General features: G+C 39.2%; 4 protein-coding genes and 2 long non-coding RNA genes across 9 annotated transcripts; 4 read left to right on the forward strand and 2 right to left on the reverse strand.

Moving 5' to 3' along the window:
* The first annotated feature begins 2,329 nt into the window (after positions 1–2,329).
* Positions 2,330–3,474, forward strand: LOC124292861. 2 transcript variants are annotated; one of them, XR_006902804.1, is made up of 3 exons: positions 2,330–2,680; positions 2,925–3,161; positions 3,241–3,474. It is a non-coding gene; the product is annotated as an uncharacterized LOC124292861 (long non-coding RNA). The 2 variants fall into 2 exon arrangements; XR_006902805.1 differs by having other exon boundaries at positions 2,670–2,684.
* Positions 3,475–6,501: 3,027 nt separating this feature from the next.
* On the reverse strand, positions 6,502–7,416 carry LOC124293001. The gene has a single exon (XM_046731894.1). The coding sequence runs from the start codon at positions 7,414–7,416 to the stop codon at positions 6,502–6,504; it is 915 nt and encodes a 304-aa protein (XP_046587850.1).
* Positions 7,417–8,599: 1,183 nt separating this feature from the next.
* LOC124293002 lies at positions 8,600–22,457 on the forward strand. The gene is made up of 4 exons (XM_046731895.1): positions 8,600–8,800; positions 9,055–9,344; positions 14,022–14,036; positions 21,761–22,457. Exons 1-4 carry the CDS (start codon positions 8,600–8,602, stop codon positions 22,443–22,445), a joined length of 1,191 nt encoding a protein of 396 aa, XP_046587851.1. The 3' UTR covers positions 22,446–22,457.
* A 3,808-nt stretch (positions 22,458–26,265) lies between these two features.
* On the forward strand, positions 26,266–43,176 carry LOC107226257 (WASH complex subunit 5). Of its 3 annotated transcripts, none has more exons than XM_015667015.2 (17): positions 26,266–26,481; positions 26,722–26,812; positions 26,904–27,095; positions 28,101–28,315; positions 28,399–28,765; positions 28,854–29,129; positions 29,816–30,041; positions 30,105–30,340; positions 32,012–32,263; positions 32,324–32,506; positions 32,601–32,720; positions 32,812–32,987; positions 33,100–33,362; positions 33,470–33,644; positions 33,793–34,013; positions 35,294–35,447; positions 42,784–43,176. In XM_015667015.2, exons 1-17 carry the CDS (start codon positions 26,360–26,362, stop codon positions 42,935–42,937), a joined length of 3,423 nt encoding a protein of 1,140 aa, XP_015522501.1. In that variant the 5' UTR covers positions 26,266–26,359; the 3' UTR covers positions 42,938–43,176. The 3 variants fall into 3 exon arrangements, with proteins under 3 accessions (XP_015522501.1, XP_046587016.1, XP_046587017.1); XM_046731060.1 differs by having other exon boundaries at positions 28,860–29,129; XM_046731061.1 differs by lacking the exon at positions 32,601–32,720.
* On the reverse strand, positions 30,344–31,114 carry LOC124292830. The gene is made up of 2 exons (XR_006902765.1): positions 30,676–31,114; positions 30,344–30,417 (listed from the first exon to the last, which is right to left on the reverse strand). It is a non-coding gene; the product is annotated as an uncharacterized LOC124292830 (long non-coding RNA).
* A 50-nt stretch (positions 43,177–43,226) lies between the features above and the next one.
* On the forward strand, positions 43,227–110,520 carry LOC107226256. Its single transcript, XM_046731062.1, has 12 exons — positions 43,227–43,505; positions 44,584–44,661; positions 44,775–44,869; positions 46,823–46,888; positions 51,114–51,254; positions 66,688–66,763; positions 67,260–67,447; positions 75,069–75,213; positions 105,611–105,826; positions 106,212–106,339; positions 106,704–106,839; positions 110,148–110,520. The coding sequence occupies exons 1-12, from the start codon at positions 43,245–43,247 to the stop codon at positions 110,430–110,432; spliced, it is 1,815 nt and encodes a 604-aa protein (XP_046587018.1). The 5' UTR covers positions 43,227–43,244; the 3' UTR covers positions 110,433–110,520.
* Positions 110,521–144,179: the final 33,659 nt, after the last annotated feature.

Below are 144,179 nucleotides of genomic sequence, written 5' to 3' on the forward strand. Positions count from 1 at the left end.
ATGGAAAGGATGTTGCTAGCCACAAAAATCAAAACGAATCGATGAATCTCAAGCACATTATTGTTCCATCAACGCATTCGCGAATGAGATATATTTTTCCTTATTTATTGGCAGCAGCGTAATTTTATGGGGGAAAAGTTGATGCTATGGATTTTAATGAAAATTGCGTATCCAATAGGGCTGATGAATTGTGTAAAACTGATGGAATTGTGAATCGTGTTAATGTTTATAACGGCCAGGAATATGAATATTTTTACATACGTTAATTCTAAATTAATCTGTCTTGAAAGACATGTCAGAAATCAAATTATTGCTTTACATAATGTCATCGTACTAAAACAATGCGGATTGGAAAATGTTGTGATGCGTACCGCACTCGAAAGACATGTCAGAAATCAAATTACTGCTTTGACATAATGTCATCGTACTATAACAATGCGGATTGGAAAATGTTGTGATGCATACCGCACTGTCGACAGCTCCGCTAGAAAGTAGATAAGCAAGGGGGGTTCTGGATAGAAACACCTTCTTTACCGACCAAGCCGACCAGTCCGCCTATAGTTTGCCCCAGGCGAAAAATAATATTTTCCGCGTACTTCGAATACATAACCAGGTGACGTAACCATGTGACGTTACCGGTTGATGTGCCCACGGCGGTCATTTTGAAAATAGCGGTCATTTCGACGGCAGCCATTTTGATTTTTTTGATGGCGGCCATTTTGATTTTTTCGATGGCGGCAATTTTGATTTTTGATGGCGACCATTTCGACGGCGGCCATTTTTGATGGAGGCCATTTTGATTTTTTCGATGGCGGCAATTTTGATTTTGTGATGACGGCCATTTTGACGGCGGCCATTTTTGATGGCGGCAATTTTGATTTAGTGATGACGGCCATTTTGACGGCGGCCATGATTTTTTTTGATGGCGGCAATTTTGATTTTGTGATGGCGGCCATTTTGACGGCGGCCATTTTTGATGGCGGCAATTTTGATTTAGTGATGGCGGCCATTTTGACGGCGGCCATGATTTTTTCTGATGGCGGCAATTTTGATTTTGTGATGGCGGCCATTTTGACGGCGGCCATGATTTTTTCTGATGGCGGCAATTTTGATTTAGTGATGGCGGCCATTTTGACGGCGGCTATGATTTTTTCTGATGGCGGCAATTTTGATTTTGTGATGGCGGCCATTTTGACGGCGGCCATTTTTGATGGCGGCAATTTCGATTTAGTGATGACGGCCATTTTGACGGCGGCCATGATTTTTTCTGATGGCGGCAATTTTGATTTTGTGATGGCGGCCATTTTGACGGCGGCCATGATTTTTTTTTGATATATAGCCAATAGTTTACCCCAGGCGAAAAATAATATTTTCCACGTACTTCGAATACATTCTTTTACGTTAATCGACCGGATGGTGACATCGCAATTAGATAGACAGGGAATGCCGATGACGATCCGTAAACTTTCACGCTAATAGTTTACCCCAGAGCGAAATCGGAATCGTCCGACGAAAACAATACTCGGAATCGTTCGACGAGTTTCGACTTGACGGCGAGCGGCCTGCGGACAACGGATTGCGGTGCGACGTTGAATTCTGGAAGGTTCTGAAATAAACTCTTAACTAGCGGGACAGAGGTGGAAAATATTATTTTTCACCTAGAGCAAACTATTAGCGTGAAAGTTTTACGAATCGCCATCAACATCAGGTTCTGACGTACAATCGATGACACAACATTTCGGTAGCTTCTAGAAGTTTCTCAAGGAATACGGATATAAAAGGCTGAAATTCAGGCCCGAAAGACAGTCTTGCACCTTCAGCTCTCATGAAGAGAACTCCAAGTAAAGCAGAACTAAAACAGCGAATCGATCTGTTCCTAAAAAATATTCACGACTTAAAAACCATTGTGAATCAGAAGTCAGAACTAAGCACAGTGACAAAAAAGTTTGCAAATCTAAATTTATCAAAAAACACGTAACTGTTGAACATTAAAAAAAATGGATTTCACAAAACTGAACAAAGTGGCAAGCATGGCCGAATTTCTACCGACAAAGAAATTGACCGAGCTAGAAATTTTCAAAATATACAAAGTCACCAATATTCAACGAGTTCAAACGAGGTTTGGACAGCGTATCGTCACAGATCTGAACGACGAATTCAGCATATTCTTACCGGCACGGATTGTGCGAATGCTCAACGAGGACGAGACTCAGTACCAGAAATTGATGCAGACGACGGAGGAGGAGCGGCTGCTCTTGCAATATCTGGGCGGCCAGTATGGGCAAATCGAGTTCAAAGATGTGTCGGCTCTCGCCTAACTTGTACACCGTACCAGTAGCGCGATTCTGTAACTCGTTATGCTGTCGTTATGGACTCATAACGACAAGTTTCGTTATGCTACCGACCGCGTCGCTATTATAACGACAAATGCGATTCTGTACACTATTCTTAGCGAGTTTTGTCGTTATTAGTAACGAAAAGTGTCGTTATGATGTCGTTACGGTGTGAGCGGATAGCGAGGCTCAGAGACCCCCTCGGTACGCTATAACGACGATTATAACGACACTTTGCACACGAGCTAGAGGAGTGGTGTGCGTTTCCCATATTTTTCTCGACTCCGAGAAAGTGCTTCAAAAAGTGCTCCGAAAGTGAAAAATAATTACGACGTTTGAAATAACAAGTAAGTAAGTTGACTTTTGCAGTAATTAGGAATTATCAATGCAGATTGACTTCAGAAAAAATTGTAGAATAGATTTCATTATTTTCTAAAAAAGAATAACATAACCTATAAATTGTAGTGTTGCTCCGAAGAACCCACAAAGTTGCTTCCACAAATATAATTATTCATTAATTTCATTAATAATTCATTTCTACTATTAAATCTATTATTTACGCTGTTTCTTTGATTATCTTCAATCTCAAAGGATCATGGCTATCGAATACCTTGCTTGGAATGTATTCGTTCTTGAGGAAAGATTACGTCGACTCGAACGTCGTGTGGAAAGAAGGCGACTGAGAGATGCTCAGAATCCTTTTCAGCTACCACGAGAAGAGTTTCTCAGCCTTTTTCGCCTGCCTCAAGAAGCTGTGATGAATCTTGGTTAACACCTTAAGCGCAGTCAAAGCGAAAATATTTTTCACTGTTCAGCAAAGCAGCATAGGTTCAGTTTGAGTTTTATATACACAATATGCATATTATATTTAGTCTACTTTTTTCTAAATCAACATATTTTCCATCAGGTGATGCTGGATATCCGTTGGAGCCTTGGCTGTTAACACCTCTGGCCAATTTTCCTGAAGATACGCGACAACATCAATATACACAACAACTATGTTGTAAGGCTAGAAGCGTCGTCGAGCGGTTTTTTGGAGTTTTTAAATCTGTATGGAGATGCTTGTCATACCAGCGAGTCTTGATGTACGAACCAGCGTTCGCAGCGAAAATTGTTAATGCGTGTGCAGTACTGCACAACATGAGAGTGCAACTACGATTAAACAATGAAGATGACGAACAACTAGCACCGATAGCTCATCCCGTAGAGAATGATGTTGATCCGATGGATCAAGATGAAGAATACAACAGACGAGGACCACGCGCTTTGGCTCAACGAATTCAACAACAAATTATGAGAGAAAGATTTACCAACTTCCGTGATGCGGAAGAATAGAATACAGAATATGGAATGATGTTTATGGTTAAATTGCCAACAAGTATAATGTTTAAAGGTGATGAGAGAAATTAACGACAACAGAGTCAGGGCGGTGTTACGCTCCGACGTACCGCCTTGGCGTACCTTTTTCAAAATTCCATGTCATTTCATTTCTTTAATATCTTCAATGCACAGATATTATTTCATCAAAATCTCATAGGCTCATAGGAGTAAGGCTCCGGTCAAGCATCTCTAGACGCCAGGTTCGATTCCTGGCTCCGTCGTTAATTTTTCAAAATCACCAATTTTTCGAATTTACATTCCTTCAACTATAATGTTTACAATTGATTGTACATAAAGAAATATTCAATTGTGTTTTTAAAGTATAACTTTATTTTATAAAAAATATTCACCTTTTTTAACCTGAACAAAAAATAAAAACGCGAAAAATCTTTATTCTAAACTAGACCTCAATTTTTTTTCAAGTGGTATTGTTTTTAAATAGCTTTGCCTCCATGAAATTAACAAACTCAAAGACTTCTTGAAGTATTGAAAATATTACAGCTACAGTTATGATCTTTAGTAAAAAATGGGAGTAGTTATATAATTTTACTCTTCAGAATATTGGTTCTACGCGAAGAACCCAATGGTGGTCCATGCAAAAAGAATAGTGAGGAAAATGTAGAAGCAGTAAACGCTGCATGGGGATTCACGACACGTGGTCAAAGGGCTCCTTTTAAGAGTATGAGTGCAAAAAAATTTTTTTACTTGTATTAAAATTTATTAAAAGTATTAAACGGTGTTAAGATATAATAACAATGATGATATTTATATTTACAATGTTCACTATACGATGGATTTGCACTGCCTGTGACTGAGTGATTGTGCGCGCCTCGATTTAAACCTTCGTGCGCGCCACCGCGGCACGAATTTCAACTATTTTAAGGCGAGTTTCGATAAAATTCTAGTTACTTACTAAGGATTTGTCACAATACGTCACTTCCTGTCGGTATCCATAACGACGATTCGTTATCCCATTCTGTAACGTCGAAGTGTCGCTATTCGTAGTTACGGAATCGCACCGTCGTTATGAGATTGTCGTTACACGCGGCGAAATTCGTTATCGTTACGATAGCGTTCCGAATCGTTATTCTCATAACGACTTACAGAATCGCGCTACAGGACAACGTGTAACAAGCGGATCGTGTTTCAAAACACGACCGATACGCTTCCGTGGGGTGACAAGCCTGCACCGTAGCTTTATAAATTATCGTAATCTGTGTAGGACTTAATTTATAACTGTACCATGATGTATTATTATGTAGAGCTTAATTTTTACAACTGTACCATGATGTATAAAATATTATTATGTAGGATGGTTAATAAGAACGCTCCGAAGTATAAAAAAAATTTGTACAACGATGCATATGTCTGTTGATTGTCTAAAAACAAAGATGCATACTTGTCATGTGTCGGGTATAAAATAAAGAGACACACACGTTTTTACAAAAAAATTCATTTATTCAAAAGTTACATGTCCGATTCGTTTATCCAACTGTTGTGTGTATTGTCAAAACCTAACCATTTAACGTATATTTTTCTTCCACGCTTCTTGAGCACCTTCTCCACCAGATAGATATCCGGATGCTTAACCTTGAGGAGCTCTTGTTCGTAGAAACCACCAGCGATGGGTTGATCTCGGTAGTCTTTGAGCTTGTACGTCACAGGATGAGTATTTTCCACTCGACTTATCGTGAATATTTCAGTCGTCCAATTGGGAGTGTAACCTTTCTCGAAGACATTTTTGAATTTGCTGATTCGAACTTTGTCGCCAGATTTGAATTTTGCCGATATGGTAGGTATCGCTCGAAGCCCTCCGTACGCCTGACGTAATAACAGCCTCTCGTTTGCAACGGTGACATCCGACGGTTTCATTCTTATGGTTCGGTGTTTGGTGTTGTTGTAAGCCGAAACCAAATCAGATGAGATATCGAGCCACTTGAAGCTTCCTTGCATGCTGAACCGTGTCCACATTTTACCTTTCAGCGTGCGATTGAAACGTTCACAGATCGAGGCCTTCAAATTACTGTACGTGGAGTAAAGTTTGATTCCGTAGCGTGTCATAAGCGATTCGAATTTCGAGTTGTAAAATTCCGTTCCTCTGTCGACGTGTAAATTTTTCGGCACCCGTCCTTCGACAAGCACAGATTCCATTGCCTTCGTAACATCATCTCCAGACTTGCTCTTTATCGGTACAGCCCACGCATACTTTGAAAAGATATCAATGACTGTAAGCATGTACTTGTAGCCTTTGTTTTGTCCAGCGTACGACGTCATATCAACAAGATCCGCCTGCCAGGTCTCGTCGATGCCGCGCACGTCTACACGTCGACGTGGATAATTCCGGCGTGCAGGTTTATGCAGTTCCGTCACCAGTGCTTGCTTTTTCTCGTTCATATTCCAACGCTATTAGTCTGGTGTCCAATTTGGAAATGATTTCCGCGTTTCGAGTCGACAAGTCTCTGTCTGTTTTAAAGTCTGTGTAGAAGGTATCCAAGGCTTTCTCCGTGGTGATCTCCAAAGCTTTGATCATTTGATCGAGGTTGTCGATTTGTTTTTGCAGCACGCTGAATTTTCGTCTCAAGATTTTTAAAGTTACAGCATTGTTCGATGCTGTGGGTTCTGCGATGTTGCACAGTCTCTTGTTCCGTATATCGTCATGCCCATCCGCTGTTATTTGAAACCCGAAACCCGGAGGACCGCGAGTGCTCGCAGCTGTGTTTTTATTCAGCTGACGTCCAAACACGTCGATGCTCATCTCGTAAATGATTGCAGAGTCGGCGAGAATTGGCTAATAAATGATTCCGGCTTCCCGTAATTCTTCCAGAATCGACATAATTTCATTGTTGTGACTTGTATTCCCAGCTGCTTGAGATGCCAGGAGTAAACGAAGACGTTCCACCAGCTCGTTAGCGTCGTCCCAGAAAATATAATCTGTTTTAACACCTTGTCGAGTAACCCAAGCCTGAGGTAGCAGAACACCTTTGCCCGTACGCTTCGACATCTGTGACAACGGTGATACGTCTTTGCCTGACGTAGAAATATTCAGCAGCTCAGCAATTAAATGTTTGAATTTGACGCTCTGAGCGTTTCGGATAGGCTCGGTGGCGCTATAGTACTTTCTGTGAGCATTTGTTGCGAGAAGGATATTTCTGTAATTCTCCGTGTCGTTACGGGTAACGTGAGCGCTGTTGGGCATCTTTTTAAACAGCAGCTCTAGCAGTCCTTGAGTTTTCGGATAGAGCGTGTCGCCTATGCGAACGGAATCGCGCTCGAAGCTTATCGGTGAATCACCAACCATCAGCCCGACAGTAGAAAGACTCCGTATCCCGTACACGGTATCCAACTCCTGCTGTCTTTGTTTATCGTTGAGCATCTCAAGATATTCATCCTCTGATCTCACCGACGATTCCGTGACGGTTTGATCCTCTTCCTCTGCAGTTGCAAAAGAATCTTCCATTTCGTTCTTCAACTCATCCTTCGTTTCAGTTTTGAGTTCTTCCTTCACCTCTTCCTTGACAAATTTCGTGCCTAGAGAAACATTGATTAATTCCTGCAGCGGGGTTACCACAGGTTTGAAGACATCCTTCATTGTTTCCTGCAGCGACTCTTTTCCCGTCTTGAGGATTCTGTGCTTACGACGAATCGCATTACTCGCTTGAACGATACGATGCAAGACTTCTTTTTCCTTACGAATTTCCTGCATGTTGACACAACTAGTTCTGGAAAGCTACTGTTCCGTCGTCTTCGAAGATCGTGTATTTTATTCTTTTGTCATGTTTATGAAATTGTCAAAACCTCTCCTATACCGACCATTACCGAGCTCTCTATCCGTGTCGATCACTACGAAGCCATATTTGTCACCGTTCCAGCACGCCGCACACAAGTCTTTAAACTCTACGTACGACATATCGGTGTTTACATGATCGTTGTACACATGCTTCAGATTCATCTCGTCTTGTTTGAATAAGACCAGCAAGTTGGTGTTGTCGCGCACGAGATGCTTAGGGATTCGAGCGTACGTCTGACAAAGATAGAAACAGTCTACGTCGTGATGTCTACCCATACAAAAGTACGCGCGTATGTTATCCTGCTTCTCGCACGCTACGTCATCGAATATCATGATCGAGTTAGGTTGCGCCTCGTTCGGTGCAATGACGTGCTCATGCTCGTTAAAGGGGTAATACTCAACACCGTCGACATTTTCGAGCACTTGACTCAGAAACTTGTATTTCGGCTGATTGAGAGATTTTGAGTAAACGTACAGGTTTTCGAACCTCAAGCCGTTCGGATGCGTTATAAGCGCAAATAATGCGTTGGTTTTGCCACAGTTGGATGGTCCGCAGAATACCGCACGTACACTACTCGGCAACAATTCGCCATTACGTTTTTTCCGTTTTGTACTCTGCTGCGTAAATTTGTCAAAATTCATCACGGGCAGCTTGGCCGATTGTGTCTCGAACCTCATCTCAAACGTGACTGGCTGGATTTTTCCATAAATGCATCGTTTATAACAACTTTCTTTCAGTCGCGGAGCGGACATGATTGTGCACACACGTGATCGTAAGCGATCGTCAAAAAAGCGATCAAGTGGGAAAGGTTTGGTAAATAGCATTATCAACAAACTTCCGATCGAGTTGCATGTTCCCGGTTACCAGTACTGCGGTCCTGGCACCAAGTTGTCGAAAAGACTCGCGAGAGGCGATTCCGGTATCAATCCTCTCGATGCAGCGTGTAAGGAACACGATATAGCGTATTCGAAAAATCGTGAGAACCTTGAAGCTAGAAGCGTTGCGGATAAAATATTAGCTGAAAAAGCTTGGAAACGGGTTCTCGCAACGGACGCAAATTTGGGTGAGAAGGCAGCCGCTTGGGCTGTAGCTTACATGATGAAGGTGAAAACAAAGTTAGGCATGGGGTGTCGAAAACCTCAGAACGTTTTCTTGAACAAAATCATACGAGCGGCAAAACAGTCTATGATTCCAAGCTATGACGCGAAAACGAGCATCAAGTCTGCACTCAAAGGTGCTCGAGAAGCTGTGAAAAAAGAAGGTGGTAAACATAAAGTTCGATCACCGCGCGTTCTACAGGTACCCTCAAAAGTTGGCGGATTTCTACCTTTTCTCATACCTATTTTTGCCAGTCTCAGCGCTACGGGTGCGTTAGCGGGAGGTGCTGCGGGTATAGCAAAGGCTGTAAACGATGCGAGCGCGGCTAAACGAGAATTGGAGGAAAGCAAACGGCATAAAAAAACGATGGAAGCGATCGCCTTAGGTAAAGGTCTCCATCTCAAACCTTACAAAAAGGGTTTTAGTCTTCATCTTTCAAAAAACTAAATGTCAAGCTACCACGCCGAGCGTTGACCAACTGGGATTTGCTGAAGTATGCAAAAATCATGAAAATTCCATACTTCCGAGGTGTCTTTATGCGCAACGAAATGCCCAAAACCGGGCCGCGTAAAAACGAAACAGCTGTAGTCAATCTCGACAATAAAGATGGTCCTGGGACACACTGGATTTCGTATAAGAAACGCGGCAGCGATGTAGTTTACTTCGACAGTTTCGGTCATCTTCAACCGCCGTTAGACCTCGTGAAATATCTCGGTGTTGGTAGCGTTAAGTACAACGACGAAAGGTATCAAGATTACGGTACATTCGATTGCGGACACTTGTGTCTGAAATTTCTAAACGATAAGCTATATAAACATGACACGTAATTTAATAACGTCAGTCGAGCACTCGCAGTCATGGATGATTCGTTTACATTAACGATATCGGGAACGTCGTCGATTCTCGAAGCGCAATATTTTCCTCCGATCGAACTTGCTCTGAACAAAAATAATGTTCTCGGTCTCGTTGAACTGTTAACCTTCAATTCCATTCCCAACGTCGATGTCGGTCGCAATAAAATTTACGTAGCCGACAAGGTAGTCACTATATCCACTGGCAGCTACGAAATTGAGGATATTGAAAAGTATGTTCAAGACGCGTTAAAAAATACCGACATTGAAATCAGTATAAAGCCTAACAATAATACGTTACGCAGCGAAATCAAATGTAACCATATCGTAGATTTGGAACCTGAGGATTCTATTGGTCAGCTTCTCGGATTTACACCGCGCGTATGGGCAGCTAACCAAACTCACCATTCGGATATGCCTGTAACTATTCTCAAGGTCAACGCGTTGCAAGTCGAATGCAGCATTACAACGGGTGCCTACGTCAATGGACATAAAGTGCATACTATTCACGAATTTTTCTCTATCGTTCCACCGGGATATAAGATCGTGGAAGTACCGTCGCACGTCATTTACCTTCCGATCACCGTCAAGACCATAGATCACGTACAGCTTCGGTTAGTCGATCAAGACGGAGATCTGGTTAATTTTCGCGGAGAAGTTATAACTGTGAGACTGCACATCAAATCGCAATGAAAGATGGGTATTGTATATAACAGATTGACCAAAAAGAGTTATATCAGTAAGTCAGCATGTCCCGATCAAGTCAGTCATCGATCGATTCCCAAACCGCTAACACGTCAAAACGTGGAGTTCCTGATAGCTCTGGGTCTAAAGCTGACACCTTTTGGAAAAGGAATTTCCGACAAATAAAACTGCGATTCTGCTGTTTCGTTGTATGCTCCGTACCATGGAGGAGGAAATCTTGAGCATTCAAACACCTGTCGTCTTTGACGAATCAATCGCACACCAAGAAATACACGCACACAAACCGTACGCATCGTCAACTTTCAACAACAGCGATGAGATTCGAATCACCGTTCAGCATCAGGATTTATGCGTATTACCGAGCAAGAGTTCGCTGCATATCTCTGGAAAATTGCTCAAATCGGACGGCACCGCAGCAGCGATCACAACTTTGGTCAATAACGCCATCTGCCATTTGTTCGAAGATGTACGGTACGAACTCAACGCCGTAGAGATTGATAAATGTAAAAACGTTGGTCTGACCAGCCTGCTGAAAGGTTTCGCTTCGCTCAACCCTGGTCAAAGTTGGCTTATGGAAAATGCTGGATGGCTCGATGTTCAGGAAACGAAAAAATTAACTGATGCCGATGGTAACTTTGACGTAGTTATTCCCTTGAGCATGATATTGGGCTTCGCTGAAGACTATCGCAAGATCGTCGTTAACGCGAAACACGAGCTGATTCTTACAAGATCAAAAAGTGATTTGAATGCCATCGTTCAAAATCAAGACGAAGACTTTAGAATCGTGATCGATCAGGTGGAATGGTTAGTACCCTACGTGAAGCTCTCGGATCAACGAAAAATCGCACTGTTGAATTTCATTGAGAAAGATACATCAGTCTCCATGAGCTTCCGCAGTTGGGAGTTGTACGAATATCCTTTGCTACCGGCAACCACGAAACACGTTTGGACTGTGAAAACGTCCACCCTTTTGGAAAAACCGCGATTTGTCATGCTCGGTTTTCAAACGAATCGAAAAAACAAAGCCGGCAAAAATGCCAGTCATCTTGATCACTGTAACATTACTGACGTCAAGCTCTTCTTGAATTCCGAGTATTATCCGTACGGTAACCTGAACTTGGACATGAGTCGCAATCGCTTTGCATTACTGTACGAGATGTACGCAAACTTTCAAGCCACCTATTACGGCAAAGAACCCGAGCCTCTGTTGAGGAAGAGCGAATTTCTACAGTACGAACCTTTGATTTTCATCGACTGTTCGAAACAAAACGAGGCTCTGAAATCTGGACCGGTAGATATTCGTATCGAATTTGAGGCGAAGAATAACTTTCCTACCGGTACATCTGCCTACTGCTTGATTTCACATGATCGTATAATTGAATATAACCCGCTGAGTGGCGGGGTGAGAAAATTGGTATAAAAACCTTGAACGTTGTGACAATCGATTCAGTATTTTTTCACGATGGAGTTCATAGTCTACGTATAAGGATTCAGAAGACCGGGTCCCGGTTTTACACCAAAAGAGTTGGCAGTTGTGTCACTCGACGAAGAGGCCAACCCGTCAACTTTTCTCTTCGAACCTCCGTACGATTGGAATTGTTTATTCGCTCCGTTCAAAAGCGACAATTTGTGGCTGTCACGGAATTATCATGGACTATCCTGGGAAGGTGGTGATTTACCTTTCGAGAAGCTCGACTTCACCATCGAATGTATGCTGCTGCGTGAGGCTTCAACAGTTTACGTAAAAGGTTTGGAGAAGAAAAGTTGGCTGCAGAAACTTCTGGGTGAAAAAGTTGAAGTCGTTGAAATGATGGATTTGAGTTGTCTGTCGTTGCAGAAGTTGAATGAAATGTCGGACACGAATTCAAACTGTACGCATCACGCTATATTACGTCCAAACTGTGCAGCCCAAAACGTATTGTTACTGCGAAATTTTTTACTCAAACACAAAAGACAATCGGTATCTCCTCGAACAGTTATTCATTCTCATTGTCTAAAGCATGGATGCGATACCGTTGAGTAAGAACACTCATACATTAGCATTACGAATTTCATGTAAAACTCTAATCTTGAGTTGTTTTTTTCAATAAAATATTTTGCATCGTCAATCACAACCGTTTATTCAGAACCTCTGTCCCGCTAGTCAAGAGTTTATTTCAGAACCTTCCAGAATTCAACGTCGCACCGCAATCCGTTGTCCGCAGGCCGCTCGCCGTCAAGTCGAAACTCGTCGAACGATTCCGAGTATTGTTTTCGTCGGACGATTCCGATTTCGCTCTGGGGTAAACTATTAGCGTGAAAGTTTACGGATCGTCATCGGCATTCCCTGTCTATCTAATTGCGATGTCACCATCCGGTCGATTAACGTAAAAGAATGTATTCGAAGTACGTGGAAAATATTATTTTTCGCCTGGGGTAAACTATTGGCTATATATCAAAAAAAAATCATGGCCGCCGTCAAAATGGCCGCCATCACAAAATCAAAATTGCCGCCATCAGAAAAAATCATGGCCGCCGTCAAAATGGCCGTCATCACTAAATCGAAATTGCCGCCATCAAAAATGGCCGCCGTCAAAATGGCCGCCATCACAAAATCAAAATTGCCGCCATCAGAAAAAATCATGGCCGCCATCAAAATGGCCGCCATCACAGAATCAAAATTGCCGCCATCAGCAAAAATCATGGCCGCCGTCAAAATGGCCGCCATCACTAAATCAAAATTGCCGCCATAAAAAATGGCCGCCGTCAAAATGGCCGTCATCACAAAATCAAAATTGCCGCCATCGAAAAAATCAAAATGGCCTCCATCAAAAATGGCCGCCGTCGAAATGGTCGCCATCAAAAATCAAAATTGCCGCCATCGAAAAAATCAAAATGGCCGCCATCAAAAAAATCAAAATGGCTGCCGTCGAAATGACCGCTATTTTCAAAATGACCGCCGTGGGCACATCAACCGGTAACGTCACATGGTTACGTCACCTGGTTATGTATTCGAAGTACGCGGAAAATATTATTTTTCGCCTGGGGCAAACTATAGGCGGACTGGTCGGCTTGGTCGGTAAAGAAGGTGTTTCTATCCAGAACCCCCCTTGCTTATCTACTCTAGAATCTACTGAATTTGTATTTTCAAACATGAATAAGCCCGGTTACATCACCTATATTGCATGAGAAGTAGTACGTGTAAGAAAATGAGAACCAGTAGACGACAGAATAAGTAAAATGAGCGAATATTATCAAGAGCTTCCCTGTCTCTAGAGGAAACGGAAGTCTTTTCATGTTACCGGGAAACCTGCAAAAGATCAAGTTATATTAGGTTGGCTAGGTTGTACGATCTCGAGTTGGGATAGGTTATATTAGGTTGGGTTGTAGTGTCTTGGGTCAAGTTAGGTTATGTCAAGTTGAAGTAGCCTTGACGTAGGTCAGGTTGTAGAAACCTCGAGGCCGTCGCGCCAACCGCGAATTGCTCAAGAATCATTGAACTATCGAAGTTAGCGATCAAGCTTGATCGAATAAATCATTTCAGAAAGTATTTTATCAATTCAGGTTAGGTTGGGCAGTCTTGGATGAGGATAGGTTATATTAGGTTTGGCTGTAGTGTCTTGGATCAAGTTAGGTTACGTTAGGTCAAGTCCTACCGTCTTAGGTCAGGTTAGCTTTTACTCCGCTGGGTTAGGTCGGGTTAGAGCTATGGATGATATAGGCAGGGAGGACTATCTCCTGGTACAAAAAGTGTCCGTAAAGCCGAGGCAAAGAAATTGAGATCGCGTCGCTGCGTGAAAAATTGTATCCATTTTTCAAACTTCACTGAGTTGACGAGTTATAAAAGTACATAGTTAGAAAAGAAAAAAAAATGGTTCTTGAATTAGAGAAGATTTCTGTAAGTACCCAGTTTCATCATTTTGCTCATTATAAATGTTTTTATCGTAACATGTTTCAGAGTCTTTAAATCGTTCAATTATTTGTGTTTATATGTGCAAAGAAAAAGTAGTCAAGTTTTGGGAATTGTTCATTTTGATTTATTGTTTATTGTTCATGATAGTGTTCTGCGGCACATGGTTTTAGCTCTTTTTATTCGAAGTGTTTGTGTAGCATTTTAATTTAAATTTGGTTATTTATCCTTGTTTACAGTATCTGCTGAGGACTCTAGAGTCCCTAGGGTGGGTCAGTATAAAGGATTTTAAGAAACGCCGTCAAGGTGGGGCGGAAATTCGAAGCAAAATTGCATATTTTCGAGGGCTAGCTGACGACTGCCGATGGCAGGGTGACGATTTCATAGACTTCTTCGGCATCAGATGGTTGATCGATGGGTGGTGGGGGCAACGCTGCCCCTTTCGATTATTGGGATCACCCGGTGTGTCACGCGCCGAAGGCATTGTGGGCGGTTTACCACCCGAATTACTAAACATCTCCCCCAAAGCCTCTTGTTTTAAATGTTCTAAAATAAAAACAAGGGTTATATATCGACCCGTTATATATCATATTTGATTGTGTCTATGAATTAAAACTCATTTCCTCTCCAAATAAATTGTAAGTTAGTTATAGATTATTTTCAGTTTTAGCTGTAAATTTTTTTAAATATAGCGTCGTTTATCTTAGTTACATAACGTTGGTAAAATTTGGTTCGATGTTGTGTCGTGATCTTTTTGTTTGGGGATTCTTCTGAGAAATTTTTAATGGTATTTTGACTTACTGAAACGTTTGTGCTATTCGTAATACCGTTTATTGTTTGCATTTCCACGTCTTGACTTTGATCTTGTGCTCGTCTAGTATCGTTTGATTGACTCGGTATTTTTACAGGATCGTTATCTATGCATGTACGGAGATTCAATTATTACTGTTGTTGTTGTTGTTGTTGTTGTTGTTAATATTGTTATCATTATTGTTATTATTATTATTGATGATAATACGTTACACCTGTATGCATAAGGGAAGAGAATGTGGAGATATTTTGTATAATTGAATATTTTATTGTAATTCTTAGACGATTCACAGTTTCCGTGTAAAAAATGTGCATGCATCGGGTTGCAAGCCGGTGTGTTTACCGATCCAGGATTGTGAGTGGGGAGAGGTTGTGAAATTGATCAATATGGCTGTTCATGTTGCTAATCAAAAATCAAAAACCTGAACACCCCCAACCATCGTTGGGTCATGTGATGGGGAAAAAATCGGTCATCGGAAAAGCAGGTAGTGGGCAGCGCGCAGTGGTGACTGGGTGGAAGGCTACAGTGATGGACCACTGCAGCCATCAAAGAATAAAAAATTTTATGACAAAACAAGTCTCAGCCTGCACACCCCACCCCTTATCAGTGTGGGGGCATGTGATGGGGAAAAAATCGGTCAACGAGAAAAGCAGGTAGTGAGCAGCGTTTGACGGGGCAAAAATCAAAATGGCTGCTCATCTGACTAAGCAAAAATCAAAAACCTGCACACACCAATTAACGTGGGGCATGTGATGGGGAAAAAATCGGTTATCAAAAAGCGTGTAGCGAACTCTTGGGCAAATTTTTCCAGCTTCTGCTGTTCGCGCGTTACATTTTTGCCTGCACATCACGTGGTGTACACCCCATGGACGATTGGCTGGTTGGTTTTTGCTCGGTGAAGGGTGAGAGTGTCTCCTTTCATACAAATTCGAGCTGTTTGAAACTTCTCCAGCATTTTGGAAAATCCCCCGTGTAGACAAAGTGGCTGTGGCTCTCTCTCTCTCTCTCTCTCTCTCTCTCTCTCTCTCTCTCTCTCTCTCTCTCTCTCTCTCTCTCTCTCTCTCTCTCTCTCTCTCTCTCTCTCTCTCTCTCTGCACAGTCGCGGTGACGGATAGACGTGTTTGGAGTTGCTCCGTCAGGAAAGTGAATAAGTGTGCATTTTGCTGCGTAAAATACAAGCTATAATAATAGTATAGATCTTCACTTAATTACTGGTTGTTATTGAGGTGCTTCTCCATTTTTTCTGGGAAGCGGTATTCTTCGGAAACATTAAACAATAAACCCTTCGACCGGTGGAACGGCGTGCATCACCTGGGCTCATTGACAGTTTCATAGTTCGGCTCCTTAGTTTGATTATTGTGGGTGTTCGGTCCTCTATGGATGTTGAGTGCCTGTGACTAATACATGTGGCTCAATTTTTATCAACTGCAAGTGGCGAGGAAGTGGTACTCTCTTCAACACTTTCTATTGGACGTTAGACAATTTAGCAGGATCGCTCGTTGCCGTTAAGGTGTAACGGCTGACAGTTTGACTTCGGTCAGCTGACTCAATATCATTGGCGCCTAATATACTGTGCTTGGACTGTTGTCTTGTGTTGACCTTCCTTCTCTTACTGTGGGCGTAATACAGACTAGTCATCTCTCTGTGTGCTGGTGAACATTACACCTCACACCACTCATTGCTGCTCGACCATTATGAGTCTAGATCAAAATCGGTGTCCTACTTGTAAAAAGTTTACTTCACCGTCTGGCTCCTGCACTTCTTGCCAGAATAGAAACCGAATGCCTGGATCATTTTCTATGCGTAAATCTACGATGGCTGGCACTAGCTGTGGAGGATCGGACAGTGGGGCCAACTCGAATTTGCAGCCTTCGTTAGCGGACATCATGAAGGCTATCCAGGCGAATACGGCGGCACTGCACGAGTACAAGGACAGTCAAAATCGACAAACAGCGGAGATTATAAAATCATTTGAAGCCTGCCACGAATCTGCTCAGGCTAACTCTAATAAAATCGCTGGATTGGAAGCCAGGCTGGTGGAATATGATGCACAAGGTAAATCCACTCGGGGTTCTCTGGCCGAACTCAAATTGCAGATGGACGCGCTGGAAGTCGAGAACAATAGGCTCCACCAAAAACTGGCCCTCAATTCGGTTGAGATTAGAGGGATTCTGGTGAAGTCCAATGAGAACCTCTACAGTATCCTCTATTCAATTGGCAATGCACTTGGATCAACCCTCGATGCTGCAGATGTCAGCTCAATTTATCGGCTATCATCCAAAGATTCAGCTCGTCCACCTCCAATCACAGCCGTTCTCACGTGTCATGATACAGCTGTGAACCTAGTAACTTCCATCCGGAAGCGAAGGGGTAAACTAACAACGCGAGACCTGCAATGGAAGGACAACGAGGTTCACGATATATTTTTCAGCGAAAGCCTAACTCCTTTATCGCGTAAGCTCTTTGCTGCGGCAAGGACAGCCAGGCGGGCGAAAACTGTCATGTATGCCTGGACGAAGAATGGCAACGTCTACGTGAGAGAAAGGGATGGGGCACCACTTATACACGTCGTGAAAATTACAGATATACCTACTATATCTTCATAGAAAATAGTCCTACTCACTCCTGTTTCTGCCAACTTATTCGCTTACCTGATTGTATTAGGAAATGGGCTCTACCTGTTAAACTTTTTTTTTGTCTTGTATTTACATTACTTACGTTGCGCTTTAATCCTTTTAGTCCTTTTGGCTTCCGTCTTTGACCTCTATATGTATATGTATGATCACTGTGTATACTTATGCCAGTCGGTCTAGCTGTGCTAGGTTGGGCTATGTCTCATCGATTTGTTTTGTTTTTCTTGCTAAGTATTATATTGTGAATGGCTATGTGTAAGTATATTGATATCTGTCACGTGAACGCCCAATCGTTGGTATCTCATACTGATGAGTTTCGGGGTTATTTCTCCTCAAAACAATATCATATCATTGCCGTACCGGAATCCTGGCTGAAACCTCAAATAGCTGATCAGGCTGTTCACTTGCCGGATTACAATATTCTTCGTTGCGATCGCACTGGCATTGGTGGAGGAGGTGTAGCGTTATATGTACATAGATCATTGAAGGCGAAAGTTCTTGTATGCTCCTCTTCTGCCTATTCTGCAGGGCCGGAGTTTTTAATTGCTGAAATTTCCAGCGCATGTAGGTCTAAGTTGGCCTTCAGCGTAGTGTATCGTCCGCCTAAGATTGGCTACATGTCAGACTTTGAGGAAGCTTTCCTGCAGTACAGCCAAGCCTATAAAAGTAATATTGTCATGGGTGACCTTAATGCAGACTTTTGTTCGAATAGCTTTGATGCTAATAATCTTAAGTCATTTTTTTCAAGCGTGAGTATGGATATTGTTCCTTACCGCCCGACGCATCACACCGCTACAAGCAGTACATGGCTTGATGTCTGCGCGGTTAATGACCTCTCCAAAGTCTCGAGTTATTCACAATAACCTGTCGCCTTTTTATCAAGTCATGACCTGATTAGTGTCAGTTTTCTGTTTATTTCTGATAAGATTGAACCACGTGAAATCATATATAGAGACTTCAAGCTCCTTAACTCCCAAGCCTTTAAACTCGACATTGAAGCCTGTGACTGGTCGCAGGTATTTACTGCTACCTCGATTGGCGCCAAAGTTGACCTACTAAATACTTTCGTACTAGAGACAATAAATAAACATGCTCCAGTTCGTAGCGCCCAGCTAAGGCGTCCTCCAGCTCCTTGGCTGGATGACAATATTAAGACGCTCACGAGAGAGCGGGACGCTCTCTACAAAGCATTCCGGAGAACTAGGTCACTTGTTGTCAGAGATAAATACCGAGCCCTGCGTGGTCGTGTCAAAGCCATGATTTTAGCTGCAAAAAGCAAACACTACATGTCGAAGTTTAGAGTACTCAAAGATCAGAAGTCAATATGGCGCGAACTTCGGAGTATTGGAATGGCCAAATCGAATGAAGACAATATGTCTGAGAATATATCTCTAGAAGATCTGAACAACTTTTTCGCTGAACCTTTTGAACATGACAGGCATGCCAGTACTGTGGATAAACTAGCTACAATGACGTAGCGCCTTGTACCCTTCAGAGACGGTAACTTTTATTTTTATTCAGTAACTACGGAATGTCTTATGTGTAACTTGTTCAAGTCAAAATCTAATGCTAAGGGTATTGATGCTATTCCACTTGCCTTTCTGAAACTATGCATGCCTGCTATACTCCTTCCTATACTTAATATATTTAACTTCTCGTTGACAAACAGTGTCTATCCCACACTCTGGAAAAGCTCGCTTGTTCGGCCTGTTCCAAAGATTAAACACCCTGGTAGTAAGCAGGACTTTCGGCCTATATCCATTGGCTGCTCACTTTCCAAATCGCTCGAGCGAATAGTCTTCGACCAAGTTTCTGATTATCTTGACCTTTATGGTTATCGTGATCCGTATCAATCGGGATTCAGGAAGGCGTATAGTGCGCTATCTGCACTTATTAGGGTCACTGACGATATAAGGCGTGCCATCGATGATAGGAAATGCACAGTGCTTGTCCTTTTCGATTTAAGAAAAGCTTTCGATATGGTAAACCATCCACTCCTTGTCACTATGCTTGCAGACCTTGGATTATCTAGCTCGGTCTTGAATTGGTTTCTCTCTTATCTATGCGACAGAAAACAGGCTACTGTAGGACATGACGGCAACCTCTCTTCATGGCAAGATGTCTCATGCGGTGTACCTCAGGGTACTGTTCTAGGGCCTCTCCTCTTCTCTATTTTTATTAAGGATATGCCCCTCGCGCTGAAGCACTGTAAGCATATGATGTATGCGGATGACTTACAGATATATTTACATTGTTATCCAGATGAGCTTCCTCAGGCTGTGGAGAGAGTTAACGAGGACGTTGCGATGATTCATGACTGGGTGCTGAAGAATATGCTATCACTCAATACCTCTAAAACGAAAGCACTCATAATTAGCAAGGCTCGGTACCGCAGCTCAATTGAATCATCGTATGTTCCTCCTATCGGGGTTAAAGATGAGGTTATCCCGTACGTCGTCCAGGCCAAGAATCTGGGTGTTATCATTAACAATACTCTGACTTGGTCGGAACACGTGCTGTTTATCTCGCGGAGAGTGCATAATACTCTTTAGCAATTAAAATCCAATAAAGAACTTCTGCCAACTCGCTTGCGGTCCTCGTTGGTAAACTCGCTGATTTTACCTCTTTTCGATTACTGTGCATTAGTTTATTGCGATTTAACAGCTGGTCTGGAGTTTAAGCTAAAGCGCGCCCTCAATTCTTGCGTGCGATTCGTATTTGATGTGGACAAATCTGAGCATATCAGCCCATACTACCGTATGCTTTGATGGCTTGATTTGGCTGATAGGCGCAAGTACCTGTTGGGAACTTTTCTGTTCAATACTATGAGTCTCGCGTCACCTAGTTATATCTCTGATGAGTTGGTTTTCTTGTCAGCAATACGTCACCGATTCACTAGAGGTGACCCAAAGGATCTGTTTGTTCCTTTACACCGAACAACTGTATACCAAAGATCGTTTCTTGTATTGGCTTGTGTCCTCTGGAACTCTTTGCCTACCTCAATTCGTGAATAATCTTCCGTAAATGTCTTAAGGCTAAAGCCTAGGGAATATTTGGCCAGTAATACTGTTTAATTGCTAACTGATACCACCTTCGCCTAATATAATTTAATATGTTGATACTTAATGCATAACTCATACACATATATATATATATATATATGTATATGCTTTGTAGGATTAGCTTTTAGCTGACCAGTTTTGGTAAGGCTCCTCTGATTAGTGTATTCTATTTAATAAGCGCAGATTTAATTTAGATATTTTTTTTTACATATTGTTACATGTTCATTTTTTATTTTTATTTCATTTTATTTCACTTTATTTTATTTATATTTCATTTTATTCTATTTTTATTTTATTTTATTTTATTTTTTGTTTTTCTTTCACCGAGAGCTGTACATGTTCAGTGCATTTGTGTTGTCCTTAGGGGGCACATTGCTTCCGGACATTTTGAATAAACGCTTCTCTCTCTCTCTCTCTCTCTCTCTCTCTCTATCTCTCTCTCTCTCTCTCTCTCTCTCTCTCTTTCTCTCTCTCCCTCCCTCTCTCTGTTCCTATCTCTGGTAGTTAGACGTGTCACAGTGAGCTCCGCGTTTTATCTCACATATTAACCAAACTACGTATCAGAAAAATTCGCGGCGTGTACCATTCGGTGGTTGGAGTCTGTGTGTTTCAACTGCGTAGATTTCTTGACCCTACGCAGTGCAGTTTTACATAATTTCTGCAACTAAACATCTTCGTATAATTTGTGGCATTTCAACGGGCCATTGATGTTGTTACGACGCTGACTGTTTGTGTGTAGAAGACTATCCGATATAGGTGTGTTGTGTATTATTGTTTAGCCGTCTATTAACGGTCTGTGCTATAATAATCTACTGTTATACACATCTACACTATCTGACCGTCTCACTCCTATTTGAACTTTGGACTCGCTATATCTTATTTTCGTGCTTCTCTCTCTACGTGTGCGTTTGCCTCTCCGTTCGTGAGCTTCTGCCACTGTGAGTGTGTGCACCATACGTCTCGCTCGAACCTCTCGTACTCCTCCGCTGTGTATACGCTTACCGCTGTGTGTATACAGCAATACGCCAGCTGTCAACTGTGGAATCTGCTCGAAGTTTTTTGGGACGGATAACATCGTACGTTTGTGCTTGGTGGAGACGCATGGCGTCCATGGGGAATGCCTTGGGTGCAAACTCGGGATCTCGTCCGTGTCTGTACTACCTCCGGCCTCCGGTGTTACCTGCTTTTCGTGCCGAAAACGGTCAACCAGTGTGTCTAGTGTCTCAGACGGTCCCCCTAATACATCCGAAGAGCGTGACATACCGGCTCTTAGTAATCAAATAGCTGTGTTCTCAAATCTAATCACCTCTCTCACTAATAAGCTTGTGGGCATTGAATCCACTATCAAAGTCATTCCAAAATTATCGGAGAAGCTCGACAAAATCGAAAATGTTTTCGGGGATATAGCATCCATTAAAGAACAAGTTTCCGATTTCGACGAATTCCACTCCGATGTTCGCGATTGTCTGGTAAGGCTGCATTCTGTCTCGAACCGACTAGATAACATCGAAGGAACTACAGCCTCACTGTCCGAATCAGTTGACACCTTGTCTCGGCGTGCAGGTGAAATTGAGCAGCGTCCTTCTCCCACAGGTGTACCGCCCCTGGATACCCGAGCTCTTGACCGTGTTACACAGCTGGAATGCGCTCTACACGCCTCTGATCTCATTATCACGGGCCTCCCTGAAGGTCATGTAAACGATCATGACCAGACTGTTCTGGACGTCGCGATTGACCGCACTCAAATTTTGGAAGTAAGGCGCATGCGTTCCACAAAAACCACAGAAGCTGAGCCTTTGCTATCGAAGCGTGAATTTATAAACCAAGCTCCCCTTATCGTCATCGATTGCTCCAAGCAGGACAAAACATTAAAAATTGGACCTGTGGACATTTGATTGGAATTTGACTCTAGCATCACGTTCCCACCACACACTTCTGCCTACTGCATGATCTTGCATGACCGCATTGTTGAATATAATCCGATTAGTGGTACTGTAAAAAAATTGGTATAAGTCAGTTTTGGAATAATAATATGTTCAATTAATATGGATATTGAAAATATTATGTATGTATAATTTCACTCGTTAAAATTTAGAATAAGATAATTTAGAATAGAATAAGAAAACTAAGTGTAATTGATGTTGAATAAAAAAATTGTTAAAAGCATTCAAAACGCCATTTTAAACCTTCCTTCAGGGGTCATTTCCTGGAATTTTTTCAATAGATCTAGCGGGTTTTTACCCTATCCGATTTATGCACGGCTTTCCGGCGCCAAACAAATCTCGACAGGAATTATTTTGTGTGTGTGTGTGTGTCAAATCCTGGGGGGGTAGCGCCGCGGTTTTAGGGGAGGGGGCAGCACCGCGGATTTAGGGGAACGGGGGGCTAGGGGGGGAGCTAGGAGGATGCGCGCCATTGTGTGGTCCTGAACTGTCATATATACACCACTCATACAAATGTTCAAGAATTTTCAGACGCTCGAGTTTGCTACCGAAAAATCTGAAAAAATCCTTGATATGTGCGCAGATATGTTCTGTTAGATTTATGATTTGTTTCATAATTTTCGGAGTTAAAACGGCCGATTTAACGTGAAAAGACTGAATTTCGATGAAAAAACAGTTTCGTTGAAAATTATCAGCAAATTTATATTGTTATAAACAATTAAAATGTTTAACTCGATTTTTAACAATTCATCCCACCGCGTAGCGCGCTCTTAGTATAAACATCGTATTCCACGTAAAATTTTCGATCAAAAAGGCATTTTTAGTTGATGGATAAATTGTTATTACTATTGGAAAAAAATTAATTTATCTAGCGCGGCACGTCACATCGCCGCGCGGATTCCATTGCACGCCTCATTTTCTTGCTTCGTATCGTTTGTATATGCAATATAAATGCTAATTCTATATTTTTAATTAAACAATATTATTTATTAGCAAAGAAGAACAATATATAATATATATGTGGCTTTCCACGTCAGATTGACCTGCGGAAAAGTCTCTTCGAATCTGTTTAAAATTCGTGAAAACTTTCTGTTACTTGTCGAGAGTGTTTGTGATTTTTTTTAGATTTTTACTCCATAACACTTATTATTAGACGTTAGCATTCGGTATAATATCTGCGGAAATCGGAAACGTCCGAAGTGTAATTAAGTATTACTCGTAAGCTATTGATTGTATAAAAAAAAGTTGCATATGAAAAAGTTTCAGTTTTGAGTGAACTTCAGCGCTAAATTATGCAAAAGGTATCGTGGCCGCTGAAACCCCGTAAAAGCTCAAAGAATATTAGTTTCTGAGATTTCTCAAAAGCGGCATAATTTCTTTCGACAAAAATTTCAGAGCATATTCCTTTCTTACTGTTCAAAAACTTGTGTAAAATTCATCATGGGCCGGGATCTGGTTTTCAAGGTATGATTTTTTTTCAGAATTAAAAAGATAAAAAAAAAATTGTCTTTATTTTTTTGTTCAATCTTTTATAAAGTCTTATTTACTAATAAATAATATTATTTTATCAACAATATAGAATAATCATTTATATTTATATTACAGAGAAAAACGATACGAGGCAAGAAAATGAGGCGTGCAATGGAATCCGCGCGCCGATATAATGTGCCGCGGTAGATAAATTAATTTTTTTTCAACAGTAACAATAATTTCTCCATCATTCAAAAATGCTTTTTTGATCAAGAATTTGACGTAGAATACGAAGGTTATACTAAGAACTCGCTACGAGGTGAGTTAAAGATCGATTTAAACATTTTAATTATTTATAACAATATGCATTTATTAATAATTTTCAATGAACCTATGTTTTTATTACATTTCATTCTTTTAGCTTTAAAATGAAAAAGAGAACTATCTAGCTCAAATAGAACTGGAGCTATGAATTTTTTAAAATGAGTCTCCCCGCCGAAAATCACCAGATTCTCAAATTTTCGACCCCATCTATTTTCTAAAATATGTGAAAAAAAAATCCTCGAATACGTATCTCTTTTTTTCGATGTAAAACCAGTAAAAAAAATTCAGCTGAATCAAAAATGTGTCGGTCAGAAAGGTGTTCGGTTTGCAAATAAATGTCTCAATGCTTAGGCAGATGTTGACCACGATGCAGTAGATAAGGGACGAAATTACTGCATTACGGGATCAAATGGCAGAGTTGGCAGAGTTCACCGAGAGGTCAGAAAGTTAAACAGAAACTGGACACATCACTGAAGACGAGACTCGAGTTCACAATTGGAAGAAGTATTCGAGGAATAGCACAGAATGCCTTGTGCGTGTTAGCGCGGGTCGGATGGACAGGTGGGAGGGCAAGCGCCATTTTTATAACAAGCAACTTGATAATTCTCGATATACGTACCTAAAGGAAGCGTTTAACTGGATGCTTGAGAGATAAGGGAAGACTATAGTACCGATTTTTAGCGCACCCCAATGAGAAATGGGATACGAAATGCGCTCAGAAGAAAAAATAATTATAGATCAACGAAAGAAATTGAAGAACAAAATGAAAAACTGGAGAAGTTTTTGTGATCTAAGGCAGCTGGTTACATAGATAATTGCATCTACAGGGTGGTTGGGAGCAGAAATGAAATACGGCAAGGATTTATGCATTCAGATTTTTATTGAACATTGTCATATGATGAAAAAGTAGGATTATGTATGGTGGCTAAAACAAATATGTACCTATAAAACTCCGAAAGGAGAGTTTGACTGAATAACTCGTTATTATTATTTTCGTACATGCATAACGATCGTTTTAGCGTTTTCTTAACTAGTACTTAAATAGTACTGACTTCCAGACACAGAGAATTCAATTAGTTCTAAATAAAATCTGGTGAAATTAAGAGAACTCGTTACACTTATTGTTAGCTGTAACAGAACTGGGTTGAAGTCAAAAATTGTTAACGAAAGTCAGGTTATACTATACTATACTTGACGATGGAAATTACAAAGAAATGGCCTCAAGTTCTCAAACTTCGACCTGATATTTTGATCAGCACCCATTGTTAGTTTTATTTACTGCGTTGGATTTGAGATTAGTTCTTAAGATAGTAAAATTATCGCCAGAATCGAATTTTATTGTACAAACTACAACCTGCGTCTAATTTGAAATATTTTCCTCTTCATTTCATTTTGCTCTGTCATATTATATTTTGACTATTATAAAGCAAATTTTAATGGAGGTGTTAAACTTTTTTCGAAATAGAAACATGCAGTTCAGTTTTATCCTCATAATTCTATAAAAGTATTGGGGGTTCAACGTTTTAAAAAAATTTCGATTATTGCACTTTATTACCTTATTTGAATGAATATTAGAACGTTTGGTTGCTAATTCTGGTTGATAGCTTCAGCCGCGTCAATAATAGTTGTAAGAGATAATTTAAAAGGTCAGCAAATCTAAAGGGATTCCAAATTCTTAGGTAAAGATCTTAGTACTAATAAAACAGCAATCAAAATTTGAAGTAAGTGCACGTGATTTTGAAAATAAATCAGCAAAATGCAAAATTTGTTAGCTGAAAAATCTCGCAACGTCGGCTAAGTTCATTTTGACGTTGAATTTGAGACATGAGTCGGTAAGTTATAATTAAGGTTATAATTAATGTATTTGAATATCCCGAGGTATATTAATAGGTCGCTAATAAGGCGGACAGTTTGCATCTATAACGCCTGCAACAATGCAATCATGCTCACGCACTCTATCCGACTTTGCTGCAATGAGTCCGCAAAGCAGAAAACTAATGTTTTGACGTGGTCTATTTAATTGTAAGTGGAGTGTCTCGTCAAAAGGTTCAACAGATTAACCTGTCTCTAAAATGGGGGACTTTCTGGCATTGAATAACGGATGCGGCCAGAATATTTTACAGCTTGTTTCGCGTGGAAATGCTATTATAGCTGAATTGATGCGGCTAAAGGATTACGTGCCGCCAATTTTTAGGTTAGTATTCTCTGTTCGTTTATACCTCTTCATTCTCATATCGTCATTCTGCATATGCATGTAAAACGATATCACGATGGTCATGCTCATATGGAACACCTTCAGCAATTTCCAATTCACATAAATAATACATCCACATTAAGTTCTCACTGAGGTGTCAAACTGCAAATGAGGTATTCATTATTCTATAAACGTCCGTCAATCTCACTATCATAACTTGTCCCTTACACCAATTTATAGGCAGGCGGATCAACGTTACAGCCAAATCATCTTGGACTTCTCCTATTTCAAGGCTGCCGATGCGTATGAGCATAAAATAGAAAACGATTCTGTGAGTCAAAATTGTAATCGAAGCTATAGATGGATGTATTATATCAGAATATAATAGTTTACTCACTAACCAAATGGTCTGACAAACCCAGGTATCGCAGGAACTGGACGAAGAGATGCGTGATACATTTTCAGATATTCTGACTAGATTTTATTTGGCTTTTGAAAGCATTCACAAGTATGTTACCGATTTGAATGCTTTTACCGAAGAATTGGAGGATGGAATATACATACAGCAATCTATCGAAACAATAATGCTCAGTGAAGAAGGAAAGCAGTTGATGGTATGGACATATTGTATGTGTCTGGTCAGCTTTGTTTACTCGATATTAAGGAAGTTAATCAACCAAATATGCGGATAGTGGTCGCAAAAAAGGAGAGAATTTTATTTAAAAATATTTGCAAAAAAGATGCTTACTCATTAGAGATATAATGTAATTTAAGTTCCAATAGTCGTTAGCTTTCTGCTGTATTCCAAAGCAAGGTTATATTGCTGCATGAACTCAATTCTGAATATTATTTTTAAAACATATGTGATTTAATTTTGTCTGAAGCATATTTTCATGTGACATTTTGGAATGATGGAGGAATTATTCCTGGTGATTAAGAATGTTAATTCCAATGGATACTATGCTGAACAGCTTTCAGCTGTGTCAACTTTTTCAAACTGCGCTACAATTTTTTGAATGTGTTATGACTCGATTTGCAAACAACTTCACTTCATCAGATTATTATAGCATGTTCTTTTTTTGAAATTCTCTTCAGAACAAAGAAATCAAAAACGACTTTTTAAGCTATCCCACTTCAAAGAAATTTCCTGTTTACTAGAGAAGTCGGAGAATCTTTTGAGTGTCTAAAATTGATCATAGTTTGTAATAATATAACAATCTTTATACAAAATATTTATTCTGATCTCTTTTCTACAACTAAAATTCCATGATTTACTTGAGAAAAAAGTAGTAATTCATATATCGAATATGAAAGACGAAAGCAGGATTGCAGAAATTACTTTGAACTCACATCTGTTTCACATAGAAATATCTGATACAGTAAATTGTTGAAAGCAAAAGTTTCTGTTAATTCCGAATTTCACGAAACGAGCGATGTTTTTCATTCCTGGACGCAGTTGGTTGCCCGCAATAAACAGCCAGACAAAGATCAAGAATATAAAAATTCAAACCTTTCGTAATCCCTGATAAAAAATTTCAAAAACTATTTGCTTTCCCACTCATGATCGTACATGATGTAGCAAACTGAGCAATAATATTGAAATCGTCCTTGTATCGCAGTGTGAGGCAGTGTATTTGTACGGAGTCATGCTTTTGTTGGTTGATCTGCACTTCGAAGGACCAATTCGAGAACGGCTGCTTGTTTCCTACTACCGATACAATGTACAGCATATATCAACGACAAGGGTAGATGATGTTTGTGTCCTACTCAGATCAACAGGATTTAGCAATGCACCTTTCAAACGCCCTGCAAACTATCCGGAAGCATATTTTAAGTAATATTTTCCCTCTTTGATTTGAATTGAACATTCACAAAATTCTAGGTTAAAAACTCACAAAATAATTTTTTCGTATACAGACGAATTCCGCTCAACACTCTTCTTGTTGATCTCGTAATAAGTCGCCTTCGCTCGGACGAAATATACAATCAAAGTCTGGCTTTTCCTTATCCAGAACATCGGAGCATGGCGCTAGCCAGTCAGGCTGCTATGCTAGTCGTGGCTCTAGCCTTCAGCCCGTCTACGCTTCACTCTCAAACTTCGATAATGAGAGAAACAGTCGATAGATTTTTTCCGGATAATTGGGTGATCAGTATATACATGGGGCTAGTCCTGAACTTGTGGGACTGGTGGGAGCCATATAAAGCTGCAAAAAATGCTCTCAATAACACGTTTGAGGTTTCAAACGTGAAACAAATTGCTCAAAAGTATGGGCAGAAGTTAAAGGTATGCATACGATGTCTGTACGTTATTCTTCTAACAAAATTCAATGCTAACAAAAAATGTTGAGTAAGTTTCTACCTGTGATTTTCAGAAACAGGTAGCCGATACCAAAGAATTCCAATTAACCAAAAGAGTGGAGGAAAATGCAATCGGAAATACTGTCAAGCTTGTTCGTGACTGTAATGTTACTCTTCATTGGATCCTTCTCCACACCTCAATGCCTGGTATGTTCAGCGAAGGATCCAAACGATCGCGGAGTATCCGCCAACTCGTTATACAGGAATCCAAATACATCGCCATTGAATGTCTCTGGCTTTTGCTTAATACTGCTCAACTAGAGCAAGATGTTAAACAGATGTACAAACAGGTGAGACATGTTAATGGCGCGTATTATTTCAAATAATGGTTATTGAAGAAATGAAATATCTCAGTTATAATTTTCATCCTGCACTTTATTTTACACCAGTCTACTTCTACTTAGTGGAACATTCAGCATCTTTGAAATGTTGTACATTGTACAATAGAGTGAAGTGAAGTCAGATTGAAAATAAATTTCCCAAATAAACTAAGTAGGTGTGAAATGATATTTTAAAGGCATTCGAGGATAATGAAATTGTACGGAAGGATTTGCTAGGTCATATTTATTCTACTTGTGAATCTTTTCACTTTGAAGATGTCCAACTTTACAGTTTGTCTATTCGGTTTAAGCACAGCAGATGCTGGGGTTCTTAAGTAGATTTGTGGTTATAAACTCTGGCCTCGGCTTTTAAAAAATTGAAATATCCAGTAAATTCAATGTTCTTTTAGTGAGTATTAATTTTCTACACAGCATTATTTTATGCAATGCAAGGTGAGATTGAAGCGAATAGATATACTGCAGCTGGTGCCATTTCCTCCATCCATTTCCTTATACTTAGACACTGTAATACTAATGTAGAGTTTTAAAGAAAGCGCATCATGAAAAAATTAGTTGCCTTAACTGCTTTGTCAGATAGTCACTTTGTTATCTTTACATTTTGTTTTAATACTAACTATACTTGAACACCTACGCAGCTGCTGACTGACAAAGAAACAATTTGGACTCGTCACAAAGAGATTTGCGTTGAACGTATTTCTGGTTTGGCAGAAGTGTTCAGTGGAAACAGGCCGCTAGATGGGGTAGAAAAGAACGAATGCTTGCAGATATGGTTCAAAGAGATAGGAAAACACGTTGATTCCCTACAGCAAGACGAGGGAAGAAAGATAGTGCAGCTGTTTCAGGCCCTGGAAGAAGTTCAAGGCAAGTTGATTGTCTATGGTTTTTTGTTAATTGTTCAGAGATTGTTGTAACATAAACTTACAGAGTTTCATCAATTGGAGCATAATCTACATATATCTCAGTACCTCGCTGACACTCGTGATATACTGCAGCGTATGCTTCGCACCAGTAGCATAACTGAGGATGTAATGATCGCCTTAAACATCGTAACAGACTGTAGCTACGCATGGAACATTATGGAGTCTTTCATAAGCATCATGCAGGAGTGTATTAAAAAGGATCCACCGATGGTTACCAAATTGAAACCCCTTTTTTCGAAGGTATTATTCTCACTTCCTGATATTGCTCAATACTCATTTTATTAGTAAAAAATGGTAATATTTCGCATTGATAATTTCTAAAAAAAAATCGTAAAAACGTTGTGAATTATGTCCACTGAAAATTGACACACACACGGTCAAAAAGTAAGAACCATGTTATTGGTGAAATGAGGTTTTTTTTCTTAACCTTGAATCCATATCTCAACTGCAGTTCCCATTGAGTTCAATTATTTTTTAACTTCTTGTCAAAAATTCCACATTTTCTATTTACTGTTTACTGATACAGTAAAACCTCATTTAAACGTTAAGCACTTGTACGTTTTTCTTGTTTATACCTTAAATTTTTCTTCGTCGAGGCCATTTGTGCCTATGAACCATGTGAAAATATCTCACTTGCAGGTTTCTCGTTTAACGTTTGGCACATATACTCTACGTTAACCGTCTCATAGCACTGTTCTCTAACTGTTAAACATTATTGCAGCTGATTTTTAAGTCCAGTCTTTCGATTTGATGTTTGCCTACCGCTAATTAACGCACGCGTTTTGATATTTCGTGTTCTTATCTACTGCTGGATGACGCAGGTTGACCTATGTGGCTATTGCTATCCCAAAGACGTTTTGGCAAGTTCAGGTCAGCACCATATCTACGGAGAGATAATTTTTACTTACCGTCACTATATTAACTTTAACCATTCGACAACTAACTTATTTTTTGGATTATGAAGAACACTCTGGTTCAAAATGACCCTGTTCCATTTTTGACGTGTTACCTGTCGAATGTATGAGTCCAATCTACCTCAAAAAATTCAGAGATGTAATTTCACTATCTTAGAATGTGATCGTGTAGTTTGTATGTATAAATATAAGTCATAAATACGAGAAAAAATCTGGAAGAGGAAAATTTTTGAGAAGAATTACAGTTTTAGAAGAAAAAGGTACAAGTTAGACCAGCGCAGTATGTTTTTGAATGTTTAAGCTAGCTGTGAAATGCTCGAACTAACTCTAATTAGTCACTTGGGGTGAATATCACCAAACACATTATTCAAACTTCTCGTAGAGTCCTTTAGTATCATAACTTTGCCGATGTTTTACAATATTTAAACAATCAATTGTGATTGGGAAAAACTAAGAGATCTTTTTCTGCGACCCTTAATCAATACCTGGATATTTTTATTAGATTTTTAGAACTCATTGTTGAAGCAGGATATCACTTTTGGAGCTAGGGTGAATTTCAGCCTGTGTGACTGTTATGCGATTTTACTGAAGTGTTACCAATTAGTGTTAATAATATTAGTTGGCAACATTACATGACCGAATAATATTTATAAAACCACTGGAAATCATGAATTTTTCATCTGCTAATCATGAAGGTTTGAAACATTTAGATATTTCGCTTCAACGTTATTCGCACTTATACGTAAATATTGCCATATCCCTTGAAAAACGTATAACTGAAGTTTCACTGTATTTGAAAACAATGAACTATTTAAGATCAATACTTACATGAAGGAAAAGAAGTGAAAAGTTCAGGTACACACAATATATATAAGGGGTACGATTAGGTACATACTTGATATATTTTTAAGACAAGGACTAGTGTGAAATATCATAAAATAATCAAATTAATTAAACGAAAGCAAAAAAATTGTTATGAGAATATTACTCCTTGCAGATGGCATCTGCATTGGAAACTCCACTACTACGTATAAATCAAGCTCACAGTTCAGATTTGTCTTCAGTATCACAGCATTACAGTAGAGAATTGGAAGTATTTGCCCGACATGTTCTTCAAGTTATTCCAGAAACAGTGTTTGGCCTACTTGCACAGATTGTCGATTTGGAAACCAATCATCTCAAAGAGATACCTTTGCGATTAAGCAAGGATAAACTGAGAGAATACGCACAGTTGGATGACAGGCTCAAGGTACAAAAATTAAATTGTCCTCATCATGATCTCCTTATTAAGTCCCCTTTATTGCTACAGGTAGCTAAGTTAACGTACACTGTATCAGTTTTTACGGAAGGGGTGCTTGCCCTAAAGAGTGTTTCATTGGGTATTCTTCTGGTCGATTCTCACCAGCTACTTGAAGACGGAATAAGGCAAGAGCTTGTTGAAAAAATAACCCTTGCCTTGCACAGTGGCCTTACATTCGATGCAAAGTCAAAGGTAATTAAACAGTTTCATTTTTATTTTCCCAGATCTAAGTAGGATCAAAATTAATTTTTTACGACTTATTTTCTGATAATCTTGATTCTAAAAGACTAGTGAATTGCTCAAAAAATTGGAAGAGCTCGCGGTGGTAATAGACGGCTATCGCAGATCCTTCCAATACATTCAGGACTACATAAATATCAACAGTCTCAAGATATGGCAGGAAGAAGTGAGTCCAATATCTTGAATTGCGATGACACACTTTGCCCTATGTATTCAATCGTAATCGTAAATCGTAATATTAAAGATTTTTCTTGCAGATAACTTTTATAATAAATGATGCAGTTGAACAGGAATGTAAAGGGTTAATATGGGTACCGGGCAGGAGAAACTTGCGAAAGAATAAAATAAACAGTCTGCTAGTATCAAACGATTCCAACTCTATCAATTTCATGGGAAGAATTGTACGCGAATTACTACGCGTTACCGATCCAAAGTAAGTTTGAAACAATTTCAGAGATACAGGTATTCGACATTGTAACTAATACGTATCAGTATTAATTATATAATTATAGGTTAATAAAAATATGTACGTATTATTCTATCAGGACCACTGTGTATATTGAACATACGATTGCATGGTACGATTTGAAGACCCAGACGGAGGTTTTGAATCATAAAATCTTCTCCGGCATATTAAAAGCAATGGGAATACCTGGTTTAACTGGATTAGATAAGCTGATATCCTTTTTGGCATTTACCGAGATTGAAAAGTGTATAAACTACTTAGAAAAAGGATTTCAAGATAAAGTTTGGATCGATGTGTTCAACGAATTTAACAACATCACAGAGAATACAGATACACCAAAAGGTGAGATATTCATATTTTTTACACCTGTGCTCCTGTTAAACTGAGTATATATTCCAAAATTTTTCAACCATTTACACAATAGCTGATATTTCTTTTTTTATTTTAAGGGAAACACTATCAGACGATTTCATCACGCTGCGCGAAGACTTGGCCGCCAATGCTAGATTGGGTTTTGAAAATCGGACACATGCAAATGCTGCGTAAAAAAATAGCTTATGAATTAAACATTGCTTGCAAATTCAATGCCAAACAAGTAGAAATGTCATTGAGGACATTCAACAAGTATGTCCGTTATGTTAAATTACTTGAATGGTTCACAACATCTACGTGTTTCTCGTACACATTCTCCTAAAAAAATATGTGACTATTATTATTAATCTTCGGCATGAGGAGGAAAAACATATATAATAACATATTTGGCTTATTGCAGCGCAATTATATCGGAAATATGCAGTAATCGTGACTGGGATCAGCAGGACCCAGTGCGTAAAGATCTTTTGTGTAATTTGAGCACCAGATTGAATTGGGCAGGCATGAATGATCCGTATGAGAAACAATACGTTAATGCTAAGAAAACCAACAACATTGAGATGATAATATTTTTACTCACTGTATCGCAGCTGCCGAAAATTTACTATTCCAGAAAACTTGGTAAGTACACGGTACTAATTGCACGTAAACAATTTATTTCGTTGTCATTATATATGGAAAACTACACCTATTTTTTATTGCAAGCTTGGATCTATTCGAATAAAATCAGGAATATTTACCGCTTGAATGTAACCTTTATTTCGTATCCGTAAGGGATTACATATTTTCTATAATTAAAAAAAAAATATAATCAAAAATTATTTTAATCAATCTTGAGGTATGTGAGAGAACAATATTTGAACTATGTTTCATAAACTTTTTATCCAAAAATGTTGAAAATTCAGTCGTTCTGAACTGGTTTTCGGAAACCCAGTATTTCCGCGGTGGACACGACAGTTTCTGCTTGCTTCATCCGAAATCAAAAAAATATAATATTTTCTGTTAGTAAGTGAGTATTGCTAGTGAATGAACGAAGGATTTTAAAAATGAAATTTGAATTTCTGGCAGAGCTTTTTGCAAAAAAGTGCGATCTTCGGTACACTTTACACCATGTATTGCTTTATAAAATAAGTTGTCATCGAAAAAAAAAATCCTTCGTTCATTCACTAGCTATACTCATTAACCAACAGAAAACATTTAGTTTTTTGATTTCGGATAAAGCTAGAAGGAGTTATCGTGTCGACCGCAGAAATACTGGCTCTCCGGAAATCAGTTCAGAAAGACTGAATTTTAATATTTTTGGATAAAAGTTTTACAAAATTTAGTGCAAATATTGTTCTTTCATAGACCTGAAGTTAGATGAAAATAATTCTTTTACTACATCAAAAAAAAATTATATAAAAAACGAATTTTTTTAAAGTTCAAGCCCCATGCAACTACTTGGGGGGAGGGACTCTGCAAAAATTTTGATCGTAGTGAGTTTTTCATTTTTGACATGATTAAAAAAGATGTTATCTGGTTGGAATGAATTTTTGATCACATTTTTAGTAATTTCAGATTCGGAAATCTCAGTGTTATCGAAATTTCACCTGACTCTCCCCTCAAGTTAGCAATTAGATGAATAGGTTATTCTAAGAAATTGAGAATATGATCATTGGGATGAACAGTTTCTGAATTTGTTTTCGAATTTTTTGTCCAATAAAATTCCTGGTTTGTTACAAATTTTGAATACAGTTTTCAATTATGATTCATTGTCTTACTGAGTCAATGCATTGTCAGAATATTTTATACAAAAAAAGAAATATAAGTAAAATGGAGATGAATACATAAATAAATAGAATACCTGAAATACACACCTATCGTTAATTGTAAAAGTGATTCACTTTTGTTACTTTACTCAGCTAGTCTTTTGAGCAAAAAGGCTCAAGATCCCGTTGATGCAGTCGTTTTCGTCATAGGAGTTCAGACCATACTACATCAATGTAATGCTGCCGCAAAAGAGGATTATGTATCACATCTTTGCCAATATATCCTGTCCTTTGAGATCAGCGATGGGTAAGTACTTTTCTTCGTCATTACACTCATAACTCAATTGGTGATTTACGTATCTAAATATTGAAATGATGTTTTAAAACTTATTCTCACCAAAATATTCAAAATACACTTGGTTTGACACGATAAGTGACTCTCAAAAAATGCTATCGTTATTTTTTCCAACTTGATCGTGAACTGTGTAATGATTTTTTTAATAACTTCTCGGAGATTCGTGCTTTCCATAAGGCTACTCGGTGGAAATGTATATATGTATATTAGGGTACTTTTTTTCGGACTATTTTTTTTTTGGAGTGTACTCCTTAAGAAACGATTTGAGTTATAGAACCCGGTACGGAAATTATGTGAGGAGTAAAATCAGGTGTAACACGAAAACTTGAGGCGTCATAGAAAGAGACAAACATATATATTGAACGTGCAAAAGAATGAGATGGAATACATTACACAGCGTATCCTATACTCGGAGTCTCCTGTTTGTGCGGTGCTTCGTAGTCTCACTGTGTAGTTCACTACCTCTGGTCTGAGAGTTGAATGTGTGCGTATGTTTGACGTGTGTGTTGTGTGCCTGCGTATGAATTTATAAGACGTGACGTTATCACGTCAAAATATTTGAAAATATGGGAGAAATTGATTTAGATGATAATGAAGAAGAATCCGAAAAACACATCGATGCGGTTAATTGGTAAGCTTATCGTTTACATTTATGAATAATATACATTTAAAATACGAACAACTAGATCTTTTATTTAGTGGTTTTATTATTTTTGATTAATTGGTTTAATATATTTTATTCAACGCATGCCCGATTCTAGCGCTTTCTCATGTCTGCAAAGTAAACCTCTAAGTGGCTGTTTATCGACCGGCGCTTAATAATATTAAAAAATCAAAGTAGATTTCGTCGTCTTCCACCGAGGTCGTATAATAGTGCTATTATAGGGGCAGTAGGAATAGCTTTAAATTTACGTGCGTCCAATAATGGAGACTGGTCGGTTATCTGCGCTCTACAATTACCATACAAGCAAGTTCAATTTCCTGTAATTTTTACCAAGAGTGTTTGTAGAACGGTTAGTATAATAAAAACTAATCAGTGTTATTATCAAGGTGCACTATTTGATTTAAATAATATTATATTTAATAGTAATTGAAGTAACCTGTTAATTATTAAACTTACTCTATTAAGTCCTAAAGAAATCTAGACGTTTGCGCCGTGACGCTAAACAGCCACGGACTTTACTTTGCAGATTATAAGAAATCGCTAAAATCGGGCATTTATTGAATAAAATACAGTTCACAGTAGCGCACTTAGGTAGTCATTATCCGGCCAGGACAATTGTTTTAGCACTCATCTCCGGGTTACATGCACGGGCCTTAGGCTAAAAACATTGCCCTGGCCACATAATGACTACCTTAGTACGCTAACTGTGAAACATACTATTATATTTATATATTATTTTCATTACGTATATTAACCCTTAGCGGCACACATGTTTCCTTACTTACTGTCGACTTGAATTTTGTACTCGAGAGTTTTTGGGGTCGCTGATTATGAATCTGCACTCAAAATTTGAAAATTCAAGATGGCGGATTTAATATGGCAGACCAAAAGTGCAAAAACTCGTTTGACGAGAGCGAAAGTTCGTACTTGGGGGTTTTCAGAGTCGCTGATTACGAATCCGCACTCAAAAGTTGGAAATTCGAAATGGTGGATCCAATATGGCGGACCAAAACGCAAAAAGTCGTTTGACGAGAGCGAAAGTTCGTACTGAGGGGTTTTTGCGGTCACTTATTACGAATATGCACTCAAAATTTGGAAATTTTTGAAGTAATATAAATAATCCGAATAATTACAGATACATGTTTGTTTCTCTTATCACTTTGCAAGATGCGTTCATTTACCCTCCTTTCTATTCAATATATATCACAATCATCGGTCGTAAGGAGTAAACTCCAGTCGTGCATCGGAACTGACACACACACTTTTTTTTATTAAATTTTATAATTAAATTTCCTACAAATGTTCTATAAAAATTTTTTTTTTAAATTAACCTGTGGGTTGAGCTATCAATAAAATAACAAGAAGAAAACAAGAAATTTTGACAAAATTTGACTTTATTGATCTGTACTGCCTCACCGGTGTAAGTTACAGTTAAGTCGTAATGGGCACGTTTGTGGAGCGCTTAAGCCTGAGTAATTTCCAAGTTCGGGCGATATGATAGCACAAAATGCGGCCAAGTTATAGAAATTTGAAAAAAAAAAAATTTAATTTTACATGTAATTTAAATGAGAAATCTTCTCACGTTCTGGGAGAGTACTTAATACTAAAATTAAGGGCTCAAATTTTGAGGAAATTTTTTTTAAGCATTTCCAACAAAATTTCAGGTCGAGAGCGAAAAAAAAAATAGTCCCAAAAAAAAGCACCCTAATATATATATTAGTGTTTCAAAAAAAAATTAAGGGATTTTTCTTAACGCTACCTGATAAAATGCCTGTTTGGGACCTAAAAAATAGGCCGAGGAGCCAGGGGCCCCGTCAGCTGCCGGCAGGTGTGGATAAACTATCTCTCTGAGTGAGACTTTTTTGTCACACTTATTTAAAATCTTCATTCACGTCAGGGGGTTGTTAAAAACCGTTCAAACCGTCTGACAATTGACATATATTTTTTAAATTGTTTATTGAATATACCATAAAAATTTTAGGATGTCTAAAGTATATTTTTTGGGTATAGTAATTAAATAAATTCGGGGGGAGGGTCAGGTCATACTTTAAAACTCAAAATCTAGTCTGGGATTGTTATTTATATATTACAAAGCTACTAAAACAGAAGATCAAAAAAATTCAACTTGCCCAAAAGATATTTTTTGGGTTCATTTTTTTTCAAATCTAATAGGTTGCGCAGTAGCAAAATAACCACAAGACCTCTACCAGACCCACCATTCCAGATGCAGCCACAGTAATAGTGTTGTTTTTTTTATTATTTTAACGTGGGCAAAACACCTTCTCTAAATTTGTCATCAGCTCTTGGACTATTAGTGTTTCTGTTTCGAACGCTATGGCAGAAAAGTGGAAGTTATTATATTCTCTACGTGTTTCAAAGCATGTGGTATTTCTTTTACCTCGCAAACAATTTGGTGCAACTGATTTAAACAGTTACGCCTGCAAGCTCCGGTTAGATCAGCAAAGTATACATGGCATTCGATCGATGTAAATTTTTTGTTGGCTAGATTCATGTAACTCATTTTATGTGAAGTACCTAATTGTTTTTGTCAAAGAACACGCGACTTGGAGGAACAATACATAAAATTCGAATGAATTGATATTTAGTTGACTCAATTTCGGAAACACATCAAAAGGTTCATTTCGAATCAATACTTAATTTACTCTATTGCGATAAAAAAGACTTTTGTTGAATCAAGGGATTCGCTTGACTAAACCACTTTGACAAACTAACTAAATCAAAATTGTTGAATTGAAGTCATCGTATTCAGAACAATTAAGGGATACTAGATTGAATAGAATTCTTTTTCCTCCCTGCACGCTCGGGAATCGCGGGATTATTTGAATATGTATTATATTGTTGGTATATTTTTATTTTTAAGTTTAATAATTTGCAAAAGTTGCCCCCCGCCCCCCGATGGTGTCCAGGACACGTACCCAACTTGCCCCACCACGCACTGGTACGCCAGTGTATGTCACTGTTGTAGCCTTCGATTCGGCTGATCGTCGTCAATCAAGCATCGTAGATGGGTGCGTTTTTACGTCTCCTTTCTTCTTTCAACCCACTTATCCTTTTCTCGATCCATCTTTCTCTCTATCTCCCTTCATGCGACAAGGGGAATTATTCAATCAAAATAATCACATTTCACATTCGGCTGATGATCCTCAATCAAGGTTCGTAGATGGTTGCTTTGTTACATTTCCTTTCTTCCTTGAATTCGCAATCATCATCTCCGTTTTCCCGAATTTTATGTACACAATAGACAGACCTTCAGCGTAATAAATTCACGATAAAAAAACATTATTTTTTCCTTAATTTTTCTTTTTTACTATGGTACTTTTTATGATAGTAAAATTGTGAAACTATTATTTTTACAATAATACGATTTCTCTGATAAGATTCTTCGGTAACTCGTATTTTTTCAAATTTTCTTAACGGTACGCCGTAGTTAACAAAGAAGAAAACCACATTTTTTTTGTATAAAAACTGAATTATTGAACAAGTTTTCGTCGTATTATTTCAAATTGTATTCTGTTCTTTCTAAATATTTGGTATATATATCTCACTATCTATAAAAAGATCTTGTTGAGTTCATAATCTTAGCTTTTGAAAGACGCATGAAGTTTGCATTTATTCACGGTACTCTAATATAGTTTACGAAATGAAGAGCTATTTTCATTTATTATCGTGGTCCAGATCACCGGGAAGGTGGTTTCCGTCGTCCAGGACCAGCGCTCCGTGGTATTCGAAAGTCTTGTAGTTCCTCTTCATGGTTTTCGGAGTCTAGATCCTGCGCTCCGTAGTTTCACGCATATACCGTGTCTGCATAGGGTTTCCTCTTAGTGACTTTGAAAACAAAGTTTTCGACGGCATATATTAATACTATAATTCAGACTACTGTAAAGATTGATAAATGTTTTTATCCAAATGTCCAGATAAAAGCGGATACGACATTTTTGATCCGTGCCTATCGTAAATTTTGTTGAACAGATAATGATATATTCGGGTGGATTCAAAATTTTCCTGTCCGTCTCTGTTTTAAATTTTGATCGACAATACAGAATGAGGACAAGTGGACGTATGGATTTGGGATTATCTAATGATCGCCAATCACGCTTCGATGGTTTCTTTTTTCGGTCCTTAGTTCTTCCTTTATTTACTACCTTTCTCTCTGTATCTTCGTCTGCCTCTCTTCGTCTCTCTGTCACTTCAGAGATCTGCACAACGCATTACCATAGACTCACTGCTTCCCCGCCTCGTGAATGGCTTTTGTTTGATAGAAAACGTAATTTATAAATAATCTATTAATCCCTTTAAAATCGTAAACGCAATATACTTACTAATTTTATCCAGGCGATCCACCAATTATCGAATTCAGAAAATCTAACTCTACTCAATCTTTTGCAGATATTACATTCTAGACCAGAAAAATCATTATAAAAACTTGACTTTGGAGTTTGATCATTGAAATCACTGATCTTATTCGCGGTTCCTTTACAATGGCTGAATGTTACGAAAAAAATCGAAATGTTACCGAAACTAAGTTGGAAGTACTAGGTTACCAAACAAATACAATTCGAATATAATTAACGAGAAAATGATAGCTAAATGCTTTTTTGTGGTAGTATAATTTACTTCCTGTTTTGATAAGCATCTACCTTTCATTGAGATCAGAAATTTCTCGCACATTTTATTGACTGGTAGAGCAGTTTCTTTGGGCCACAGTCACTTGCATCAGTTGTCAATTAGTCCAGTCAATCCGTGCTCAAAAAGGGGGTAACCGTGCACTTTGGGTAGGCAACGATTTTTTTTTTTTTTTTGTATCGTAAGGTCAGCCGTGAGTGTAAAACCGTGTTTTCGGGACGGGGGGTGTTGTCATTCAGCCGCCATCTTGAAATTAAGCGTGTAATTCTTTTTTCGATATAAAAAAGCTAAAAAGCATTTTTACTGTAGGATTTCAAATTTCTGAGTTATCTCACCTTACAGTACTTCGTCTCCTTATTTATCGCATTTTTCTGCTCATAATATGTTTATTATTGATTTTAGATAAAAAAATTATAAAATAAAGTTATAAATAATTGTATAAGCTACAAAAATGCTCTTTACAAAATTTTTGTCAGCCTCACGGTTCCGGAGATATATCGCAAAAAGAATTACACCCTTAATTTCAAGATGGCGGCCGAATGACAACACCCCCCCGTCCCGAAAACTCGGTTTTACACTCACGGCTGACCTTACGATATATAAAAAAAAAAAAAATCGTTGCCTACCCAAAATGCACGGTCAAAAATTATACACAAAATATTTATTGACAATTTCAAAAATTCGCCATTCTATAAGAGAAAGCAGTAAGGGTTTGGAAAGTCTTATAAATCATCTTGCTTTCGACTTGAGCAAGAATTACCGATGTACATATTTTAGTCCAGTCAATCCGTGATTTTTGAATTTAAATTTTTTGAAAAATAATTTTTGAATCACGGATTAACTGGACTAAAATATGTACATCGGTAATTCTTGCTCAAGTCGAAAGCAAGATGATTTATAAGACTTTCCAAACCCTTACTGCTTTCTGTTATAGAATGGCGAATTTTTGAAATTGTCAATAAATATTTTGTGTATAATTCTAAATTACAGAGGAATAACTTACATTATTTGGACAGACTCTTAGTGATACATAAAGTATTCGGTAGAGAAGTGTCACGAAAATTTTGAAACTTCTACATTTGCGGTTGCGTATATCCTGCACTCCGAATCGATTTGATTGCAATTTAGGAAACAAAATGTACTGTTCAATGAAAATTCGATACAATTTTGTTGATTCGGTGGAAGTTCGAACTACTAAAAACATTTACAATTCTGAGAATTTTCCACCAATTTTTATAAAATTTGATACACGAACTTTCGTTTTCAATGTAGGTGTATTTGTTTCTTTGTCGGTATCATTCGCCACTTGGAAATTTTACACGTACGATAGTTTACCCGGGTCTCTCCTGTTCGAACATCTGATAAACTAAACCGAGTTATTGAGGACTAACATCGCCTGGAATTTGCCTGGATACGAAATATCTATTTTCATTCGGAGTATGCGAAAATATATTTTTGAATTTCAGGACAAAATTGAAGATTCTCAAAACACGCTATTTTTGATTTTCAAATTCTTTAAAAAAAACACCGAGAAGGAACCGCAAATTTTCACCCTTGAATCAACATGAGACGAAATTTATTTGATTTATTATTATTTCTCAAACAGAATTTACACATATTGTAGTTGAATTTATTTTTGACCGTCATGATTGTAATTGCACTGACTTCGAATCTCGCGTTTTTCTTCCTCCATCCTTTCATGCCACAAGGGGAGTGAATTAATCATATTCATCACATTCCACTCCATTTAGACGAAGATTTTATACTGGGGTATACAAACTATACAACTTCAAAAGCAATTTATGCTATTAATAACGACCAATCGTTTTGTAATATTCTAACGAACTTATGAAGATATAAGTATGAATGATTATTTTGATATAATGTCGACGATCCGTACATTTCACTTACCAGATTATAAAAAGTTACATACCTATGCTCCTGTTGTTACATACAATATTCATTGTATCGAATTTACAGTTCGAAGAACGCTCAAATCCTGGAGGAAGAAGGTATCACCGGACTGAACTACTTAGAGGAGTTCGTAAAGTACTCCAATTTACCAAAGTCAGCTATACTGAAGCACATTCCGCTCATTCTCTTGGATCAGTATCACACGAAGACTATGAAGTAGATTACGTATAGATCTTTAACTGAATGCGAATTTATCCAAATATTATTGTACAGAGGTGTAAAAAGTTTCCGATGAGAATAAGATCTTAGAAAATAATTATACACGTGTACAGTATAGACATATACATATATCGACCCATATTTGTGCAAAATCACGCATATGTGTAATTCGCATTAGAATGATGATGCTAATGCGATCAGTCGAGCTGGAACAATAAACGTGTTGCTAACAGTTCCTAAGGCTGTTGGTCTTATATAAAACGCAGTACCCATCCTTGAACCAACTTTTAACGTTCTAATGCCGCACTATGACAAGGGGAGTAGTTTTTCTCGTCTGTATTCCAACCTCTAGTCACGAGCACGAGTTGATTTACGGTGTTCCTATCGAACGGGGAAAACCTATTAATCCGAAACAGTGCAGTACCCTGTCACAACCAAAACTTGACCTGGATCTAAGGCACAAGAAAAGTCCCAAGGATCTTCCGTCATTAATCAGTAAATCGAGAGCTGATGTACATGGTGAAGCCATCAGGAATACCTCTGAAAATGAGTTCATTTCAATGGAAACGGTAAGTGACACAGCTTTTACTCTTTATTACACTCGTGATTACCATTGTTACACGTTACATTTCAATCTAGAGGAATGGTGAAATATCTGGGAAAAATATGTTTCGTAAAAAAATGTGTTAGATGAAAGTCTTAGGGTTTTGAGGAAAGCATAAGATTGTGCTACCAACAACCTTCTTATTGAATTTTTCAATCAGTCAAAGAATTTTGTTGCGATATGGAATGAAAAAGAATGAAGCTTCCCCCTTGAAACAGAAAGTATTCCGAGAATAATTTTTATTCTATGTGCTCACTTCCATAGCCATTGAATAGATCATAAGTAACGTGTTTTTGAATACTGATTGATTCAGAGCTGTATTTATTAAATACTAAAATTAGTACTACGAGTGCGGATTTGCGTCAGGGCAAAATTACCATTTTTTGGGAAAAGTCTGGAAAAGTCAGTAAATTTGCTCTGGCTTTGAGTCAAATGAAAAAAAAGCAAAATAAAATTTTACTTTCAGTTTCAAAAACTCAGAAGTTATGGTGCTTGGTTTCAGAGTTGAGGAGTAACGCCAAATTCCAAATTCGAAATAAGCGAAAATCGATTCTTATCGTTGATCACCCTACATTTCAGTACAATAGCGGTAATTAAAGCCTCAAACTGAAGATTTCACGTCATTTGGTACAAAGATAAATGCCCTCATTTCCCTGTTTCATTTACCAGTAAAATATGTTTGTAACCTCTTCAAACTGAAAAGAACCTTAACTTTAAAGTTATTAAACTTAGTAGCAAAAAATTTTTTTCCATTGGTCTCAAAATCAGCCCTGATCTTATGTAATAAAACCAAAAGTTTTCTTATTAAACAATCCAATTGTACGGCGGCCTTCACGGCACCTTATTGCATTCACTAATAAGTAAGAAAGTTTCTACTGGCGTCAGCTTGTGTCGCCTTCCATAGTGTAAAAATAGTGTCAGAAGTATTTATGTATGAAACCTATTTTTTCCCGAGATATTTGGCCATTCCATTTAACACGGGACAACCACATGTAACTCTTCATTTAAGTTGTACGGCACTAGCTCATTCTAAACGCTTTCAGGTTTTAGACGAGCTTTTGAAACGACTGAAAGTAGAACACGTCGTTTGGTGCAAGGATAAAGGAAATTTGTATTACGAGGTGAATAGGTATTTTTTACTATTTATTCTGTTATTTGAATGGAAATAGACTCAGAAAAAAAATGACGGTAAGGTATCAGCTTCTTATATCCTTCTTTTAATCAATGTACGCAGGTTATTTTTCCCATTCCATCTGGTGATCCTTGCGAAAATTGTTTGCATTCTTTGACTGAGCTTGGGATTGGAGTGAAGATGAATTCCATAGTAAGGTAAACCAGAAGAAGTTGATAGAATTCGTGATTTACTCCTTCGGTGTCAGTAGTCTCATCTGACATAAAAAATCGTCGTGTCCCTACTACTAGGCATCACACCATACGATGCACATCGTTTTTCCGCGATTTCAATGAGAATTGGTATTTGCACATTTCTTAGGTCAGGGATAACGAATTTGAGGTCACATTTACAACATTCAAAATGCTACAACAAATATAGACGTTTTTTTTCAATATCAAATTTTTTTAGTTGAGGATTTTAATCCTGTTCTGGTACTCGCAGATATTTCACAACGTAAATTATAAATTTAAAGCCTGACTTCCAAATCAGCTAAATTTTGAAATAAATATACGTTAAAAATTTGAAGTCCGGTGAATTTTTATATATTGCATTGTATGGGCACATTGCAGTTGCTACTTTAGATGTCTCAAATTTGTATTCAAAATTCCTTCAACGCTTGAAAAATCCGTAGTGTACTGTGTTCCAGTAAAGTTTTAACAAGTTTTCAGATTTTGCATTTTTTAGAATTACATTACATGATTTCACCATTTTGAAATGAAATTTGGCATCAAGTTCTTAATTCGCGGTTCAAATGACGTAGAGTGTCTTAGAGGCACCAGATTTCATCAAAATGCGATAACTTTTACCTCGTGTTGACAGTGGAATTCCGTTTACCACCGAAAGGGTTAAGGTTGAGGTACAGCTTGGACAATCAAAAATCATACCTATTTTTAGGAGTTTTTGTAGACGAAAATGAAAACACTTACAGCAATTTGAGTTTGAAGGCTTTGTGATTTATAGTTTGAAGAACATTTAAAAAAAAAATTATTCAACTTAATAACAAAATGGCGGTATGGCGCATATAACTAGCAAACGACTTCGAATTCGAGAGCTTTTGTGGCGCATCTCCTGTCATTACTTTCTAACTTGTAACAGATAGAAAAAAAATTTTTGAGTCAAAAACACTTTTTCGAACTTTCTTCAAATATATACGATTATTAACACAAACTTTCATTTTTCGACCAAAATGAGTGTATTTTTGTAAAAAAAGAATTGAACTGAAATTCAAAAATCTAACCCCGAGCTTAAATCGATAAAGTTTTAATCTTTCGTCACTTGCGCTATGAGCGTGATGACGCCCTTTAGACAAAAATCGCAATGTATATAACTATATGGGTCATTGTGACTTCATTTTTTACCAATTCTCTCTTTGAAATGTTTACAATCGCTAGATATACTTTAATTTAATAACTATTAATTTAATGTATAAGAAGAGTATATTTATATATTCAACAAGATCGTGAAAAAGCGGCACAGTGCTCACTATAGCGAGTTGAATCGTCGATTCACTTTTTCCCACCACCCGGCCAAACTTGACTCAGAACCTCTCAACTGACAGTAAAAATGGCCGATACATGCAGGGTGTTTACATAGTCTTGGATTTAAAGGTGAGTGTATTCGATATATTTCTTTTCAAAATGAACGATTAAGCTATTGAATATAAATATTTGATTCCTATATGGTGTCGTGGCAACGTCACGTTTCATTTAACATGGGCGGTACAGTGTTCGCCGCGCGATGAAATTCGACCAGCAAACAAGCGCGAATAATGATAGGTAAAAGAATGCGTCAAAATTTCAAGTCGATCGGATAAAACTTAATCGAGGAATCTGCGCCACTGGATTAAAAACGTGGTCTCACGCTACTTATATACACCATGCCGCTATTTTGTTATTAATTTCGATGTTAAACTTCTAAAATATGCTTGAAACTATGAATAATAAAGCCTTCAAACACAAATTGCTCTGATTGCTTTCATCTTAAGAAAGAAACTTCTATAAATAGGTATGATTTTAGATCGTCCATGCTGTACCCCCCTCCTCTTAAGTACATGTTTAGTTATTCGACAGGCTAATGATAATATTATACGTCATTTGATTTTGTTTCAGCGTTATACCTACCCAGTGCACTTACAATGGAATGGGAAATATGCTGGCGACAAAGGAAGTCACGAAGCAAGTATTTTTTCTGGTTCATGTTACGTATAATTTATCACAAACTTTCTCAAATATATTTTTCAAGTATATATTTGATTCGCAGTATCGCATGATCCTTCAGAGAATTAATTAAGACTCGATTTATTTGCTGTTAATGACAAATAAGAGTCTTTGAAAGGCAATTTCGGAGTTTCTTAAAGGAAAGTTATTCATATCTCGAAAATCGTCAAGAAATGTGTGCTTTTTTGAAACGTGTTACTATGCCGACGTTTCCCGCATTTTAGGGGCTAAGAAGTGCACAACTGAGATACTTTGCGCAATTTCAGAAAGAGTAAGGAGTGTAATGAGCCGTCGTGAGACTGTTTTTATGTAATACTGAGGTCGCTAGACAAAAACTATGAGTTACAACAATTTTGTAAATGAAAGATCCTCTCACGATTAGCTGGGCGGTTTATTTAATATAGGAGGAAAAGTGAGTTTACTCGGTCGGTAAAGTTAGGAATACTACATGCCCTTAAAATGCGAAGCTTTGATAAGGAGTTAGTGAAATAACAAAAAGTCGGGAGTCATTCGGTATCTTATGGTATTTTGCCTATGAGGTTAGGAGAGCCGTTAGCTAGCACTTCAGTCATGCTGAAGTAAACAATGAGATAGCTACACTCAGCAACAAAATTAACAGCGCACCCGTCACTCGGCGAAATAATACCGATTTTCAAACTGCTGTAACTCAATGAAATATTGTCGAAAAAAATCATTCAGGGGGGCATTTTGAAGGTTTAAACTTCATCTTCGAGATGGTTTTTGAAAATTCTCCCCACGGTAATTTTTAATCTCGTGGCGTAGGTTTGAGTGCCGGGTTGCGAAATGCCAGAAAAAAACAAGTTTTTCGAAGTTCTTTACGGGGCGTTCAAAGAATCGCAGAGAACTTTCCAGACAACCATTTTGTAATCTGGAATATCCTTTTTAAAATGGTTGTTGGACATTTGTCGCACAATTTTTTTTTGCTGAGTTATTCAACTTTTAGTGACGCAATGTCAATTATGGTATAGTCCGGGAGGTAGCGTTGCATTTTAGCTAGTGTTTTTACGCCGATCGATTACGATCTTTTTCAATAGATCTCGAATCCCTAATAAGTGAACCGACTGTCAGCTGACGCACCCGCGGTGGGTGTGGGTGTGGGAGGTCGCGAAAGTAGTAAAAAAAAAAAAATCAAGCAATAGTACGCCGGCTGAAACTTTGTTTAGAAATAGTTGACATTATACTGAGCTGAAATAGTGATTTCGATACTAATGCGCGAAGGTGGCAATGCCCGCACAAGCGTGAAGGCGCAGCACGAGTCCGGAGACGAGTTGAAGGTCGAGTGTGGCGCATTCACGCGAGATAGGCATTGCCAACTTTCGCACGTGTATCGAACTCTATTTTTTGCTACACCTGTAATGGAAAGTCCAGTTTTATGCACCATTTACAAAGAGTGACAAACTATTCCATCGGTGGCGCTAGTGCAGCTGTGTGCGAAATGCGCAACTGTGGACAAAAGCGCGACCGTCTTTTTCTCACACCGCTAGCAATGCGCGAAAGTTTTTCCCGCACATGTGTATAAAAGACTACTTTCCGTGCTTGTAAATGGTGCATAAAAATGGACTTTCCATGCAGGTGTTGCAAAAATAAATAGTCAGCTGCATCGTGTAGAGGGGACTATACGCCAGCTGCTCGCATGAACTTGTTAAAAAAATTCATAAAATAAAGTTATAGTAAGCCGAATGAAATTTAACTGGGTGATTGTTTAAAGAATTACAAGTACAAAAACAATAACCAGCTGCGTGTTTAGCAGTGGAAAGACCGTCAGCTGACGCAGTAAAGTTTAAAAATATAGTCCAGTGAAAATAGGTTTCCACTTTGCATGAATTCCGTTTTCGTTTTTTCTTGGTTCAATCATTGGGGGGGTCACTGGGAGTCCTCAAACCAAAAGTCGACCAAATCAGCCCCTTGCTATCGCCGCAATCTTGAATTTTATGAAAAATGGTTTTTCCTGAATAACTCCGCTGTTTTCAATTTTAACGATAAATAGTGAACACAAAAGCTGTAGGAAATTCAATTTCCTACAACTTTGGTTATTGAGTTTTTTTTTTCAAAAAATGGATCTTTTTCGAATTAAACCTGAAAATAGCGGTGAAGTAAAACTATTGTATTATCTTGTGTATTTTTGACTTTAGGGCATAAATGAACATGAACAAACTTTTCGAGAATTAAATTTTCAACAATTTTCGTCCCTACCGTTTTTTTGCTACGGCCAATATTTAAGGTAGTACGCCAACGGCAAAGAAAAAGAGGACCGTCAAAACTTTTGTTTCGATGTGTGAACGTGTCTATATGCGCGCGCGCGCGCGTGTTTGCGCGTGTGCGTGTGCGTGTGCGTGCGTGCGCGTGTGCGTGTGCGTGTGTGGTGCCAATACAGAATCCAAGATAGAAAATAAAAATAGGTTTAAAATGAAATAAAATGAAAACTGTTGAAAATTTAATTCTCTTCAAGTTTGTTTGTGTTCATTCATGCCCTAAATTCAAAAATAAACAAGATAATACAATAGTTTTACTTCATCGCTATTTTCAGGTTTAATTCGAAAAATATCCATTTTTTGAAAAAAAAATTGATAACCGAAGTTGTAGGAAATTGAATTTCCTACAGCTTTTGTATTCACCACTTTTCGTTAAAATTGAAAATGGCCGAGTTATTCAAGAAAAACCATTTTTCATAAAATTAAAGATGGCGGCGATAGCAAGGGGCCGATTTGGTCAACTTTTGGTTTGAGGACTCCCAGTGACCCCCCCAACGATTAAACCAAGAAAAAACGAAAACGGAATTTATGCAAAGTGGAAACCTGTCTTGACTGGACTATATTTTTAAACTTTACTGCGTCAGCTGACGGTCTTTCCAGCGCTAAACACGCAGCTGATTATTGTTTTTGTACTTGTAATTATTTAAACAATCACCCAGTTAAATTTCATCCGGCTTACTATAAGTTTATTTTATGAGTTTTTTTTACAAGTTCATGCGAGCAGCTGACGCATATTCCCCTCTACACGATGCAGCTGACAATTTTTTTTCAGCTCAGTATAATGTCAAATATTTCTAAAAAAAGTTTCAGCCGGCGTACTATTACTTGATTTTTTTTTTTTACCACTTTCGCGACCTCCCACACGCACACCCACCGCTACTTCTGCAGCTGACTGTCGGTTCACTCATTAGTGATACAAGATCAACTACCGATGTTAATATCAGCCGGCGTACTATGACTTATATTTGCAACGCTACCTCCCGGACTGGTAGGATCGACGAGTAGGCCTACAGACTGATTTGGCGTGATCCAGGATGCACCGCCAGGAGGTACAGTTTTCCATGCATCCCGTGTGTGTGTGCGTATGTGGACAGCAGTGACCAGGACCCATAGCTCGTCACTTCCACGGTATTATGTAAGCGGTGATATGAAGTAGGGGTGGCAATACCCGATTTTGCACACACACACGCACGCACACACACACGCGCGCGCACACGTCCTACTTACACACACAGACACGGGATGCATGGAAAACTGTACCTCCTCGCGGTGCATCCTGGATCACGCCAAATCAGTCTACGCCTACTCGTCGATCCTGTCCTTATTGACATTGCGTCACTAAAAGTTGAATAGCTCAGCGAAAAAAAATTGGGCGACAAATGTCCGGCAACCATTTTAAAGAGGAGATTCCAGACTACAGAATAGTTGTCTGGAAAGTTCTGTGCGATTTTTCTAACGCTCCGTAGAAAACTTTGAAAACCTTGTTTTTTCTGGCGTTTTGCAACCCGGCACTCAAACATACGCCACGAGGTCAAAAATGGCCGTAGAAAGAATTTTCAGAAACCATCTTGGAGATGAAGTTTCAACCTTCAAAATGCTCCCCTAAATGATTATTTTTGACGATTTTTCATTGAATTACAGCAGTTTGAAAATAGGTATTATTTCGCCGAGTGACGAATGCGCCATTAATTTTGTTGCTGATTGTGAGTGTAGTTATAGTTTTGCTGTGAAAATGGCGGCATAACGAGAAGTAGCATGGGAAGATAAGAAAAAATTGAAATGACACGTTGTTCATTCAAATAAAGATTCGTTCCATAATTTCAGCATAAATGAGAATTTATACATCATGACTGCGGTAGAGACCCTGAACGAGTTTTGGCCGTGCAGTATTTATTCGAAATATTTTACAGAAAATATTTTGAGGACAAGAACGCGTGGAAGGCTTTCGTGGAATCCATACGGTCAAAGTTGACTGTACAACAAGTTGTCGACGGTGTTCAAAGCGGTGGAGATCTAACGTTTGACTATATTCTCCTCGTTTTAACAGCTGAGTATGTGAAAAAATTTAAGAATTTATAATATACAAGATTCTTGGAGAAAAAACCATGTTTTATATTCGTGTTTCTACTTGTTTCACACATTTCGTCACATCAGTGGACACAAAAATTTATATATTTATTTTCAACCATTTCGAAGAGTGAGAAAAATACAGACACCGTACCCAAGAATATTCCCTTATTTGAGGTTAAAGTGGGCGACAAACTTTCCCAGTTTAGAAAATGTTATTCAGCTTCAGTAATCAAAAAGTTATTAACAATCCATGCAGCGTTGCGCATGGTGCACCATTGAATGTTGAACATGACTCCAGTGAAACAATTCATTTGACACAAAAAAAAAAAACGGTTCTACAATTTGGAAGTAATGCACTAAAGCATTTTGGGAGTACATTTTCGAAAAAATTAATTTGGAACCCGTTTTATCTCGCCAACTTCGCTTTGGTTCTTTTTTCCGTCGCAAGAGTTTTATTTAATTTTTTTCTTTTTTCAAAATTTTTTCCCGCAATGTCGCTCTTAAGGGGACCTTGCAGTCTAGCGGGTGAAAATTTGACTGCTTTTCAACATTTTTTTTTTAATATAAGAAATGAACAATGTTATTTAAATGTTTTAGGTATGTTTTATTACTTATAAATTTTACGAAATTGGAATTTAAAAAAAAAAATTACTTTTTCATTATTTTAAATATGGTGCTGAAGGGCCCTTCGAAAAAAGTTGACCTTGCTGCTGTTAATTGATTTGGTTCTCCACTTATCTGAAATCAAAAAATTATTATGAGTATATTTATCGCAGGAACTAAAAGGATAAATAATTTTAAAAAATGACAAAATGGCGTATTGTCAAAATTAGAAGTCGGAAAACAGCCTGATTTTAACAATGTTTTGCATATAAAAAAATTATTAATATTTGATGGAAAATTTTCGTTTTAGTCCCTGCGATAGCCGCCAGTGTACTTAATAACATATTTTAACTTGAGATGAATCGGTCGAGTATTTTTTTTTTAATTGATCAACATAAGACAGAAAAAAGTAGTTTCGAGATAAGCGCGTTTAAAATTTCAAATAAGTATTTTCTCAAAAAAATTAGATTTAAACGTGTACTTACATTAATCTGCAATTTCAGCACCATACAATATCCCTTCATTCTTCTCATACTCTTCTCTCATATTTTCACTACAACTCAGGTAGACAACTCAGGTAGCAGCTGCTATTCTATCAACAATAGAACTATTCACTGAGCGGACCGACCCTTCTACTTACTTTGGCGCCGACCTTCAATGGCCTGTAAAACTTGAAATACTGTGAATATCATTACCAAATTTTCACAGTATATTCTTAAGATACTATACTTTCGAAGTAAAATGTACGTTGCTTTGATATTTTCAACGCGGCTTATCGATATATTCGATCCCACCGATTTGCCGAACAATGTCTTTTCTAAAACTGTTGACAACTGCTCGGGAACTTCCATATATACGTATTCTTCGAGTTCATCGTTTAAATACGTAGTTACCACGTCCATTTGATGAATTTCTAGGTATAGTTCCGTGGATAGCACTGCTAATAAGCGTATGGAGGTTTTATGTACCACTGGAGAGCAGGTTTCGTGAAAGTCGTCTCCAGGTCATTGTGAGTAACCCTTTGCTACAAGCTCACATTTTTCTTTGCGAGGTCTCCTTCGTCTTTCGTGTGGAAGGTGAATCTTCTACTGCTCACCTTGCGGGAGCTCGGGCGTTCTACAATTTACCACGTATTGCGCATTTGCACTAGATACTCGTTCTCTGCGACTTTTCTCCATGCTTCCGCCTCTTCGGTGTTCATTGCGTCTTGCCAGGTCGCATGGTGTTCAATGATCACTGCCAGGTTCGCGGCTTCACATTCTTTGGAAACGTTGTTCCGCTTGATTTCCGTGCCTTCCATCTCGGTTTCATCGTCGTCGTCGGTGTCGTACGTTATTGACGTACTGTACATTTTCCAAGGTCTGCCAGCTGAACCTCTGACCTCTAATCTCGGTTTGCCTCTCTCACGTTTTGACGGATCTACACGCAGTTCTGGGCCGGTGGTTTTTTCCGTAATTCGCGTACTCGATCACGTTGCGATAATACACGAACCTCTTGATCTTCAGCGCGTCTCTCGCGTGTACCGCGTCTTGCGTTGTCGGGAAGCGGGTTCGCTATCTTAATCTCGATTTCAATGTTTTCACTGAATTGTCTGTCATGTCCTTCATACCGACCATGGGTGCTCATGTGCTAGCACTCGTGGTTGTGCAGCGGGAGGACTTGGGTTCGAATCCCCGGCCTGTCAATTAAGTCCTAAACGGCAACTTGCAAAAATGTAAGACGGGTCACGCCGTTCAGGCGCCGAGTTCCTGGACAGTGCATTGGACTCGGGTCTTGCTACACCTGGACAAGATTTTCGGCAGTTTCCCTTGTCCCACGTGCAAATGCGGGTGTTTCTACTGCTACTACCTCCCCCTGCTATACTCATTTCTTCTCTTGTACATTGCAAATATAATTGTGATAAAAAAAGAATTATTGTCATTATTATAATTTTTTTCGTCGGAAGACTTATATTTATTTTGAAAGCAAAATTCATCTACAAATTTCATATCTCGACTCACTATTAGTTTTCGCGATTTGGGTGACCACAATCGATGTGCTTTCGATTCGTTTGAATATCCCACTAGAATACATTCTTGTGATCGCAAGTCGAATTTACCTTTTGTTTGTTGTTAATTCAATGCTTACGCTTTAGTACTTAATGTTCTCAGGTGCACTAACGTCGGTTTTTTGCCTGCCTATGCTGTGTATGACACTCCACCGTTTAGAGGTTTCGCTATGCATCGATTTCTAATATAATTCATTGCATTTATTCCCTCGGCCCAAAATATTGTGGGAGTTCCCGCTTGCCTCGTCATGCCGTTTCCACGAGTGTTCTATTATTTCGCTCGGGTAGGCCCTTTTGTTATGACTTAAGACGCACTGTCAAATGTCTTTTAATTCTGTGTTTTTGCAAAAGCGCGTTAATTCATGGTTGCAATATTCTCGACCATTATTCGATTGTATTGCTTTCATCTCTTTCCCGATAAATATTTCCGCGGCGGCTTTGTACACTTGAAACGCGCTCAGCATTTCTGATTTATGTTTTATCATATAAATATCGGACCATCACGACTTATCGTCTATAAATCTCACAAAGTATCTAGCTCCATCAAGTGACATGTGCCTCATTGGAACTTATGTCACTGCGTATGACCTCGAGCAATTCACGCGTGCGTTGCTCTTCACTTTTCGGCAAACTATGGTAGCTTCGTTTTTCACATATACACACGTCACACGTTGATAGCTTTGCGTCTGATTTTGCCTCCAAGTTGAAAACTATACCGCTATTGACCATTGCCCTTAGGTCTCTCATTCAGGTGGACCATTCGGCAGGGTGGTGACAGACCGGGAAAACTGGGAATAGTCAGGGAATAGTCAGAGAATAGTCAGGGAATTTCGTCTATCGGGAAGGGTCAGGGAAAAGTCAGGGAATTTTGATGAATCACAGGGAAAAGCCTACTTTTTTTGTAAATTGTTTTCAAACTTCAAGCATGCTTCGTAAATTTAGCTAACATAAGCTTGCATTTTTTCTTCTTGTTTAATCCATCAGATATTAGTCATTAGATCATGTCCCAAGTAAGCTCGTTTTCGGAAATGGTATTATTCAATTTCTACTCCCCCCACGCGCTAGCCCGTCACTTGCGCTCACTGATTGCCGACTCGCGTACCGGACTGACAATCAGCGTCGTGCTGCTACATGTCGAATATTGCCGAGTCCTGCCGAATTACCGCATGCCGTAAATTGTGTATTTGTGCGGTGTTAAGTTTGAACGGCACTTTGTCGGGTCTAACGCGGTGTGATCCTAATTCATTAGTGAATTCTCGTGCAACAAAAAGTAAGTTTGTAGCCCTTTCTTTCAATAATAACAGTAGCCATAACATACGCAGCAGGATCAACATCGTTAACATAACTAAAGTCTTATATTTATTAGTTTTACAGCGTTGGATGCTTTGGGCGTGAATTTAATGTGATACATAGCATGTAAATAACGCATCAATTGTTTCAAAACATTGTTCATCATCAAATAGGGTAATATTAACAATCTTCTGTAGTTGCAGTTTATTTTATACAGGCGTGCAGTTCGTATTTAAAATTTTTTTCACTTCCGAATGAAAGTGACTCATCGAAATTATGATGATGAAATACTATTTTCTTTGTAAGAAAATCAACATCCGAAATAAATTGATGTTGAAATTCATACGGTTTTTAATCGAAACTTCATAATTATTAAAATCAATAATGATTTCACATACATTGCTATTTTTTCAAATAATGATTTGATAAATTACCTGATTATTCGGTTTATTGGTATACAAATTTTTCTTTTGAAACAGATGAAGGTGTAACATCATGTAGTCGCTTGTGATCTTAGACCAAAGATGACCTTGAAACAGACGCAGTTTCGGAAGAAGTGGCTGCAAGATGCAGAATTTTCTTCGTAGCTACAAGAAGAAAAAGGCCCACATCGTGCACACTGTTCGATATGCCGATATTCCTTCAGTCTCGATAATATGGGCAAACGTGCCCTAAAATCTCATTTGGTAAGCAAAAAACATCAAGAAGCTGTATCCATATCTCGATCAACGATGTCACTGTCAAGTGCATTCTTGCGTCCATCATCTATAAAGTTAGTGCCAGCTCCTGAAGTATCTTCCACTGCATTATCTTATATTGGCTACAGCATCTGCATCTGCTGCCCAGTCTTCACCCGTTAAAGAAATTCTTGTGCCTGTGACGAAACCGCCCGTTGTTTCTCCTTCCTCAACATCCATATCCACAGTTTGCCGTAGTACATTAAAAACCTATCTTTCAAATGATAAGGTAACTGAAGCTGAAGAGCGCTGGTATCTTTAGAACGTGACGAAGCATCGGTCATTGCGATCTGCTGAGAAGGTAGAATTATTCGTATCATGTTTAGCAATAGTGAAATTGCAGCCAAAATGAAGATGCATCGGGACAAAATGGCGTACATTACCGCGTATGCATTTAAGCCTGAGTTTCAAAATCAGTTCCTTCATACACTTCGGCAATGCGCTCACTACATTTTGGGTTTCGATGAATCCGTGAACAAGATATCGCAAAAACAACAAATGGACCCAACGATCTGGTTCTGAAATGCGCAGAAAAAAGAAGTTTGTGCCCGCTATTTACATCAGCTTTTCTGCAAAAGACTACTGCGTTGGATTTATTGGCAGCTTTCACCAGTGTAGTCTCGTCTCTAGGACTACCTTTGACCAAGATAGTGCAAATATCGATGGATGGACCAAATGTGAATTTAAAATTTTTCAAGGAGCTACAAAATAATATCCGAAAAGATGAAACTGATGCTACTGTTCTCAACATGGGGAGTTGCGATATTCACACTATGCATTGCGCTTCCAAAGCTCGAATCAATGCAACTGGCTGGGAAATCATTCAATTTTGGAGGGCCATACATAATCTTTTTAAAAATCTTCCTCCGTGACGTGGAACATACACACGATTGACTTCATCTACAGTATTCCCTATGAAGATTTGTGCTGTAAGGTGGCTGAAAAGCAACGCAGTTGCACAGCGGGCACCCGATATCAATTCACATTTGAGAACGTTTGTAAAGGGCGTCACGAAAGAAAAAATTACTTCTTCTTGCGAGAGTTTTAAAATCATCCAGAAAGCTCTCACCGATAAGCTGCCTCCTGTCAAACTGCCTTTCATTTACACATTGGCATCCGATCAAGATCGGAATCATTGGATCTTGAACTATTTATGCGAGAGTTTCAAACGGATATTCTTATGGCGCCATTCCTACACTAGCCCTTGCATATATTCTTCAAAACGTAATGAACCGTTTTGTAAAACCAGGAATACTGAACGAACGTTCTTCTTTGGAATCAGTGAATTTGAAAGAAGAAAAAAATTTATTACCTATATAGAAAATCAAGATAGGCCATGCCACTAATAATCATCTGAGAAAGTGCGAGAACTTATCTGATCTTGACGTTCTAACTTTCCGGAAGAAATGCAAAACTTGCCTGTTCGCTTTAGTAACAAAGTTGATGGAACGATCTCCTATTAAATTTCGCCTGACCAAATCAGTTTCGTGCTTGGACCCAACCGTTGCTGCTCAAACAACTATTGCAAACAACCGGCTACAAAATCTTACCATACTTGATGGCAACAATTGGATGTCTGGCCAGAATGCCAATGAAACTTCCCGACAGATTTCAGCGATCTGCTTATTACCAGAAGTTCAGGATGAGCTAAAAGATTATCATCGACAAAATGAGTAGTTGGATTATTTTTCGGTCAAAATTTTTGATTAACAACAAACTGTTACCATCACTAAAGTAATGAAGGTGGTAAGGGTCTTGTCACACGCAAACGCCCAGTTGGAACGAGGATTTTCTATTAACGCAGACTGCCTCTTAGATAATATGCGAGAAGAAACATTGGTAGCTAGGCGCGTTACTTGCGACGCCGTTTCTGCGATAGGTAGCGTTTTCAATGTTCCTATAACAAAATCTTTGCTTCATGATGCTCGAAATGCTCGGGCGCGATTTCAAGAAACAAAAGAAAGACGTTTAAAAGAGGACAAAGAGAACAATGAACAGTTTCAATGGAAGAGGCAAGCAGAAAAGCAAATGAAGGAGTTGAAAGAAAGAAAAGCGACAATTATGGAAGAGACTCGAAAAGAAGTCAACATGATAGAGAGTGAAATAGAAGAAATAAAGAAAACAGTAACAGTAAAGAAGTAACGACAGCAAAAAGATTTCCATGTTGATACATACAGATTATGTTTGTACTGTACCTAGTATATTATGTACTGTATGCCTAGTATATAATGCAGTCAACCATGCTTTTGGACATTTCTTGATATAAATGTGTCTAGTTTCTATTTTTATCTAGTCTGCAATATTTCTTCTTATCATTTCCGTACTTTAATTGCATATGTATGATATGTTCCTTGTTTAATCCGCCAAGTAATGGACAAAGTATAAATTGTTTTATTTTGTTTGAAATTTATGTATCATCTGAGCCAATATTAAAATTAATATTATGTTATGTTAATAAATATTTCTGTAAAACGAAGCAATATTATTTGTTCTTGTATTCAAATTTATATCTTAGAGATGCACAATTTCTGGAGCTTTCTGAAGTCGAGAAAATCGCTTAACATTACCTGAAAAAAGGTCAAGGAATTCTGGAGTTTTTGACGGGAAAAGTCAGGGAAAAGTCAGGGAATTTTATTTGACCAAAATTTTTGCCACCCTGTTCAGCAATGCCATTTGTTTATTTCACTTTGTGTATCGATATTTGTCTCGACCACATTTACCGAGTCCGCACATGTCTTTACATCATATACATAGATTGACCACTTTTTCCGCGCGCACAACTACAACCTTGTCTTTGTCCATCAATACATTGTTATTTCGACGGAATATTACTTCATAGACCTCGTCATTTATTTTCGACACCGATAGTAAATTTGCTATCAAGTCCAACACACACAACACATTTTCGTTCACTGTCTTTTGGCAACTTTATACGATAACTGGCAGTTTAAGGTCTCCAGCGCCGCTTATCTTCGTTAATTCATTGTTCGCAAGATTCAATGTTCTATTCACTTGTGATATATTTTTAAATAAGTTTTTATCCTCGCTGATATGCGCCATACACCTACTGTCCAGACTCCAGTCGATCTTTTTGTCTTGCTCTGGATTTGACATAACCATCACCATGACGTTCAATGTATAAGAATTGTTTAATATTTATATTTATTTAATTTACCAATAAATTTTACGTTTATTTTATAAGGTACGACGAAAATAGCACGATTTCTTTTATTCCTCTCTTTATATACATATATAAAAAACACGAGCCGTCCTTAAGTTTAATATTCATTCGTTCATCCATTCCATCATTCTTCATTCCATGTGTCAATTCTTTAAAAGGTTGTATATTGTTAAAACGATAGATAATGCTCTTTTCATCGATGCACTTGACTCTTGGATTTCACTTTATTTATTTTGTTTCCTCCTTTTAAATAGTCTCTCTTTAATTTTGATATGGTTTTTGGAGTTTTTACTTTTTGTGTTTGAAATGTCTATCTTGATGGTAACTGTGCTTTTACAACACGTTAGTCGATCTTTGGTATCTGATGTTCTATTACCGAGACTGGAACCTCTGTACTTTGTTCTTCCAAGAGAGTCGTTGACCAAGAGACCCGCTTCTTATGAAGATAGTTGAAAGTGGTGAAGAAACACACCACGTGTCCCACTCCCATCGGTTATACTCTCATCAGCTTTCGTTGTGACCATTTATCGGGTATATTCAAATCGTTATAAATGCTTTATTTTGTCTGCAGTACGATTTCGTTGATACATTATCATTTTCTTCTTCGACTTATCTCGCACTTTGCTGCGCGCTTATTAGATATTTTGATCTACATCATTTCGCGATATGTCCATGTCTCCCACACCTGTAAGACGCAGTTTGGCGTCTCTGTGCATTTATTTTGTATTGTCCTTCATGACCCTCATAATTTTCTTCTGATCGCTTCACATATATAACGTCATGCTCCGCTCGATCAGCTCTGGCCTTGCGCGATTCGTATTCTTACAATATTTTTGCTCGTAATTTGTTTGGAGCTGGAATCTTGTCTTACGTTCTCAACGCATAACGGAATGTATCGTACGATTCCAGCAAACTATACAGAGTGTCCCATTTTAACTTATACAGCTGAATAACTAAGAAAATTGCAGGCCAATCAAAAAATGTTCCAAATAAAAGTTGTCGGGTATCGAGGGGCTGACTAACTATGACCTTCACTTTGGAATTGACCTTCATTCTTGAGGTTTTTTCGAAGTCAACTTTAGTTTTTCATATTGCAACACCTACTTTTGACTTCGGATTTCGAAAAAAATACGAAAATCTACATTCAGATGGGCATCTATGTTAGGACTTGGAGTGACCCCAGGGGTCATTTAAAGGTCAAAGGACCCCGCACGTTTCTTATGGGAAGTGGCCCTTGGTGAAATTTTCTGAAATTGATATACGTTATTCTATTCGAGCTCCCGATCAAAAGTCTCCATGGGCACAAAGTGTAATAATGGACAGATTTCGAGATATCGTGGGTAGAAAGTGAAGTTCGGCATAACCTCCAATGTAGAAATCGTCGGCCCTAAAATGACTTCTGGCTTTATGTTTGTAACGGACAGGGGGTTTTTGTGATTTCCAAATTCTAACCTAATGTCGGAAATGACAATTGTCACTTCATAAGTGACATCCAACCTTTTAAATGCATCAAAATCACTTAAAAAATACTGGTAGTACGCGCGTTCCAGTAGTAAGGTTAGATAGTCCTTTGGCTGCGGGCAGTTCGTTGACCATGAAAGGTCCGTTGACTTTTATGACGGTATGCGAGATATTTTGGGTCGCTCTACCCGAAAAAATAGTCTTAGACTGTAAATGTGGTCCGTTTTTTTTATTGGCCGTTTTTGTGAATTTTTTGTGGTTTTTCGTTTTTTTCTCTAATGAATCGACTTTTCTGGGCTGAATACTTTACACAAAAATTATAGAGAATTCAATTTCGCACACTTTGGATTTTTTTTCTCTAGCTACGTTTTTTCGCGGGGAGGCTTAGAATGTTTTTAATCCGACTTATTGTTCATATCAATATCTCACTCCAAGATGGAGACACTAGAGTTGCCAAAATGAACTCGATTACATAATTCACAATTTTCATGGAAAGTTTCCTGCCGTCATCCGCGAAAATCCGGGAGATCACTGAGGAAAACTGCAGAAAATGTTAGGAATCACCCCCAGTGGGGTAACTTAGCTAATGAAAAAAAATTCCAAAATGTTCGTAATTGAATTCCCTATAACTTTTATTTGAAGTATTTTGCCCAGAAAAGTTAATTCATTAGAGAAAAGCACGAAAAACAGCAAAAATTACCAAAAACGGCCAATGAAAGCAATGGGACCACATTTGGACTCTAAGGCCATTTTTTTCGTATACAGCGACCCAAAATATCCCTCATATCGTCATAAAAGTCAACGGACCTTTCCATGGTCAACGAACTGCCCGCAGCCAAAGGACTATCTAACCTTACTACTGGAACGCGCGTACTACCAGTATTTTTTAAGTGATTTTGATGCATTTAAAAGGTCGGGTGTCACTTATGAAGTGAAAATTGTTATTTTCGACATTAGTTTAGAATTTGGAAATCATGAAAACCCCCTGTCCGTCACAAACATAAAACCAGAGGTCATTCTAGGGCCGACGATTTCTACATTGGAGGTTATGCTGAACTTCACTTTCTACCCCCGATATCTCGAAATCTGTCCATTATTACACTTTGTGCCCATGGATACTTTTGATCAGGAGCTTGAACAGAATAAGATATATCAATTTCAGAAAATTTCACCAAGGGCCACTTCCCATAACAAACGTGCGGGGTCCTTTCCGCTTGATGCAGAAAAGCTGATAAATCGTGATATTACTGTTTGGGTCAAAGAATGCCACACAAGCATGCACATCTGTGCGAGTAAGAATCGCAGAGATGAGTTCGCCTTATTAATAAATCTTTGACTTGTGCCTTAAGTGACGGAGTCATGAAATTCGTTATTTAATGCATTAGTTTGGCCTTTAGGGTCATTTCGACCCAGAAAAAAATACATATCATTCGTAAAGATCACAGATGTACGGCATTGTTAGACCCAAACAGCAATATTGCTATTCACTAGTATTCCTGCATCAAGCGGGAGTTTGACCTTTAGATGACCTCTGTCATGGCTTTTTAACTGATTGTAGAATTTCATGCTTTTTCAGTATCCGAGGTTTAAAGTAGGGGTTGCCATTTGAAAAAGGAAATTTGACCCACAAGTAACTTTAAAAATAAAGGTTAATGCCTAAATGAAGGTTGGGTCAGTCGCTTGATACCCAACAACTTTTATTTACAACAATTTTTCATTGGCTTGCAATTTTTTGAGTTATTCAGCTGTATAAGTTAAAATGGTAGGATTTAATGAGCATCACAATGATCAAGTTTCAGATATAAATTTACAGCAGAACGTTGTGGCGAGGTTATCGTGAAAAATGGTTTGGGTCTGGGTGAAATGTCGGTCAGTGTCGGTAGTAGGAATCTGTGTCCAGAACTATCCTTGTATTACTACTTATTTCTTTTACTAGATTCTACATTCTCCACGATAAATATCACTCGGAGTAACGCGGATTCACGAGCCATCTGCTCTAAGAAACCCGCGAAAGTTACAGTACATAATTATTAAATTATAGAAGATCACGCATTACTGGATTTGACTCGAGACTACAAATCTGCCTTAACTGTCCGTTACGGCGACAACCGGGATATTGTTTTTTCTCAGTGCGCTTCAAAGTTGCGATAAAAATTAAATCATAATTCGATTAACAAATTTTATAGGAACAAGAAAAAGTTGATGAGCAGTGATTATTATGACTAGCTTATAAGTACAATTTAGAAGTATAAGAAGGCTAGACGCATTTATCACATATGGTTTCTTACTAGACTAAACTAAGATAGTTGACGCCATACCGTCCAAATTTTCACAGGCTTGGTTTATTTCTGTACATGTAAGTAAAATTTCACCCGAATTTTGTAAGAACTTCATTTCATCATTGGGTTCTCGTTAAATTCGAACCGCCACCTTTCTATTCTATTTTTATGTTCTATTGTACCTTTAAGATTAATTTCATTTATGTGTTTGTAAATAAATGGTTCTGAGGAGCGCTCTGCTCATAAGACCGAATCGTCAACAATTAACCCTTAGTCTGACCTTTCACACCGAGAAACGTTTTGCCATTATCAGTTATTTCTTCATTGCGTATTCTTACAAATTTAATGGAACTACCATTATTAGATTGATCAATAAACTAAAATTTTTGCAATACACTTACATACATGAATTTTCCATCCAGTATCAGGTTAAACAACCAATTAGGAATAAGTAATGAAAATTTTGCTACTCATATCGATTTAGTTACAATTGTGCGCGCATGTGCAACTTGGCAGTTTTAGACCAGGGTCGATAATTTTTGAAACCAAAAAAAATAATAGTAGGATGAAACCCATTGGAAAAGGAAGAGAATATAACAAAAATGAAAGGAAAAATAAATTACGAGCGATCTGTGGTCGGGAAGTGTTAGGGGGTGAGTTTTTAAGGGTAAAAAACGGTTTATCTCGATTTCCGACAAAACTACAAGTCCTATGGAAAAAAGTTGAATAGCAAAGTTGCAGGTAATAAAAAGATCTACAACTTTTGTATCAACACTTTTTTCACATAACCTCAAAATTTATGTGAAAAATTCAAATAACCAAGTTTTTGGTTTTTTATTTTTATCATTTACAAAAAATTTTTTCTCACGAAATTTGGTGAAAACTTACTTTTTTATGTCCCAACCACACTGTGATTTTTTTGATTTGAAATATCTATTTTTTCACCTTATTTTGACTTTGTTAAGAAATATGAGTACACACATGTGTATCATATACGTCTGTAACAGCGAGCGGTGTCCTTCTGAGAGCCTAAATATATATATATATTTATACGGTGCGCGTGAAAGGTGTGATCACGTGTGTGATCAAGCGTGAAGCTCGGTCGTCGACAACGAGAGAGAAAAGAAAGATTAGTACGATTATCTCTCTGCTAAGCAGATATAACAGGCACAAAACCAAAATTGTTCTTCTATTGATAAATAAAGTTCATACAATAATTAAAAGACAGTCAATATAGATTTATTCATACCCTGAAAATATCAACAGACTTAATATCGAAAAAGCACCCTAATTTTCAATCGAAAATTTTCACGTCAAAATATCTGCTTTTTCGAAAAAGTCGGTGGGCTTTTTGTTCGTTTAAATCTACTACTCTAAAACTTTCTGATGATGTAAAAAAAAATATACCCCACTATGGTAAATGTTCTCAGAAAATGCAAAGAAACGAAAAACACTCGAATCCGAATTTTTTTTTTTAATCATTATTATGTACAATTTTGAGCTATTTATTAAAATTTACTCTTTAATTACTCGAAAAACGTAAGATTCCATGTTACATTGATAAACAAAAAAATTGCAAATCGAAATATACTACTATAATTAACAACCAAATAAGTTAATAAAGTTAATATGTAATAAGACATCTACAATATTTTGAGACAATTGTAGAATCTTCTTTAAATTATATGCGTAGATGCCTATTTATTGTTATTTTAAGATAACTTATATACCTGAGTGACCTACGGAAATTTTGTTTTGGAGGACATCAGATTTTTTCTCATGGCGAGAGTATTAATGAATGAAAAATTTCCCTGTTCATCTGATCTCGGCGTCGTTCGGATGATTCCGCTGGACGGTAGCGCCCATGTTAGTTTACATATTTACACAAATCTACTTATCAGTGTAAAGGGATGTGATCAGTTGTGTTATTCATTTGAAAACACTATTTATTAAGAAAAAAAATTTATTATTTAAAAATAAATAACTTTTTTTTGTTTTTCAAAACTTATCTTATTGTTATAAATAATTAAAACGCATTACGATTTTTACAAAAAAAAGACTTCAGAAACTGTGATGCGCATGCGCAGAAGCCGTGAGATTTTCGATAAAATCCTCTTTAAATCCTATCTTTAATATTTGGAACAACTATTTTCGCATGTTTTTTGCAGTCTTTATGTTTCATGGATTTGTAATTTTTTTGTTTATCAATGTAACATGGAATCTTACGTTTTTCGAGTAATTAAAGTGTAAATTCTAATAAATAGCTCAAAATTGTACATAATGATTAAAAAAAAAAAAATTCGGATTCGAGTGTTTTTCGTTTCTTTGCATTTTCTGAGAACATTTACCATAGTAGGGTATATTTTTTTTTTTACATCATCAGAAAGTAGAGATTTGAACGAACAAAAAGCCCACCGACTTTTTCGAAAAAGCAGATATTTTGACGTGAGAATTTTCGATTGAAAATTAGGGTGCTTTTTCGATATGAGGTCAAAATGAGGTGAAAAAATAGATATTTTAAATCAAAAAAATCACAGTGTGATTGGAACATAAAAAGGTAAGTTTTCACCAAATTTCGTGAAAAAAAAAATTTTTTTGTAAAAGATAAAAATAAAAAACCAAGAACTTGGTTATTTCAATTTTTCACATAAATTTTTAGGTTACGTGAAAAAGTGCAGGCACAAAAGTTGTAGATCTTTTTATTACCTGCAACTTTGCCATTCAACTTTTTTCCATAGGACTTGTAGTTTTGTCGGAAATCGAGATAAACCGTTTCTTACCTTTAAAAACTCACCCCCTACCACTTCCCGACCTCAGATCGCCCGTAATATATTTTTTCTTTTATTTTTGGTATATTCTCTTCCTTTTCAAATGGGTTTCATCCTACTACTATTTTTTTTTCACTTTTTACCATTTTCAAAGGCTTCAGCCCTGGTCTATTTGTCGAAATGGCATAAACATTATATTCCGTATTGAACTGACCATAATATAAAATGAAAATTATTTGTACCACATTCGTAATGTATTGCATAAATTTTGCTTCACCTGGATGCTTGCAAATTGAATGATACCTTATGGCGGATTCAAACCTTAGAAACTGATATGCATGTATACGTCATGTGTGAAACTCTATTAATACCCCGCAATACCTTATCGGCTATTAATACAGCACAAACTAGCTGACATGGTTGAGTAAAGAGTACTATTCACTTTCAGTATATAATAGTTCATACATATTCGCACGTAGTAAAATTGTGATCAGGTTAGGCGGCGACAAATGCCGAAGTTGTGTAGGGTAATTAATACTCAACTGACGCACGCCGCGTTACGGACATTTGGCGGCGATTCGATATCGTGTATCTTTATTTTGAAGTCTATTATCACAAAGAAACTGTGACCTGAAATTGTTTTAATAATACATAATCTTCTTTTGAAATTGTGTCGAATACATTTAATAATATTCGTAGCAAATTTTCATGAAGACTTTAATCTACAGTGCATTTTCAACTTTGCGATTCTTACTTGATTCATCATAACTGATCATGATGACATTTATTTGCCATCACCAACAAAGAACTGAAAACTTCATCCAGATTTGATTTATGTCTGTTGTTATCATACCGATTTCATCTACTCCTCGTAATTTATTTTATGAACAAAAGTGAATGTTACAAAAAATGGTGAAACACGGAAAATCAGCGTATTCTTATCATCTAAATGAAGAAAGTTTTCTTTTTCCTTTGATTCCAATCTCGAACTTCGGCTCATAAAAAAGTTGTATCAAAACTTCTCACCGTTGATTAAAATGTTTTTCAGTTGTCTTGCTGGTCTCGGCCTGGTAGAAAATAGTGCTACAAATGTTGTGGCGGCAATGCTGGTCTCACCATTGATGGTTCGTTATATTCAGGAAAAATATCAATAAAATTATACATTCATGTCTAATGCAACTTTATATTTCTTCAGATAAACAAATTTCTACATCAGATCATCCTTTTTTTCAAGCATTTTCAAATAATTCTCTCATAATTGGCTATTCCTAACCCATATGCAGACCGAGTGAACACTTCAGTTTTTAACCGATTTTACTGGCTTTCTGAAGAGGTCTCTTTTTTATTTCATGTGTGATTATACATGAGTGCTTCAAAAGTGTGTGAACAGATAATTTAAAAAGGTCAGAATAGTATCCTAAGTGACCTACAGAATCTCTTCAATATGTTTCTTTACTTATCGTTAGTCTTGCAGAACCCGTGTAATATGGGATTACATATGAATTCGAAAATACCTCTGTGGATACTCATTAAAATAATAACTCATTAAAAACGGTGTTCCACGGTTAGGCTCCTACCGAGATGTCACAATAATGTTTTTGTCCTTCCATTTACTCTCAGGGTCCCGTGATGTCCTTAACTTTCGGGACAATAATAGCCGACAGACACTTGCAGAGCATTGGCTTGAAAAGCTTAATGGTCGGTATATTCGTGTCCATAGTATACGGTTTTATATTTGGTCTTGTTCTGGGAACAACCGAGATGCCATGGGGGTATGGCGACTGGCCAACCGACGAAATGAAAAGCAGGTAAATTTTTACGATTGAACGAATTTATCTAAAGTAAAGTTTAATCCCAATTATGTGAGTTGTACCGTCCAAACAGATGAAATACTAGTTACATTATTACTGCTTGACCGTGGTACAGTCTATTTGAATTGAAAAAACTTTTAACATCCACTATCTGAGCCGATATTTCTCTTAGTCCTCTATGCCACATCAGCATTACTTTTAACTCTTGGTTGTCGCACAATCTAAGAATTACGTAATTGTCACAGAAGGTTTATTGGACTCCAGTGTGGAAATGTATGAATTGTTGCGAAAAATGCCAATGTTTTATTACGAAAATTCTTCTTTATATACATGGACACATTTTCTGACAAGTTGCATAGCACTTGAAATGGAATTTCAATTTAAACTTCTCAAAATAAATGGTTGAAAACATGTTTGAAATTTTTTTGACTTCTTTGTGACGGGATAAATGACTGATCAGGATTAGCGGCTATCAATGGCTGCATCCATACCTAGCCGCGATGCTATTACGGCATATTTTGGGTTCGTAACCCATCGCCAGGTTATACGGTAAGAAACTGACTAGTTACAGTTTACCATATGCCGTGTGCAACTGGTAGCGAGAGAGCACCGCTAAAATAATTGCGGCTTTTTGATACCGACACCTTTGAAGAATTACTAGTAATCGGATCTTCTCTCAATTCTTGATCTAGTATTAATGAGAACGCAGGACAATATGAGCTAAAGGTCCAGTTTAAGTTTACTCTAGGACGGACCTCGATTAAGGAGTAACACCGATGTAAAGACAAAAGAAAAATGGTTTGATAAAAAGGTAATAAGTTGACCACATTTAAGGAAGCTATTAGGCGTATATTTAAGTGCAATACAAAAAATGATGATGAACAAATATTAAAAAATGGCAATAATGGTGCCGTTCTCGCGAATCACGTCATCCATGCAGGATTACATTGATTTAATTTGCTGTTAGGGGGCATCCATTAATCACGTGAGACTCACGATGGGGGGGAAGGGTACTTGAAAATATCACGATTGATCACATGGGGAGAGGGAGGGGTCTCGGGCAATATCACGTGTATTTTTTGGTGCATTTTTTCTAAAAACCCCGAGCATATTTAGAGATTTTTATTGGTTTTATCACATTGTTAATCCATGCAGGCAGGTAGTCGATCGGCGAGAAAAATCACGTGATAACGGGCAAGGGTGGGGAGGATTCACCAAAACCTGATGTGTGATCACGGAAGAGGAGGCGGGGGGGGAGGGGGGTCTAAAATTGATTATAAAGGCATCACGTGATTAATGGATGCCCCCTTAGATGCAGTTGAAAGGAAAAGTGGTATCAACGATCGAGGGACATCCTTTAATGATTATGCTTGCCGGACAATCTGGTTGCAACTCCAGTAAGGTTCCTCGACAGAAGATGGGCTTCTCTGAGAGGAGAAAGTTTCTGGGCCTAAAGATATTGGTTTTCCAAACCACATGTCTTTAAAAAGTAGACACCGGGGCTAGATTGGCCGCAAAAGAAATACCAAGACTCCCTGTGCATGGTTACCTCCAATTTTTCTCAGACTACGTAAAACTAGAAAAAATAGGGCGAAACAATTTTATTTTAATTTATTCAAGACTGTGTAAACGCATCATCAGCTCTCGGTCATTTTTTATATAAGCCGTATATGTCTTGCTTTCTTATTGAAATTTGGAAATTGCACTCAATTCATTTTGTTGATGTAGACTATAGCGATCGTGTTGTCTACGTGTGTGAATTTTGTGCAAATGCAGTACCGATACTGAATTCACATGAAAACTGCTTTAACAAACTTCATTAACGGTTGCACCGTTCAGCGCGGCAATATACTTCCCATCCAAACAGTGCAGAATCTCAAAAAATTTCTATGATATAACTTTCATGCTAAGTAAACCGCATAGTTAAAAAGATATCACTCATCTACAAATTCAGATCCAGGATCATTAGTTTGGAAATTTGGATTCTCTTGAAATAGCTACCATTAAAATTTTTAAGGGGTGATAGTTTTATTCTTTAAAATTCTTTAGTGTGTAAGGTGCCATACTCTATTGCTGAGCAGCCTACGATCAACATTCTAATGAGGTTACCCAACAGTCTGATTCTGCAGTTCTCTTTTTTAGAAAAGTTAGCTACTACCTGACAGTTTATTTGCCTATCTACCTAGACGTATCTGAGTCATGACTGTCTATCATAAACCCTACTAATTTTATGATTTGCGGGTTAAAATTAACATTTATTCAATTTGAGTACAAAGTAAGATGACTCTATCAAGCTTCGCGGTTGAATTATGTTTTTCAAGCAATTCCTCCGAATTTGTCCTGACATCAATATGTCATGAAAGAAAGTAACAGATTCCAAGTCCCCAGATTTAAAAAAATGTGCCAGTGTAAGTTAAAGGACGGTCCTCAAACGGGCCATGGATATTAAAAACACGAATCTTTCAAATCAGTTGTGCCTATAGAACATTTAGGCGTAACTCAACGTAAATCCATTTTCAAATCTTTCATCTTAAAATGTGGACGAAGCAGGAATGCGTTAAACATCTTGAGGTTGAGAATAAATTTCCAGCCCCATTTGGCTTGTCAACTGAATATGAGGGTAGAAATTGATCTTCGCATAGTTTACACCTTGTTGCCACTTTTCTTGTAGCGAAGTCATCTGTTAGGTTTTTAATGGCTACTCATTCTGTCAAAAAGAGAAGCGGCTTCTTTGGGGGAACTCTTCGAGATGGTGTATGCATCAAAGAGATCTTTTACTCTTTGGTTATTAAGAATACTAAGGTGTCAGAGGTAATATCCTCGAGCTTATCTAAAAAACAACATAAGCTCTCTACGATTCTTACTTCCAACATAGAGCTTGACGAATATTCTGGTTCTGCCCCCCACCCCTCCAGCATAAGTCCTGAACCTGTAATAATCTTCCTGAGAATCCTAACTTTTGGTATTTGAGTCATACCGTTTTCTCCAGAGGCCACTAGAGTTTAAAGTTGTCACCAATCGTGGCTTTGTTGGTGCCTAATACGACGATTCTTTAATGCCTGCATTATATTCAAACTGGTTCCTGCTGGTGAGGTTCCTGGAAAATCTCGCAACATTTTGAGCAGTCTTGAGTCTCTCATTGTCAGTAAAATCCTCCCGAAATAGAGGAGTAGCAACATTGTTGCTCTCGGCGAACCTTCTCACTATAGGATTCAGTGGTGTGGTTACGGCTGATCGCCTTGTCAAGGCCACGTCGTAATGTAAATCACTCACGATTATTGATGCGTCGCTAAAAGAAGTGGAGATTGTTGAAGTTTTTCTATTTCAGATGTTGCATCCTTATTCTCAAAGAGCTACGTTGAAGCTGTTCTAATTTTACCTATTGCGACTCCTCATTGGTTTTTGCAAACTGCGGTAGAATAGTCTTTTTTGATAATGAATAAATCCACTGCGGACTTTATTTCTGGATTCATCGTTTGGGCCTCAAGACAAACAAATAGTTTTCTGGAGCTAGATAATTTTTAGTAAACTTTAGTCGATACTTCTTCGCTTTCCTATACCTTCAGAAATCATGTTCTTTCAACGTTCAATTAACACTTCTTGTTGTATAGGGCCTATTGGGTCTTTCCTCGATAAGACTTCACCTAGTAAAGTTGAAATACCTAGCTCGAGGTAGGATATCTCTGCCGATACATTTGTTTAATAGTGCACTTGTTATTGTAGCATCCTTTGCATCGCTTATCCGCATCCTCGTCTGTGTTGCTCGTTAATATTGACAAACTAAAATAGGTATCACTGTAAAACGCATAAAAATTTTACATAACTTACAACATGGTATTTTTCCTCATCCTGAGACAGGGTTGGTTAATCTGGTGAGAATTCGAAGCTTAATACTATTCACGAACATGATCACTTATTCTCGAGACTCTGTCGATAATAAAGGATCCGTAATAATAGCTGGACTACTGTAACGTCCCATTTTTGCGTCAACCGCAGCTGTCTGGAACGGATGACGTCCTTTTTTTTTAGCGGAAATATTTGTCTCGTTTGGATGTAGAAACATCTCTACGTTCAATCGTATTACTTATATTGCTCCAGGTTGCGAAGATGGGAGGACAAATTGGTCATGGGGTGTCTCAGACTGAAGATAGAGATTAGACGTATACCGCTTCCAATAAAGTGTAACCGTGTCTCTTTCTATGAACTAAGGCGTTCTTCGGGTTATACGCCCGTAACCCGAAATGACGCGTGCACGCACGCGCGCGTCTGTGTGTGTATGTGCGAATGGGTATATATGTGTGGATGATGTGCAATTCTCTCGAGAAACTCCTGCGAGGTCGCACTGATCGAGACCAACGCTCGGTTCGGGTTTGCAGATCAACGCGTGGGAGGGACCTGATCGGTCGATACCAACTCTTATCAACGTGCAAGCTTGTGGTGGCGGAGAGTCGCTCTCGTGGTTTGATTAGTGAACGCTTTATACAAATTCCCAGGTATCGCGAGTGTCGTCGCACTGAAAGCCCTAAGCACCTGAATACAATTTGTTAAGCCGAGTGACCGAACCCGACCAACCATTATCACCCACCATGCAATTATGACAATGTGATAGCCGGCCGTTATCTAGGTCTTTTGTGGGTACGGTTGGCATCAAACCTCCAAAGATCACTAAAACAGTTGCTCTGACGATGCGTAATGAATGGATAAGGCCTACACTAGAGTTCTTCAAAAAAAAAAAAAAATTTTGGATTTTTCTTAACGCTACCCGATAAAATGCCTGTTTGGGACCTGAAAAATAATCTCTCAAAATTTGAGCCACGTAGCTTATGCGTAAGCACTGGCGCAATTGATTGTTCGTTTTTTTTCACTTTTTCCTAAAAATCTCCCAAAATATAACATATATGACAAAAAGTTTTGGGACATCTTTTATGTGAAATTCAATTTACCGTTAAAAAAGTCTCTTGTGATTTTTTCATATATTGCGTATTTATCAAAATATTTACAAAATGCACAATTACAACTTCAAATATTGACTCTTCTTTTCCAAAACAATTTTTTTTTGTCAATTCAGAGTCAATCAACAAGAGGGATTCGATATGAAATTCTTTTTTTTATTGAGAGTTGAAAATTAATATATGAGATCTGAAGATTAAAAAAAAAAAATGTTTTGGAAGAGAGAAGTCAACATTTGAAGTGATAATTTTGCATTTTGTAAATATCTCGATAAATACGCAATATATGAAAAAATTACAAGAGACTTTTTTCACGGTGGATTGAATTTCATAGGAAAGATCTTCTTAGACTTTTTGTCAAATATGTTATATTTTGGGAGATTTTTAAAAAAAAGTGAAAAAAAAACGAAAAAGCAATTGCGCCAGTTCTTACGCATAAGCTATGTGGCTCAAATTTTAAGAGGTTATTTTTAGGTCCCAAACAGGCATTTTATCGGGTAGCTTTAAGAAGAAACCAAATTTTTTTTTTGAACACTAGTCTACACCTTGGTGTCGTATATGTATAAGTGGAGACAAGTCGTCTGTGCACTGTAATAGTGCATACCCATGAGTACTCTTGTAGTTATATAAAAATATAACACAAAGTTAGTTTTATATTTAACATCGTGACTGTAGCGGAGCATTACGAAAATGAACGAAAAATATAAGTGCGAAAACACATAAGTAATGAAAGTAATCATGAACAAATTGTAAACGGATGGTTGTATAAATCAAAAACGAATAAATGTAGCTTGATATCGGCGCCAACTACCGATGTAATAAAGTGAAATAGATAAAAACAAGTGTAAGTCATATGTGCTAATAAAACGATAGGTAGTTATTAGGTTTGTTAATTGACATTTGCGAGAGAAGCACTAAGAAATAATGAGAATCTCTATTGAGAATAAAGGCATGGAGTAATGAAATCAAATGTTCGATAGAAGAATTATAATGTGAGAACAAATCAGCTGAGAAGCCTCACCTGATTGTTTGGATCGGCGGATTAGCACGAATGCCCAACCGAAACTTCGGCATCGGCTACCTTCGGCCGCATCTTTAGCTTCGGCTAAAGATCAGCCGAGGGTTTGGCCAAAGCTGAAATTTTTTGTCAGCCGTCGAAAAAAGACGAACTTGTAAAACGCGCGCGAATTGCGTGCCAAGTTAGGTACTGTTATCTTATTTCGTTTCAATAGAAAAATAAATATATAAATCTTACTGATTACTTTTTCTATTACTACTATCATGCATAATACCAAATAATTCCCACACGATTTACATCGATATTATTATGGTGTTTATCCAATATTACAGAATTTCTTACTAAAGTCAAACCTTTAGCTTCAGCTTCGGTTTCGGCCGAAGGTTACGGCTAGGGCCGAACAATCGGCTTCGGCCAAAATCTTCGGTTGGATAGTAATTAGCACCTGCAAAGAAAAGTGCGGAATGAGAGTTTTCTACTGTCGGGCCCGCGCCTGTTTATATGCCGATATGGCGTATTCCTCTCTTTGTCAGCATGCTAAATTTAGCTCCAGGTGTGCTATAGTTATCGTCGAAACTTCTTTTGTATTCCCGGCTTTCTCACGCTTCTTTATTCTAATCCTATTTGGTATTTCGGCCCACGTGCTTATTTAAATAGTTTTCATTCGTTATCATGTACTTGGTATCTAATGTATCGGTGCTGCAGTAGGCTAAGCCATACGCTGGTCTTGACTAGAGGATTGCTATTATCACAAGAGCTGGATGACGACTGGAAGGAATATGTTGATATCATTCTAGTTGTCGACTCTTTGTTGATTAATTTGAGAGAGTAAGGATATCATAATGCTTGATATGTTTCGGGTGCTACACCTTGATGAAGAATCTGAACTTAATTTCTGCGGTCACAACCTCCCTTGTCTCGGCCTGTCAACCAAGTACTATCTTATACGCGAACGACACTCGTCATTACCTCTGCTATAAGATCGGCTGTGATAGCCAGGTGGGGTACGGTGATGCGAAGGTCGCTTTACAGATCCCGTAGATCACCACAAGTACTGCTTGTCCGTACAAAAAGCGATTTATGATCTATCGTTTTTACTTCACGCATTTATCGTTGGCGGAAGGCAACAATGCTGAATGTTCTTTTCTGACCTTCATGTTTTCCGTAAATAGAAAAATTTTTTTCGCTTGTGATGACAACTTTTACTCGCACTCGAACTCAACATACAAACACGGCCATCTACTTACAACAATTCTGCAAGAAAGAGAAAATTCGTGACACCGTAATCACGTTCCTGTGAACAGGACTGCACAGAAAAACTTACCAGTGATGTGGCATTGAGTGATTTTTAATAACGACTGTTTGCAGCTGGTCGCTGCTACTGGACGCATGCGATTGGTCATCTATTTTCGCAGACGCAATTTGATTGGGCCCGAGACCAACTGTTGGTAACCCAGTGAGATAAATAAAAATCAGCTATCAGGAAGTAGTGCGGCTCGAGTAGTATATGGCGTTAGAAGTTTTCTCAATTTAAATAGATTGTGACAGGACCAATCAAGAAAAAAGTTACTACCATTTAATCTGGAGGATGGGACGACGTCAATTACCTTCATTAACTATGATACCCGTTATGAACTTTTTCACGGTTCAGAGGCAACTACAGATCCTTGTGGATGGGTGTACTATGGGCGTTACCATCAGGTACTGGGGTTGCTGTAGCTCTTCTCCAAGGCAGCAACGGACCTTTGATCGGTGTTGCCATTTCTGCCTCCTTGTTACCGCCGGTTGTCAATTGCGTAAGTTTTCCTACGCCTTATGTTTCTTATCAACCGTTTGGTAGACTTAATATTCCAACATCGTAGCGTGTCAAACGTTGTTCTAACTGATTACGATCTATATATGGTGTCCCGTAACAGTAGCATAGCAAGGGGGGGTCTACACGCAGATTCCTGGTAGCGACACTTACTGACATTCTCCCCAGACTCAAACCCATTTCCGCTCCGCGCACCCCAGACGCAAACCCTCGGAAGTTACCCCCACTCTCGTCAGATAAAACGTGCTCTGCCGTACCGACTCGAGGTCAAAAACGTGCAACCTTACCGACAGTCGTATCGGTCGACGGTGAAAATCGCACTGCTTTGCCGGCAATTCTTATCGATCGAGGGTCAAAATCGTGCTGTTTTACCGACAATCTTACCGACCGAAGGTCAAAGTCTGTAGTGCTCGCCTGCCAACGGTAGAGGGCGAAGCGGGGGCGAGAACTTGTTTACCGTCCCGCATTCTTTTCCCACGATAGGACTGCTGATGTGTAACATTAACCACTCCAAATTCCTTTCCCAGGGTAGGACTGCTGATGTGTAACATCAACCACCTCACATTCCTTTCCCACGTTATCAACCACGTGACATTCCAAAATTGATAGTTCGAAGAATTGTTTTTTATCCACTGGGATATCGCTGATGTGTAACATCAACCACCCCCACATTCCTTTCCCACGTTATCAACCACGCGACATTCCAAAATTAATGGTTCTGAGAATTGTTTTTCACTTATTCGGATGTCGGTTTGATATCAACCACGTGACATTTTTTGGCTTGTAACTGCCGTGTGAACTCAACGATGAATTTTGAACGGGTTCAGTCAAGACCAGAATGCAAGGTCGACCGATAGCCGCGGTACATTCAGAGCCATGGATCTGCGGTGTTGGGTTACTATCGCTCTGGGAATGCTAGAGGGTGCGCACGCATACACGAACGTAAATCTGTAACATCTTACCAGGTCCACCGTTCGTATAAAATAGGTTAGCACGTGAAACTTGTACATCAGTCAGACTGCTATTCTTGTGAGACGAAAACCTTAGAATCATCATGATACGTAATAACGAATTTACCGACGAAGAAGTAATTATCGGATTTAGCAACGCGACATCAGAGTTTTCGCTACAAGATCTTCGGTGGCTCGTTGAGTGTGTCCGGAGAGCTCGTGTGCAACCGCGCAGACTACACAGGATATATTTTCAGAACAAAACGTTGATCCTGACTTTTCAAAAATGGCAAAACGAAGTAATTGCAGTGTTATCGGACATTGAACCGGGTGACGATGAAGGCGAAGCCGATTTGATCGAGTGTCGTCAGATCAACGAAGAGTAAGAAAGAAACCGAACCGTACACATCTAATGTTACCCACACAATCGAAGACACATCATTTCGGTAGCTTCTAGAAGTTTTTCGAGGATTCTGTGTGGGAGGAATACGGCTACAAAAGTCTGAATTTCAGGTCAGAAAGACAGTCTTGCATCTTCAGTCTGACGTTTGATGCGATGTTAAAGTGTACCGACATCGAGCTCGAGCTTCTCACCGACATAGATATAAAGCAGAACTAAAACAGCGTATCGATCTGTTCTTAAAAAATATTCACGACTTGAAAACCGCTATTAACCAGAAGTCAGAACTCAACAAAGTGACAAAAAAGTTAGCAAATCTAAATTTATCAAGAAACACATAACTACTGAACATAAAAAAAAAAAAAGAATGGATTTCACAAAACTCAACAAAGTTGCAAGCATGAACGAATTTGTGTCGACGAAGAAATTGAGGAAGCTGGAAATTTTTCAAAATCTATAAAGTCACCAACATTCGACGAGTCCAAACTAGGTTCGAGCAGCGTGTCGTCACAGACCTGAACACCGAATTCAGCGTGTTCTTACCGGCACGGATTGTGCGACTGCTGAACGAGGACGAGACCCAATATCAGAAATTGCTGCAGACGATGGAGTAGGAGCGGTTGTTCTTGCAGTATCTGGACGGTCGGTACGGTCAAATTGAATTCAAAGATGCGTCGACTCTCGCTTAATTTGTACACCGTACCTGGACAACGTGCGCAGCGTCTCCAATTATTCTACGTTGCATAACCTTTAAGAAAATTGTATACATTGTTTGACAAAGCTTTTTATTTTATACCATTTTATTTTATACCATTTAATGGTACGACGTTCTGTATTGAATAAAAAAATATATGTATTTATCACTCAGCGCTAAACCATCCTGTCCACCTTAATCTCAACAAATTGTTGGTAACAGCAATTCGGACTTTCTATTTTATACCATTTAATAGTACGACGTTCAATATTGAATAAAAAAATATATGTATTTATCACTCAGCGCCAAACTATCCTGTCCACCTTAAACTCAACAAATTGTTGGTAACAGCAATTCGAATCGACTTTTACAAGCTGAGAAAGTGCTATTTTGAACACCGATGAGCAAAGACGAAGGTTTTCTAAGCTACGTTTTGAACCTCGTAACTGTAACGTGAACAGTACGATGAGATTTCAGCGGACTCAGTCAAGGACAGAGTGCAAGATCGACCAACATCTGAGTTAGCGTACGTTTAAAGCCGCAGGTCCTACGGAGTTGGGTTACTATCGCTCTTGGAATGCAAAACATGATGACGTTGGTGTACAGATTAGTCCAGAATGAGATGCAAGGTTGAGGCGCAGTTGAGATTTCGTTTGACAAGTTTTTATTAATTTTATAAAAAAAGTATTAAATATAATATATAGATATATATTCGGTTTCTCAACATAATTTTGCGAAAGGTTTCAACGATCGGAGAAAAGACGAGAATTATCACAACGATTGGACTCTTGAAAGTGCTGGCGGAAAAATTCAAACGTCTTCAGAAAACGGATGGAGGTACGCGGTCGACGAAAATAATACTTGGAATCGTCGAGTTTCGACTTGACTTTGAGCTGCCCGCGGTCAAAGGATTTCGGTGCCACGTCGAATTCTGGAAGTTTCTGAAATTCGGAATTAAAAACGGTTGGTATTGATAATAAAAAAATATTTTATTGGAAAAAAGTTAAGCTAGTGAGTACGAGAGAGAATCAAAATACGATGTCGTTCAAGAATCTGTTCTATGCGACGTTGAATTCTGGAAGTTTCTGAAATTAACTCTTAACTAACAGGATAGAGGTTCTGAATTGAAAACGGATCGTGAAACAATGACTATAAGATCTGGAATTTATTTAATGAAATTGAGAATCTGTTTCGTGGAGCGAGATGTCCCCTGATTCGTCGTAACTTAAATGTATTAAAATATTATCGAAGACAAAAAAGGTCTGTACGTTGTGTGACTATAATGATCTGGTACTTATCTAAAGAAATTAAAAATCTGTTTCGTAACTTGAATGTTGTGACGTGGATTTTTCCCGCTCCTCGGTCACTCGGAGAAAATGACCGAGAACTTACCGCGTGCACAATAATTTGGCGTCCACGATGTACCCTGGATCTAAAACAATATCGCGAAGTTTTGTTGGGCGCCTGGCGTGATTAACACGCCTCGAAATCATTAATGCGCTATTCCTCGGGCATATCCTCGATAGCTCAGTACCGTGGGGAGGGGAGGGGTAATTTTTAGAGAGAGAGAGAGACACTCGAAATGCAGACGCTACTTAACAGAAGTAAAATAAAATCTCATATTTCCCAATAGCGGTGATACAAAACAAAAAAAAGATAATCCAAAAGTCGCTCATCGCGAGTCTAAAATTAAACAGAAAATTACACGTAACCTACTCTATTTCTTACTGTGCCGCCGGCTCCGGACTTGGCGGCAAGTTGAATACATTGGGAACCATGATCTGGGGAAGAAAAAAAAGGGTATATTCAGAAAATTTGAAGATGTTTCAGTAGTTGAAAAATGTTCAGGTGAGAAACGAATTCGAAAGCTATTAAGCTGAGTTTGGAGATTTGTGAGTAGTTGTAAATGTTTTTAAAATCACTTGAAGTTTCCTAAATAGTTTGAAATATATCTAATTTTTTGAACAAAAGAAGTGAAGGAGTGTAATAAATTGAAAAAATTTACTTCAGGTAGCAATTTGTATAAGGACTTACCGTTTCTCTTCTGGCAAAGTATATATTCCAAGACGCAAGACACTTTACACCACTTGAGTTTGACTGCCAATGAGCTGGTCCAGGACTTGCAGTCTTATATAATGAACCCTTGTGTTTATGTTTTGCAAACGTAAAAAATGTGATATCGTAGGGTGGTCCCCATGTTCACCGAATTTCGTTATCTCGATTCATCTAATTTTTCTGGTGCGTACCGCTCCACGCACCCGGACAGTCTCGCGCGTTGGGCAATTGGCACTAGTGCGTAGACCTCGAAATCCACTTGTCGGTTACGTTTGCAGGATATGTCCTCCTGCACTAGTGCGTAAGCCTCGAAATCGTGAAACTGACACCGTCGGCAAAGTAAAACATCCCCGTAACGCTCCTGCAGAACGATGTCCACTAAGCCTATCACAGTTCCATGTATAACTCTAGCGATTAGGTTACGTGTAATTTTCTGTTTAATTTTAGACTCGCGATGAGCGACTTTTGGATTATCTTTTTTTTGTTTTGTATCACCGCTATTGGGAAATATGAGATTTTATTTTACTTCTGTTAAGTAGCGTCTGCATTTCGAGTGTCTCTCTCTCTCTCTAAAAATTACCCCTCCCCTCCCCACGGTACTGAGCTATCGAGGATATGCCCGAGGAATAGCGCATTAATGATTTCGAGGCGTGTTAATCACGCCAGGCGCCCAACAAAACTTCGCGATATTGTTTTAGATCCAGGGTACATCGTGGACGCCAAATTATTGTGCACGCGGTAAGTTCTCGGTCATTTTCTCCGAGTGACCGAGGAGCGGGAAAAATCCACGTCACAACATTCAAGTTACGAAACAGATTTTTAATTTCTTTAGATAAGTACCAGATCATTATAGTCACACAACGTACAGACCTTTTTTGTCTTCGATAATATTTTAATACATTTAAGTTACGACGAATCAGGGGACATCTCGCTCCACGAAACAGATTCTCAATTTCATTAAATAAATTCCAGATCTTATAGTCATTGTTTCACGATCCGTTTTCAATTCAGAACCTCTATCCTGTTAGTTAAGAGTTAATTTCAGAAACTTCCAGAATTCAACGTCGCATAGAACAGATTCTTGAACGACATCGTATTTTGATTCTCTCTCGTACTCACTAGCTTAACTTTTTTCCAATAAAATATTTTTTTATTATCAATACCAACCGTTTTTAATTCCGAATTTCAGAAACTTCCAGAATTCGACGTGGCACCGAAATCCTTTGACCGCGGGCAGCTCAAAGTCAAGTCGAAACTCGACGATTCCAAGTATTATTTTCGTCGACCGCGTACCTCCATCCGTTTTCTGAAGACGTTTGAATTTTTCCGCCAGCACTTTCAAGAGTCCAATCGTTGTGATAATTCTCGTCTTTTCTCCGATCGTTGAAACCTTTCGCAAAATTATGTTGAGAAACCGAATATATATCTATATATTATATTTAATACTTTTTTTATAAAATTAATAAAAACTTGTCAAACGAAATCTCAACTGCGCCTCAACCTTGCATCTCATTCTGGACTAATCTGTACACCAACGTCATCATGTTTTGCATTCCAAGAGCGATAGTAACCCAACTCCGTAGGACCTGCGGCTTTAAACGTACGCTAACTCAGATGTTGGTCGATCTTGCACTCTGTCCTTGACTGAGTCCGCTGAAATCTCATCGTACTGTTCACGTTACAGTTACGAGGTTCAAAACGTAGCTTAGAAAACCTTCGTCTTTGCTCATCGGTGTTCAAAATAGCACTTTCTCAGCTTGTAAAAGTCGATTCGAATTGCTGTTACCAACAATTTGTTGAGTTTAAGGTGGACAGGATAGTTTGGCGCTGAGTGATAAATACATATATTTTTTTATTCAATATTGAACGTCGTACTATTAAATGGTATAAAATAGAAAGTCCGAATTGCTGTTACCAACAATTTGTTGAGATTAAGGTGGACAGGATGGTTTAGCGCTGAGTGATAAATACATATATTTTTTTATTCAATACAGAACGTCGTACCATTAAATGGTATAAAATAAAATGGTATAAAATAAAAAGCTTTGTCAAACAATGTATACAATTTTCTTAAAGGTTATGCAACGTAGAATAATTGGAGACGCTGCGCACGTTGTCCAGGTACGGTGTACAAATTAAGCGAGAGTCGACGCATCTTTGAATTCAATTTGACCGTACCGACCGTCCAGATACTGCAAGAACAACCGCTCCTACTCCATCGTCTGCAGCAATTTCTGATATTGGGTCTCGTCCTCGTTCAGCAGTCGCACAATCCGTGCCGGTAAGAACACGCTGAATTCGGTGTTCAGGTCTGTGACGACACGCTGCTCGAACCTAGTTTGGACTCGTCGAATGTTGGTGACTTTATAGATTTTGAAAAATTTCCAGCTTCCTCAATTTCTTCGTCGACACAAATTCGTTCATGCTTGCAACTTTGTTGAGTTTTGTGAAATCCATTCTTTTTTTTTTTTTATGTTCAGTAGTTATGTGTTTCTTGATAAATTTAGATTTGCTAACTTTTTTGTCACTTTGTTGAGTTCTGACTTCTGGTTAATAGCGGTTTTCAAGTCGTGAATATTTTTTAAGAACAGATCGATACGCTGTTTTAGTTCTGCTTTATATCTATGTCGGTGAGAAGCTCGAGCTCGATGTCGGTACACTTTAACATCGCATCAAACGTCAGACTGAAGATGCAAGACTGTCTTTCTGACCTGAAATTCAGACTTTTGTAGCCGTATTCCTCCCACACAGAATCCTCGAAAAACTTCTAGAAGCTACCGAAATGATGTGTCTTCGATTGTGTGGGTAACATTAGATGTGTACGGTTCGGTTTCTTTCTTACTCTTCGTTGATCTGACGACACTCGATCAAATCGGCTTCGCCTTCATCGTCACCCGGTTCAATGTCCGATAACACTGCAATTACTTCGTTTTGCCATTTTTGAAAAGTCAGGATCAACGTTTTGTTCTGAAAATATATCCTGTGTAGTCTGCGCGGTTGCACACGAGCTCTCCGGACACACTCAACGAGCCACCGAAGATCTTGTAGCGAAAACTCTGATGTCGCGTTGCTAAATCCGATAATTACTTCTTCGTCGGTAAATTCGTTATTACGTATCATGATGATTCTAAGGTTTTCGTCTCACAAGAATAGCAGTCTGACTGATGTACAAGTTTCACGTGCTAACCTATTTTATACGAACGGTGGACCTGGTAAGATGTTACAGATTTACGTTCGTGTATGCGTGCGCACCCTCTAGCATTCCCAGAGCGATAGTAACCCAACACCGCAGATCCATGGCTCTGAATGTACCGCGGCTATCGGTCGACCTTGCATTCTGGTCTTGACTGAACCCGTTCAAAATTCATCGTTGAGTTCACACGGCAGTTACAAGCCAAAAAATGTCACGTGGTTGATATCAAACCGACATCCGAATAAGTGAAAAACAATTCTCAGAACCATTAATTTTGGAATGTCGCGTGGTTGATAACGTGGGAAAGGAATGTGGGGGTGGTTGATGTTACACATCAGCGATATCCCAGTGGATAAAAAACAATTCTTCGAACTATCAATTTTGGAATGTCACGTGGTTGATAACGTGGGAAAGGAATGTGAGGTGGTTGATGTTACACATCAGCAGTCCTACCCTGGGAAAGGAATTTGGAGTGGTTAATGTTACACATCAGCAGTCCTATCGTGGGAAAAGAATGCGGGACGGTAAACAAGTTCTCGCCCCCGCTTCGCCCTCTACCGTTGGCAGGCGAGCACTACAGACTTTGACCTTCGGTCGGTAAGATTGTCGGTAAAACAGCACGATTTTGACCCTCGATCGATAAGAATTGCCGGCAAAGCAGTGCGATTTTCACCGTCGACCGATACGACTGTCGGTAAGGTTGCACGTTTTTGACCTCGAGTCGGTACGGCAGAGCACGTTTTATCTGACGAAAGTGGGGGTAACTTTCGAGGGTTTGCGTCTGAGGTGCGCGGAGCGGCTCGGTCGATAAAGAAGGTGTTTGTACTCAGAACCCGCCTTGCTATACTACTCGGAACTTGCGTTTACTAAGCCCATTGCGGTATCGTACATGAAAAACAAGCATGGCAAAGTGTAAATAAAACTTCTCCATCGCGCATGTAAACAAAGCTCATGTAATGTAACGGAAATGATTATTGAATAATCTATTCCGAACATAAATTTTGCCCCACTACTGATTGACTTAAGTTTGAATATAGGGGGTTTTGGGGTCACTAATCACGAATCCGAACTTAAAATTCTTGAATCTGTAATAGCAGATCCAGTGTAGCCAAAGAAAATACAAGAATTATCAGTTTCTTTGATTTGGATGAAACTTACAAGGTAAGTCTATCTGCTGACATCCTTCGATTTTAATGAAATTCATATATGTTATTCCACATGAAAATCTCAGAGATACGTGTTTTTTTTATCGGCGGAGAAACGTTTCTAGGAGGTGAAATTATCTTTTGAAGTTCAGACCTTCGAGGGGTACTTTTCAGGTTTCACCTGTTTTCACTTGAGATAATCGAATGCACCCAAATAGATAATTACCTTAATGATAAACGATGAGAAATGCAACTGGTTTTATATCGGGGGGTTGCATAAGAAAAAAGTTATAGGGGTCGAAATTCATAAAGTCGTTATAACAAAAAAACTATCGCACCTATCTCGATGGATTCAATTGCACTTTGAAGAGCGAAAAAAAATAATACATATGGGTTTTTGTGTTTTTCTTGTAATTCAAGTCAAGGGGGTGCACTCACCCGATGTATGTTTACATTTAATCTCAATAAAACGGCAGTAGTTCTCTTTTTTCTTATTTCTTCTCTTAGTAATACGTTTTTTCTCTGAATCCTCAACATCTACGTACCAACCGATGGACAGATTTTTCTTATAATTACATTTTCATAATAGGTGAAAGTGACAGGACCAAAAGTATGTATCCAATCTTAATGGTTTGTTTTTTATTTGACAACAATTTGAGACTTTTCTAGTTATACTTGGAAAATTCCATTTAAAATTCATTCAAACAATGGATTTTACCTAATTCAGCAAGGAAAATTGGAAAAAATAAAATTTTTCCGCTAAAAATTGGTCACAAAATGGGAGGAAAGAAGTGGTGCGAGAGCGCTAATTGCCCGGGCAAACTTTCACAGCTGCACCGTATTTGGCGCTAATATGGTCATCATTGAAATGAATCGTGTCAAAGTTCACTTCGCTAAACTTATTCACGTCGGTGCATCGATTCTAGATTTGTCAAAAATCATTCTTTACGATTTCCACTATAATTATGTGAAATCCGACTTTTCGAACAGCGAGGTCAAATTGTTGTATACCGACACAGACAGCCTTATTTATCAATTTAACGTATCGAACGTCTACGATATTATCAAACGTGATGTAGATACAATATCTGATACCTCTGCCTATCCGCCCGACAATGTGTATGGCATTCCGCTTAAAAACAAGAAACGACTGGGGCTAATGAAGGATGAAAATAATGGTAATATTATGACAGAGTTTGTGGGACTGCGAGCAAAGCTGTACACATTTACTACGATGGGCGGGGATGGGGAAAAAGTGAGTAAGCGCGCCAAGGGTGTAAAAAATTCTTCGATAAATAGCATCACGTTTGATAATTATAAGCGCTGTCTGATGGCTTACCAAGAGTTGACACTCCCCCAGTGTTTGATACGAAGTAAGAAACATGAAGTAAGCACGATCGTACGAAAAAAATTGGCTCTGAGTTGACAGGATGACAAGCGGCAATTGATACCTGGACAGACCCACACCCTACCTTGGGGGTTTGTCCCAGCTCCCCAATAGCTATAGGATAAAACTGTGGACGTAGAATTATTGTGAATATTTACGTTTGACACCTCGGGCGATCCGCCATCATGCGAAAACGATATTGACTGGATTTGAAAATGTGAATTCATATACTTAACATTTATTTATTTGTTTATTCATTTATCATCAATATATTGAGAAATTATTCATTTTTATTCGTTCACCTCGGGAAAAGTTTTCAGAAAACGAAAAAAAGTTTCAGAAAATGAAAAAAAGTTTTCCGAAAACTTTGTTCCCATTTGATCAACACGTAAAGAAAGTTTTCAGAAAATGAAAATAAGTTTTCTGAAAACGAAAAAAAGTTTTGCAAAAAATAAAATGTGTGATAATCGTATGGAAAAATTGCAGATTATTATTATTACTATTGTTGTTGCTGTTGTTGTTGCTGTTGCTGTTGCTGTTCTGTTGCTGTTGCTGTTGCTGTTGCTGTTGTTGTTGTTGTTGTTGTTGTTGTTATTGTTGTTGTTGTTGTTGTTGTTGTTATTATTACTAGGGGCTTTGCCCCTGCGCGCTTCGCGCGCCTACCCCTTCTCGGCGCTACGCGCCTCGGGCACTCGGCGCTGCGCGCCTCACTATTTCCTTACGCATTGTCTAGTAGACAGGCGAATTCCTTCATGTTGATTTGATGACAGGTCTGCACTTGCTGTCCACTTCAATTCCTTCTGTGCTTACTTTTCTTTTTTTCATCAATCTAAGCTTCCATTCGATGGTTGAAAATTGGTGTTCCTTCTCTATTGATATCGATTTATCTCCTTGACTTGCTGAATTATTTTTGCTACCGCTCTGCCCGTTATTCTCCAAAATCACCTTCTTTATATTATTTTTTTCTCTATATTTGCGTTGCTGTTCACTCCGCAAAACACCTCTTTCTCTTGTGGTTGACATAGATCCTGGTCGTTCTTTTGCCTGGTTATAGGAATATTTGTTTATTATTATTCTCTGGCTTATTTGGTTATTCGCACTTACAATTTTATTTTTCTTTTTCTTTTGTGATACGTCCGACCATCCACCGTCTCCATCGCCTTGTCTGCTGGTTGAAACTCCTCCTTTCTGTTCGTTGGTTGAAAAGCCAGTATGATATTTTTTGTTCGCTTCCCTATATTTTCGCTGCTGTTCTCGTCGTCTAATTTTTCGCTCTTCTATGTCCATCACATTGGATGGTCGTCCTCTTGATTTATTTTCCAAAATTAATAATCACAATCGATTCTTCTAATTCTTCGACACCCTTCGTTGAATTATTTTTACTACCGCTCTGCCAGTTATTCTCCAAAATCACCTTCTTTGTATTATTTTTTTCTCTATATTTGCGTTGCTGTTCATTCCGCAAAACACCTCTTTCTCTTGTGGTCAACATCGATCCTGGTCGTCCTCTTGCCTGGTTATACGAATATTTGTTGGATATTATTCTATGGCTTATTTGGTTCTTCACAGTTACAATTTTATTTTCCTCTTTCTTTTGTGATACTTCCGACCATCCACCATCTTCATCGCCTTGTCTGCTGCTCGAAACTCCTTTCTCCATTGTCCTCGTAAATCCTGGCTGTCTTTTTGACTGTTTGGTGATATATTTAGATTTACTATTATCTGATTGTTACTTTTCATACTTATTACTCACTATCTGAATTTTATTTTGGTTCCGCAAAACATCAAAGTGTCCACTGTCTCCGTCGCCGGTGAAGAGTAGCGAGAATTGTGTTTCATTTTGTGATCCGATCCGGTGTGGATGAATTTGTTCTTCGCGATACACGATTAAACATATCTTAAAAATGTCCGCAGCTGCAGCTAATTCTGCTTCTCCCCCGTATATTCCATTTTTATTCATATGTGATTTGTAATCACCAGGTGACCTAATCACAGCACCGTTTGACTCATGACCTGTAATAAAACCCGCAAATGTAGACCAATTATCCACTATATTTGAAACGATACTCAGTCTCACCTCTGCGTGTCGATCTTGAGTGCCGTATACAGAATACGCCAACGCGCGAAAAAGACAATTCCCGTCGGGAATCATCTTGATAATTTTCGTTTGCATGTTCATTTTTTGCGCGTCAGAAACAGATACCTATGAAGATATTTGTCAAAGACTGTCATAAACAGCCGATGACAGTTGTCAAAGGGTTTGCTAGATGCTTTTTGTTTTGTTTTCGGGATCTCACCCCACCGCCAACTTCATGCGTATACTGTGGTTATTATAATCTTTTTTATACTATTGTTATTATAGTCTTTCTTTGACTATTGTTATTATAATCTTTTTCTTCCTGTTCATTTGTTTGAAACTTTTTTATTGAATAGAGATATTATTATTATTTTCATGGTATCGAGTATGGCACATGTGCATGTAAAGGAGATAGGTGTGGAAATATTTGTATATTCAAATCTTTTATTGTAATTCGGAAAATACATACAAATTATGTCACATGTCTGTTTTATTTATCCAGCTATTGTGCGAACTATCAAAACCCAACCACTTCACATAGACCTGATTCCCCCGTTTGCGTGATACTTTCTCCACAAGATAGCCGTCGGGGTATTTTACTTTGCCGAGCTCCTCCTCGTAGAAGCCGTCGATGGGATGATCTTGATAATCGGTAAGTTTGTAGGTGGGTGGATTGGTATTTTTCACCTCACTCACAATGAATATTTCAGTCGTCCAATTGGGTATAGCCTTTTTCGAATACATTCTTGTACTTGCTGATTCGAACTCGATCGTCCACACTGAATTTCCGCGCCCGATCACTTCGTTTGATTTGCCGAGGCTTGTACACGCTACGATACAGCTGTTTTTCATTCTCTGTGCTAACATCCACCGGTTTTATTCGAATCGTGCGATGTCTGGTGTTGTTGTAGGACTTCATTGAATCATCCAAAATATTAATCCACTCGTACGATCCTTGGAGAGTGAACCGCTTTTACATTTTATTTTTCAATGTTCGATTAAGACGTTCACATATCGACGCCTTCAAGTTGCTAAATGTCGAATTCATGTAGATATTGTGTTGCTTCACGAGGGCTTTGAATTCGCTGTTGTAAAATTTTTTGCCCCGATCAACGTGTAGATGTGTACGTATACGGCTCTGTGTCACTACAGATTTCATGGCAGCAGTAACATCTTTCCCACTTTTGGACTTTATCGGCACAGCCCACGCGTACTTGGAAAATATATCGATGATTGTTAGTAGGTGTTTGTATCCCTTGTTGTGCGAGCTGTATGTGGTCATATCAACGAGATCAGCTTGCCAGGTCTCATCCAGTCCGCGTACATCTACGAATCGGCGCGGATAGTTGCGTCGAGCCTGTCTGTGAAGTTCAGCAGCTATTACAGCCTTCATTGTTCCCCGCTCTTCACCTTTCAATTTTTCGAATTGGCGCTCAACCACTCCAGTTCCTCAATCGATACTAATTCCCCGCGGGCTTGTTCCAGCACCGGTGTTGCTTGATCCCCAATATGTTTGATGCGACTCAACGTGTTTTCTACGATTTTGTTATTTATGCGTAGCTGTTTCAACTCTTCGTTGTAATTACGCGCGAAACTCTCAAAATTTGATTGAAAAGTATCCACAATATCCACAGCCATAGACTGTAAAGCAGTATTGAGAACTCTTAAGGAAACAGCATCGGTGGAGTGATGCGGATCAGCTATGTTACACAATCGTTTACCGTCCAAATCATACTGATTGCCGTTGGTGGTTTTAAATACAACACCCGGAGGCCCTCGAATAAATTTTTTACTCCCACCACGTTCCGAGTGTCGCCCGAATATGTCTATGCTCATCACTGGACGGTGACTAAACAAATGATTATTCTATGTTTACACGCCGCTAATGAACGATTTCAGCCTCGCGCAACTCTTCAACGATGGCGACTATTTCGTTGGAATGGTTGGGACTTTTTCATTCAGTTTAATTATCGACCATGCCCTGCCTTCAACGGTTTTCTGCAACAAATTCAAATCGCTCCTTAAACTTTTGATACTTTCAAGCATGGATCTTATAACCTCGTGAATTTCTTCGGCATTATTTGCAATATTCACCTCAATGATACGAATTCCCCCCTCGATATCGTTCTGGAGCCCATCATTCGCTCGCTGTACACTCTGGTTGAGTACTCTCATAGAAACGGCATCGTTTTCCATCTGCTGATCGGCGATATCACACAATCGTTTGCTGTCTATATCGTATTGGTTATCGGTGGTGGTTTTGAATCCAACACCCGGAGGCCCTCGAATAAATTTTTTACCCCCACCACGCTCCGAGTGTCGTCCAAATATGTCTATACTCATCACTGGACGGTCACTGAACAAATGATGATTCTATGTTCATCCGCCGCTAATAAACGATTCCAGCCTCGCGCAACTCCTTAATAATGGAGACCATTTCGTTGGAATGGCTGGTATTGCCTGCAGCCTGTGACGCCATAAGCAGCCGGAGACGATCTACAATTTCATTCAGATCATCCCAGTAGACGTAATCAACATCTTGGCCATCCTTTCGCACAATCTTATAGTCGGGTAAGCCTTTACTCGATTTTTTCGGCGAGCCGACGTGTTTTGCAATGAAAGTTCTATACTTTGCGCTTTTCAAATTATCTCGAAGGCTTCCATCGGCTTGATAACGTTTTTGATGCGCATTCGTCGTCGTTACAATTTTTATGTAATTATTCTTGTCCGCGTCATTTGCAACCAATGCATCGGGTGATTTTTTAAACAATAATTCAAGTAATCCTGGTGTTTTCTCATAACTTTCATCTCCCATATTGACCGGATTATCAGTGAAATGGATCGGCGTATCACCAATCATTATACCGTTTGTCAACTTTCGAACACCGTATGTGGTATCCGAATCCTTCTTTTTGCTTGTGCTGAACATTTTAAAATATCGCGCCATGGAATTCTTTGTTTTCTTCACCGGCGTACTTGTAGTAGAAATTTCACCAAACTTCAGTGTTTTATCATTTGCATCCATGAAATTCCCATCGTCCACATTCTCATCCTCCTCATCATCATCATCATCATCTCCGGTACTCTCGCCATCTTTTTCTTCTTCTTCTTCTTTTTCCATTGTAACATCCGGTAGTTCCGTTTTAATTTCTTGTTTAACATGCTGCTGCTGCTGCTGCTGCAGCTTTGAAGTATCCACCAATTCTTGCAACGGCGTTATTAACGGCTTGAATACCTCTCCCACAACTTGTTCGGTCGTGTCCTTGTCCAACTTGAGCATCTTGTGCTTCCGACGTATGACATCGCATGCTTTCGATATTTCACTCAATGTATCGCTATGTTTGCGAATCTTGGCACTCTCCATGTTGCCGGACCGATTGTTGCAATGAAACTGTGCAAGTTTATGTTAGTTTATGCTTATAAAGCAGTCAAACCCCTTCTTATATCGTCCCCCATTGATTTCGATATCCTTGTCAATTACGGTAAAACTGTATGGGTCATCATTCCAGCATGCCGGGCACAAGTCTTTGAATTGCTGATACTTCATGTCTGTGTTCACATGATCGTTGTAGATGTGTTTCAGATTCATATCATCCTGTCGAAATAGCACCAATAAGTTTGCATTGTCACGCACTAGGTGTTTTGGAATGCGCGCATACGTTTGACTTAGATAAAAGCTATCGATATCGCGATAACTGCCCATGCTGAAGTATGCTCTGATATTATCTTACTTTTCACAGGCTATATCGTCGAAAATCATAACAGAGTTGGGGCGAGAATCTTCTAGTTTTACAACCTCGTCGTTCTCACGAAACGGGAAATAACCCACACCATGCACGGGTTCTAGTAACTTTTGCAAAAATTGATACTTTGTCTGAATGAGAGATTTCGAATAGACGTAGACATTTTCGAATCGCAATCCATTGCCGTGCGTGATGAGTGAGAGAAGAGCGTTAGTTTTACCACAATTCGATAGCCCGCAAAAAATTGCTCTCACGGTATTTGGTAGCAATTTTCCATGTCGTTTTTCTATCTTCCCCTTTGCGCGTCGAACCATTTTATCGAAATTCTCGATAGGTAGTTTATCGGGCTGATCTTGAAATTTCATGATGCTTCGTGAGCATGACAACGAGAACTAAAATGACGGTATATAAATTCACCCTTTCTATAGAAGTCACGTTAGTTGTTACCCGAATATGAGGACGTGCACACGGAAGAAACGCGATAGTTGTTTGTTAAATAAAATCATCAATCATGTCCCAGTTGAATTGCACATACCAGGGTATCAGTACTGCGGACCTGGAACGAAATTAGCCAAGAGGTTGGCTCGTGGCGATTTGGGGATCAATCCGCTTGATGCTGCGTGCAAAGACCACGACATTGCATACGTAAAGAATCGCGATATTGCAGCGAGAAGTCTTGCCGACAAAGCGCTCGCTGAGAAGGCGTGAAATCGCGGCTTGGCCAAGGACGCTAGTGTGGAAGAAAAGGCGGTAGCCTGGGGAGTCACCAACACCATGAAAGCTAAATCTAAACTCGGTATGGGCGTAGCTGCGAAACTGTCGAAACTTGGAGTGGCTGCGAAGAAGAAATCTAGAACAGGTGGGAAGAATAAACATCGGAAGAGAACGGTGAATCTTAAGTCGATCATCACAGCAGCAAAGGTTGCCATGCGACCGGGTTATAAAGCCGTTGAGTCGGCGTTGATGGGTGCTCGTGCGGCTGCGCGTGGGATTGTGAAGAATGCTCGTATACCTCGCGTTATACCTGTGCCTGATAAAATTGGCGGCTTCCTGCCGTTTCTCATTCCAATTCTGGCCGGCCTGAGCGCTACTGGAGCTCTTGCGGGCGGTGCTGCGGGTATAGCTAAAGCTGTCAACGAAGCTAGTGCCAACAAACATCGGTTGAACGAGACTAAACGGCACAATACAACAATGGAGGCGATTGCTTTGGGCAAGGGATTATACCTGGGACCCTACCGCAGCGGAATGGGCCTGTACTTACGTCCGGCAAAAAACTGATAAAGCTACCACACCGAGCTCTCACCAACATTGATTTACTCAAATATGCTGAAAATAAGAAAATTTCGCGTTTTCGCGGTGTTTTTATGCGGAATGATCTGCCTAAATCGGGGGCAAAAATGCGAGAATCCGCAATTATGAATCTTGACGATAAAAACGGCCCAGGGACACATCGGGTTGCGTACAAGAAAAATGGTGGCCATGTTGCGTATTTTGATAGTTTCGGTGATTTGAAACCGCCTAAGGAGCTGATGAGGTATCTCGGTGTTGGTAGCGTTGAATACAATCATAAGAGGTATCAGGAATATGATACTGTGATTTGCGGGCACTTATGCCTCAAATTTCTTAGCGAACAGTTATGAAAAGACAAGTGCCGCAGGAGCAAGCGTCAGTCATGTCGGAATCATTGACGTTAACACTGTCAGGCACATCCTCCGTGCTGGAGGCTCAATATTTCCCCCCAATCGAGTTATCACCGGAGAAAAACTATGTTCTCGGACTCGTCGAGTTCCTGACATTCAATTCAATACCCAATATTCATGAGACATGCAATAAATTTTACCTGAAACGGGCGGACAACAGCAGAGAGAGCATTGCAATACCCACGGGGAGCTATGAAATTGAGGATATTGAAAAATTTCCGCGTAAGGAGCTACCCTCCGACATCACCCTCAATCTAAGAGCTAACGACAACTAGCTGAACAGTGAAGTCACGAGCAATCATGTGGTAGAGTTTAAGCCCAAAGATTCCATCGGCCGATTATTGGGATTTAAAGCGGTTGAGCTAGCACGAGACGTTACTCATAAGTCTGAATTACCAGTGGCTATACTGAAGGTTAATATTTTACGCGTTGAGTGTAACGTAACCGCGGGGGCGTACATAAATGAGCGTCGAACTCACACGATTCATGAATTTTTCCCAACCGTTCCATCAGGATATAAGATTGTCGAAGTGCCTGCCAGCATCATTTACCTACCAATCGCCGTACTGTCGATACAGCATTTACAGCTAAGAATAGTTGATCAAGACGACGAGCTGATTAATTTTCGCGGTGGAACGATTACTGTGCGTTTACACGTGAAAACACTGAAATAATGGGGATCGTGTTTGAAACGAGAAAGTTGGGTAAGAGTTATAAAAGTCAAACGTCATGGGCACAAATCATCAGTCGCCCGACACCTCTGACAGCGTTTACACCGCCCACAGGACTGACACCGCTGAACGTTCGGTTCCTCCAGAGCCTGGGTCTTCGATTACGTGGAAATTTTGGAAAATAATCATTTGTGTCCGCTGTATCCCGCGTGTGTGTTACCATGGAAGAAATAATAGGAATACAGAAACCTGTGCTATTCGACGAATCGATTGCGCACTCTGAGATTCATGCTCATCAGCCGTTCGCATCATCCACCTTCCAGAACAACGATGAAATCAATATTGTTGTCCAACATCAAGACTTGTGTCTACTGCCCAGTAAAAGCTCTCTACACATTCATGGAAAAATCACAAAGGATGATGGCGTGGCTGCGGTGACGGTTACGAAATTGATCAATATGGCCGTTTGCCATTTGTTTGAGGAAGTTCGCTATGAGTTGAACGGTGTAGAGATTGATCGGAATAAAAATGTTGGCATCACCAGCACTATGAAGGGTACGTATCCTTGAGTCCAGGCCAGCAATATAGTTTGGAAAATACCGGGTGGTTAAGTGGGGATAACGAACTAACCGATGCCGCTGGAAATTTCGATGTTGTTTTACCGTTAAATTATGTGCTAGGCTTCGTCGAGGATTATTGCCGAGTTGTTGTTAATGCTAAACATGAGTTAATTCTCACATGTTCCAACACTGATTTGAATGCCGTGATTCAGGCCTCGATCACGGAAAACTTTAAAATCACTATAAATAAAATCCAGTGGTCGTTGCCATACATCAAACTGGCAGATAAACCGAAAATCCAGCTACTTAACTACACCGCCGATGCTCCCGTCAACAACGCGGCATATACGGTCAGTCAAGACATCGACGCAGCTTGAGAAGCCGAGATATGTCTTTCTAGGATTTCAAATTGCAAGGAGAAACGAGCCGCTAAAAAATGCTGGCGTATTTGATCATTGTCGGATCAGAGATGTAAAACTCTTCCTCAACTCACAGTGCTATCCCTACGGAAATATGAATCTTGATATATACAATAATCAATACGCCATTCTCTATGATATGTATGTTCGGTTTCAAATGACCTCCTACATCAAAGAAGCTGAGCCTTTGCTATCGAAGCGTGAATTTTTAAATCGCACCCCCCTTATTGCCATCGATTGCTCCAAGCAGAACGAAACATTGAAAACTGGACCTATCGACATTCGATTGGAATTTGACTCTAGCATTGCGTTCCCCCCACACACTTCTGCCTACTGCATGATTTTGCATGATCGCATCGATGAATATAATCCGATTACTGGTACTGTGAAAAAATTGGTATAAGTCAATTTTGAGATAGTATGTTTAATTATTATTACTATTATTGCGTAAATAATGAAAATATGTGTAAAGTTATTTGCTCAATTTAAAATATGATGATCTATCACCATTATTATGTATAAGCTGAAAACAGAATGTAATTGTTGATAAATAAAAAACATCTATTCAAAGCATTCAACCGCTATTATTTGAAAGTTCACCCACCCACCCACCCACATGATAAATACAACAATAGAAAATTTCTACCTATCAATGGAATATTCTTTTCTTTAAACTATTTGGGGATTTAACTTCAGGGTTATGATGTACCGTATGACAAAGCTATGGAATAATGCTCATTATGCCATCAATAAACTGTGATTAATAAGTATTTTTATTTCTTTGAACAGATGCTGCCTTTAACAATACATTCACATATATATATATTTATTTATATATATGTCAGAAACACACAAATAACGTGTGTTAAAAATAAACTAGAGAGAGCAAGAGTGTGCTCTCAAGACGCAATAAATATCTCACTGACGGCCGCAGTGACACAGCGTACAAAATTTATTAAATGATTCGATACAAAGATTAAAAGATGCAGGATAATCGTTATAAGGAGATCTCTCGAAGGTGGTGCTAGCGGAGTGTATCGCGCAGAGCCTTTTTCAAAGTATGATCTTTTCGACTCGATGACTCGAGCGAGAGTGCCCCGAATGCATTCCCCAAAAGCCTGAGACCTCTTCGGCCTTCTTTATTCTTTATGACCTAGGCCTCTACGCGATACAACCCACTCGTGGTACCTGCACCACGCACCCCCAACAGGCTGAGTATTTCTTAAACATCCTGACGACATCTGGTCACTCGATGTTCGGCTTATGACCCTCCATAAACGTCATAAAAAGGTCGAGTGCGTCGTCCGGACTTCGTCCTCGACTGCGATGCGACACGGCCATACTGACTAGCACGCGTCTCGAGTGCCCAGTATTCAACCATTTAGTTCACTTCTGAAACACAAAAACAAGCATCGAACGATCGAGCATTAGTTTACGTTCGGCTTTCCTGACTCTACAAGTTCGTCCGTGTCCTTTATGCTTTTGCTGTATTTTTCTTTTGAATACTCTACAGTCACACTGTAGGTCCTATTACCAAGACACAAATGGCTCTGCAGGCATGCCTTACGCATCCATACATGTTCTAACCATTGTTTCCATCCACAATAGCTCTGCAGGCATGCCGTACGCATCCGTACATGTTCTAACCATTGTTTCCATCCACAATAGCTCTGCAGGCATGCCGTACGCATCCGTACATGTTCTAACCATTGTTTCCATCCACAATAGCTCTGCAGGCATGCCGTACGCATCCGTACATGTTCTAACCATTGTTTCCATCCACAATAGCTCTGCAGACATGCCGTACGCATCCGTACATGTTCTAACCATTGTTTCCATCCACAATAGCTCTACAGGCATGCCGTACGCATCCGTACATGTTCTAACCATTGTTTCCATCCACAATAGCTCTGCAGGCATGCCTTACGCATCCGTACATGTTCTAACCATTGTTTCCATCCACAATAGCTCTGCAGGCATGCCTTACGCATCCGTACATGTTCTAACTATTGTGACTCGTCGAATCATTCTCAAGTTACATTTAGGCTTTGGGTTCGAGGATTCTGGGTGATCAAGTCCAGCGAGCATCGAGAGCCAAAGTCGCACTCTCGAATTGAAACAACGATAACCCACAGAGCGCCCTGCTCTCTTTCGGATTTCTACACATAAATCCGACTCAACCAGAACCACATGTTCTCGCCGAATTCTCAGCTACACGATTCTGTGGTCGTCTTCTTTATTTTCTGCGACACAGCTGTCCTGACTTGTCTCATCCCCTGGAGCTGCGATCAGTTTATCATGAGATACCTTAATGCTACTGCGACCTCTCAATCCAGAGCCTACTTTCTTGACAAGATACCTATCGTTCGGAAGCACCGCAACGACTTCTATGGGACCGCGATATTTCGCGTCCAACTTCGTCTTTATCCTGTCATTGTTTCTCACCATTACAAAATCTCCAATTTTGAATGGCTTAACCGGTTTGTTCTTTCTATCGAACCTCTCTTTCTCCTTCGTGGCTTCCGCTGTCATGCTACTTGCAGCCTCTGCCCTAAGTTCATTGAAATTATCGTTATCGGCTTCCACGCTACCGTGCTTCACGCGTTCAATCTCAATTGCATTTATTTTTGTACCAAATAAAATCTCAGCGGGACTCTTCCCTGTTGTTTTGTGAACAGTCGAATTTATCGCAAGCTGCACTCTGCCTAACTCATTTTGCTATCTCTTTCCCTGGGCCTTGCTTACCGATAGCATATTCCTCATGGTCGACATGACCCTCTCAACCTGACCGTTAGCTCTCGGCGTCCCTGAAGCTATTAGGTGTAACACGATATTCTTTTCCTCACGAAATTTCTTAAATCGCGCATTTGTAAACCCTGAACCTTGGTCACAAATGATTCGTTTCGGTACCCCAAAAGTAAACGAGTGTTTCTCAACCTGATTAATTGCTGTTTCCGCGTCCAAGCGGTTTATCCAATTTAGTGTCACGAATTTCGTAAATCCGTCTATAATTACGAAAACGTACTCTTTCTTCTCAGAAGGACCTGATAATTTGCCTGATATGTCTATGTGAATCGTACGCCACGGAGTCTCGTCTTTTTCTATCGGATGTAGCTGTGCTTGAGATGGTCTCGATACTGATTTGCAAGTTTGACACAGAATACAATTAGCTACAAATTTCTTTACTTGCTTTGACATATGAGGAAACCAATAAAGCTCGTACAGTTTGTCTAAAGTCTTTTCCCAGCCTAGATGGCAAATATTCGCGTGTACGTGATGTATGAGCGACCATACCATCAATCTGGGCACTATGGGCAATGTGAATTGCCTACCCTTCCTCTCTATTGTTCGCATCAAGATTTTATCCTTTATCGTATAAGTTTTCGCAGCCTCTGATCCGTCAAGTACTTCGCGGTATAAGGTTTTTATTTCGTTGTCTTTTTGTTGAGCTACAATTAACCAGTCGTCAGCTAGTTCTATTATTTTATTCGCGTCGACTTTATTGACTTTCATTACGGTTCCCTCCGAACCAGGGTTTCTTGACAAGAAATCAGCGTGCTTCATTCTCTCTCCCGCGCGATATTCAATGTCAAAGTCGAAGGATTGTAAAAATGCCCACCAACGGTAAACTCGTGGCGTTAAATCTTTTTTAAGGCTAGCAGCCTTCAGTGAGTTACAGTCCGTTACAACTAAAAATTTGCGTCCAACTAGGTACTGTCTAAAGTGCTTTATTGCATTTACAACTGCAAGGGTCTCGAGTTCATACGAATGATAACGGGTTTCAGCGTCTATGGTACGTTTGCTATAATAAGCGACCGGATGTTTTTCTTTGTCAACGCGTTGGAGTAATACAGCGCCATACCCGAGGGCACTAGCGTCAGTATGCAGTTCGATCGGAAGATTAGGGTCGAATATTCGCAGCAACGGTTCTGATGTTAAATGTTCAATGAGCTTGTTTCTAGCGTCGGTGTGTTCGTCTGTCCACGTTATCGTCTTGGTGCTACCTGCAGTCAGTTTATAGAGAGGAGCTGCTACCTGCGAGAACCTTGGTATAAACCTACGAAAATAAGATGCTAATCCTAGCAATTGCCTTACCTGGGTCTGCGTTCGGGGGATGGGCGATTGCACCAGTGCTTCGATTTTTAGAAGGTTGGGCCTCAGCTCTCCGTTCGATACAGTGTATCCCAGGTATTCAATTTGCGTTTTCAAGAATTTACATTTATTTAAATTAAACGAGAACCCACTCTCAGCCAGTTTTGTCGTTACAATTTTCAGTCTATCAAAAGCTTCTTGTTCGGTTTTGCCAGGTATAAGGACATCATCTAAATAAACAATCGCATACGAGTATCTCAATTCTCCCAGTGCGTTGTTAATTGCTCTTTGATACACGGATGGTGCGTTCATCAGCCCAAATGGCATTGTCAAGTATTCGTAATATCCGTCAGGTGTAATAAATGCAAGCTTCTCTATCGAGTTCTCCTCTACGGGTATCTGATGGAAGCCCGCTACCATATCTAACGACGAGAAATAATGCGCTCCACACAGACGATCTAATTGGTCCTGTATCAGCGGTAGTGGATAACGGTCTGCTACCGTATTTGAATTTAATTCCCGAAAATCCACGCATAGTCTATCCGATCCATCCTTTTTCTTTACTAAGATGATTGGACTAGAAAACGGGCTTCTACTTTCTCGAACAATCCCTGCCTTAAGCATTTTGTCAACCAAACCTCTCACAGTTTGTCGTTCTACATCGCCTAGCTTGTAAGGGCGTCTCTGCACGAGTTTGTTTTCGTCTTTCAATCGAATCTCAAGACTACCGGAAGCGACTCGAATCTTGGGGGACTCGACACTCATATTTTCCTCATACATTCTCAAAAATTCAACGAGTGATTTTCTCATATTAATTGAATCACAATCGACAGCATTGATACTAATTTCCAAGTTACACGAGCCGATAAATTTGTCTACTTTTGCAAATTTTACCACGGTTCCGTCCAACGTGACTGAGACACCGTCTGCTAACAATTCTTTACCCAGAATTATATTCTTGGACAAAGTTTCGTCCGCTACCACATACAAATCAATCTCAACATTTATGCCATTTAAATCGGCCAAAACAGAGATTTGCTCACAGCAATCTACATATCCATTTCCAAGGCCTCTTAACCGCGTTGAGACGCACCGTCTCCTACCGGGCAGCCTTTCCACCAAACTCTCTTTTACCAACGAGCAGTCTGAACCAGAATCGAAAATAAATGTCAACACCTTACCGTCAGCCAGCTTCAAAGTACTTTTGGTAGAGGTCAAATTGCAAAGCCTCACGATTTTCTCTTCCTTCTTTGGACAGTTCGTGGAGATGTGACCCTCTTCCTTGCAGTTGTAACAGGTCAACGCCTTCTTGAAATACGCGCCCTTGCCGTCCCGTGACTTGCTGCTGTGTGACTTCGAGGATGATCTGCAATCGGCCTGACGATGTCCCTTCCTTCCGCAACTGTAGCACTCGATATCCGAAAGGTGCGACTTCCCATCTCGCGGCGTCGGAGTCTTAGTATGTGGACCAAGGGCTCCGAAGGATGCACGCGGTCGATGGTGATCGGTCGTTTTTCCATCGAGGTACGACATTGCTTCTAGTAGGTTGCGAGGTGATTCGCGTACGAAAATATTTCGCACAAATCGGTTCTGGAACGAGTACGACAATCCAGTCAGTTGGGTAGCGGTCTCGTCCACCGATTTCCGTTCCTTGAGCCACGCTTTGATCTTCCTCCCTCTCTTCATGAAATTCTCGAGCGTGAACTCAGCGTCGTCGGTCCAAATCGAATGGAGTTCTGAAGCGACGTTTTTGTTCTTTGCATACGTGCTCATAAATTCAGCACAAATTTCAGTCCAGCGTTTTCCAGAAGGGTCCATACCGGTGAACCACTGAGCTGCTTCGTCCTTGAACGCTTTAGCCAGATGCTGGACGACTTCCCAATCGTCCGGTTTGTAACGTCGAATCCATTCATCAACCATCTTTGCCCAGCCAGTGGCGTCCGTCGTTTTTGGATCGAATTTAACGAGGTCCATCGGTGCCCGTTCTCGTCGAGTAAGCAAAGCATTCAGTCGCAGATTCTCTTCCTCCAGCCTTGACCTACGTTCTCTCCGTTTATTTTTTGTGCGCGCAGAATCATCAGATTCAAGTTCCGTTTCGGATGTAGACGGAGATCGTTTTCTTTTTCGTTTTCGAGATCGTACACTGTCTGTCTCAATAACATTTTTTTCACTGTCCCTTGCTACCACACCGGCATTGTTTTCATCAGATTCAACCACATCACTGGCACTGTTTTCGCCGTCTTTTGTCATAGTCGTATTTCAGAGTTTTCACAATTTTCACGTGAACTTTATCGTCGAATCTCTGAGTTGAAAGTTCTTTATCCCACTTCTGATGTCAGAAACACACAAATAACGTGTGTTAAAAATAAACTAGAGAGAGCAAGAGTGTGCTCTCAAGACGCAATAAATATCTCACTGACGGCCGCAGTGACACAGCGTACAAAATTTATTAAATGATTCGATACAAAGATTAAAAGATGCAGGATAATCGTTATAAGGAGATCTCTCGAAGGTGGTGCTAGCGGAGTGTATCGCGCAGAGCCTTTTTCAAAGTATGATCTTTTCGACTCGATGACTCGAGCGAGAGTGCCCGGAATCCATTCCCCAAAAGCCTGAGACGTCTTCGGCCTTCTTTATTCTTTATGACCTAGGCCTCTACGCGATACAACCCACTCGTGGTACCTGCACCACGCACCCGCAATAGGCTAAGTATTTCTTAAACATCCTGACGACATCTGGTCACTCGATGTTCGGCTTATGACCCTCCATAAACGTCATAAAAAGGTCGAGTGCGTCGTCCGGACTTCGTCCTCGACTGCGATGCGACATATATATATATATATATATATTCATTTTACATTTATTTGAATAAATTATATTACTTAAAATTAGGTGTAAATGTAATTCGAAATATATATATATATATTTTCTGTTTTTCGAAAAGACAGAACGATTTCGTGAGAGACCCCGTGCACTCTTTGACATACCACTTTTTCAAACGCTGAATATTTTCGAAGGCGCAGTTGTATCCCGTTGAAGCGTTTCCATGATAATCACAGCACCAACCCATCTTTTCCAGATGTTTCAGTTTTTCCAGTGATGGTGGTGAAATGTGTGAATCTTCCATGTTTGTTACTAGTTTTGTCCCACCAAGGATCTTCGTCAGCCACCGTTTCTTCTCCTCACTTTTGACATAAACATAGCATGCATATTTAACAGCCCTTTTTACAATTTTCTGCACCTCAGCATAAGGTTCGATTCCCGCATTCCAGGGTATTCCGTGAAAATTGCGTGTTAGCCAAGCGTTAGTAGCTTTGTGTTCAGCTGGTAGATCCGCCCAAGCGTACGGCGGTTTGAAGAGAATGCGGCTCAAACCCGATGAGTTTATGTTTATGATGCAACGTTCCTTGGGTATAAATTTATCGTTGGGGCCAACGAAACTTTGCATGTCCATGATCATCTCCATATTGCAAGTCGGAACAGTGCTTTTTGTTACGCTCAAATTGCTCATCTGTCACACAAAAATTCAAATTTGTCGTATTCGCCTCCTTGATATTTCATTCGTAGAATTCCCTCGATTATCGTCTTCTGCATCGCGTTGAATTGGACCACATCATTTTCCATGAGGCTTACAATTCGTGGGGGTAAAAATACTTCGAATTGTTCATTTAGCGCGAGAAGAATACTTGTGCTGTACTTAGTATTTACGCGTCTTACCCCCGTCACGTTATACTCCTCCCCAACCTCCAGATCTGACATTCTCTTGGTGGGTAGCGTTTCCAGGTGACAGACGAGGTTGATTTTATTTAGATCCATCACGTTCGATGTAGATTTTATAAATTTGACGTACTATGGATACTGAAGTTCACAACAGGAAAACTTTGAGAACAATATAACGTGTTGAATGAGCTCGCGATTTATATACCAACTAACCACACTCTCCCCCCCTAATAAATTCTTGAAAGTGGAAGTTTACGAATCATCATCAACATCCCCAGCTTATCTAAATGCGGTGTCGCCATCCGGTCAATTAACACAATAGAATGTATTCGAAGTATGTGGAAAATATTATTTTTCGCCCTGGGGGTAAACTATTAGCGTGAAAGTTTACGGATCGTCATCAACATTCCCTGTCTATCTAATTACGATGTCACCATCCGATCGATTAACACAAAAGAATGTATTCGAAGTATGTGGAAAATACTATTCTTCGCCCTGGGGGCAAACTATTAGCGTGAAAGTTTACGGGTGATGGTGAAAAAATCAAAATGTCCGCTCATCCAGCCAAGAAATAAATCACATTATCAAACTGTCTCACGATAAAAATCAAAATGGCTGCTCATCCGACTAAGCAAAAATCAAAATGGCTGCCATCAAAATGGCCGCTCGTCACACAGCAAAATCGAGCGAGTATACGGGTCACGTCATGTATGTTAACCGCTGGTAGCAATATCATGGGTATTTTTTGATTTAGAACTGTCATATCCTATCTACTATCATGAAGCTTCAGTCACTTGTTCATAACCAACTGTCGTCACTACGTTAGATCGATCTTTTCAAATATTCTTGGTACAAAAGTGGTTACATAGAGGAAAAACTAGCGAGTTCTGATTGAATCCTGTACCCTTTGCACTTGGAGATTTCTGCAACTCACACTGTAAAGTTCCAGGATGTAAAAAAGTTGCTATTGTTTGCTGTTTCTGGTGTAAAAAGTCGTTATGTTTTAAACACTTTTTCAATGACTATCATTACTGCAGTACTTACAACGGCTAATAGAGCATATGATTATATATTCGCTTCTATTTATTGCTATGGTGATTATTTTGTTAAACTGTTGACATATTATCAATAAAAGATACAAGCATATTGTACGCTCTCTTTTTTTCACTTGACTACGCAGTTTTTCTGTGCGTCATCCCAAAACTTGGTCTTATCTACCGAAACGAATATGCGTAAGCGCTTATCGTATGCTTATGTTATCTCATTGCCAAATATAAATCAGTCAGACTTATCGATAAGTCAGATATAAATACTTTTACAACGAAAGAGCGATCTACAAATAAGTTGGCTCCTAGATAAAACCGTTCAATAAATGCTATATACGTGATACGGTTGTGGTAAATTAAAAAAAAACATATCACTAGGAGATGGAATAAAAAAAAAGAATTACTGCCGTTTTATTGGGATTAAATGTTAACATACATAGGGGTAGTTCACCCCTTTAACTTGATTCGCGAGAAAAACGCGAAAACCCATGTGTATTATTTTTTGTCGCTCTTCAAAGTGCAATTGAATCCATCGAGATAGGTGCAATAGTTTTTTTTGTTATAACGATTTTATGAATTTCAACCCCTATAACTTTTTCCCCATGCAACCCCCCGATATGAAACCAGTTGCATTTTTCATCGCTTATCATTAAGGTAATTATCCAGTTGGGTGCATTCGATTATCTCAAGTGAAAATAGGTGAAACCTGAAAAGTACCCCTCGGAGGTCTCAACTTCAATGGATAATTTCACCCCCTAGAAACGTTTTTCCGCCGAGAAAAAAAATACCCGTCTCTTAGATTTTGATGTAAAATAACATAAATAAATTCCATCAAAGTCGAAGGGTGTCAGCGGAAAGACTTTCCTTGTTAGTAGGTACACGGGACATGCTGAGGTCAATAATTATACATCAGAAGTCAACACTTACAAGGAGAAAAGTATGTATTATAATTAATAGTTAATAATACTAATCCGAATTCATATACGGTATAGTGACAGTTGAATTTACCCTCGCGGTACGATAATTTTTCCGATTCTATAATACAATACTTACAACAACTATAGCATAATATTCTACAGAGTTATAAGACTTTGGACTCACATTGCGGTGCCAAATCGACCTGTTATATACTGTACTGTAACAAAGTTTTAGTACACCCCTTTATCCGTGTAGAAATTGGAAATGGTTATGGCTTCGGATCCGCTATTTTGAACGTTTGAAGTTCTATGTCAGTACGTTATCAGCATTCTCAAAAACGTTTCATCTAAATCAAGTAACTCCTTGTATTTTCGTCGGCTGTTTTAGATCTGCCATTTTCAACTACAAATTTTGAATTTAGATTTGTCATAAGTGACTTTAGAAATCCTAGAGTCTTCGATTTCGAGTTAATCGTATAGGTAAGGAACAACGTATGTCCCAAGTACAATTTCACTTCTACGTACTACCCTTGTTTTTCATGCACAATACCGTTGAGCTGATATATTCTCAAAAATCCATTTTCGTGTAAAATAAAACGAATGAAATTTGATCCAGCCGAATTTGTTTATTTATAATCCAGTTACTGTTAGTTACTGTTTTATCGAATTAATGAAACCTCTATAACTGGACATTCCTGACGTTACACTCAATTACTCTTGGTACTTTTATGTATATCTACAAAAATGCCGCATTTGCAGAACTAAGTAATTTTCTAAACATTGATTCGCGATCTCGCTTCACTCGTCAGTCTGTCTGTAAAGTCCCCTAACATTATCGATGAATGAATCCTATTTCGAAGCATAAACGTTAACAATGTCACAACAAAATCTATGGTATAAAGGTTCCATCATACAATGAGATATACTGTGTAACGCAAAAAGCGATTTCAAGATGATCGAGTTCATGTACCCTTGGACGAGAGAGGAACAGGGGGTAAGTAGGGCCTACGAATAATTTTGGCCTCCTGCTGAATGACAGGTTCTAGTCAGTCAGATCATAACATCACGAGAATAGTGACGCATTACAGATTCAAGTGTCCGTGGGCCAAACAGTGTAAGTGTGTGTGAGTGAATGCGAGTGGGCAAATGCAGCGAATAACAGGTCATCAATAAAATAACAGGTGACCATGTTAATAAACAATTACTGGTGTCGAATATTAATTATACCTACGAGTCACCATTTATTTCTCGTCCTCGAGATTATCAACGCGATTTCGTTCTGTAATCGTGCAACCAGTCGCGAACACACGATCCTCGGTACATACAATCAGCTACCCAGCGGGTAATATCTTAGTTTCGTTTGGAGCTAGGTAACGCAATTCATACCCGACCTAGCGCTCAACATTTAGAGAAAAAGGTGAGAAAAGCTTCGTGTTGGTGACCCGTGAGTCGCTAGCGCATGTATTAATCGGCCTACTTGCGACCGTGGACTCCTATAAGTATTGTCTGCTGGATCACGGACAAGGTGTTTTCATTACACTGCTGCATAAAAAAAAAAAAAAAAAAAAAACTTGAAATATTCAGTACTTTGAGTAAATTTTTTCCCCATAGGGACTTTTTTGGGCACTAGGATGCATATGGCTGATATACAAGCCAGTTAAGATACCGCACATTAAGGGGGAGTCGTACACCGACTTCAACTCTTCCTATGCCTACGTCTACACGGAGTATCTGCCGTTGGAATTCTTCTGCAATGGGATAATTAGCGCTTGTCTGACCTTCGTCAACGTTATATGCATCTTCATCACTGCAATTATTGTCTTGAAGGTATATTACTGTGCCAATTGAGTAACGATTATTCATTTTCACCGCGGAATGCCTTTGATATTTGATGCAGAAATAAAATGAACGATCTATAAATCGTAATACTATACAAATTTTGCTCAAAAATTTCATTCGTTATTGATTCCGATTCTTAATTAACAAGCTTAGGTTTTTAAGAAAATCTTGATAACGCTAAGTAACATCTAACTAACAATGAAAACAGAGTGCTTTTAGATTCGAAGAAAAATGATTAAATTCATCTGCGAATCGAACTTACAGTGAAGAAACGTGGTGCAGAACTTGAGATCAATTTTCATCAAATCGTTTTTCCACTTTTGTTGCGTGATCCTCGAAGGTTAAATTGGACCATTCTTGCGGGTCTTTTCAGATCAAAGAAGTTGCTGCGCCTTACACATCAACGCCCGAATTGCGCAGGTTCTGGGAACATGATATCCGACTTGTCCGTGGTGAAAATATTTCTCGGGATACAAATAATTATTCATCGCTGAATTCAAGGTGATTATAAAATACCGTTATTGTATGTACAATTTTGGCTCAAACTATTAAGCCTAATATTTTTTACACTGCAGGCAAGAGACCATTACCATATCGCACTCCGGTAACGAGGGTGACGCAATTTAAAAATTGTCATTTTACAGTAGAAGCAAATAACTATGAGTGAAAACTTTGCTGCTTATGGAAGTTACCTGTCGTTCTCTGTTCTGTGACGACCAATTTTTTAACTACAGAAATAACACATTTCAAGTTTATAGATTCGAACATTATGCAAAAATGGTCCCAATTCGAAAATGATAATTTTTGAATTTTGTCACCTTCGTCATTGGGTGCGATATACTTATCATTTTTATCAATGTTGTAGTTACTACGATGGTTTTAGCACTACGAAGCAACGCTCCTTGGAACATGCTCTAACTGAAGCAGTTCAAGAGGCTATGGACGACAAAACATTCCGAAATGTCCAACGCTTCAGCTATGGGCAATACGCACCTGAAGAAGTGAGTGAAACATGTCACCAGTTTGCCATGTGGTTATTTTATGCAAACCAGGGATTCAAAAATGTCGACAGTTGTTACGTCCTACTCATTGTCAGTCATTTTGTACGTTTACATTAGAAAAAAAACTAAGCAGTAAATATACTAGTCCGGGGATTTTTATCGTTTCGTAAATAACACACAATCGTCTCATATTTGATTTACTATCGGTAAAAAAATCGAGTAACCTAATTTGAGATGGACACAAAAGCGTAAATACGAAGGTCTAGCGATGGAAAAAATTAACCGGCCCTTCCATTTTTTACCGAAAAAAGGTTCAACTTTGAAATATTGTAACTTTGCATAAATTGCAAATATAAAGTTGAATGAAGAACGATTTTGAAACTGAAAATCTTGGCTTCAAGCTTTATTTTTCAGATGTAGTCTGTACCCATTTTTTCGCGAGTAATCCTATCTTTAAGTAACTCATCTCAAGTTTAGTGAACCTGTCAATGGTGCGGCCATACGCGATGAATAGATTTTTTGGCCGAAAACGGGGAGGCTCACTGATTTTGTTCGACGAATGTAGTTGAAATTATGTCACTCATAAGCTTAGGAATGACTAATCAATTGTTAATTCAGAATTACAGTTGTCTGCAAAGCGACACGTCGTTAACATAAAATAATTGAGAGGAACTTTGCAATTTTGATAACCAGCAGATCTTTTTGATTCTACTATATACACAATTGTGATTATTGTACGATATCTATTTTTTGTTCTGAATTTCTCATGCACTTGACATGCTCGAACTTGTTGTGGACATAAGCTTAACAATAATTTGACACAGCTTTGACCTCAGGCTTATTTATCGTCCCTGAACATCTAAGGCAAATAGTCACCATTAAGTCGACTTTTAGTCAGTTTTCAAGTAAAATTTTTCTTATGTTCTCTTTATGCCGGCCTCAAATAGTCCATTAATAGTTAGATCTGAACTTGTGTGCAGCTTGGGATGATTACTAAAGTTTAGCACACATATCGGGTGGTTGGATCGAGCCAAAAATGGGAGTTTTTCATTTTGGATAGCAACTGCGTATACCCTGATGATATGAAATCTAATCATCAGCTGTTTCAGATGCTTATCGGTACATGGGACGATCTGACAAAGTAGGCTCGATTATCTCCGAAATGGCTGAAGAGAGACAGTGTGTAATGAATCGTCCTTTTCTGAAAGCAAAAATATTTTGACAGTTGACCCTTTGATTCACCTTGGGACGCTCACTCTTACTGTTTTTTTTTTTTAATTTATTTTTTGAATTTTTTGATTCTACATGGTCCCCAAAATATTTTTCCACGTCTACAAAAAGTATTAAATTTATTTATTGCATAAATAACACATGCAAACAAATGGTCGATATTTGTACTTTTCCACGCCAAACAGCATTTTCTGCTAATCTATCATGAAAATCCGAATGCCAATTTTTACACAAACTTCATACACCTTAAAAAATTTTACAGAATCATTTCAAAATTTTGGTTCTTGTTGTTTTATTTAGTCCGTTATATTGGAATCGCCATTTTGAACTTTAAAATTTCGAATTCAAATTCGTAATCAGTGGCCCCATACAATTACGTAACATGAAGTTTTATAAAAATCAAGTAACTTTTTCACCTCACATCCACCATATTGGATCCGCCACTTTGAATTTTTGAATTTCGAGTTCAGATTCTTAATCAGCGATCGCAACAGCCCATGCATGCAAAATTTCAAGTGAATTGCATCTAGGGAAAAATGTATACCTTCAACGGTTAAGGGACGAAAAAAAACAGACATCAAATCTGCTCACGCTTTTTTCCGTAATTGATTGGATAATTAACTTTTCACCATCTTCTGGGCAAATTGGATGAGTACTGGGAATATTTTCGGGAAGCATTAGGTGTAAAATGTGGAGCATCGTTTTGAAAAAAGAATCGCATGGACTCGATTCCTGATTTTACAGATGACTAAAAATAAGACTTGAGCCCAATGTACCACAGATAGTAAAGAATTGGCGCGATTCGTAATGGAATCCATTTTCGATTATTATAATTATACATTTTTGAATTAGTTGGTTGTTTGAATATCACGTAGATGTGGATTTGTTCCTCGTACATACCTCAACATTTTTACGGAGAAATAACAAAAATATTTATTCCCCCTCTATCTTCGTTATTAATTGAGTATTCAAACATAATATACATCATTCAGGCTGACCATCTTTCTAAAAAAAATTATTATGAAGGATATGTTATCTCAGACAACTTTTGATGTGTTTTGTCAAGTTTCGCTTATGTGAAACTTGTATTTTCTAACCTACTCGTAGTATTTGGCTCATGGAGCATGGATGCTGGTCAAACTTTTAGGGTCGTTTCCATGGCCTAAAATATGCAGCCTGTGATATGTAGTTTCATCCAACAGGCCTCACTTGACTAGTGTTACAATTCATTGGACAATCAGTGTCACAAATGGAATACCGTAACAAATGAAATCTGTAGTGTATATTTTTCTGAAGTTATAATTCTCATTGTTGTTCAACGAGTTTTAAATAATACGACCTCATAAATTCAAGTATAAACGGGTATATTTATTATCCCAGAGCACCAGGCAAGTAACTACAAATTTTGAACATCTTGACCTATTGTGAAGTAACCAAAGCGAAGTCTGTTAGATGAAACTACACATTAGCTGCGCGATATGTTGGGCAAAAAGAAAAAACAGAAGTCTTAGTAGAATTTGTGATTTGGAGGTCTGATACTTACCTTACTAGTTTTATTCTTCTTGAACCTTCAATTGAAATTAGATTTACGTCAATGTTAAACCTTCAAAGATTACAAGTTATTTACTTAGCGACAACATTGATAAATAATTGTCTTAAAGTTCAGCGGTTAAATTTATTCGGGTATCTAAAAGATCATGTTTCTTCAGTGAAATGAAAAACAAACACGGGCTGCTACTGTAACCAATTGCAACTCGTTGTGCAAATCTGTTTGCTCTTACAAATAGTGCAAGGTGAAAAAATTCAAAAAATATGACACGTATCGCATGTTTCACGTTAGAGAAGTTTGGAGCACGAAAGAAACTCTCACATCGTCTTTTAACGTAAATTTTTGTTTATTATAACAAAGAAAAAAACTTCAGACGAATGAAAAGGCGCTACAAAAAATGGAGAAGGCCATAGATTAAAACAATATGTGACATACAAGTCATGGCTCATAACAGTAGCTGTATGTCTAACTGTTATGGCTATGTTGTTGAGAGATTACCCTTCCGGTAATGGCACTCCCAACATTTCAGGTGACTCAAAAACTTGGAGCTTACAGCCCGTCAGGGAGTGGTCAGCAGACATCGGCTATTGGGAATAATGGTAGTCTAACGGAGGACCTAGCTGCGTTGGATAAGCTGATTACTCTGTTACTCGGACAGTCGAATGCCACGTCGGGAAACAAACATGGCTCGAGATCGGAATCGTGGAGACATTCGCAAAATTCGAACCGGATCAGAATGAGCGCTCGTTCTGGTTATCAACCCCTGCAAGCACAGGCGACTTTGAATTCCGTTACTCACACAACTCGTATGTAGATAGATTCATGCTTGTACGTCCTGATATAATTATAACTTCCGAAGGCCTTGAAAGGTAACACCGTGCAGAACTTTAGCACATGTTCTCAACCTTCTGATTTTTTTGCTACAGTAAATGTATTGTACCAGTACTTTAGTGTTCATAGAAAAAATAAAAAATATAACATATTTTCCCAGATTTGTGATTGGTATGATTCGGCGTACGGCTACTTCGCAAACTTCTAGATCTGCGACAAGCTGCAATCGTTTCTACGAAGTCTTTTGTGACCTGTCCCGTTAGCAGAGTTCCCAACTCATTTTTTAAACCCACACTGCTGATCGCCCTGCGACAGCGCTTTGGTTATGGATATTTTGTGGGTCTTCGCGGTTCACGATCTCATCACCCTTTTTCTCAAGAAATGCTCTTCGTGAAAGCTGCCATTACATTCATCCCTATTATTGCACCAACCCCCTTTACCCTCTTCCTCCTTGATACTATGGTTATGTTGCAATTACAATCAATAATTTAGTACATACGAGTAGACAACTGAGAAAGTGGATGAACTTTGGTAGTATATCTCTCGGCAACCTGTACTGCTTAATTCGATTGGAGTTGATTTTATTAAAAAATTTCTAGAGCTTCATTTACAAATGATAAAAAAATTGAAGTTGGTTAACAGGAAGCAGCATTATTGAGGTCATGTAGTACTTTTACCATTACCGAACGAACAAACTCACCTTCTTTCTTCCTATATTAAATAAACAACCGAACAGAAAGGGTTCACGTTCCGACGGCGCATCGCTCTTTTGTAGCATATTTGAGAAGTTACTCATATCCCCAAAATCGTCAGAAAATTGTGTGGTTTTCCGCATTCCCGGAGCCAAAAAGTGTATAGCTTATGCGATGCACTATCGTAATGTAAACCCTTTTCATCCGTTTGTTTATTCAATATAGGAAGAAAAAGAGTAAGTGCTCGTTCGTAAAGGTAGAAATCCTACATGACCTTAACAATAACGTGAACTATTGCATTCGGTGACGTGTTTCGCAGTATCCTCGTTAACTTGAAAACGGCTCGACCGATTCACTTCAAACTTGGAAACAGTATTCTTGGATAGCCTCTTCGACTTTGTCAGGATTGAACTTTTTTGAAATGATTATATTTATTAGCTGAACAAAAAAAACGCCAAGTTGCACAAAAATCGAATTTCAATTTCAGATGATCGCTATTCTGTTTGAAAAACGATTCTGAAATAATTCAAATCGCAACAAAGAGAATAAAGTATCCAAGAATACAGTCTTCAAGTTCAAAGTAAATATGGGGGGCAGTAGTCATATAGGGGGGGTTCTGGCTCAAACTGACTTACCGACCTCAGCGGGAGCTGCAGGACGCGCCTCGCCTGTAGTCGGTTTGTTACCGACCCAACCAATGCAAACAACAAGATGGCTGACTAACTTGCAATATGGCGGACTAACCCGCAAGATGGCTGACTGACTTACAAGATGGCTGACTGACATGCAAGATGGCAGACTAGCCTGCAAGATGGCGGACGAGATAACGGAGCATATAGTCGATGTGTTACCAACCTAAGCTAACTCGATCCAACTTAACCTAACCTAACGTAACCTAACCCAACCAATATAAACAACAAGATGACGGGAGCAAGATGGCTGACATGATATCGGAACAGGTTGCTAACCTAACTTAACCTAGCCCAGCCCAACGCATGTAAACAACAACAACATGGCGGACAGGATTGCAAAGCAGGATGACGATGCAGGATGACGGGGCGGTATTGCAAAATGGCTGGCGGTATGGCAAAATATACCGTTTCAAAAAATAATAACATTTTCTGCATACTTCGAATACATTCTTTTGTACTAATTTACCGGATGACGACACCGCAATTAGATAGACTGGGAATGTTAATGATGACCCGTAAACTTACACGCGCGAGAATTTATTATGGGGGAGGGTGTGGTTGGTATATAGATCGCGAGTTCATTCAACACGTTATATTGTTCTTATAGTATTCCTATCGTGAACTTCAGTATCCATAGTACGTGAAATTTATAAAATCTACATCGAACGTGATGGATTTAAATAAAATTAACCTCGTCTGTCGCCTGGAAACGCTGCCCACTAAGAAAGTGTCGGATCTGGAGGTTTGGGAGGATTACAACGTGATGGGGTTAAGACGCGTCAATACTAAGTACGGCTCTAGTATTCTGCTCGCCTTAAATGAGCAATTCGAAATATTTTTACCTCTTCGATTCGTCAGTCTCATGGAAGATGATGTGGTGCAATTCAACCAAATGTAGAAGACGATAATCGAAGGCATTTTAAGAATGAAATATCATGGGGGCGAGTACAACAAATTTGAATTTTTGTGTGACAGATGAGCATATTCAGCAGAAGCATAAAAAAAATATCCCAGAACAGTACGCTCTCTCGGGGTAATGTTAGCTGTTCGTCGGTGTCGCTCATGGCTTGGAAAATTTGTTTCCCCCCACACTTTCTATTGAAATTCCCGGAACATTGGAAATAAAGGCGAACGTGGCAGAAACCGAATCGTCGGTCTTGCACTAATATTCATACAAGAAAAATCAACACTGTCCCAACTTGCAATGTGGAAATGATCATGGACATTCAAAGTTTCGTTGACTCCGGTGATAAATTTATACCCAAACAACTTTGCATCATGAACATAAACGCATTGGGTTTGAATCGCATCCTCTTCAAACCACCGTACGCTTGGACAGATCTACCGGCTGAATACAAAGCTACTAACGCTTAGCTAACACATAATTCACATGGAATACCATGGAATGTGGGAATCGAACCTTAGTGACCATACACAATCTTGAGATGAGTTGCGGTCTTTAGCTTTCTCTCAATAATTATGAACGATTATTAAAAACGTAAAATTAACTAAACTGTGAGATGCTGGTGCAAAAATTGGAGTTCTGGGTTTTAACGAGGCCCCAATATTAGTAGTTGTGCCCCCACACAATTTCGAGAAGAGTTCCGGTTTCAGCCTTCTCTTAATAATTATAAACGATTATTGAAAACGTAAAAATAACAAAATTGTGAAACAAAATTATTTGAAACGTAAAAATAATAAAACTGTGAAACAAAATTATTGAAAACATAACAATCACAAAACACGACGTCCAAGAATTTTGTAAAAAATGACATCATTCTTTCTAGAAAACGGGTAGGTTTAAAAATAAAAAATAAAAATACCAGAGCATACTTTCATAAGGTACTACGTATCCCTGAAGTTATATATTAATCGTCGACCCGAAGGCCCAAGCGTGTCCTGTCTTTCGGAATTTGTACCATTATATAAAAAAGTTAATAACAGTGCATGTCAAGTCTTTCCGAAATAAATTCCCAATGATTAGTATGTTAGGACGCTGGCTACCGTAGTATAATCCCTTAATATTCGTACCACGAGAAGCTCAATACCAATTTGCACATGTAAACTACCCTTGTCAAAATTTTAATAATCAAAGAGGTTGCCTACATTCGTCAAAATAATAAAAATAGATTAAAATTTTTCAAGAATATTCCTCCATAGGGCCGAATACCGGCAGAGACTTTGGTATTTTTTAGAGTTGAAAAAAGTGTCGACTTCATTTTATTCAGAATTGTTTTTCGTTACTTATTGCATGTGACAAATTTTTTTGAAAAATATACGCATCATATATGCGGAAAAATATCGGTGCTTCAAAAAGAATTCTTAGGACATACAATTCCAATTTTTTAGGCAACTTTCAAACACAATATTGACAATCAGCAAAACATTGAAACTCAGTGAGTTATCATCAAACATAGACAAAAATACTATTCTTGGGCTAGTATGTCATCATGAATATTGTTGAAAATTGTATAGAATATTCTATTATTTGTGCAGAAGCACGATAAATTATTATACTGATGGATCGAGCTAATGTAGAAGTTTGATAACTACTTATTTGCAACAGTGTGTGTAAAATTCGATTTTACACCTCGATATTCCGGGTCTAAAGTGTTAGTTTTTTCAACACTGAGCGTAAAATTCGATTTTACACCTTACGGGTGTAAAATGAAAACATCGTGTTTTACGTTCAAACGTTCAGAAAATATAAAGGAAAGCAAATTAGAGGACCTTAATATGCGGGCGTAAAATAATAACTGAAAATGTTTACGCCAGCATTTTAAAATTTTTTTTTTCACTTTTCTCATCCGGTTATCTTTTTTACACTCCAAATTCATGAAGGTAGACGAAAAAAAAAAAATGAATATCAAGTAGTGCCTCAGTAGAAGAGAAACTTTTCCAATCGTCGCAGTGTATTTTGTATCCACACCGACGAAACCTGGATAACTTTGTTCTATCACATGCATCACTACACGTAAATATGTATATATTAGGGTGGTTCGAAAAAGAGCCTTTTTCAGATTTTGCTCTTCTCCGAGATTCTTGCACTTTTTCACTAAAAAAATAGCTTACGCGAAAGGGCTGGGTTGAAAAAAATTTTTTGTTACTGCCTTGACGACTTTGAAATTTCGAAAATAGCGGAAAAATTTTCGGCAATTTCGGGAATTTGAAAATTGAGATATCCTCAAATCGTTCAGTGGCTATGTTCTTTATGGCTAAAAAAAAGTTTTAGTCACACCTGAGATGCGTGCAATTTTTTTTAGTAGCGAAAAATCTATGTTGAAGTCCGCAAAAGCTATTTTTTTGGAAAAATGAGTTTTTACGCGTTTTCAAAAATCATTAATCTACGAGAGAATTTTGTTGAAAGAATGTAAATTTGAAAACTGGTGAATTCGAAAAATTAACGACGGAGCCAGGAATCGAACCTGGTATCTAGAGATGCTTGACCGGAGCCTTACTCTACTAGACCACCTAGCCGCCCTGACTCTGTTGTCGTTAATTTCTCTCATCACCAGTGAGTTCAAATTTGTTTTCCTGTGCCCGATTTATGTATGAGTTAATTCTTAACTTTTGTTTTTTTTTTTTAAATTAAAATATAAGTTTTCGATGCCCTTCTTCTTATTCGTACTTCGAGAAGCCTAGATGGCAATTTTATTCTCTAATCTATTCGTAGTGCCTGAGTAATAAAATTATTAGTTCGACTGTACATTAAAAGAACATTTTATAAACACAGTTGCAGAGAGAGGCACAAAGATTTGAAACTTATAAATAATTTAATCATTAGATATTTTTTGAAACAGCTCTAACCGTTTTTTTATTAACGTGGTAAAAAAAAATTTCTTCGGGTAGAGTATACTGCAAATTCCAAGAAGGGTGGGTCGATATTCTAGCTGAAAAAATATGCCAGCAACATAAATCAATCGATTGCGTATTCGTGTTTCAAAATAATATGACGACTCCTACCGCCAATGCGACGAACTATTCGACTTTCGTTGGGTATTACCACACAGGTATTAAGACACGACAATTGAGGGGAAAACGCCGGGAAAAAATCGCTAAGCAAATGATCGATCAAAAAAAAAAAAAATGCAGTCGTCAGTAGGTGAGAGATGGCGAGCCGTTTAAAAGATTTTGGAGGAAAAAACCCGCCGGTAATCCCAAAAGGTGACGTTCTACGTAAAGCAAAGGAACAACAGTTACTTAAGACGCACGGGTTGGAGTTTGCATTTGCTCCATTGAACTTGCTACGCGAGTCCCAATTTGGAGCTCATGCGAGTTTTATTCACAGTATCGGTCTGCTAAAATTCCACTGCATGTATTGGACACCGGAGCAGGAAAAAATATATATCGCTCGGTTGAAAAAAGATCCAGGCGCCATTTTCACAATCAATGTTATCGGAAGTATTGGGAAACGTGATCACAAAAATGACCCGCACGTTTTCCTTTACCAATGCATGGCAGTCACTAATGAGGGCAGTGTACCGGTATTCCAAATGGTGACCACTGACCAACGGTCGTTTCAAATTGCGAACTTTCTTCGGGTTATTTTGGCGAAAGCTGTCCCGCTACCTTCTATCGTCGTGTGCGATTTCGGACGCGCTTTGGTGAACGCTGTTGCGGAAATCTTGGGTAGCTGCAGCAGTTTGGCCAACTACTTACAAAGATGCTATACAGCTGTTATGCAGACCCATACTAAGATGCCGACTGCATATATACGATTGGATGTAAGTCACGTATCCGCCATGGTAGCACGATGGAATTGTCTGAAATCGACAATTAATGCAGGGCAACAATTGTACCAACGCTGTATTGCGCAGGCCTACCAAATGAGTGATTTCAAAGAGTTGGCTTACTTTCTTGAATCGGTTTTGATAGTATGTCTCTGCGAATTTCTCGGTAATACAAAAGATGGGTTGCCGTTGCAATCGGAAATTCGCATGCAAGTTCTTGACCAAGCTATTGAAGGAGTTGATTTCACTGCGCTTAAGGACCACGGAGAACTCAGGATAACAGACGAAGATAACGAAGTTGACGTTTCAGAGGACACTACCAGCTCAAATTGGAAAGAGTGGGCTGATGAACTGTACGATTCTGCTGATGTCATTGCAAAAACATGCGTAGGAGGAAATCGACCCAACGCATGCTTTAATCGCGCTTTCGCTCTTCGTCTGACGAAGCAGTTGTTGCCATTTATTCCACTGTGGACCGGTATAATGCGACCACATTTCGAAATAGGTTCAACTATAGCAACGTCCTCGTCGGTCGAAGCAGAGTTCTGTGATCTTAAGCACCGCTCATTCGCTACCAAACTTCCGATACGGATTGATTAATTCGTGCTGCAACATCTAGACCATCTCGACGGCGAAGTAAAATCGGCCTCAAACCCAAGTGATGTAGCGATACTTGACTCCGTCTCTGTCCCCTCCAACAAAGGTGATCTGCCGATAACCAATCAACCTAAAGGCTCCGAGCTTTCTCTAGGAAACGTTAGCGTAGAGTCTAGCAACGACAAATCAGTAATGGAATCTGCTGCTCTAAACACGGTTTCAATGAATGGAACTGTCCCTGGAGAGATCACAAAAACTTCATTGAACGAGCAAGATGCATATTGTTTCGGTACTCAGACTTCACAAACGATTGCTAAAGGCAAAGGCCTGCAAGTGATAGGCTGTCCTGAAGACAGTGTAAAGACGAACATCAGCGACGACATCGACCTACATAAATACGAGAATCAGATTTCTCGAATTATTTCTGATCACGAAAATTTACAGAGACAAGTAACTAACAACTCACAGAAGACCAAGAGATCAACAAACTATGATTCTGATAGTTTCACCGGGAACAATTCATCCGTAGATCCGTTCATGGGTAAATGTATTCGGTCAAGCATACCTGATGAGTGTGACAATTGGAATACATGTGAGGACTGGCGCGGGAAAGCCGCAAAAGAACAGCAGATAGGGTCAGACCCAGAAGAATCTCGGAATAAGGAAGAAGTTGAGCAGAAAACACATCCGCTTAAAAGGACAGCCGAGTCTATTAAAAGTCCTGTTAAAAAAAGACGTAAACCCACGATGCTCGATGAATGCCCGGAATGGAAATATATCAAAAACGTAAAGTTCGGTAAACTTCCGGTATTTAAAAATGGTAATTCTTGTCCTCCTGTGAATAAGGGACAATATTTGCTAAACGTGAGGAATACTTGTGCGTTCGATTCGATATTTCAAGTGGTTTTAGGCGCGATCGCTTCGAATGAACAGTACTCCGAAAAACTCGAAGATGCCCTTAATAGCGCAATAGTTAGCTCAGAACTTAATTAAAAATAAGCGACAACTCACGACGACAAGTTACAAAGAAAGAGCCAATATACATTCTAAATTGTCACTTTTTAATATTGTACAATTTACGAGAACGATGAAACGCCTAGATGCAACATGCAATGTTGCACACCTAGCACAATATCTATTTGTGAATGTGCCAAGTCATAAGACAAGAGTTTCCTGCCAATGCGGATATCGCTTGGACACCCAACATATCATGCTCAGCATCAACGTTGATGTATTATTGTATGAGGGGTTCAATTTCATGCAAAAGGCAATAGACGAGGGGCACTCAACAAAAAGATCGTGTCGGAAGTGTCATAGCGCCATCGAGGATGAAATATAATATGGACTACACGTAATTATTGATACTACAGTTTTAACAGATGCTACTTACAGGGCCAGGAATGACGGTCTTCACCATACTCTTGAATCCATCGCTAAAACTGTTGAGATTGTGGGTATAATCTATCGACTAGCCGGTCCCGTGCACTATATTCCGGGTCACTACATGGCCTACGTAAAATCAGGTATGTGTTGGTACGAGTACGACGATATACGTGCTACGCGTGTAAATGTTAAGTCGAGCAAAGAAGTGAAGCCCCATCTACTGGTGTACACGTACGCAGGCAATAAGCATTAAGCAGACACCGCAATCATTACAATATTTTTGTTAAAAGTCTACACTATCTCTAAACGAATTTCAATCTTTTCCGAGAAGAGCACGTTTGGAAAATTCGAATCTTGGAAATGTGAGGTCTCTGGTTCAAATCTCGCTGTATTTTTTTTCTAGATTTTTTTCAACCCCTACATCATGCACAAGTAATATAAAGTAAAATTATCTGAATTAATAGATACTTCTTCCTCATACCCCACAAGAAACATTTTTATTCTCATCACCACTCGTACGAAAACCGTGAATCATCAGCCAGAAATCTTAATTTTCGTTTCTAAAAGCTGATATATAACAACTATAAAAAATTACGGTTTTCGATGCAAAAATCACGACTTTTCAAGTGATTTTTCATTTTTCATAAGAATAAAACGTTTTGCGTTTTTCGTACAACATAAGTCTGAACAAAGGATTAGTTCTTATAATTTTGATATATTTTGCATGTGAATAATGTAGGGAATAGGAAAAGTAAAAAGAAATCTATAGCGAGATTTAAGGCCAGGGTGTATACGGAAACCAAAAAAAAAAATTCACGGGTTTGTCCCGGATTTCCCGGTGAAACATTTTTTTCCCCGGGTATCTTGTCATAGATTATCGGTAGTAGTTTGCATATGAAAAAAATAACAAGCCTTTTATATATTTTTATATGACCATGCGTTAGTCTTAATAAATGTTTATAGCTTGCGAAATATAAAATTCTATCAACGAAATCCAAGATCATAGTAATGTGTGCATGAGCTTTTCATCACACCATGTAATGTTAATAACTTCGGGGTACATTAATAATTATAATTTAAATACATAAAATATATAAGAACTTTTATTCGACATCAGGTACATATTATGAGCAGATAAGAACCCGTAGTATGTGGGACTAAAAAGATGACCAGATTTGATATTTATAATCGTTGGAATAAAGATTAGGATAATAATTATGTTATATTACTCTGTAATATGTAGCTTTACTTGACTAGGTTGACTACAAGATATTGCAGCATACTATCCGAAATATCACAGTATACTAAGAAATACTAAGAAGTTAGTACGTTATTTTACGTTTTAGAAAGAGCAATGATCTGCCCTTCAATGATCTCTTTCTCTCTTTGTGCATCCAGAAATGCACTGTCCAATTTGACTTTTTTTGCTGTCAGTTCCCTTACTTGAGCTTTATTAATTTTTCGTTCTGTGCTAGCATCACTTTCTTGCAACTCAGCTGCCTTGCGTTTTTTAAGATACTCGTGGTAACGTTCACGAGAATTGCGTACTGAGTGAATCAGAGACTTTGAAATGGGAAAAAGTTTCACTCCACCAAAATTCTTAACGGTATTATGGCATACACGATCCTCCTGCTTACTACTGTTTCTTCTCTCATGTTTTCAAAGATACACTCGCCATTTAATGAAAATCCTCGTTCTACTGCAGACTGACCATGAGACAGCGTAAGGGCGATTTTTTTCACCTTTTTCAAATCATCGGAACTGGAGGTTTTATTTTTCAAACACTTTACCCAGAAATCATCCAGGCGTTCTTCGTTTATCTTGAACTGAGGGAAATTATGTTTGGCTTTCAGGCTTGAGCAAACTGAATTAAATTGGACTTCTGCTCTATCGGCACACTCTCCTTCAATCCAATTATGTTCCACCAGAATTTTCAACAAAATAGTAAACCGCTCGGACTCTGGTCTTAGCCATGCGATTGTCGGATCAAAGCAGCTGACAGCTTTTGTCAACTTGTGTTTCAGAGGAGATCTTTCCATCATCTTTGACACGAACTTGATCAGAGCTTTCTTGCAATCTTCACGTAAGAGTTTCATTTGGAGCTCTGTAGGCGACTTGCACATCTTAAGTTCACTCTCCGTGGCAAATCCAATCTTAATATGATTCCTGTTCAGAAGATTGGAACCCTTCTTAAGATCGACGAGCGACGAAATGAATTCGGGCTTGACGAAGCGTCTCAATACGGTTTGGACCACAGACGTCAGAGCTAAATGAAGAAAAGGTGCGAGTGGCCAATCCGATTGGAACTGTCTCAAGAATGGCTCCAAGTCTGTAGCAATGGTTTTGAAAAATGCAATCTTGGGACCAAGCAAGTTATCCTTCAGGTGATCTTCAACAATCTTGAAACTTGCACTAGTAGGCTTAGTTTTTGTTTCATCCATAGTTTTGACAAATGTCTTCAGGAAGGGAGGCATGTCAAGAGCTCTCTGTGCAACTTCTTTATTTTCGAGCCACCGCACAGCACATAACTTCAAAGGAAACTGGTTCAAATTGGTGATTGACATGTACAGCGCCCGTCTGGTCGGAACTTCCTTAAACAGATTGTACAAAGAACGGAAGAACGAAATTATCTCCCACGAAGTTTCAACTATTCCAGCTTTGAATACACCGTGAACAACGTAAAAACCGCAAGAACCAATATCCAACAGTTCAGAATCGACCGTATTGTTCTTCAGAAAGGTCTTCAAATCTTTCAGGAATGAAAAATTCACATTCGGACCATCCATTGACAGCTGAAGCAGCTTTTTAATACAACAGGGGGAAGGTGATCCTTAAAAGCATTCATCAAATGAATAGCCGTAGCTCTACCCAAAAAAGCAGACGTGTATTATCGTGTGCATACTTGATCCAAATTAATGTCCCAATACCGAACTTGAAGGTCCATTTGATTTTTATTACACACCTTATTCAAAGATTCATCAAAACTGACAACAATACGTGAAGCCTTAGCAAGATCATCATCTAGCTCGCGTTTGAAGTGGGGTGCTAGACCGTATTGCACAATGTAGCCAATTTTGTCCTTTTGCAACTGCATCGTGGCGGCTATGTTACTGTCATTAAACATCACCGAGAAAAGATTAACGTCACTGGCAGCACTACGCACAGATTTATCTGTAACAATGCATTGCAAGCACCACATTATTTCGGCCTTGGTCACGTCATCGTGCAGCGGCATCTTCTTCAGTCCTCTTGAACCGTCTTGTTTCGCCACTGATGCAGGTGCATCATCGGTTTCGCACGCAGCAATAATGGAGACATCGTGGTGTGGTGTAGGTATTTCTCCCACGGCCGTTGCAGGGGCTGTATGATGCGAAGAGCTTGTCCTAGTAGTACTGGAGGGGAAAAAAGCTTGCAGATCTATGGATTTTTTCATAGCAGCACCTTTGTGTATATGCTTTTTGGATTTCGTCATGTGACTAACAAGAGCCGTTCTTCCCATTGTGCGTACATTTATAAGACTTCCAGGGCACAAAGCACATTTAGCACTATGACGATCATTCCCTGGTGCTCGTAATAACCAATCCTTGAATTCTGGTTCCGAAAGCCACTTGTTTTGAAATAATATCGGCATTGTCCATCAAAAGACACAAAACAACCTGGATTGAGAGAAAAAGTATGATATTGCTATTTAGTCGGCCTCTGACCTCGATAGCGGTGTAATATGTTAAGACCACACAGGTCTCCTCAATTCGATTATTCTTTGTCGTTTTTGAAAAAAGTACCAGACTGAATCAATTTCGGAATAAATTGTCTGCTTGAGAATTGCTCGGATTTCAATACAGTAGAATCCTGATGATTCGAATTGAAGGCCAACGCCCACCGTTGCGGTACAGCGCGGGATCGGCACGGGGTCGGATCGACTCCGCCTAGCCGCGGCTGCCATTGTGAGCTATCGCATCAGCTCAATATTTTTTCGACCTATCAAATTTTCAATCAAATCAACCGTATAGTTCAAATAACGCAATTGGTTGATTTGAACTGACAGAATTGATTATGTTACCTACGGTATCTTCATTTCACAAAATAATGATCGAAGCAACAATTTTTCATCCAACTAAATCGACTCGGAAAAGACAGAAAACACGCTTAAACATGCTGGAACACGCGCAGTTTTGGCAAACCACAGCGACCAACAATGTATATTTCATGCCAACAATACATTTTTTGAGCAAACGTTCAGATAATTGAGCATTCAGATAAATCAAGTTAAAGTTCCGATAATTTATGGTTCGGATCACTGAGGTTCGGATAACCGAGGTTCTACTCTAAATGAAGTGCACTTGATTCTATATTTATCAAAGAATATTCATATTTGCAAAATATAAGACTTGTATTCTTAATTCTATATTTTTTTCTTTATTTGTTTTATTAGAATCAAAGTATGTATTATAGCACGGCATCATTTTCTACACCCATCAGTGTATGCTGCATTGCAGGAGGGAGTTGAATACCTACCTGAGAAGAATATTCCCTACCGAAGAGTGAAGACAAAAAAAAACAGAACTTTCTTTCCTGCAATAGCGTATTGTGATCAGGACAACCGTAGCTCACGGCCGCTTAGACGGTATAAACAAACAGGACTAAGCGGAACGAGCCCCCACTCTGTCCCCCGCCCTGCCGTGTCGGTACCACTCGCTAGCAAGCGGGAACGGCCCCCTTCCCCGCACCTCCCGCATACAATATTATTCAGCCGTAATATTATATTGTAACGTTCCTTGACGTTACGGAAATAAAATATGGATCCGCGAGTTTAATTATCAAGTCAAAAATCAAGAGCGTGAATAAAATGTTGTGAAAAAGCTTTTATTTCATAACATGTGTTTCTCGTTTAAAGTCTGAATTAAGACTGTTTTTACAATAATGTTGATTGACGCAGCAACCTTATTTTTTTGAAAGACATAAGAGGTTTATAAACGTCTTTTATCCATGGTGACTACTAGATCATTAAAACCGGGCAAAACGGGTGATTTCACCCTTTGTAACACTACTCCCCCCCGAGGAAAAGAGTCGTCCCGACTCGGAAAAGATAAAACAATTATAAAAGTGATCTAGCAGTCAGTGCTCAAAGGTGAGTTGGAGCTGTGGCTCTAAAAATTTAAAGACTCCCTTTTTTACTATCTGGCATTTGCCCTCAGTCTCAAGGTAAACCACAGAAAACCTTGAGCAGATAGTTGAGCGTTGAATAATTTCAAAAATGTATGTGCCTTGTTTTATAAAGGTTAGTGTTATTGAGTGTTGTGTGGCTTCATGAATTCGAAGTTATCAGCATTGGTCCAGATCGATGTCGAAAGAAATCCTCTTCTTGAAGGATTGCCCAAACGAAACAGGTTCGAGTGAAAACATCGAGGCGGGAACCGAAAATTCCAGGACCAAACGGAATAAAACCAGACTCCTTTTCATAGGAAATAAGGAAATAGATGGGTGACTGATCCTAATCTTCTTAAGAAACAGCTCACCCTAGAGTTTTGGAAGGACAAATGTGAGTGATGGTATAACAATTCAAATTCACTAAGTGAATTTGGAAGAATACACGAATAAAATAAATTAAATATGTATTCAAAAGAAAAGAAACGATCTTATCTGAATCATTTCTGCGTCCTTCTTCAAAATAAGACCACCAGTCATCCTCAGGAATCGGGGAAAGATTGGATGGGAAAAGGCTGTGTCAAGTAACCTGAAAAAGTACTCACAAAAACTGACACTTAAGGTTAATAAAATGTGAAAATCAAGCAATCGCTCATCGACCTCGAAAAATAATCGTGGCTCTTTTCACATCTATAAACCAAAGCCTATCCGACACAAAACTCGATTCCGAAGAAGTTTCTAGAAAGAAACAACCGAAGAAAACAAATTTCAAATTGATTAGCAACTCAGAAATAACAAATCATTATAAGAAAAGTCCTCATCAAAAACAGTCCCCGTATAACTCCGTTGACCCCAATGAACTCGAAAGAACACACCTCATTAAATGCGGCGGCATTATCATATAAATGTCTCCCAAACAACCTCGAAAATCTTTCCGAAAAGGAAACCTCTGATTTTTTGAATTCCAAGTGGGAAGAAATGTCGTGTGGAAAATTAGAGGGATTCTTAGAAAAAGGCAGAACAGACTATTTTTGCCAAACTTGCTTCGACCTCCAGTAAGTTCACCATATCGAGTAACACAAATGAATTATAAGAAACATAAAAACATTTTTTTTTTTTTAAACAGCTCAAAACCCGAGTTGTTAGACCAAAAAATATCTTTTCACCTCACATTCCACGAAGAGAAGGCAAAATGTTGGTTCTGCGGTCAAAGTTTGTTCGTTACAAAAAGAGGGACGAATAGATGTAACGAATGTAAGAAGGTCAAAGAAGAAATTAAGAAAATCAAGAATCTTGCCCGTTACTTCCTCCCTTAATTATAAGAATCGAATTCTATTAAAATGATTATTGAAATTGGAATAAAGCTTCTTATTGAATAAACCCTTTTTTAAACGCCAAACAAGAAATTTCTCTAACCTAGTCCGTGTGTTATTGCAAAACAGAAACTAGAATAAACTTGGTCGGCTGTAGCTTCTGCATTTATAATAAAGACAGGAGCCGATAAATAAGAAAAGGTTTGTTTTACTAGCCAATCTTCATGAACTTCATGAATAGTTCTGAGTAGCTCTAAAGAAATGCTCGATTCCTCCTCACGGGAACGGGAACTAACTCGAGCGAAAGAAGTTTCTGGGGAAACTTGTAAATAAACAATCAAATCTACTCTGAGCTCACACGAGCGAACGAGAAGATCAAAATTTTTCATCAATAAATGAGATTCGAAGTCGCGAAAATTACCTAACCTTCGACGAGCTTCTACGAAACAATTGCTACTGAATATCAATTTTTCCATCACCTTTACAGGCAATGAAGTTGTCTGAAGATGTCTTTCTAACATAACCATTTGAGCGAAATGCTGAAAGTAATAGCAATAACGATCTGGGTCCTAATACATCAAATCTAGAAGATTAATTCCAGCTACATCTCGATATTCCTCAAGAGTTTCCAAAAGTGTACAGACCTGGCGATCTGCTAAAAACCTCTTGGTGAAAGTTGTTTTTCCGCATCCGATATTTCCTTCAATAATGATCGTAAGCGGTCGAGTTTTACTCAAATGAATTCCGAAAGGTAAATTCTTCTCCCAATCGATGACCGACTGTAAAGAAGGTCAAGTCGATCACAGTCGTCAAGGGTGTTCGTTTGAAGATCTAACCTCGAAGGATGTTCCTGGTCTTGGAGAGACTGTTCCAGGTTGATCTTCTTCAAAAGGAGCAAGACGATCCAAGTGAACTACTTTCTGACGCGAATGAGGAGATCTTCGGATTCTATAAACAACATCATTTATCCGGTGAACCACTAAGTAAGGGCCTTCCCAATTTCTTTGTAGCTTTGGACATCGTCCTTTCTGTCTTCGAGGTTGAAAGAGCCAGACAGAATCTCCAGGATTAAATTTTAAATCTCTGGCTCGAATATCATAACGAGTTGTTAATGTATCTGAAGCCATAGAAATTGTATTCCTAGCAAAGTGATGAATTTCTTCTAAACGTTGTTGTAATAAAAAACCATAATCTGTTTGATGCTGTCTTTGCACAGGAACAGGGCCTTTCTCTGAATCTGATGGAAGTCGAAGATTTCTTCCAGTAAGCATGAGAGCTGGCGTCTGCTTCGTCGTCTCATGAATCGCAGATCTGTAAGATAAGAGAAAGAAAGGGATCCAGGAGTCCCAGTCTCTCTGATTCTGCTCTACGAAGGACGACAAATACTAGTAGTGTATATATGCCGGTTCTAAATCAAAGATGGCGGCGCTCCCCCCCCCAATCCGCGGCAGGACTCCCCCTCCCCCCATCCCCCTACCCACCATCCGCGGCGCCCCCCCCTAATCCGTGGCGCCTCCCCCAAATCCGCGGCAGGGACCCCCCCTCTTCCCCCTGCCCCGCTACCCGCCATCCGCGGCGCCCCCCCCCCCCCATAAACCGCCGCGCTACCCCCCCCAATCTCTCACTCTCTCTCTCTCTCTCTCTCTCTCTCTCTCTCTCTCTCTCTCTCTCTCTCCCTCCCTCCCTCCCTCCCTCCCTCCCTCCCTCCCTCCCTCCCTCCCTCCCTCCCTCCCTCCCTCCCTCCCTCCCTCCCTCCCTCCCTCCCTCCCTCCCTCCCTCCCTCCCTCCCTCCCTCCCTCCCTCCCTCCCTCCCTCCCTCCCTCCCTCCCTCCCTCCCTCCCTCCCTCCCTCCCTCCCTCCCTCCCTCCCTCCCTCCCTCCCTCCCTCCCTCCCTCCCTCCCTCCCTCCCTCCCTCCCTCCCTCCCTCCCTCCCTCCCTCCCTCCCTCCCTCCCTCCCTCCCTCCCTCCCTCCCTCCCTCCCTCCCTCCCTCCCTCCCTCCCTCCCTCCCTCCCTCCCTCCCTCCCTCCCTCCCTCCCTCCCTCCCTCCCTCCCTCCCTCCCTCCCTCCCTCCCTCCCTCCCTCTCTCTCTCTCTCTCTCTCTCTCTCTCTCTCTCTAAGTTTTATTACACCATATTTTCATGTACGCATTGCCCAAGGAGTTTTTCTCCAGAGCATAATAAAGTATATTCATTCATTCTCTCACGCTTACCCCCCCTGTTCCCCCCTCGCTTCCCCCTGGCCCGTTGATCATTTTCGCGGTTTGCCGCAAGATGGCCATTTTCAAAGGATATGACACACACACACACACACACACACACACACACACACACACAGAAAAATTCCTGTCGAGACTTGTTTTCCGCCGAACGTCATAAACGTAGGTATTCGGGGCCCCGATTTTTTATACCTGCACCGCCCACTACCTGCTTTTTGTTGACGGATTTCCATGACATGCTTGGGAAACTATACATTGCTACTTTACTCACAGCATTTGCGCAGATTTTTATACTAAGGCGGGCATCCATCGTAGGCGGAGGTGGGTTCGTGGAGAGGGGGAGAGGGTGAAAACCTATTCCAACACGCTTTTAGGCAAGATGCAGCTGCGGAAGCGGGTCACTTCAAACGAGCAATAAAACCCAAAAATTTGGGGATGGGGGGATGGATAAAGGCTGGGCCCAGTCGTCTCTGACGCCATTTTTCCTTTCGAGATGCGCAGAACGCAGTGCGCGCCGCATCTCTGACGTCATTTTTCCCTCCGATATGCGCAGAACGCAGTGCGCACCGTTCCCAAATTCTTGCGATCCATCGGCCTGTATATAAGCTCAACGCATCCGATGCAGACTCATCAGTTTTACACGATACGTGCAAGTCAAAAGCCTATAATTTTCATTTCTCTGACATACAATTGTTACCTATAACCGTAAAAGCCATGGCAGTCGAAGCGTATATGGGACTTAAGGAGCAGATGGAGGGGACGTACAATTTGCTGAGAGAGCAACCACCCGAAGAAGAGAATGACGCTGTCATCAATCATTGGGTTGATATTGGAATTGCGAATATCCAAGTTCTGCGCGATATTTCCATGCAACGAGGAACAACCGTTGGTGCGAAAATACGGATCCAACATACGATCGCACTCCTGCAATCTTGGGTGACGAAGATCAAGCAGTTGCAGCAGCGCACAGTGGTGACGGGTGGAAATATCGGTACTCCTGCGGGTGTACAATGGGACGACGTGGATAGCGCTTTTGCCAGCCGAATCAGAACGGGGGTTGTCACGAATCTCCGTCATAAAAATTTGGACGCCTTCCTGGACGATGTGCAGCGCGTCGTCACCGAGAAGTTGGAGCTGGTACTGCGCGAGGAGGGAAATGTGAAGGTCAACCTCATATTATCGTGCAAATTCGAAAGTACCAAGCACGAAGAGATCTCCAGCGAAGTTAAGAGTTTCAACACCTCCAACGTGGCGATTCTCCTCTCATCGAGCGATATAAACGGCTGGTTTATACGTGCACGGGGTGATCTGCTGTCAAAGGTGGAAGATTTCGAGCAACGCGATTCCGGCTGGAGTATGATTGAGATCCTCAACATCGCTGTAAATATCAATCGCCACCAGCCTCTCGCCGCGGGGGCTTCAACATTCGTCGAGCTGCCCCAAGACATTCAACGGAAGAGAGCGGTTGTGAACGTGAGGTACGAGGACGAAAGATGCCTTCTCTGGTCCGTCATAGCAGCCCTCCACCCGGTCAAGATCAACACCGATAGGACTCCCAACTATCGTCGCTATATTTCCGAGTTGGACTGTACAGGTATCAAATTCCCTGCTACTCTACATGATGTGAAAAAACTTGAGAGATTGAATAATTTGCGCATCAATGTATATGGTATAGGATCTCAAACTTTTTCGCATCATGCAAAATCAAATAAAAGCGTCATCGTGCCAATTTATTTGAGTCAAAATTTGCATAGCGTAAACATTGACACGATCCATCTTCTAATGGTTGAGAGTAATCCGGAAGACGATATGACCGGTGAGTTTGCACCGAGATTCCACTTTGCTTGGATTAAAGATCTTTCCCGATTGGTGAGCAAACAATTGTCCATTCATGAACACAAAACGTTTTTATGTGACAGATGTTTGTGCCACTTTAGCGCGAAACATGTCTACGACAATCACCGACAAGATTGTATTACGCTAAATGAAGTACGCATGGAGTTTCCCAAGTGTAAAGATTTAGTATTTTCCAATTTTCAAAACAAAGGCACCGTTCCATTTGTCGTATACGCCGATCTCGAATGTATATTAATCCCTGAACCTGTGGATGAATTTGAAACTCGTAAGACTTGTGAAATTCAAAAGCATATCCCGCACAGTGTAGCGTACTATGTACATTGCGCGTACGATGAGACTTTATCGGAGTTCCACGGTAAACGCGGTGTCGATTGCATAGATTGGTTTATGAAACAGCTTAAAGATTTATCAATTCAAGTAGAGTCACGCATCAAAAACATAATTCCGATGAAGTCTCTTACCCAAGTGCAACGCGATCGTCACATGCGCGCAAAGAATTGTTATATTTGTGAAAAACCGTTTACCCCTGAGGAGAAAAAGTGTTACGATCACTGTCACTTCACGGGTAAATATCGTGGTCCTGCTCATAATCGGTGTAATTAGAATTTCAGAGAGTCGCACACAATTCCAATACTTTTCCACAATTTGTCCGGTTACGATTCTCACTTTTTAATAAAATCCCTCGCGTCAACTTTTCCTTATAAAATTACACTGCTACCCATAAATAAGGAAAAATATATATCCTTCACGAAACGCGTCGATGGAACAATGATGCACTTGAGATTTATCGATTCGTTCCGATTTATGGCTAGCAGCATCGATAAACTTTCCACATATTTGACCGATACCGATAAACGCATAACACGCAAATTTTATAATAACCCGACTCAGTTCAGTTTGATGACCCGCAAAGGCGTTTTTCCCTATGAATACGTCGATTGTTGGGGGAAACTCGATGAACCGCGATTACCTGCAAAGAAGCATTTCTACTCGCACCTCTGCGATGCAAATCTTTCAGACACCGATTACGAGCACGCGAAAGCTGTTTGGAGGGAATTCCATTTAGAGTTATTGGGGGACTATTCAGATTTATATTTAAAGACCGATGTTCTTTTGCTTGCCGATATTTTCGAAAATTTCCGCCTTAGCTGCTTCAAAACATACGATTTAGATCCGTTGCACTACTACACTGCACCGGGACTTGCTTTTGACGCGATGCTCAAGCATACTAATGTAAATTTGCAACTTTTAGACAACCCTGAAATGGTGTTCTTCATTGAAAGAGCCATTCGAGGCGGCGTAGCGCAATGTTCCAATCGACACGCTCGGGCCAATAATAGATTCATGGGAAAAGATTTTGATCCAAACAAAGCGGAATCGTATCTCATGTATTTTGACGTGAATAACCTGTACGGTGCAGCTATGAGCGTGCATTTACCAATCGGTTCGTTCGAGTGGGAGTATCAGCACATCGATATAACGAACCATCCGGACGATTCGCCGATCGGCTACTTTCTGGAGGTAGATTTGGACTACCCTGTGGAACTCCACGAGGATCACAAAGACTTACCTCTTTGTCCCGAACATTTTACTCCTCCAGGTAGTAAAAATGCCAAACTCGCGACCACCCTTCACCCCAAAACAAAGTATACATTGCACTATAGAAATTTGAAACAGTATTTGAGTTTAGGATTAAAAGTAACGAAAGTGCATAGAATTTTGAAGTTTGCACAATCTCCATGGCTCGAGCCTTACATCACGCTTAATACAGACATGCGTAAACGGTCTAGGAATGAATTTGAGAAAAACTTTTACAAACTCATGAATAACGCTGTGTTCGGCAAAACTATGGAGAATGTGCAAAATCATAAAGATGTTAAATTGGTTACAAGATGGGAGGGAAAAGGTGGTGCGAGAACGCTTATTGCCCGAGCAAACTTTCACAGCTGCACCGTATTTGACACTGATATGGTTATCATTGAAATTTTTTTTTTTTTTTTTACATTTATTTCATACAATCTGTCTTACATATTTAAGACAATAAGTATTTTCTTTATATACAAGCATTTAAATAACATGTTAAGCACTGCCCCATTGAGTAGTGCTTCTTCAATTTTGTTATAACTAACAATTTAAACAATTGACACAAAATAGGTTTATGTACATAAAATATATATAAGGTATAAAAAAAATATAACGTGAATCAATATGAAATGTTTATAACAGTTATTAAAATATCGGTTGGTACTTCTTCAGTCTTGAATTTGCTGAATGCGGAGTGGCCAGTGCTTGGGCCAGCTGGTTCGGATGATTAATGATCCTTTCTTTATAATTTGATCGCAGTATTTTAGCTTCCTCTTTGACACTGTTTATCTTTAGGTCATTCCTCATAAGTTCATTGGTTACAAACCACGGTGCATTAATAAGCCTCCTAAGTGTTTTATTTTGAAATCTCTCCATGATTTCAATATTTGACTTAGCCGCTGTGCCCCATAGCTGTATGCCGTAAGTCCAGACAGGTTTCAAAATACATTTATATATTAAAACTTTGTTTGACGTTGATAGCTTTGAGTTTCTTCCTGTCAACCAGTAGAATTTTCGTAGTTTAGTATCCAGGTATTTTCTTTTTATCCAGATGTGGTCTTTCCAAGTGAGGCGTCTATCCAAGTGCATACCTAAGTATTTCACCGATTCTGCTTGTGGTATTATAGTGTCGTCCAATTTGACGGGAGGACATGTTTCCTTTTTTAATGTAAAAGTCACTTGGGTAGATTTCAGCGTGTTTACATGCGTTCTCCAGTTTTTACGCCAGATTTCATACTTGTTGAGATACTTTTGAACTAGTGCCGATGCTCGTGATGCAATTGGGCTTGTTGCCAACACCCCAGTATCGTCAGCAAACGTTCCAACTGTTACGCCTTGCATTGTAGGTAAATCTGCTGTGTAAAAAATGTACAGTTTTGGTCCTAAGACGCTTCCTTGTGGCACACCAGCTTTGATGTCGAATAGCTTCGTAACCTCTTCATTTAACTTTATACGAAATGTTCTATTTTCTAAGTAAGATTCGAGCAGCTGATATAGTTGACCTGGTAATTCATTTTTCATTTTACTAAGCAGTCCTTCATGCCATACTTTGTCGAAAGCTTGTGCTACATCGAGAAATACTGCAGAACAGTATCTTTTTTTCTCGAAGGCATTCCGTATCACTGAGACGATTCTATTTGCTTGTTCGATTGTACCGTGCTTGTTCCTCAATCCGAATTGATGGTCCGGAATTAGTTTTTCTTCTGACAGTACAGCCGATAACCTTTTAGATATTACTTTCTCGCATATCTTAGAGAGCACTGGTAACAAACTAATCGGGCGATAGGATGTTGTTTGCTCCGTAGGTTTACCTGGTTTATTTATAAGTATAATTTGGGCTACTTTCCATTGAATTGGGAAATAGCGCAGACGAAAAGTGGCGTTTATTAGTATAGTTATTAGTCTTATTACTTTTGGAGGTAACTCTTTTATCATTTTCCCTGAAACAGCATCATACCCTGGTGACTTTTTAGAGTTTATACTCTTAATAATTTCTTTTATTTCTTTCACCGTTGCATTTGCAATTTTATAGTTATTGAATTTCGGTTTTTCCGATGCTAAGAGTAATGGGTCTTCTTCCTCTTCAGTTATTTCCCGCGGATAAGGTGTAAATACTGACTCTAGGTGTTCAGCAAATACATTTGCTTTATCAGCATCTATTCTGGCCCAGCTTCCATCTTGTTTTTTTATAGGAGGAATATGCACTTGTGGACGATTTATTTTTTTTGTTGCCTTCCAGAGTGAATAGTCGGTTGATTCGGTGGGAGTTAAATTTACTAGATATTTTTCTATATTTTGATTTTTTTCGTCGTACAACATTTTTTTGAGTTCTTTCACTGCTTTGTTGAACCTTTTTTTATTGTTGTTCGTTCTATTATCTTGCCAGATTTTTCTTAATTTACGTTTTTCTTCTAATTTATCTAGTATACTTTTACTAGTACTATCTTTTTTATTCGAATGATGTGCTGGTGGTGTTGCATACATTGCTGCTTCGTGTAATTTTATGTTTAGACTTTCTATTGCATTATCTAGATCTACATTTGTTTTTAGTGGTATATTGCACGTGATTTCCTTTTCTAAATAACTTCGGTAGAGTTCCCAGTTGGTCATTTTGTTATGCGGGATGAATTTATTTTCATTAAATACGATATCAGAATACATGTGTATGATTACTGGTGAGTGATCTGATGTCAGTTCAAAACATGATTCAGCTTTCATTAAATTGGGGTTAATACCTTTTAGCTCTGCAAAATCTAATAGATCAGGTCGCTTTTTTTTTGTCTGTGGGCCAGTACGTGGGTTCGCCAGTTGAAATTGTTACCAGATTTTCCGTTGTGATCGTTTGGTAGAGCTGCCTGCCTTTTGGGTTGGGGCTTAATGAGTGTGAACCCCACCAAGAGTGTTTAGCGTTCCAATCACCACCAGCTATAAATCTATTACCTAGTGTTTTGAAGAATTCACTAAATTGATCTTGACTTACCGAATGCCTCGGAGGACAATAAATTGCCGAGAGTGTCATGTATCCACTCTTGTCTTCTACCGTGATGCTTGTTGCTTGCAAGTAATCCTTTGCGTAGTGTTCACTTTCGTGGTGTTTTATGTTCTCTTTTATTATAATAGCAGTTCCACCATGTGCTTTGCCATCTGGGTGGTTGGTGGTATATATCTTGTATTTAGGTATATTTAAGTAGTTTCTTGTTGTAAAGTGTGTTTCAGAGATGAGAACTACATCTATTTTATTTATTTTCAAGAACTTTTTAAGTTCAGTTGTTCTTTGGGCTAAGCCGTTTGAGTTCCATAATACTATGTTGAGTTTAACAGCCATTATTTGTTTCCGAGCAATCTGAGAATAACATTCATCATTTTGTCAATTTTGTTCATTAGTGTATGAACTAAATTTTCGAGTTTAGCAATGGTATCCATTGGAGATTGGCTTTGGTTTTCGTTTTGTTCTGGTACACTATTTATGTTACCTGATATTGCTTGCGAATGGGAGACATTATTTCTCATTCGATTGTCTCTGAGTGGTTCAGTGGTTTGCTACATAGGTTGAATAGGTTGAGGATTTCTCTTTTCTCTTAGTTTTGGATAGAATTTTTGTTGCAGTTCTTTGTGAACACTGCAACCTCTGTAGCTCGCTGGATGGTTACCACCACAGTTTGCACAGACGACATTTTCTGTTTTTTCTTTGATTGAGCAGTTGGAAGTCAAGTGGTTCCCTGCACATTTTACACAAACTGGCTGTTTGTAACAATAATTCTTAGTGTGTCCGAATGCATGGCACTTAGTGCACTGCGGTATTATTCTCTTTTTTCTGGGTGGTTCGAAAGAAATTATAAGGTTAAGTAGTTTTTCAACCTTATAAATTTCTTTGTTGTTTTCATTGACCTCTAGATCAACGAAGAACAGCGGTAGTGGCTGTTTTGTTTTACTATTTTTAACATTGGTGATTCTAATAACTTTATGTTCAAGCTTTTCTATCTCTGTCTTTAGTTCTTCATTGTCAGCTGAAGGATGCATGTTCCGTAAAACCGTTTTGTATGGCTTATTGTATTTTGCTTGGTATGTATGAAATTCAGTATTTTTTGCTTTAAGTTCAGTTACGACTTTTTGGAACTCTTCTGGAGTGTTGATTTTGAGTTTAATAGCATCATTTGGTAGTACTTCTAGAGTGTACTGGTTTGGAGCTATTTTATCTAATAGTTCATACAATGGTTTGATATTTGTCACGCCATCTATATACAAGGTGGGAGGAGTTTGAACTTTCTCTCCTTTCCCTTCACCTGAAGAATTTGATTCTTCATTTTGTTTGTCAGTCACGCTTTCATTTTGATGTTGCATTGGTAACTGTATTGATAGCGCCTCGAATTTATTATGAGTTGATGCACCTAACCAGTAATCTTTCAAGTTGAGTTGTTTTCGCTTTCGCTGATACAGTTCAGGACTTATGCTTCCTCTTCCTCTTTTGCCTGACGTCATTGTCCATTGTGAAGTGCCTTCAGTTTTATTTCCCGGGCTTTTTGAATTTCCCGCATTTGCGGGGACACCCGCGCCACCAAGCAGCTCAGGCAGAATGATCAAACAGTGAGTGGTAGATCACGACGCAATCATTGGAGAAGCAGAAACAAGACAGCAGGCACGATCTCCAATCGCATCCAAGCTTTGACGCATGCGCATAGCCCAGTATCAGAGAGAGAGAGACAGCAATTGTTGACGATGCCGTAGAAGAAGTAGGGTTAGGATTCCAAATGCTTTTCACCTCAGTTTTCCCAAAAACAGCTCACAGAGGAAAGAATTCTATGTATGGAGGTGAATAGCAATTTTGTGCGTGCTATGTTCTGCAAAAAAGAACGCCCGTGGGCAAGAGACAGCAGAGATATGTCAAGAAAACAGCGGAACGAAAAACAAGATAACAGAATGTACTCACAGAGAAAGAGGAAGGGGATCATTGAAACGAATCGTGTCAAAGTTCACTTCGCCAAACCTATTTACGTCGGCGCATCAATTCCAGATCTGTCAAAAATCTTTCTCTACGATTTCCACTATAATTATATTAAAACCAACTTTTCGAATAAACAGGCTAAATTGATGTATACCGACACAGACAGCCTTATTTATCAATTCAATGTGCCTAATATCTACGATATCATCAAACGTGATGTAGATACAATGTTTGACACCTCTGACTATCCGCCCGACAATGTGTATGGTATTCCCCTTAAAAACAAAAAACAACTAGGGCTAATGAAGGATGAAAATAATGGTAAAATTATGACAGAGTTTGTGGGACTGCGAGCAAAGCTGTACACATTTACTACGATGGGTGAGGATGGGGAAAAATATGACGGTGGCGTAAAAGTGAGTAAGCGCGCCAAGGGTGTAAGAAATTCATCGATAAATAGCATCACGTTTGATGATTATAAGCGCTGTCTGATGGCTTACCGAGAGTTGACTCTTCCAAAGTGTTTAATACGCAGCAAAAAACGCGAAGTAAGCACGATCGTACAAAAAAAATTGGCTCTGAGTTGGCAGGATGACAAGCGGCAATTGATGCCTGGACAGACCGACACCGTACCTTGGGGGTTTGTCCCAGCCCCCCAATAGCTATAGGATAAACTGTAGACGTAGAATTGATGTAAATATTTGATGTTTGACGCCTCGGATGACACACCATCGGGCGGAAACGTTTCACCATCAATACGATATTTGATGGATTTAAAAATGTGAATTCATATACTTAACAATTATTTATTTATTATTATCATTAATATATCGAGCAATTATTCATATTTATTCGTTTACCACGAGAAAAGTTTTCAGAAAATAAAAAAAGTTTTCAGAAAATGAAAAAGTTTTCCAAAAAATAAAATGTGTGATAATCGTATGGCAAAATTGCAGATTGTCATTATTATTATTATTATTATTATTATTTTCGTAGTACAGAGTATGGCACATGTGCGTACAAAGGAGATAAAACGTGGAAATATTTGTATATTAAAAATCTTTTATTGTAATTCGGAAAATACATACAAATTATGTTACATGTCTGTTTTATTTTATCCAACTATTGTGCGAATTATCAAAACCCAACCACTTCACATAGAACAGATTCCCCCGTTTGCGTAACACTTTCTCCACAAGGTAGCCGTCGGGATATTTCACTTTGGTGAGCTCTTCCTTGTAGAAGCCCCCCTCGATGGGGTGATCTTGATAATCGGTAAGTTTGTAGGTGGGTGGATTGGTATTTTTCACCTCACTCACGGTGAATATTTGTGTCGTCCAATTGGGTGTATAGCCTTTTTCGAATACATTCTTGTACTTGCTGATTCGAACTCGATCGCCTACACTGAATTTCCGCGCTCGATCACTTCGTTCGATTTGCCGAGGCTTGTACACGCTACGATACAGCTGTTTTTCATTCTCCGTGCTAACATCCTGTAAGTTTTATTCGAATCGTGCGATGCTTGGTGCTATTGTAGGACTTCATTGAATCAACCCAAAATATTAATCCACTTGTGAAATCCTAGGAGAGTAAACCACATCCACGTTTTATTTTTTCAATGTTCGACTAAAAACGTTCGCATATCGACGCCTTTAAGTTGCTGAGTGTCAAATACATGTTCATATTGTGCTGCATCATGAGGGCTTTCAATTTGCTGTTGTGAAATTCTTTGCATTGATCAACGTACAGATGTGCAGGTATACGGCTCTGGGTCAGTACAGATTTCATGGCAGCAGCCGCATCTTTCCCCCCACCACGGATGAGGATGAAACAAAAATGTGACAACGGTGTTAAAGTGGGTAAGCGTGCCAAGGATGCGAAAACTGTAACGGTAAATAACATCACGTTTAATGATTATAAGAACCGTCTGAGGGGCTTACCAAGAGTTGATCAACCCCACAGTGCTTAATACGTAGTAAAAAAACGCGAGGTTAGCCCCAATGTACTGAAAAATTGATCATGAGTTGACAAGACGGTGATATGCAACCGATACCTGGGCAAACAGGCACCAGAACTTAGAGGGTGTGCTGCAACCCCGCAATGAACTAGCCGTAGGCTGAAACCGAGGGCATAGAACCGGTGTAAATATATGCGTTTGACACCCATGGCGATAGTTCATGAAGCAGAGACGTTTCGCCAGCAATACGATATTGAGCAGATCGAAGTTTTAAAATTCAAATACCGTGTGAATTCATGTATTCATCAATTATTTATTTATTTATTAATAATATATTGAACAATTATTCATATTTATTCGTTTACCACGAGAAAAGTGTTCAGAAAATGGCAAAAAGTTTTCAGAAAACGAAAAAAAGTTTTCCGAAAACTTTTTTCCCATTTGATTAACACGTAAAAAAAGTTTTCAGAAAATGAAAAAAAGTTTCCAGAAAACGAAAACAAGTTTTCCGAAAACATTTTTCCCATTTAATTAGCACGTAAAAAAAATTTCCAGAAAACATTTTTCCCATTTAATTAACACGTAGAAAAAGTTTCCAGAAAAAAAAAGTGCAAAGAATTTCACAACAGCAAATTGAAAGCCCTCATGATGCAGCACAATATGAACATGTATTTGACACTCAGCATCTTAAAGGCGTCGATATGCGAACGTTTTTAGTCGAACATTGAAAAAATAAAACGTGGATGTGGTTTACTCTCCTAGGATTTCACAAGTGGATTAATATTTTGGGTTGATTCAATGAAGTCCTACAATAGCACCAAGCATCGCACGATTCGAATAAAACTTACAGGATGTTAGCACGGAGAATGAAAAACAGCTGTATCGTAGCGTGTACAAGCCTCGGCAAATCGAACGAAGTGATCGAGCGCGGAAATTCAGTGTAGGCGATCGAGTTCGAATCAGCAAGTACAAGAATGTATTCGAAAAAGGCTATACACCCAATTGGACGACACAAATATTCACCGTAAGTGAGGTGAAAAATACCAATCCACCCACCTACAAACTTACCGATTATCAAGATCACCCCATCGAGGGGGGCTTCTACAAGGAAGAGCTCACCAAAGTGAAATATCCCGACGGCTACCTTGTGGAGAAAGTGTTACGCAAACGGGGGAATCTGTTCTATGTGAAGTGGTTGGGTTTTGATAATTCGCACAATAGTTGGATAAAATAAAACAGACATGTAACATAATTTGTATGTATTTTCCGAATTACAATAAAAGATTTTTAATATACAAATATTTCCACGTTTTATCTCCTTTGTACGCACATGTGCCATACTCTGTACTACGAAAATAATAATAATAATAATAATAATAATGACAATCTGCAATTTTGCCATACGATTATCACACATTTTATTTTTTGGAAAACTTTTTCATTTTCTGAAAACTTTTTTTATTTTCTGAAAACTTTTCTCGTGGTAAACGAATAAATATGAATAATTGCTCGATATATTAATGATAATAATAAATAAATAATTGTTAAGTATATGAATTCACATTTTTAAATCCATCAAATATCGTATTGATGGTGAAACGTTTCCGCCCGATGGTGTGTCATCCGAGGCGTCAAACATCAAATATTTACATCAATTCTACGTCTACAGTTTATCCTATAGCTATTGGGGGGCTGGGACAAACCCCCAAGGTACGGTGTCGGTCTGTCCAGGCATCAATTGCCGCTTGTCATCCTGCCAACTCAGAGCCAATTTTTTTTGTACGATCGTGCTTACTTCGCGTTTTTTGCTGCGTATTAAACACTTTGGAAGAGTCAACTCTCGGTAAGCCATCAGACAGCGCTTATAATCATCAAACGTGATGCTATTTATCGATGAATTTCTTACACCCTTGGCGCGCTTACTCACTTTTACGCCACCGTCATATTTTTCCCCATCCTCACCCATCGTAGTAAATGTGTACAGCTTTGCTCGCAGTCCCACAAACTCTGTCATAATTTTACCATTATTTTCATCCTTCATTAGCCCTAGTTGTTTTTTGTTTTTAAGGGGAATACCATACACATTGTCGGGCGGATAGTCAGAGGTGTCAAACATTGTATCTACATCACGTTTGATGATATCGTAGATATTAGGCACATTGAATTGATAAATAAGGCTGTCTGTGTCGGTATACATCAATTTAGCCTGTTTATTCGAAAAGTTGGTTTTAATATAATTATAGTGGAAATCGTAGAGAAAGATTTTTGACAGATCTGGAATTGATGCGCCGACGTAAATAGGTTTGGCGAAGTGAACTTTGACACGATTCATTTCAATGATAACCATATCAATGCCAAATACGGTGCAGCTGTGAAAGTTTGCTCGGGCAATAAGCGTTCTCGCACCACCTTTTCCCTCCCATCTTGTAACCAATTTAACATCTTTATGATTTTGCACATTCTCCATAGTTTTGCCGAACACAGCGTTATTCATGAGTTTGTAAAAGTTTTTCTCAAATTCATTCCTAGACCGTTTACGCATGTCTGTATTAAGCGTGATGTAAGGCTCGAGCCATGGAGATTGTGCAAACTTCAAAATTCTATGCACTTTCGTTACTTTTAATCCTAAACTCAAATACTGTTTCAAATTTCTATAGTGCAATGTATACTTTGTTTTGGGGTGAAGGGTGGTCGCGAGTTTGGCATTTTTACTACCTGGAGGAGTAAAATGTTCGGGACAAAGAGGTAAGTCTTTGTGATCCTCGTGGAGTTCCACAGGGTAGTCCAAATCTACCTCCAGAAAGTAGCCGATCGGCGAATCGTCCGGATGGTTCGTTATATCGATGTGCTGATACTCCCACTCGAACGAACCGATTGGTAAATGCACGCTCATAGCTGCACCGTACAGGTTATTCACGTCAAAATACATGAGATACGATTCCGCTTTGTTTGGATCAAAATCTTTTCCCATGAATCTATTATTGGCCCGAGCGTGTCGATTGGAACATTGCGCTACGCCGCCTCGAATGGCTCTTTCAATGAATAACACCATTTCAGGGTTGTCTAAAAGTTGCAAATTTACATTAGTATGCTTGAGCATCGCGTCAAAAGCAAGTCCCGGTGCAGTGTAGTAGTGCAACGGATCTAAATCGTATGTTTTGAAGCAGCTAAGGCGGAAATTTTCGAAAATATCGGCAAGCAAAAGAACATCGGTCTTTAAATATAAATCTGAATAGTCCCCCAATAACTCTAAATGGAATTCCCTCCAAACAGCTTTCGCGTGCTCGTAATCGGTGTCTGAAAGATTTGCATCGCAGAGGTGCGAGTAGAAATGCTTCTTTGCAGGTAATCGCGGTTCATCGAGTTTCCCCCAACAATCGACGTATTCATAGGGAAAAACGCCTTTGCGGGTCATCAAACTGAACTGAGTCGGGTTATTATAAAATTTGCGTGTTATGCGTTTATCGGTATCGGTCAAATATGTGGAAAGTTTATCGATGCTGCTAGCCATAAATCGGAACGAATCGATAAATCTCAAGTGCATCATTGTTCCATCGACGCGTTTCGTGAAGGATATATATTTTTCCTTATTTATGGGTAGCAGTGTAATTTTATAAGGAAAAGTTGACGCGAGGGATTTTATTAAAAAGTGAGAATCGTAACCGGACAAATTGTGGAAAAGTATTGGAATTGTGTGCGACTCTCTGAAATTCTAATTACACCGATTATGAGCAGGACCACGATATTTACCCGTGAAGTGACAGTGATCGTAACACTTTTTCTCCTCAGGGGTAAACGGTTTTTCACAAATATAACAATTCTTTGCGCGCATGTGACGATCGCGTTGCACTTGGGTAAGAGACTTCATCGGAATTATGTTTTTGATGCGTGACTCTACTTGAATTGATAAATCTTTAAGCTGTTTCATAAACCAATCTATGCAATCGACACCGCGTTTACCGTGGAACTCCGATAAAGTCTCATCGTACGCGCAATGTACATAGTACGCTACACTGTGCGGGATATGCTTTTGAATTTCACAAGTCTTACGAGTTTCAAATTCATCCACAGGTTCAGGGATTAATATACATTCGAGATCGGCGTATACGACAAATGGAACGGTGCCTTTGTTTTGAAAATTGGAAAATACTAAATCTTTACACTTGGGAAACTCCATGCGTACTTCATTTAGCGTAATACAATCTTGTCGGTGATTGTCGTAGACATGTTTCGCGCTAAAGTGGCACAAACATCTGTCACATAAAAACGTTTTGTGTTCATGAATGGACAATTGTTTGCTCACCAATCGGGAAAGATCTTTAATCCAAGCAAAGTGGAATCTCGGTGCAAACTCACCGGTCATATCGTCTTCCGGATTACTCTCAACCATTAGAAGATGGATCGTGTCAATGTTTACGCTATGCAAATTTTGACTCAAATAAATTGGCACGATGACGCTTTTATTTGATTTTGCATGATGCGAAAAAGTTTGAGATCCTATACCATATACATTGATGCGCAAATTATTCAATCTCTCAAGTTTTTTCACATCATGTAGAGTAGCAGGGAATTTGATACCTGTACAGTCCAACTCGGAAATATAGCGACGATAGTTGGGAGTCCTATCGGTGTTGATCTTGACCGGGTGGAGGGCTGCTATGACGGACCAGAGAAGGCATCTTTCGTCCTCGTACCTCACGTTCACAACCGCTCTCTTCCGTTGAATGTCTTGGGGCAGCTCGACGAATGTTGAAGCCCCCGCGGCGAGAGGCTGGTGGCGATTGATATTTACAGCGATGTTGAGGATCTCAATCATACTCCAGCCGGAATCGCGTTGCTCGAAATCTTCCACCTTTGACAGCAGATCACCCCGTGCACGTATAAACCAGCCGTTTATATCGCTCGATGAGAGGAGAATCGCCACGTTGGAGGTGTTGAAACTCTTAACTTCGCTGGAGATCTCTTCGTGCTTGGTACTTTCGAATTTGCACGATAATATGAGGTTGACCTTCACATTTCCCTCCTCGCGCAGTACCAGCTCCAACTTCTCGGTGACGACGCGCTGCACATCGTCCAGGAAGGCGTCCAAATTTTTATGACGGAGATTCGTGACAACCCCCGTTCTGATTCGGCTGGCAAAAGCGCTATCCACGTCGTCCCATTGTACACCCGCAGGAGTACCGATATTTCCACCCGTCACCACTGTGCGCTGCTGCAACTGCTTGATCTTCGTCACCCAAGATTGCAGGAGTGCGATCGTATGTTGGATCCGTATTTTCGCACCAACGGTTGTTCCTCGTTGCATGGAAATATCGCGCAGAACTTGGATATTCGCAATTCCAATATCAACCCAATGATTGATGACAGCGTCATTCTCTTCTTCGGGTGGTTGCTCTCTCAGCAAATTGTACGTCCCCTCCATCTGCTCCTTAAGTCCCATATACGCTTCGACTGCCATGGCTTTTACGGTTATAGGTAACAATTGTATGTCAGAGAAATGAAAATTATAGGCTTTTGACTTGCACGTATCGTGTAAAACTGATGAGTCTGCATCGGATGCGTTGAGCTTATATACAGGCCGATGGATCGCAAGAATTTGGGAACGGTGCGCACTGCGTTCTGCGCATATCGGAGGGAAAAATGACGTCAGAGATGCGGCGCGCACTGCGTTCTGCGCATCTCGAAAGGAAAAATGGCGTCAGAGACGACTGGGCCCAGCCTTTATCCATCCCCCCATCCCCAAATTTTTGGGTTTTATTGCTCGTTTGAAGTGACCCGCTTCCGCAGCTGCATCTTGCCTAAAAGCGTGTTGGAATAGGTTTTCACCCTCTCCCCCTCTCCACGAACCCACCTCCGCCTACGATGGATGCCCGCCTTAGTATAAAAATCTGCGCAAATGCTGTGAGTAAAGTAGCAATGTATAGTTTCCCAAGCATGTCATGGAAATCCGTCAACAAAAAGCAGGTAGTGGGCGGTGCAGGTATAAAAAATCGGGGCCCCGAATACCTACGTTTATGACGTTCGGCGGAAAACAAGTCTCGACAGGAATTTTTCTGTGTGTGTGTGTGTGTGTGTGTGTGTGTGTGTGTGTGTGTGTCATATCCTTTGAAAATGGCCATCTTGCGGCAAACCGCGAAAATGATCAACGGGCCAGGGGGAAGCGAGGGGGGAACAGGGGGGGTGAGCGTGAGAGAATGAATGAATATACTTTATTATGCTCTGGAGAAAAACTCCTTGGGCAATGCGTACATGAAAATATGGTGTAATAAAACTTAACCTAAGAGCTTAAAACTAAGAAAAAGCGTACAAAATCAAAATGCAGAGAAACCGAGAGCACAAAAGTGTAAATAAAACATAGAAATAGTGAGAGAGAGAGAGAGAGAGAGAGAGAGAGAGAGAGATTTGTTTATTTGTCCATGACAATGTTGGACAAGAACAGGACTACCTGCATTTACAGTGAAAACATGCAGGTAGACTAGACGAAGACAGAGTGTGAACAGAACAGATACAGAGATAGTTACAGAATTAGATGTGGAAAGAAAAAGATACAGAGTGCCTAAATCTAGGAAACCTAACCTAACTTAAGCTACAGGAGGACTAGACGAGGAAACCAGAACCAGCT

Source organism: Neodiprion lecontei, chromosome 2 (assembly GCF_021901455.1).
Source record: "Neodiprion lecontei isolate iyNeoLeco1 chromosome 2, iyNeoLeco1.1, whole genome shotgun sequence".
NCBI classification, from domain to species: domain Eukaryota; kingdom Metazoa; phylum Arthropoda; class Insecta; order Hymenoptera; family Diprionidae; genus Neodiprion; species Neodiprion lecontei.

Coding starts and splice junctions, on each gene's coding strand:
- LOC107226256 (XM_046731062.1), top strand. CDS start 43,245: ATGACAAGGGGAGTAGTTTTTCTCGTCTGTATTCCAACCTCTAGTCAC. Junction 44,662..44,774: donor AAGGAAATTTGTATTACGAG/GTGAATAGGTAT, acceptor CAATGTACGCAG/GTTATTTTTCCCATTCCATC. Junction 44,870..46,822: donor AAGATGAATTCCATAGTAAG/GTAAACCAGAAG, acceptor ATTTTGTTTCAG/CGTTATACCTACCCAGTGCA.
- LOC124293001 (XM_046731894.1), bottom strand. CDS start 7,416: ATGCAGGAAATTCGTAAGGAAAAAGAAGTCTTGCATCGTATCGTTCAA.
- LOC124293002 (XM_046731895.1), top strand. CDS start 8,600: ATGAAGGTGAAAACAAAGTTAGGCATGGGGTGTCGAAAACCTCAGAAC. Junction 8,801..9,054: donor GATCACCGCGCGTTCTACAG/GTACCCTCAAAA, acceptor CTAAATGTCAAG/CTACCACGCCGAGCGTTGAC.
- LOC107226257 (XM_015667015.2), top strand. CDS start 26,360: ATGGGGGACTTTCTGGCATTGAATAACGGATGCGGCCAGAATATTTTA. Junction 28,766..28,853: donor AGTATGGGCAGAAGTTAAAG/GTATGCATACGA, acceptor TGTGATTTTCAG/AAACAGGTAGCCGATACCAA. Junction 32,264..32,323: donor AGTTGGATGACAGGCTCAAG/GTACAAAAATTA, acceptor TTATTGCTACAG/GTAGCTAAGTTAACGTACAC.